The following is a 121,896-nucleotide window of genomic DNA, read 5'->3' on the forward strand; positions in this document are numbered from 1 at the left end:
GTCAGTCTAACTTTGACGTCAATCGTTAAAGATTTATTCCAGTTATTACTTAGACTGACTTAAAAAAAAAAATTTGCTAAAAATACTTTTGAAATTTTATTGCGATGGATTGAGTTAAATGAATTAGATATTCAAAAAAAGTCAGAATTCAAGTATACTTACATAGTTTTTCAGCTCTTGTAATCTTGTAAATAACCACCTAATTAAGTTTTTAAAAAAAATATTTTTTCTTTATTCCTTGAAAGTACTTTTTTTACAAAAATCAATGACGTATATTATTTTCTCTTATAGATATTATAAATATGTTTTAAGATGTTATACTTTTAAAATATGTTCCTATATAAGAGTGTATCTTTTGGACAGGTGGTTCGAACCATTTGTGATGCAATGGCTGAATGAAAATGACGATGTTTCCTTGGAATACCTCAACAGTGCCTTTTTGAGAGATAAGAAAGATGGGGTAACTATTTACTATTTTATTTTTTACCACTACTTTATTTTACTCAATTTTTATCTCTATTTTATTGTTACACTATTTTCACTATTTTATTTTATTTTATTTTTTACTATTTCTTTAGCAATAACTTATTTTAAGGACATATTCTGAGGCAATTTACCTGTATTGTTAAGAAAATTAACAGCATTCAAATAAGGATTTTTTTTCTTCTTCTATTTTCAGTTCAGCCAGAGTTCAGAGCATGCGTTGTTCTCTAATTCTGTTGTTGATGTGTTCACGCAGTTGACGCAGTGTTTCGATGTGATAAGTAAATTAGAATGTCCAGATCCAGAACTGATCAAAAGATATATGAAGAGATTTGCCAAGGTATGCATTTCATTATTTTAAATGCCAGGATGCAGAACATATTCTGGATCTTCTGTGATCACCCATTATACATACATTTGGACGGCTAAGTATTAAGAAACGTCAAAATCTGACGAATTACAAATGAGAATTGGCAGATCAAAAATATAAAAACATGCTTAATGGGTTGTAAATTTATCTGAAATACCTTTCAAATTTCTCCCTACAATCAAACTGGTTTTGATATTTTTAGTTCTGCCTTCCTTCTTCATATTGTAATAAAGATTTTTTTTTCTTTTAAAAATATTTATTTGCAACCCCTGAAGTTTGTATAATTTTTATTTCATTTTTGTACTTAAACTGATTTATTTATAAGTTTGTTTCGTTAAATTTAGTATAACAAGTTGCAAAAATCTCTAAATTTAAATAAAACTGCTAATAGAATTAAATGAATAATCCCAAGAAACTGGAGTATAAAGTTATGCTTGATAATATTAGAACTTCATTTGTTTCAAAAATCATAAAGCTTGTAAAAGTTGATAAGCTTCAAGCTCTCAAAAATAGGCATTCAGTTTCAAGACTCAACAGATATGAATGAGGAAAAATCATATTTGAAAAAGAAAACGTAACGTTGTCAATGAAAAATTGAAAAACAAAGTAAAATTTAAAAGCAAAACTTAAAAATACCATGGTTTCCGAATGACGCAAATCAGGCAGAATGCATTTCCAAGCGCTATGGAGGAGTAGGATAGCAACTTATACCATTAACTGCGCAATCAACATTTATGTGAACGAAGCAAGATACCAGACCTTCAAAATGAGTTGTCATAAAAGTAAAAAAAAAAATGGAGCTATTGAAATTAAATTAATGCAATAGGCGCAGAAAATATGTGTCACTAGATGATTTATCGAATTCTTAATGATGGACATTATTATCATGTTCTTCCTTTTATCATAATTTTATAACACGTCTATTTTGCTCAATGCGCCGACCAGGTGGCCGAGTAGTTAGCGTACCTGACTGCGGAGCCGATGGTTGCAGGTTTGAATCCCGCTCAGGGCATGGATGTTTCTTTCTCTCTCTCTCTCTGTGTTCTATGTCCTTTCCTCTTTGTGTGAATGTAACCTGCCCTATCAACGGGTTTGTGGTTGTATGACGTGGGCGACGCTACTCCACAGCCGTGGCTTAGCCATAGGTGCTCCCTGGGTAACGATAAGAGAGTAGCAATTTTGGCATTTCTGAGGCCAATGGGAAATAGACCCAAGTGCCCGCCATTAACCAAAAAAAAAGAATTTTTGCCCAATGTGGCTAAGCATGGCATGTGGTAAATGTCTAGCCATTTTCAACTATCAAAAAATGACTTCAAAGCTATTGCAAGGTATATGAAATTAACTTTAACAAAAAACATGCATGAAAACATAACTTTAAGCATGGTGCATAGCGTTTTTAAAAAGTGCTTAAATGTTCTTATCTTCGATTTTCATTATTTAAAAGCCTTTAAAGGTGCTTTTTTCATTGAGTGTTTTTAAAAAAGTGCTTAAATTTCCCTTTTCGAAAAATAATTTTTTTTCATTATCTTGTCGATTTTTGCCACGTATTTTGTTGTTGTTGTTGTTACTTTACGTCGCACTAGAGCTGCACAATGGGCTATTGGCGACGGTCTGGGAAACATCCCGGAGGATGATCCGAAGACATGCCATCACAATTTTGATCCTCTGCGGAAGGGATGGCACCCCCGCTTCGGTAGCCCGACGACCTGCGCGCGAAGTCGAGCACTTTACGGTAGCACAGTTTAACGAGGACCAATACCGCACACCCTCGGTCCCTACGCAGACTGATCCAAGTGGTCACCCACCCGCACACTGACCGTAGCCAGTGATGCTTGACTTCGGTGATCTGCTGGGAACCGTGTCTTAGCGATCAGTCCACTGCGGGACGCCACGTATTTTGCAAAAGCATGCTTTTCACATCGTTCTGTTCAACGTTTTCACAATTCATTCAACCACAATCTATTTCGGCGTACCGTAGGTCCATAGCGTATGAAAGCTTCAATCATTTTACATGTTTGATGAAATATTTGCGAGTCCGCTTGTGTGTCTACGGAGCTGAGTTCGGTGAGATTATTGCACTCTCATGTGTAGTTCTGCTGTATTTTGCAAGATATTCTCAATTTCAGGCTTCATTTTCCACCCTCTGATGCGACATCTGACCGAAAAATCTCTTGATCATTTCATAATGGCTAATATAATCAAGAAGAGTTCTTTGTCAGAAACTAGTTATTTTATCATGATCATCTAAAATCTTCGAAAATTATTTCGCATTTTGTTAAAGTATGAAATGCTTAAAAATATTTTTTGAGTCCTTAAAAAGTACTTAAAATGTGCTTATTTTTGTTGAGAGATTTGACTATGCGCCCTGTTTGAATGAAATTGAGGTTTTAAAAATTAATTTTACTAAAATTTTGCTCTTAAAAAATTTATTTTAAACAAGTTTAAACATATTTCTTTTAAAAAATTCTTTAAAAAATTGAAGTGTAAATTATATTGATATTTGAATATTCTTTTCCTTGCAGACGATAGTGAAGGTGCTAACTGCTTATGCTGATATAGTTAAAAAAGAATTTCCAAATTTTATTAGCCAAGAAAAAACAGTAAGAAACGTTTTATAATTGAATTTATTTAATGTATTTAATGAATGTTGTATTCAAAACTTGACATTTTTCATCTTTCTGCAGGCTTGTATATTAATGAACAATATTCAACAACTGCGGGTACAGTTGGAGAAAATGTTCGAATCCATGGGTGGAGAAAAGGTAAAAAAAAATCTTTTTTCATTTCAATAAAACTATTTAAAACTGTTAGTTTATAAGTTATTTGAGGATCAAGTACCTTTTAAAAATGATTACTAACCATGAAAGCGATGTAAAATTAAAAAGAAGTTATATTATAGATTACTTTGTATTTATAATTGAATTACATTTTGCAGATTTATTCCTTTCGTTACGGGAATATTTATGTTTAGTGATTGCACAGTATCGCTATAAAACAGTGATAGCGCACCTGTCACTGTACAAAGTGGATAGATATTTTCAAGAATTTTGTTTTAAAAAGTTTTTCACCATTTCCGTTGTAAAAAAATCAAAGCTGTATGATTTTAGATTCAAACCTACAGATTAAAATAAGTCACATATTTCTTGCCTTTTCTAATTATGCGTTCAGATTAAAACTATTTGCTTCTATTATTGTGTAATGTAAAAAGTTCGTCGTTACTTCGTTGACAAAATGTGTCGCTAAAAGCAAAATAGTTGATATTTGACTGATAAAAAAAAAATTCAGGCAATTAAACCAATTTTTTTTTAAACATGAAAATGATTTTAAAATAAATTATTTAAGTTTAATGTGTGAGTGTTGAACAATATTTAACCAGTTATTAATAACATTTATTGAACTATTTATTAGTATAATTATTGAACCATTTAGATTCAAAATTTTAACTCTTTTTCCTAAACATTTGGATTATGATGGATGACTAGGCAAAATTTATGTTCGTAACCATGGAATCATATTTTATTTAATGTTTAGTAAAAAAGCATTCTTGAAGAAAATAATTCTTTAAATAATGTATACGTAATACAATAACTGTTGCTACTGTGGGAAAAAACATCGTCATCTTTTCTCCTTCTTTATTTCTGAAAATTTCAAAACTAGTTGAATGTTTTTTCAAATTTTTCTTCAAGCTGGACGATGAGGCTGCTGGCATCCTCAACGAGCTACAACAACAACTGAATACCGTATTAGATGATCTTAGCGTCATTTTCGCCAAAAGGTAAAAACATCTTTTTGAATCTGTGAAATTACATACTTTAAATATGCAGTTTTCAAAACTCACGATCAAATCTTAAGGATTACTAGAAATATTATTCACCCTAAGACTTATAAGGATCAAGATTCCATCGTTTTTTTAACGACGTTCTCACTTTTCGTGTAAATAAATTGTATCGTGAAATGCGTGAGTTTATGGAAATGGATGTACAGTGCGCAAAATGAAAAAGACGACCCTGAATAACTTTTGATCCAATAATGGGATCTTCACGTTCAAGAACTCAATCTTAAAGGTTCAAAGTGGTGACTTCAAATAGGTTAAATTAGTTAGTGAAGACGATATTTTAAGTTGCGAATTCAGACATGGAAGCGTACTTTATCTAAATAAACATACCATTTTTTCGACGGATTAGAAATTTCTGACCGCAATCTTGAAAATATAGTCCTGATAGTTTGGTCAGGAGAACAGTCCAAAGTTTGGACCTCTTAATGTTAATTTTATTTTTGCTTATTTCACCATATCTTGAAACTTTTTAAGCGAATTGAAAAATCTTTGCTCACAATTTTAAAATTCATTGAATTTTAAAGAAGCCGTATTTTTAAAATTTGATTTCTCAGAAACTATTTAACCAATTTCGTTCAAATTTTATATTTTACCATGTAAAATTACATTCTTTAAAATGGTGTAAAAAATTTTAGACCTTACAATTTAGCATTTTTTGGAAAAATTATTAAATAAAATAATAAAAAATATTTACTGGAATTTTTGTTTTTCATGAAATTATCTTTAAATTAACGAATTTTAAAATCGTGTACAAAAGTTATTCAATTCACTCAAAACAGTTTTTGAGATATGGTGAAACATTCACAAAAAAAACAATAAGGGTTCAAACTTTGGATCGCTCTCCTGACCCAGCTATTAAGACCATATTTCCCAGATTGCGGCTACCCCCTATATGCTAATTAATTAGTGCTGACGATATTTTAAGACCACTCCCTCTAACCATTAAGAGTGAGTACTAAACTTGAACCGATAAATAGATCAAAAGTTATTCAAGGTAGTTCGTTTTTTATTTTGCACACTGTACAAGGAGGAAACAATAAACTATACATATTTTCTAGCTTGAAGAAATAATATGACGCGTATAATTACAATTTAAAACATCTTTGTCACCTGTTACCTGTAACTTGGCAAAACTAGCATGATTAATATCCTATTTGCACGAGAACTGAAAAGAGGCATCAGAAAGCAGTCTTCCGACGTCACAAACCTGAAAAATAGGCCTATCAGATTTATCCATTCCTGGTTTTAAGAACTCCACCTAGCAAATTATTAGTGAAAAATAAACACGTGACGTAGAGAGCCAATCATCACGCGCCTGAATTTCGACCTGACCCAAAGTTATCTTCCCATGGCAATACTTGCCTGAAAGCAGACCAGGAAAATCGGAGATGTAAAATCAGGTGTTTGTTCGTCTTGTAACGTCGTGAGTCTATTACGAGCTTGTACTCCATTTACACGAGTCGGGTCTCGTGTAAATGGGGTGTAAGCTCATAATAGCCCACCGCTCTTAGCTACAGTTGAAAAAAAAGTGATTAGCTTTTATATTATGATGTAGGTCTTGTGGTCACGGGTTCTAAGACTATAACGCGAAAAACATTTTTTACTTTTGAAATTAAAAACAAAATTTACCGATATCTGTGTCTCAAAAACAAGAATTTAAAAATAAATAAAAGAAATCAACAACTGAATAAAGAAAAAAGCTTTAAGAAATGAAACATTCAGCACAATAGTGATGATTTTAACATGACCACTACACTTTAAATATACAGTACGAAAAAAAAAAACGCAACACACTGAATAACTTTTAATCTAGGATTTAAAAGCAATACGAGCAAACTATGAAAACTGCTGACCATCTCTCAGCTGGATGAATTTTTAATTAACCCTTTAATAGATAAAACTATAGCCTAATGTCGAATATTACACAAGTCTGGTTCTTGTGAAGGCTTATGCGTCGTAATTATTTTTGCAGCTTGGAAGGGACGATTAGAGAAAGCATGCAGGAGTTGTCTGCTTTGCTATCTGCAGTCAAAGGCACGGGTCAAGTCTCTATGAATCAAGTGTCGCAGAGGAATGAAGTAATGGCTGAAGCCGACCACGTCCTCCACCCACTCATGGACATCTTGGATGGAAAGCTTTCCATGTTCTACCAAGTCTGCGAACGCACAGTACTTAAACGCCTACTCAAAGTGAGTATTCGATTAGAAGTAATCTGTCTAGTTTTAATCTTGACCATGGAAATTCCTAATAAGATTTGTCGTTCATTCCGGTATCAGATACTATCAGCACAGTTTGCTCAATCGGTCTGATTGAGCAACTGTGATGATAGTATGATGATGAGATGAACTGAAAATTGACCTCACTATTGAATTGGGAAATATCTTCTATATCCGAAAATATGTCTATAATTTATACGCCTCTTTCCTGCTTTCTAGGAACTATGGAAGATTGTGATAACTACCATGGAAAAAATAGTGGTTTTGCCACCCATATCTGAAAAGAATGTAAGTTATTTAATAGATCTATCGCGCTGTATGGGTTTTAAATTGGTCACATGCTCAAGAGTTGGTGTTTTTTATTACAGGTGATACTCCCTAACCTTCCCAATGCCAAAATAGAAGATATGGGTCGACTTCTCCGAAACCACGTCACCGCCACCACGAAATTGCCTTCAGCTCTAGGCGTTATGGTACAATTTAATCAACTTTTTTATTTAATGTCATGATTTTATTCAATGTAAGCAACAAAAAAATTAAGAACTCAAAAATTTTGACCTTTAATAAAACCATTTATTTAAAAAAAAAACTTTTTTTACTATACTTTGAAACTACATTTATACATTTCTGAAACATTTCTTTTTATCAAAAACTTTTGATTGAGAAAATATGTTTCAAAAGACCGTGCTAAAAAACTAGACCGTATTTACCTTGATCATCTTATCAAACTTATGTTTTGAAGCTACTTATTTAGTATTTAGCAAAACCTCTAGTAATTATCTTGAAAATTCCAAAACTTTTGAATTCATTTGACACTTCTGCAACTAAAAATATCTTTGAAACTGAAAGTAAAATATTTCGTATACTTGAAATCGCATTTTTATGTTTATTAATCCGATAAAATATTTGTTACGTAAAACAATTTGTTTCTATTACCATATTTTTACTTTTTTTTCTCTAGTAGTCAAAAAATAATCAATTGCAATTACCTTAAAAAGAATCACAAAAATTTTTTAAAAAACTATCCTTACATTATTCACAAGTACTCGTATAATATATTGCCTTTAACTTCCTTAACCACTTCATAAACATACTATAATGGTGTGATTTAAAAGTGTTAGAAGCTATAGTAAATATATTTCAAAATTCATTTTACATCTTGAACATAAGTTAAAGAACTGGTGTTCGATCCCCAGCGGTGACTTGAACTCCACCCAACTTCAAATCGATGGGTACCTTTTTCATGATCCCCTGGCCCACAATGGGCTGCTGCGGGCATGCTTTACTTTTTTTACATACAGAATTTTTTTAATGCCATGTGGATGTATTCGTTTAAACTTAAAAAACGTAATCCTATAAAGTAGTTGGCAAATACTGAAAAAATAACTGGTGAATACTTTTCATAGTTTGATGAAATCTTAAAAAAAAAAGGTTTAAAGTGTTTATCAAAATTTGATTCTAAAACTAAATACTCCAAAATTTTTAAAACTGACAAAGAACCACTTTCTTTGAACTAATGAAAATTCACTAAAATATTTACTTTAATATTTTGATGTTTGATGTTGACTATTCTTTGCGTTAAGCCACAGATTGAGCAACGAGTACTTTAACAGTCTCTCTTTTGTACTTGCAACAGGTTGAGAAGAACTTGACGCCAAAGCAGTGTGCCGTGCTCGACGTAGCACTCGATACCATCAAACAGTACTTCCATGCAAACGGGAACGGCCTGAAGAAGGCATTCCTGGACAAGAGTGCAGAACTGCAATCCCTCCGATACGCCCTCTCTCTCTACACGCAGACCACGGACACACTCATCAAGACATTCGTCACGACTCAACTCAAACAAGGTGAGTTTTTTCGTTTCCCCGTGGACTGATATAGGCTTTTGGTTTTCTCGAACATGCTTCTGGGCTTCGGTAATTTGAAACTTGACTTCACTTAAAGTGTCAGCTCCACGGAATGATGGAGCTGACACTTTAAGTGAAGTCAATAAATGTTGTAAACAGCAGTCATTAAATGTTGTAAACAGCAAATATACACACATTTGCATTGATCTGCCACCTGTTTTATTAAAATGTTATAAAATTATCCCTGAAATGTCTTGGCTTTATGTTGCTCGGTATAAAAGCGCTGTTTGACAGAGACATTTTTCATAAGAATAAAATCACCTCGCTCAGTAATTCTGATTTCCTATGTACATTTCATACAACCTAATTAATTCTTATTCGCTTAAGCTATAGAAAACTCTTTGCATTGTATTCCCACACCTACTGCACACAAAAAACTCTAAAACTTGAATTGCTTTGATTCAGTTTTTTTCCTTTGTTTCTGTTCTGCTTTTCTGTTTTGTGAGAAATTTTACACTGTTTCTTTTAAAACGTTTCTTTTCTAAGAATAACTGTCTCCATACTTATACACTATTTCAACAACAAAAATTATATTTGGTATCCCTACCATCGATGAAGTAGTTATTAAAGCTACCAAAATGATAAAGCTTTCTTAGACCGCTTCTTTTCAAAACTTCTTCACAAAACAGTGGATGCAATTGTTTTATGCAATAGGGCCGAACATAATGCAAATTTTACCCTTTTCCTAAAAAACAAACATCTTCCTTACATCTAGCGCGCGTACAAGTAGACTTTTCAATAAGTCTCAATATTTATTATTTATAGTTGAAAATAAGTATTCAGATTTTCTGTGGTTCGTTTTACGTATTTTAACAATGTATTTCATTACAGATGCTCCGACAGCTGAAGAGGGAAGTGTGGGTGAAGTATCCATCCAAGTCGATCTCTTCACTCATCCTGGTACAGGAGAGCACAAAATTACCGTAAAAGGTACAGAGAGTGCCAATTTTTTTAATATTCAAATATCATATCTTGGACAATTACTATAGGGTATGATTTGTTGTTTTTCAGTTGTGGCGGCTAACGATTTGAAGTGGCCTAGCACCAGCATGTTCCGGCCATTTGTTGAGGTGAACCTAATCGGGCCACATTTAAGTGACAAACGAAGAAAGCACGGTACAAAATCCAAAAATAATAATTGGTCACCCAAATACAACGAGACATTTCACTTGTAAGTACTATATTTATTGTGTTTACCCTTAAAATATAACTATATTACCCTCTTGTGTCTTTTAAAAATAATGCTACAAGATAGCAGATTGCATGCTTATAAAATTTCTTTAGATATTAATGTTTTTTTCAAATTTCAAACACTATAAATTCTACCCATCTCTTTTTTTTCATTTCCCTTAAAATTATGGTATATGTAGGCTAAATAGTTATCTTAAGACTTTAGAATTAAACTTATAGTTAAATATCTGTACTTCAATTGTTAAAAATATAACTACTTCAAAAGGCCCAGTTATAGGATCTAAGCAAATTCCATTCCATGATTCGGCCACAGTTAAGCTAATTTTATTTCATTTTATAACTGTTGTTGAACAGCTAACCCAATTTTGAGTTTACGATTATTACTATTTTGAACCGATCACAAATAATCATTAATTAATTATTCCGGTGGGTATCATTTTCCATGCAACAATCAAGCCTCCAGCAGTTTAAAAAATTAACTTCGTGAAATATTTATATGAATCTGCAAAACGTGGTATTTGTAAAAATCAGTAAATGAATAATCTCTTCTCCTACAGCATTACGAATTACACCTACAATATGACAGAAAGTACAAAATGATTTTGATTTCAATTCAAAGGCGGGGAATCTCACTGCGAACATTGCGCCATATCTTAACAATATTATCTTAACAGTAGCGACGAATTCAAGTTTTCTCTTCGTTGCATGGCATGCAACGCCAAATTTATGAGATGCGACGCCGACAGAGAAGGGGTTAAGCAAACTTTGATCACTATTCTAATTCTGTAGCTCTTTTTAAAATAAGTAACCAAAACAAAATAGATAAAACGCATAGTTTAAGTTATTTTTCCTACGCCATAAAGTATTTTAATTTTTTCAAAAAATTAAGTTATTAGGTGAATCGCATTTCAAGTAAGTTCTGAAGTTCTGTGTTTAACTTTAACCATTGTGTTCAACAAATCAACTGATGAAACAACGAGTCTAATTTATGGTATTTACATTAGCCTCAGATGCTAAAGAGTTTGGTCTTAAAATATTTATGTTTGACTGATGATGATGTTGAATCAAAACTAATGCTACAAATTTGAGTCGTGGTATTTGTATTCGGCCAGAATTGATACCAAGTTTTGCGACTTGTTTGTAGATATTTTCTTCGTCTTGTAGCTACGATTATGACAAACACTGTGACTGACTCGTCAATTTAGACACTCCTGCAATTGAAAAGCGAACCAATAATTAGAATCTCTCGTACTCCTTCGATTGCTGTTCCATCGTGACCGGTTATTACAATTCAGCTCTAAGATTACGTCATAATCAGACTTTTATCCTTAAGAGTTATCCTTTCTGTAATCTTTATGGAGCAATCTGCTCCGTAATTAATCAAAGACAATAAATTACCAACTTGAATTAATAGCGGTTACTGATGAAGATTGAATCGTGATTTTGAAAATTCGTCTCGAAATTATTTTATAAATGTTAATAAGAGATACATTGTTCAGTTATCATATTATTTACATGAAGTTGTCATGGAGTGCTAAAATGAAATTATCTTTCTATCCCACTGATTTTTATGCCGCCATCTTTAAAAAGGCAATAGCTGCTTTGTGATTGGTTAAAATCGAAATATAGTATTGATCACGTGACAAAAACCTTCCGTAATATTTCAGTTCAATCTAAAAACAGACATTTTTATTCGAATCAATCGAGCAGAAACCAGCAGTTCGATCAAATTTCGTTTCACTAGCATAGAAACCTTAGGCATCAGTACAAAATCTCTGTCCCATCAACTAAAGAAAATGTATACTTTCTATTCCAAATGTAATGAAATAAAATATCGGATTTGTATAGTGTTAACTCTTGACCTTTCTAGGAGGGAGGTTTGATTTCTTACATATGCTTGTATCTACCATGACTGAATTTTTTGTTTCATTTTTTCTTACAGCATTATCGGTAATGAAGAAGAACCATCTTCTTTTGAATTGCATATCTGTGTAAAAGACTATTGCTTCGCTCGCGAAGACCGCTTGGTGGGAGTAGCCGTCATGCAGTTGCGAGACATCATCGAACAAGGAAGCTGTGCATGTTGGTTACCCCTTGGACGACGAGTCAACATGGACGAGACGGGATGGACAGTTCTCCGAATTCTATCTCAGCGCACCAACGACGAGGTCGCGAGGGAGTTTGTCAAGCTGAAATCAGAAGTCAGGAATGACGAGAACATACCTGTTCAGTAAATTACCACCCCCTTCCTCATGTGGGAAATAAAAAAAATTCCGTGCTCGAACCATAACCACACTCGTCGACCACATTTCCTTCCAGAAGGGAAAGGTGGACTGAAAACGACGAGGTAGTCTTCGTCCGGCGGTCACGTCATAACAAAGTTGTTCTTCCGGCATTTGCTCATCTTCAATGGACACTCCTTCTTCTTCAGGACGAAGAAGACGCTCTTCTTCTTCTTCTTCGAAAACAAAGTCTTCACCACCAGTCCCCCTGGTGGCTGAATCTTCGATCCGTTGGTGTCTTTACTTGCATCGATTCTTCTTTGGTTTTTGTTTTCATGAGTGGATGAAAATGCAAGTTTCGAAACATTTTAAAGCTAGGATCTCGCTCTCATCTTTTACTACTTAAAACTTTTTTGCATTCCTTGTTTTTACCATTGCTTTACCCTTGTGTCACATGACAAAATATCTATTAAACCAGCGTCGCAATATATATAAAGATCTCTCACAATAAACAACTTTATATGGTTATCAGTTTAAGAATTACAAAAATACATTAATAAGTTGTAAAGAATCATTTTACATCTATAACGTAGTACGATTAATATGTTATGATGCATATTGAAAGGTATTTTGAACATGTTATGAGGTATTTTGAACATGTTATGAGGTATTTTGAACTTGTCATGAGATATTTTGCAAAAAAAATAATAATAACATTTATGACCACTTTTTGTACCAAGAAATATTATTCGCGTTAGTTATAAATGCATAAAAATTAAATAAAGACCAAAAACTATTAACGAAATCCATCTATTTATAGTCATCGGTACTCTTTTGTTACTATTTGCGATAAATTAGGTTTGCTTTGCAAATAATTCATCATCACTACTAAAAATTTCAGAAGTAAGAGGTTCAGATTTTAGAAGAATATCTGAATAATCTGTATAACTTTCGATAAAATAATTAAATCAATTTTGATAATTTCTGTTAAAATAACTCTTTCTGTACGAATTCAAAGTTAATAAAGCTATGAAGTGAGTGTAAAAGACATCAAGAGTGATTTTATCAAAAAATATTTTAATTTCTTGATTTTTTAGTTGTGTTATGCGTGTTTCAAATCTGCAAATATTATGCTGAAATAAGAGAAATACCTCATATAATGGTTCAAATTTGCTACCACCATAAGACTGTTGCCAAGTTGCGACATTATCATGCAGATTAATCTTTCTTGAACTCTATTGCATGATGGTGCAACTTGAATGTTGTAGAAAATTTGCATGCTATTATGGATTTACTTTAAATCTGTTGATTTTATTAAGAATAGTCTTCTGGATATCCGAAAATTCAACTCTGGATATTCAGTAAGACACTAAACAGTTATGTTTCGAAGCTAAGAATTTTTAAATTAAGAATTTATATTTTTGACGACTACTTACTCAGCTTTTATAAAGTGCAAAAAGCTGTTAACATTTTCAAACAGATATTAGTTGTGTGACACGATTTATTTTTACTGCTTGCTGCATTTTTTGTAAATATTTAGTAACGGTTTTGGATTCTAGTTATATGCAAGAATTCATAATTATTTTAACTTTTAGAAGTTTGTACTCATAAAGGGAGTTTTACTATACACGCCAAGATGGGAGCGATTTCCTTTTACTTGGGAATGCAAAGGTTTCTGTTTCAATACCTTATTGCTATGAAAATAGTGTTTGTGATGAAGCTCCTATTTCGACATAAGCGGCAAAGCTATGTCTAATAATACTATTGTCTGTATAATTTTTCTTAAGCATAAATTTTTTACCAACATATAAATATATACATATGTAAATGTAAATGCTATGTACGCATTAATATATCATAAATATAACTGGATGATAGTGTAAAATAAAAGGTAGGCTTCTACTCACTCCATGTGTATGTGACAATAATTGACAGTCTTCAATATGTGAATCATCGTCATTCAGAGCCGGATTGTTATATGTTTCACCCTCGCACAACATCACGTGACCCGAACAAAATCGCCCTTACTACTTTTAAGTTGATGTCAGTCAGCTCACATTTTCTATCATCAAATTAGAGAAATCTGCAAAACATTATTTGAATCATAAGCATTCACCTATTCCAGAGGTTACATTGATAAAATGTATAAAATTTTATATTTAAAGAATGGTAATATGCAACATAGGGATCAATGTTCTGTTTATATGCATTATGCATATAAAATAGAATTCAGCGCCTTGCTGTTCGATGTATGCACAAAATACCGTTAGCTGCTCTTATACAGAGATATATTTTCTATTTTTCTAATTTCTAACACATTTAACGTGAATTTTGTTTCAGCATTAAAAAAAAAATATTGAAGTTTACCTTGCATTTGTTTAGTTACGATAAACTTTAAAAGATATTTTTCTGTTCTTTTTACCAAATGGTAATTTCTTCAATACTTTTTCTTCAAAAGTTTCCTCTCAATAGGCTTTATGTACCAGATCAAATGTATTACTTTATCTAATGATTTAATAAATCTATGATGATTAGTTATTGGAGTTCCGTATTTAAAGAAAAAAATATCAATACATATAAACAAAATAAGTCACTCAATTAATTAATAAATACACTTTTCTTCTGCGCTTTACTTTACATATCCTAATAACATGGTTTGCTATAATTATTTAAATGTTCTATAAACATCACTTTAATTTCATTCCATTATTTAAATAAGCCACTATAAATAAATTGCTTTAGTATTGTTTAAAAATTTTGCACAAATAAAAATGAATTATTTGAAAATCGCATCCAAATCCGGCTCTGAATCCTTAACTGTCTTGTGTGGTGTGAATTTCAGATTTATATTTTTTTATATTGCATTCTTGGTGAGTTAGACGCAGCGAACATATATCTATCTATCTGATTTAAGTGCTTCTCTTGATTCCGTGATTTTTCTCATTCAGCGCGTTTCTCACCATCTCAACTGCCACTTGTCACTTTTTGGGCATTCTCCCACCCCCCAGAACCACAGAAACTGTGCCAACTGTCATTCAAACAAACGATTAATTATCTACCTTTTAAATCTACTGTAGCTCTTTCTCTATCTTAACCATACTTGCAAAAGTTTATAGTTTGTTACCCCACTCATGTGATATTTCTTCGGTGATTCAACTTCCTCATTATAATCTTCTTCACAACTCAGAAGATAAGAAACTGTTCAGACTCGTGGGTTCCATCCATTTTGCCAACAATCACTTCGCCGGTGAATCGGTTGCCGACATTAACTCACAAATTCGACTGCTTATAACTGAAATAATTCACTTCGCAAAAATTTTTGTCCTCAACCATAATTCTTGCGAATCGTTTGCCGAATCTAATTCACCAATTCAACTCTCCAGTAAGATAGTGAACTGAAATTATTTACTTGGAAAAAATTCTTGTTTTCTACCATTTTTCTGGGGAATTTTCTGCTGAATCTAGTTCACCAATTCAACTCTCCAGTAAGATAGTGAACTGAAATTATTCACTTTGCAGAAATTCCTATGATCAACCATTTTTCCAGTGAATCGTTTGCCGAATCTCTTTCGCCAATTCAACTCTTCAGTTAAGATAGCGAAGTGAAATTATTTACTTGTCGAAAATTCTTGTCTTCTACCATTTTTCTGGTGAATTGTTTGCTGAATCTAGTTCACCAATTTAACTCAGAGATATGAGAGGTAACTGACATTATTCAATTCTTGAAAACTCTTGTCTAATAAGGAAAAAGGATGAAAAGAAAAAAAAGATCAATTTATTAAAAAATTCTTATTGCACACAATGAATCATTACTGACGTTAAAAATCTTTCACAAAACGCATTTTGAGTTCAAATGTTCAAAGATCTATGCAAAGGACTGAAATTATAAATAAAAATTACATAAATGCAGGTTTTCCGCGATTTAACTATGCAGTATCACTGATTAGGGTCGAACTTACAATTTAAGAAGCTCTACATCTAAACTTTAAGCAAATTTTATTATTAAGTTTGTTCTATATAACTATTAATGATGATCTTTATATAATCCGACTAATCTAAAACCAGAACCAATTATTATAAAATGCGTTAAATCTTTAAATTGTATTCAATACCTTAAGTGGCTGAAGTTCCGTAAGTAGTGATATCATCAAAAAAAAAGAGGAAATTATGTGTAATAACTCACTCTAAATCTAACTGTTTTTCTAATTATAACTATATTCAAGGCTATTTTATAACTAAATAACGTTGCTTGGAATATAGGTGCAATTTTATTTTATAGCAGAGTCATTTTATCACAATAACCAGCGAATTTTCTATAATCTTAATGAGGTATTGAGGAGTTAAATATTAAGGCAAAGCTGTTAACTTCCCGACTTTTTAACCTCTATTTAAAATGGCAGGAAAATAAATAAAAAAAAAATTATTATACTTTGAAAGAACTTTATATGAACCTTTGACTTATATGGAATGCTATACATACCTAATATGTATTTTTAGAATCCTTTTTAAAACTTAAAACAAAAGAGTATTTATATTGGAGGTTACATATTGGGGGTGACATGTTCAAGAAAGGAAAAAAACATTATAGAAATCGGACAAATCACGGTAGAGGAAAGCGATTGTAATAAATGTTCTGAGGAAGAAACTAAACAGGAGTTGAAACATGATTATTAAAATAACCTTCAAGTTTCAACTTAATTCAACTAGTTTTGATGTTTATCGCATCTATTATTCTCAATTGTAATTTGTCAGATTTCAATTGCCTTTTGATTTGTTTCTTCGCTGAAACATTAATTTGCATACCTTCCAACTATTGCGGAATTCCTGAATCTTCAGATTTTTTTTTTTTTTTTTTTTGCATTATGGTATAGCAAAGGTTACTAATATTTTAATAAATTATATTTAAAAGAATTTTTAACACCACTGCATATGGATAATTCAAACAGATATATAAAAGAAATTAACAGATGGCCGTGCTTTTAAGTTTTGAAGATTAATAAAAAGTAGATTTGTTTAAAAAATGTTTCCTTTATTTAACTACCACAAAAAAAAAATAATTTTCTAAAACCTCAAATATTGGAGGTTGTGCCTGAAAAATATTTCATACCAAAATATTTTATAAAAAAAAATCATTATACTAATACGTATGTGCATTTTCGAAGTCGATATATAAGTATTATTACTACTTAAAAAATTTATAAATGGAAACATTATTTAATTTGACACATTGTTAAAGTTGCACCAAAAATTTACGCTATTATGGTTCAAAAATATTGTAACTGTGGTTCAATATTTAATCGAATTTTCTAAGATATATTAAAACTGTTTGTCGTCGAAGTGATTGTTGGCAAAATTGCGCGACCCAGATTCAATTATAGAACTTTTTTTTAACTATGGCCAGAAATTAGTTGATTTTTCGAGCTCAACAATTCTGATCGTATTCGTGTAAATTAGTTTGCAATTGTGGACATAAACTAATAGATAGTCTAATATTCAATTACTCTTGCAGCAAACTTCAAAATATAAAAGAAATGTGTTTTATGAAGTACAAACAGTGCATTTATTTTAAACGAAATGCCAAACAGGCTGCATTTTTTATTTACTTTTCCAATTTAGTGCGCAAGTGAACTAAAATTTAACAAATTTTAATAAATTTTTACATTTTCATCTCTGATTTGAAATCGATCTTAATATTTATTTAAAACTTGCTTTTATGATAATTTTTTTAACAATTCAACAAATTTTGGTACAAATTATTGTGAACAACTTTTCTTTTGAATCGCTAATTACAAAAAGAATGGTTAATTGCTAATTAACAATTCTTTCATTAACAAATTTTTTATTAACGAATTAACGTTGTTTTCCTTACATCAGTTTCTGTCAGAATGAGCAATATTTTTGTTATGATTACACTATTTCATTAATTATAATTAATATTTCACTTTAAGAAAAATATTAATTATAATTAGTAATTAATTATGATTAATAATTAACTAATATTAAAAATTATAATTAATATTGAAAATTATAATTAATTAAAGTTTAAAAAATATTAATTATGAAAATTAAAATTCAATTCAAATTTGCATTGTGCAAATTATAGTTTAAAGTTGATTTTAAACAAAACGATGCATATCAAAAAAAAATTATTCAGATGTAATCGTTAATTTTTTTTCATAAATATTATTTATAGGTATTCATTTTATTAACAGATTTGCATTATTGTAATGATTATTATTTTGTATATTTTTATGTGTATTGAGTTTAAATGTTTTTAAATTTTTGTCTGTCTTATTGTTTTTAATTACATTTTTGACATGTATATTAATAAATATAACTTTGCATTCATTTTAAATATGAAAATATTATACAATATTGCAATAATTACTTTCCTGCATGTAAACAGTGAATTATAGAAGTTACTGATTGTGTACCAATGCTGTACTAATACTACTAATAACTTATACAATCTTGAAAACTATGCAAGCAACTTTTAAAACTTTCGTTTTAAAAATAAATAAATACGTCTAATCTTTCTTGAAAGGAAACTATTTTAAAGAAGTTTAAATAATTGTTCAAAGGTTTTATTATGCAATAAAAATATTTTTTAATCTTTTTGAATTAAGTTATACAAATGTACTAGAATTTAATAAAACTAATTGTATTAGAGTTTAATAAAAATGTACTAGAATTGGTTCTGTAGTAGCATCCATCTGTTTCTACTAACATTCTAGTTATAGCGTTTATTAAACAATAAATTAAGAAGCTATTGTAAAATAATTATGTATAAAAACTAAAATCAAAGTCCAAAAAAATTCAAATTAAGAATTTTTTTAATACACTGTTATTATTTTTATAAGCAAATAATTATATCGGGATAATTTCTGTAAAATAGCTACGTCCCAATGAAAATTAAGCATTCTATTTATTATTCCGATATTTTACAATGCAACATATTTATTTATGAACATTTATTTATAAACAAATTATTTTGTTTATTAGCAATAAAAATTTTTTAGCAATGCATTTAAATCCAAATGTTAAAAATTTTGTTTTCTAACACTAATTTTGCTCTAATTATAATCCGGAAAGTTTTTAAGTTCGAAAATTGATGCATTTTTGTTATTATTTTAAAGGAAACCTATTTTGAGAATTAAATAAATAAAAGATATTAAATTATTCCGATTATTTAAAGTATTTAATTATTCTTACAATATTAACAATTTTTAATGTGTTTTTCTTTCCTTTAACCACGTTAGATACATAAGGATTTATTACGTTTTTCTTTTTCACTATTCATAATATTTAGAAATAATTTATGAAACATTTGAATGGCAATTAAATTATTCAACTTTTTTTAACCTTTAACAGAAAATATTTTTTTTCTCAGATATTTGGAAAGATTTTTTTAAAAAAAGAAAAGTTATATCAAATATACATTATTAAATTTAATTTCGATTTTCTGCAAAATGTTTTTGTGAATTATTTAACTTTCAATAAACTTTATTCATTTTTATTTGAGAAAACAAATTGAGCAAATAAAACTGAAAAAACCCTTAAATCCTGTCAGAAAAAAATCAAAATTTATAATATGAAATTGAAAACTTTATTCTTTATGGAATTTATTTAAAAACGAGCTTTAATGTTGTTTTTTATGTTATCTTTTATTCATTGACTAAACAAAATTATTTAATTAAATGATATCGATTTTTGTAAATAAACTCTTTTTAAAGTTTAAACAAATATTATGAAGTAAAAAAATTTAAAATAATTTTTTCGAAAAATTGAATATTATACAGAGATTTTATTAATAAGTTTCCATGTGTAAATATTTGTTAAATTAAAAGAAAACGTATTTATTTATTGCTGTTACATTTCAATCAGTATGTTTTAATCAAAACTTTGTAGTCTGTTGTTACAGGCAAATGAAATTGTATTTATATATTGTAAATGTCATTTTGAAAATATTAATAAAAAAAGATCTCAAAGTTGTAATATAATATTCAAATATTTATGAAAACTAGACATATCTTTAAACAAAAACGAGTTTTTCATCTGCACTTAACCTTGTGTGAAAAATATTTGTATTTAATTCTAGCATGTACTTAATTGATTTTATATTAAAAAAAAGAAAATAAAATTATTGAAAAAAGATGTTGCACATTTGACATAGAAATTTAAAAGCGTGTGTTTTGATTACATTAAATGGAAATTTCTATTCCAATGGTTAATTTGTGTTTGAAAAAGATATTTAATGTAAATAGAACTTTTCTTAATAAAACAATGTTTTATTGCTAGATAAAATTTTCAAAAGGTGGAGAAAACAAGCGGATGTGAACTGTGTGATAATGAGAACAACTGTTAAATTTTAAGGTGTTGGTCAAAATGTATTATTGTTTTCAATGTACCATACACATACTATATATGCCTATGAATATGTATGTATGTATATATGCATATATCTTTTTATACAAGAAATTTGTCTCACTTCTTGGAATTAAATTGTTGAGAGAAAGTCAAAATGTGTATTATTTAAACACTAATCACATCAATCCTAAGCTCTAATAACTACAGGTATCAAGAAAGTCAAGATGCGTATTTTTAAACACAAATTACATCACTCATAAGCAATAACAGCTGCAGGTATCAAGAAAGTGAAGATTCGTATTTTTTAACCACTAATCATATCACTCATAAGCTGTAATAACTACAGGTATGAAGAAAGTCAAAATGTGTATTATTTAAACACTAATCACATCTATCATAAGTTATAACAGCTGCAAGTATCAAGAAAGTAAAAATTCGTATTTTTTAAGCACTAATCACATCACTCATTAGCTATAACAGCTGCAGGTATCAAGAAAGTCAAGATTGGTATTTTTTTAAGCACTAATCGCATCACTTATAAGCTATAACAGCTGCAGGTATCAAGAAAGTCAAGATTCGTATTTTTTAAGCACTAATCACATTAATCATAAGCTGTAACAACTGCAGGTATTAAGAAAGTCTGGACGCGTATTTTTTAAACACTAATCACATCTCTCATAAACCTTAACAATATCACAAAAATCACTCTTTATCAATATCACGAATGCAAATATCACGAAAATAAAGTTGTGTATTATTTAACACATCCATTCATTCATTGCCTTAACATATCATTTATTAACTAAGCAGAAGCAGGAAAATTAAAGATATATAAATTTTTTATCTCAAAAATGATTTTTTTAATACTACCCTCTCTAGCTAAAAAGCAACTGCAAGTCTAAATAAAGTTCTTAAATGTTTGAGAGAAAGTGAAACTGCGTACCTATCACTAATCTTTTCACTCATATTCTCTTATTAACTATAACAACTGTAAGTCTCGATAAAATTCTTAAATTGTCGCAATGGCCTATTTTTTAACACTATTCATCTGACCCATAAACCATCGCAGATTTAAAAGTTCTTACGTTGTTGTAAGAAAGCCAAGAAGCGTATTTATTCAGCACTAACCACATCCATTCATCAACTATAACAACTGCAAATCTCAAAAAAGTCCTTAAATTATTTTTGCACTAATCATAAAACCCATAAGCAATCGCAATTCTAAACGTTCTTTAAAAAAACTGAAGATGCGCATTTTTATTTAGCACAACTCATATCCACCTATCAACTATAATAACTGCAAGTCTCGAAAAAGCTCTTTTGTTTGAAACGTATAATGATGCATTTTTTAACATAATTATATTACTTATTAGCCAGAAAAACTAGAAAAAAAAACATAAATTGTTGAGAGAAAATCAAGATGCGTTTTTCACCACTTCCACATATGAACTGTATACGCAACTACGGGTCATGATTGGATGAGTCGAGTATATATAAATTTTATGATAAAGCTTTAAGGGTCTAAAAACTCAAATTTCAAGACAGGACCAATGCTTTCTGAACAGCGTCTCTCTATACTAAAATAGTGTCTACGTATTCATCCTGCAATATAATAGTTACTGGCAGCCTGTAGTGACAAGCTTGGTGAGCTTTCTAAATTATCCTGTGCAGCATATAAACTTTAATGGTAACCAAGTCGAATGCAAAACACAACTGTATTTTAATATCCTTATTCCTCTGCCCCCACCTCAAATCCTAACACTTTAATTAATTTTGAACAATATATTAACCAAAATCTTTTGCCGTCTCACTGTTGCCTGCGGCAAAGCGTACTTTGATTTCAATTTTAACTACTTTCAAGAGACGTCCGAGATATTGTAAAAGTTCTTTATGTAATGAATTTCAGTAATAATATAATATCTGTCCGGCAGCCATTAAACCCAAAAAAAAGCTTTCATTTATTTTGAAATAACAATTTTAAAACAACAAATATTTTTAAGAAAATTAAACATTTTAGATAGTTTCTGTATTATTTAATGAAATAATTTTATAATTATGACTTTAATGATTAGGACTTTTATGATGAAACTTTTATTATTTAAATTAAATTTTAAAGACGCTTTTCCTTACTGTTAGAAATTCTTTAGTGCTGTTTTAATTTATTTGTGTTTCACAGCAACTTAAAGAATGTTTTGAACTCCAAATTTATATTCTGATTTGTTTTCAGCAAAGCATTTTAGGCAAAATTTAAGGAATTATCTGTGTTTAATATTCTTACTATAAACTTACAAATGCAGTTTCATAAGAAATATTATTTTCATTGCTAATTTATTTTAAGTGAAACATGTGATTTTCTGACATGTTTCAATAAAATATATTCGAAACTGTTTTATAATATTTTATTATTTAATATTTAATTATTCATATCATTTCATTTGATTATAAAATGTTTGCAAATTCGACATCAACTTAAAGGACCGGATAGATCCAAATGCATGGAAATATGAAAAATTGATTTTTATATATATATATATATATATATATATATATATATATATATATATATATATATATATATATATATATATATATATATATATATATATATATATATATATATATATATATATATATATATATATATATATATATATATATATATATATATATATATATATATATATATATATATATATATATATATATATATATATATATATATATATATATATATATATATATATATATATATATATATATATATATATATATATATATATATATATATATATATATATATATATATATATATATATATATATATATATATATATATATATATATATATATATATATATATATATATATATATATATATATATATATATATATATATATATATATATATATATATATATATATATATATATATATATATATATATATATATATATATATATATATATATATATATATATATATATATATATATATATATATATATATATATATATATATATATATATATATATATATATATATATATATATATATATATATATATATATATATATATATATATATTACTCATATTAGTTTGAAGAACCTGAAAACGAATATTTTTAAAATTCGATTTCTCAGGAAATATTCGACAGATTTCGCGTTAAATTCTGCATTTTGCCATTCATTTAAAATTGCATTATCTAAAATTACGTAAAAAGTTTTATTCCTCCCAATTCGAAAGTTTTTCGTCTATTATTGAATAAAATAATAATAAATATTGACTAAAAGTTTTTTTTTTTTGCATAGAATTATCGCTGAGTAAACGAATTTTATAACTGTCAGCAAAAATTTTTCCATTCGCCTAAACAATTCTAGAGATATGGCGAAATAAGCAAGAAATAGAATTAATATTAAGGGGTCCAAACTTTAAACAGCTTTATTGACCAAACTATTGGAACCGTATATCTTAGTTTGTGGCAAATCTCTATTTTTTGGGGGATCAGAAATCCGAATCCGCAGAAAAAAAATAATGTTTATTCAGAGAACGTTTTCGTGTCAGGTTTCGTAACTGAAAATATCGTCTGCACTAATTAATTAGCATATTTGACGTCACCCCCTCGACCCATTAAGATTGAGTCCTAAAACGTAAAGCTCTGATCATTAGATCAAAAGTTATTAATGGTGGTCAGTTTTTTATTTTGCACCTTGTACCTACGCAGTTCCGGAGGTTGGTTTAGTGATAAACAGAGATGCCAACTTGCTCCGGACAGCAAATAAATAGTTTCAAGTGGTAGTTTATTAAATGTGTGATTCTTGGTTTTAAAAATTAAATTTATTAGGTTTTTATCCACCACTATTTCTAAATAATTCGAAAGCTTATATAATTCGTCACTTTGTTCTAGTTAAGTCGTTCTAGACCGTTTAAAAAGTAAATAAAATTAGTCAAATACTTGCAAATTTTAGTTTGTAGTTGTTAACCGTGTTTTAAATAATTATGGCTCATCTGGAGAAGGTGGCATCTTTGGATATATAGGAGGCAGTAGAGTAAAAAATAACGTTAATATTATTTGAAATTGTTTAAATATTCATTTATTAAAGAAATTTTCACTTTAAATTTTTTCAGTTTTAATATTTAAAAAATTTAGTAAAAAAAAAAATACGTATAAAATTTAGTTTCTTAAATAACTGAATGCAAAAAATTACAAAGTGTTTGCAGTAAATTTCGCATGCATGAAGACAAAACAACGAGTCGTTCGGATAAAATTAACACAATTTTTAATCTCAACTTATGTTGAAAGTCTAATTTTTAGTCATGCATTAACGAAAATTAATCGAAGTATTTTCAGCCCCTGAAACAGTTTAACCTGTCCCTTTAAATTGGAGAAGAAAAAAATTTAAGATTTTATTTAGCACAGCTAAAGTTAACATTTCACTTTAAACATTTCACTTTAAAATCAAGTCCACATTACGATAAACTTACAAATTCTTCCATCATCCATTTTCGAAACATTAAATTTTTTCCAGCTACTTTTTCTTAACATGTCATTTGCTTCAATTTCGTCTTACATCGGTGGTTTCTTAATCTTGTGAAAATAGTAATAAACTTATCTTTTTTTTTTTTTTTCTTTTTTTGGAATGTGTTGGAAGTTTTCTTTCATCCACCACAAAATAACAGTAATCATGTCCGATCCCGTAAATTGAATTCTCGTGGAAGTTCAGAGTAAAATGTCTTAATATGCCCACATCGCATCGTAAAACCCCATCAAGTGTTCCATTTCTAAAACTTTGAACATTTAATACTTCTATCCATTCCTATTTTTTTTTTTTTTTTTTTTTTTGTTCAAAAAAAATATTTATCATTAGAAAATTTAATATTTCTGTTCATAACTGCTTTTGATTTTATCAAAAATGATTAATATCTCAAAATTAAATATTTTCATTCTTACTACTTGTGACTTTATCAAAGAAAAAATATCGTTTGGAAATTTAATGTTCCTATCCATTACAACTTTCGGTTTTATCAAAAACAGTTAATATCACAAAATTAAATGCATACTTCGATTCTTACTACTTTTGATTTTGTCAAAGCTGAATTATCGTTTGAAAATTTTTTATTTTTATCCATTACTACTTTTGGTTTTATCAAAAATAGTTAATATCACAAAATTTAATACTTCCATTCTTACTACTTTTGATTTTGTCAAAGATAGGTTATCGTTTGAAAATTTAACATTTTTATTCAATACTACTTTTGGTTTTATCAAAAGTAGTTAACATTTCACAATTTAAGATTTCTATAAATTATTGTTTTCGGTTTAGTCAGAAAATATTCATGCATTCAACTAGTAATGTTTTTTACTTGGTTAAAAAATAATTAACATTCTGAAACAAAAAGGATATATCATTAAAAAAAAGAGTTTGAAATCGAAATATATCTACAAGTAACTTAAATTTTAACTTTAATAAAAACAAATATGAATTTTTTGAGCGTAAAATATAAAAAGAATTTGTCCATTACTTCGGGTTAACTAAGGGTCAAACGAATATATCGATTACTTTGGGTTAACTTAACATTACTATTGTTTTCGTAATAAAGTTCAGTCCTCTCTATCTTAAACCAAAAGCAAGTTGTAACATAAATTTAAACGAGCAACTTACAAACCATACGTATAAAAAAATTCTGTTGCCCAGCGTCTGTTATTCCCTCTCAAAGCACATTCGTAATATTTAATTTATATTTTTAAGAAGTGTCATGGATTTTGAAGGGCGAAATTATTTTATTCTGTATGAATTTGAATCATATTTTCTTTAATTTCCTTTACTTTAATAATGCAAGATATAATTTTATTCAAACTTAAAGCGTACGAAAGATTAATGTAGAACGACGTTAAAACAATATTTTACTACATTTTCCTCCAATGAATTCTAACCGGAAAATTTAACTGGTTGTGAACGGATTTGATTTTAGTGCAGACAAATTTGAGTTTTTTAATCGTAAAATATCTGAAAAATATTTATTGGTTTCGTAATAAACTGTAATGCGTACTAACTTGGACGGGAAAAAAAGAAATTTGATTTTTAAGGACAAATGTATCCAAAAGACCCAGCAAGAATAGCTTTGAGATGGGCTCCGGATGGAAAACGGAAAACAGGCCGGCAGAAATTAACCTACAAACAATCGATAATAAAGGAAGGAAACATCATGGGATGGCCTAGCTGGGGGGATTGCAAGGGAAGCGGAAAGGATGGAACGCAAAACTTGCGGCTTCATGCGACACCTGGCGTAAGGAGAATTAAGTAATTTAAAAAACTGATGTTAGGAGACGTTTATAGTAAGAAAAAGTATATTCTCAGTGATGTTTCAAAAACTAATTGAGGCTTAAGGAATAAAGCACTCGCCTCCCAATGAAGTGACCCAGGTTCGATCCCAGCGTTGGCTGGTGGATGCAAATTCTGCTCCCTACTCACACTGACCACAGTGTTGACCTGAAATAACATCAGTGGTAGACAGATAATGGATAAGAATATCTTGCCATCGGGCGAACAACGGGAAGTTTTCGCAGTTTTCCTTTCCATGTAAAGCAAATAATAGTTAGTTCCATCAAAAAAGTCCTCCGCGAAAGCTAGTATGCCCAAATGCTTGATACAGAAGTTTCCTTGTCTTTTAAATTGGGTTCAAAATGACAAGGCTACGGAATGAACATTGATAGTCGTAAACTCAGAAACGGGTCGGCTGTTCAACGCTGTTTATAAAATAAAATAAAAACTAATTGAAATTTTGCATTAATTTGTTGAATTATTGAGTTTCAAACACTAACGAAAATAGATTTTGAAATGTTATTCAAATTCCTTCAGATTATTTCAAAAACGAGTGAAAAATTTCTGTATTGAAATTTTGTACACTTCTAGGATTAGAACCAATGTTTACTTTATGAAAAAAAAACATACACTACCGGTCAAAAGTTTGCGAAAATTTTGAAATCTACAAAGAAAAGGTCTAAATTCAAATGTTCACAGAACTGCGAAAAATCATTCAAATTGAGTGAAAATTTGATATGTTCTAAAGTGAACCCTCTACAGTTAGTTACATATGATCAAATTGCAATACTTCGTTTTTTGCGAACTGAATCCAGCTTTTCATCATGGGTTGTTTCTATGGTGAAAAAAGTTGATAAGTTTGAACACTTGCCAAACTTGCAAAAAAAAATTTTTATACTTTCTGTTGATAGAAAATAGTTATTTGAACCGTTCCATGTAAGCCCTCAAAATTTCAGATCGATTTGATTCTTTTTTGACGAAGTTATAGAATTTTGAAAAATATGTGTACTTTTCTCGATTTCTGAGGATTCCACATATGCGGTCTTTTGGTCCATACATCTTCTACCAAAGAACTTTTTAATATTAATGTTTTCTATATTTTCAAATAATTAATGATTATTATAAAACAAATACTCTTATTCATTATTGTAATTATTATTGTTATATTTATTGCTCATGTGTATTAGTCTTGTTGTGATATTTTTACTTTACACTAAATTAAAATAAAAAGTTATAACAATAATTACATAAATAATTCTAAAAAAATAATAACAATAGTATAAAAAATTCGCATTTTTACTAAACTATTTTATTTACAACAGGTCAAATATTTAACATATTCTTATTCGTATTTTGTAATTAAATAAATTAACATTTAAATCTTAGATTCCTCGAACCATCCACCTTTTACTTTTATTATAGCCTTACATATGCGTGGCATTCGTTCTAACAAACCATTAATCACTTTAAGTGATATAGAGTTCCATTCCTGTCGTAAAATGTCTCATAACTGATTTCTATTCGAAATATCAGAGCATCGTTTGCAAGAAGAAACAAATTTTCGATGAAATGTGACATATATGAGACATTGTTTTAATCATTTTCATAATAAATTCGTTTTAATAACAATAATTACAATAATGAATAAGAATATTTATTTTATAAGCAATATTAATTATTTGAAAATATAGAAAACGTTAAAATTAAAAAGTTCTTTGGTAGAAGATGTATGGACCAAAAGACCGCATATGTGGAGTGCTCAAAAATCGAGAATAGTACACATGTTTTTCAAAATTCTATAACTTCGTCAAGAAAAATCAAATCGATCTGAAATTTTGAGGGCTCGCATAGAACGGTTCAAATAACTATTTTCTATCAGCAGAAAGTACAAAAAATTTTTTTTGCAAGTTTGGCAAGTGTTCAAACTTAACAACTTTTTTCACCATAGAAACAACCCATGATGAAAAGCTGGATTCAGTTCGCAAAAAACGAAGTATTGCAATTTGATCATATGTAACTAACTGTAGAGGGTTCACTTTAGAACATATCAAATTTTCACTCAATTTGAATGATTTTTCGCAGTTCTGTGAACATTTGAATTTAGACCTTTTCTTTGTAGATTTCAAAATTTTCGCAAACTTTTGACCGGTAGTGTAATACAATCCGTTTTCTTTGATCCAAATGCATAATAGCGTTGTTGAAAACGACATAGTCTTATACTTTCTTTACATATATTTAAATTTAAAAGTACATAGTTGAAATCTTACTGCGATACAATAATGTTGTTGTTGTGTTGTTTTTAATGCCACTTAACAAACAACAGCCTGCTTGGTGAAACAAGCGAATTAGAGGTCGAGGAGAGCTTTTTGTTTTTCAGTGGCGCCATCTATGGCCAAGAATACTACTTCAGCCACACACATGTCACAGCCCATTTATAGGACGGACCCATTCACTCATCCACAAATCGTAATTTTGATGTGAACCAGAGTACGATCAATCTCCGATTCAGTAGTCCCAGAGATACGATTTGCAATGGGAGCATGGAGGACTTTGTGACCAAATAGATATAACGTGCACCAGTCACCATTTACTACACTTTTGGCCGAATCACTTTGGGGATCGAACACACGACCCCTTGGAAATGGGCCCAACGCCCTACCAACCAAGCTATCCCGGGCCGGATACAATGATAAGTCACAAAAAATAAAAATTGGGGAAAAAATAAAGTGGTTTTAAGTTTGAGATTAAATGTATCGTTTTAGCAATAACATACAATTTAAAAAGTTATATCAACAAATATAGATTTTTAAAAAAATCTATTTAAATATTCTGTGCCTTTATTCTGAAAGAGACTGATAAGAAACAAGAACATTTCACATTATTATTTTTATATTCGCAGTGCGCAAAAAACGGACTACTTTGAATAACTATTGTTCTGATAATTGGATCTTCATCTTTAAGGACTCAGTGGTCCTAAGAGTTCGATAGGGTGACTTAAAAATATGCTAAATATTTATGAGGATATTTTAAGTTCCGATATCAGACACAAAAACGTACTATCTCTGAATAAACATACTCTTTTTCGACAGAAGGTAGCCGCAACCTGGTAAATAGGGTCCCAAGAGTTTGATCAGAAAGTTTGGAACCTTTATTGCTAATTTTAATGTAGTGTACCATATCTCGAGAACTTTTTTAATGAATTGAAAATTATTTGCTCACAATTATAAGATTCGTTCATCCAAAAATAATTTCTTACAAAAAATAACAATGTGTTATCTTTTCCCTCATTATATTTGATCTGAGCAACTCTGAATCTTACTACGTGAGCATGGTAGCACGTCAAGTTCCACTTACAGCCCATCAAAAAAGAAAAAATACAATTTTTCGATATGGTTTTTAACACATTATATTTAAATTGGTCTTCGCAATCATAATAATAATAAAAAAATAATAATCTCATCAATAATACAGCTATACAGGCAATCTGATTTCACAGAGAGAAAAAACAGCAATTCTCAATAAAAAAGTAAATAAATAAACATTTTAACAACTAAATTACTCTTAAAGTACCGTTTAGTAAAATAAAAAACTATTTTCCCCTGAGCATAACTTCAAACAGTCACTTTATAAAATTGATTCAAAATGTTTACTTCTAAAATATATTGATTTATAGAGATTTTTTTGCTAAAGACTGCTTCAAAATATTATTATTTTACCTAAAATTTTATTTATATTCTTTTTTAAAGGAGGAAATATTCCTCACAATAAAAATGTAAATCATATAAATTTGATTAAGTCTTTCATATTTTATTTATTTATATACGCATACATACTTTTGAATATACATATACATATTCTATATACATATACATATTTTGTATATACATATACTAAATGCATATTTTTCTATTTATGACAAATGAACTATTTCAATCGAACTATTTGCTCCTAAATTTTATTAGTGATATGATAGTTATTCATAGGCAAATTATACTAATTACTAAACCAATATGCTAAGCATTGAAATTAATTTACTTACTTTGAATGAATATATTTAGAGTTGAACATTTACTTCTTGTATCATAAAATCGACGGTAACATTCACTAATCGACATTAAATCCAATAGTTAGTAATTTGTTTCTTTGCTGGAACACTTCGTCACTACGTTTCATAACTATAAATATTTATTTATTTACTTATTGGAATTACATACACTTGCATGCTTGTGTGCTCAATTTAGGCTTATAAACCTTAGTCGAATAGAAGGACAGATACAGAGAAGGACAGCACGAAGATACATTTAGGGTAACAGCGGGATTCGAACCCATTACCTCCACGTTTCTCACAGCGTTTGGCCGGCGACACCACTCGGCCAAGGAGGCCCCTCATACCTACAGATGCATTATAAGTTTAAAGTTTAATTTTATTTGCTTACTTATTGATACAGACACATATGTAGGCTCTTCATAAAGTACGGTTTATGAGCCCCGGTCTAATTGAAAAACAGAAAGCACATGTAAGAGAGTGATCACAAAATTTCCCCCAGGATTGCGGTAGTATTTAAACCCACCACCTCTACTATCCACAATTCAAAGTGTTTGGTGGAAACGACAATAATGAAGTTTAAATCCGAATTGAGCTTATTGCAATGAATTTCCTTGTAATCGCTGAAACACAACATTGACTTCAAAGCACAAACCCTCATACTTTATTATGTGTTGTAAGACTTTAATCTCATCACTACCCTCAAATCTATTTAATTTTCTCTCCCAACGCGAATCAGTTACGTCTGATTTCAAATCAATCTTGCTTCATGTCGAACCTTTCGTCGAACTCAAGATCTCCCTTCCAACCTCAAGTTCTCAACATGAAGGATGATGAACCATATTCAGTTTCAGTTTTATCGTTCTTCATTATGTATATTACGTTGGTGACATGTGTGCTTGATACAAAGTATAGCATTTGAAACACTTCTTGTGAGGAGAAAAACAGATTACAAGTTACAAATAGATATTACAAAGACTCTTTGTTTTAAATTTGAACTTTAATCTCTCAGATCTGATAGAGAATGTTGCAGTTTTGTTATACGAAAGTACTGGATAACCTAGCAAAAAGCATAAATAGAATATGCCTAACTGATGTGAGCAAATTTCATGGCAATTTGACAAATTGAAAAACACCATAAATTGCAGTAGTAATATATTGTGTTTAAATGCATTATGAAGGAAGATTAAAATAAAAATCCAGGGTTAACGAAAATTAATTTAAAATCCTCTAAATTACATGCACAATACCCATAAACACCAGGCACCTTAAGTATAGTGCCGTTCTAACTGCAAGAGAAAAAATCGCATCCCAATGAGAACCCAATTGTTGAAATAGATCAGAGCCATTCGTCAATGTTCATCATCATGTTCTCATTCGTATGCGAATTTTAGCAAGCGCTGAGAATGGACTCTAAATTCTCTTAGCACAAATGGCTATGCCACAAAGAAAGAATTGAAGGAGAGAAATTCATTTCTTTTAATAATTTAAACTGATATGAAGTTTTTTATTAAGGGCCATTCTCACTGCATGCAATTCACGAACTTTCGAGGGCCGTCGAGGAGAAAAAAGAACCTGATTGGTGAAATATATTCCACAGCAAAAAACTCACCTATCAGGTTCTCCTTTTCTCTGGATTACCATCGGAGTTGTGCGAATTGCATGTAGTGTAAACTAAGGCTTGTAAACAATCTCCAGGTTATTTCTAAAACAGGTTTTCTGACGTCATTTAAGTAACGCTCATTTTAGCCTAATGTCACGCTACTACTCGGCCATAATCTTCAACTTGCTTAAATTATTAAAACAAACTCTGGCATCACTTTTTCATTATTTTGTAAACAAATCCCACCGTGAATCCCATGAATCTGAGCTAACGATAAATGATGATCATCAAAAGATTAACTGGAAATTTCATATCAAAATCTTTTAGCTTCTTACGAACTTATCCTAATCAGTTACTCAGAAATTTTTGTTCCAGAAGTCAAAATTCTTTTGAAGTAAGTGCTGGCGTTCTTATAATTGGAGATGAAATTTTGAAAGGTGAAGCTGAGGATGAAAACTCGTCATTTTTTATAAAAAATTTAAATCAATCCAGGATTAAAATAAATAAAATTTCCTTAGTGCCTGATGATGTAGATGTCATTGCGGAAGAAGTGTTATCCTTGTCTCGCACTTGTACGGTTGTATTAACCAGTGGAGGCATTGGACCAACTCACGATGATGTTACTTTTGAAGCTGTTGCCAAAGCCTTCGGTGAAAAACTCGTACAAAACGAAGAATTAAAAGCTATCTTTAAAGAATATTTTGCATCTAAAGCAAATCAAAATACTGCTGTGTTAAAATTTTCATCAATACCTGAATCTGCGATCCTCAATTTTAAAACCAACAACGATGGTCAAAAATATAGATTTCCTTTAATTTCTGCCAGAAATGTATTCATGTTCCCAGGTGTGCCAATGTTACTTCAAAGAGGATTTAAAGTATTCAAGTCTAATTTTTCATTGCAAAATCAACCGAATTTCGTTCAGTATCTGCATTTAAATGTTGATGAAGTTTCAATTACCCCAATTCTAAATCATGCTGTTGAGACATTTAAAGGTCTCGTTAAATTTGGATCATATCCTTCATTTATCAACAATTATTATAGAGTTAAGCTAACTATGGAGGGTGCTGATGCAAATGCAGTTAATGGGGCTAAGGATTTCATTACGAAATCTATGCCCAAAGAAAGAATAGTGGAACTTAAAAATGTTTTTAAATCCTGCATTAGTGATGTATCTAGCATTTGCAAAGATAATGCTATTTATTCGTCATCTTTTAACATGGTACACAAATTAATGGTGCACCATTTATCAGAGATATGTATTTGCTTTAATGGAAGTAAAGATAGTATTGCTTTGTTGCATCTTTTATATACTAGTGTGCAAAAGTTAGAACAGTCTAATTGTGTTAGATTACATGCTTTGTATGTAAAAAATGGTGAAACATTTAAAGAAGTTGAAGAATTTATTTCCAGTTCTGCTAAACTTTATAACTTAAATTTGACAATATTAAATGGAGATTTCAAGCCTATTGTTTTGAAATTTCTGGAAACGAATCCACAAATACGAGTTTTATTGATGGGTACTAGACGATCTGATCCTGGTGCGGAACATTTAAAATATTTTAATCCAGAGTATGAGCAGAAGCCTGTGGTGCAATTTTTACCACTTTTAGACTGGTGCTATTCTGATGTTTGGAATTTTATTCGAAAATTGCAACTTCCTTATTGTGTATTGTATGATAGAGGTTATACATCCTTGGGACTAAAAGGACAAACTTTTCAAAATCCAGCACTTTTGGTTTCCAGTGAAACAAAAATTCCTATTTACAAGCCTGCTTATATGCTAACACAAAACTAAGAAATCGATGATTATATTAGCATTTACTATTTCTATAGAACTACTAGTTTTATATACAATTTTTGAGATTTCCATATGAGATCCTATGTGAAAATAGTCACCAAGTTTTGCATGCCGTTAACTTAAGTAACACAAAATTAGACTAACCCAAAAGATAAATAATTACAGTTATTATGTATATACATTACTTATACTATATTTATGTATTTTTTATTTCATTGCTATTTTGACACCTTGGAGTTGCTCTTTGTATGATTAGGATTCAGTACAAAAAAGTTTTTATCTAAGTTTTTCTTTTTATAATAATTTTAAAATTCTGAAAATTTAATTGCAAATGAATTAAAACAAAAATTATTAACCCTAAAAATCTATACATGATTTATATGCAAAAATGATTTGAAACTTGTTTAATTTTTACTTTTTTTAACCGTAGCTACCTATAGCATAACACTTTTAAGCTGAGATTATTCCTTTTAGAATTTTAGCTTTAAGTTACAACTTCCTTATTGTGTATTGTATATGATAAAGGTCATTGGAACTAAAGGATAAGCGTTCCAAAATCCATCACTTAACAGTTTCAAGTAAATCATTTCCCTCTCCACTTTTATGCTAACACAAAATTAATGGAAAAGACAATTTTAAAAACTTTTATTCTTGTGAATTTAATAGTCTTCTAAATCAGGGTGCGTAGCCAAATTTTTCAGCAAAAAATAAGCACCTTTTAAGTACTCTAAAAAAATATTATAATTAGGATATGCGCACTAATAATTTTTTTCCTTCATATTGTTGAAAGTTCTTCATATCTATATGTTAACAAAATGCAAAATAGTTTTGTAAGTTACATGATCATGAGAAAATAACTAGATTCTGACAAAGAATTCTTTTCGTGATTATATTAGCCACCATAAAAACAATTTCACAATTCTTAATGCATTCAATATTGAGTGAATCAGTCAATTCTTTAAATTTATAATTACTTTACACAATTATGTAAAAAAATTATTCAAAAAAATAATTAATTTATCTATTATTTAAAAAGATAATCTCTCTTGCCAAATGCAGCAGAGTTGTTCATGATAATGCCTGAATCCTTCTGACCGAATCCAGCTCAGTATTCGAACCCGCAAGTATTTCATAAAAGGATTGGCGTTTTCATGCGCTACAGACAGATGGTATGTCGAAATTAATTGTAGTTGAATGAATTATAAAAACGTTAAATAGAACAATGAGAAAAACACGCTTTTTGTATAATTCGAAGCAAAAATCTCATTTTGGAAAAGGGAAAATTACACTTTTTAAAAACACCCAATGAAAAAGTGCTTTTAAGCACTTTTTAAAAACGCTACGCACCCTGTAAATGGTTTTTAATTAAACTCAACATTTCTTTATAAGTTTTAAAATTGAGACATATCTTCTGACCACAGTGCTGTGCATGTCAAAATGTAAATAAAGAGATAAAATCATGTAGATAGAGATAAAAATTATTTATATTTTTGTATAAGACAAGTAGGATATTTTTCATACCCCTAAACAATTAAAACAAAAATTATCAATTGGTAAATCACAGAATAATAGAGGAATCTGCATTAATAAAAGTTAATTAAATTGTGTTTATCTTATTTAATATTTTTTTGCACTATCAAATGCAATTTATTAAATAAAACTTCCTAAGTGAAGAACTAAAATAATTTTTTGAGGTCATAAAAATAAGACTGCATTATTTCATGAAATTAAAATATGTTTTTCGTTAAGTTTCATTTCAAATTTACTGAAATAAGATTTTTATAACTATGAGTAAAATAAGTTATTGTTGTTTATTATTCACTCAATAAAATTTTATATATTTTGTCTTGATTGTCCTACAAGTGAAATTTTTAGATTCCTGAAGAACATTTTCCACATGTTAATTTCCCTCAGAATGATGTCTGTCATAAATCTAAATCATGTATCAATTCATTGAAAAATCAATGTTTTATATCACTAAACTTATTTCAAATAATATTTTCATCTATATTTTCCGAAAAAAATGTGTTGATGCACATTTTATTATTATTACTTCACCGATTTTTTTTTTACATATTTGTGGAAGTAAAACAAAAAAAATTCAGTGCATGTTAATTTTACTAACTCTTTTATAAGTAAGATTTACTTACCTTGTGTAACTTGTAGGAAAAGATATTTACGTGTACTTGAAGAAATTTAGGCACTATAATGATAATCCACACTTTTTTAAACGTAAAATTATTACATCATAATGTTCTTCAGTAATGCTTCTAGATTACTACATCACAAGTTTCCACTAGATGGCAACACAAAAATATCTCATTACCTATATGTAGTTTAAAAAAAAAATACTCTTATAGGCTTAAGTCCCACAGTTCTAGCATCTACAGTTGGCTAAATATGAGAGAGAATTTAATTTTTTAACTTTATACTAATATATTCAAAAAAAGCAGCAACTGAGAGTGTTACTCATAAAATTTATTGCAGTTTGAATAAGCTGTTTATTTTTTGAAGAGTAAAATTTGAATAAAAGTATTTTTTAGTCACAATTTATCAAACTAAATTACACTTATCAATTTCTAAGTTTCAATCAATTTTGATAAAAAGATGCAAGAAACATATTGATAGTTACTGAGTGCCCACTTCACTTCATAACTTTAATATTTAAATTGCACTATTGTTTGAGTTGTTGTAGTTAATTTACGTCTCACTAGAGCTGCACGATGGGCTAGGAAACACCCCTGAGGATGATCCGAAGACATACCATCACAATTTTGATCCTCTGCAGAGGGGATGGCACCCCCGCTTCAGTAGCCCGACGACCTGCACACGGAGTCTAGCACTTTACGGTAGAACAGTTTAACGAGGACCAATACCGCACACCCTCGGTCCCTACGTAGACTGATCCAAGTGGTCACCCACCCGCACACTGACCGTAGCCAGTGATGCTTGACTTCGTTGATCTGCTGGGAACTGTGTCTTAACGATCAGTCCACTGCGGGACGCATAATTGTTTGATGAATATAATTCGGAACTAATATTTTTTTTTATCCTGAACCTTAGAAGAAAAAAAATTTATTAATTGTATATTGTGTAATTATTTGGCTAATTTACCCTTTTGACCTTCCTATAACTTGCGTTTACTTTTACTACTCATAGTATTCATGCATTTTTAAGATCTTTTATAGATATACCGTATATCCCAGTGTGTAAGTAGACTTTTCAAACCCCCAAAACTTAATGAAAAATTGGGAAGTCTACTTTTAACTCTGGCAATAAAGTCAGACATTATTGGATCGGGAAATATCAATGCATTATAAATAATGAGATAGATAATTATTCTGTATGAAAACTTTAATATTTTATGGAAAATTCATTTTCTCTCAAATTTTCTATATATATAAAGTTTTTTATTTTTTCGAAAAATTACTTTCAGAAAAAAATTTATATATTCGAGAAATTTTTTTAAACACACCGTAAAGCTACATATTTTTCGAACATTATGTGTCTGCATATGAATCCCTATCTTCAATTTATTCTGCTTCACCCTCGTCTGCTGGGAGTCACAAAAGTTGTCTTTACCCTATACAAAGAATTTGAAATTCCACACTTTTCAAGACTACAATATCGTTTAAATCCACAATTTGCTACAAATTTAGTATCATTTGACACGTCTATATAAATATAATAAATAAATAATATAATAGATATGTCAATAACAGTAGAGTTATACACCCAACACCAGAGATTTGCTATCTCTTAATCAAAAATAGGAGGTAAGGCTATGTGGTATATTAAAATGTGTTAATGGGAAGAAACTACTTATACAGTAACATTTTTAATGGGGAGAGGTTATGCATTTATTTTTTAAAAATTAAGATTTGCAAAAGTTATTGTTTACATTGTAAGAAATCCAACTTTTACATAAATTCATTAAGTTTAAACAAACAAGAACCAGTTACAATCTTTCATATTGAAAATGTCTTAATTGACAGCATAAATTTCAATCAGTGTTACTTTGTAATTAATTATTCATCTCCTAAACTATGAATTAAAAACATGTTTAATTTTATATTTCCTTTATTAATGTAAAAGAAAAAGTGTAGCAGAAGAAAAATTCTTAAATTTCGTTGAAACATAAAAAAAGTTTTATCTTTTAACTTATACGAACTGGTATGTCAGATTTCTACTTGATATATGTTTATTTAGGGTTAATGTTATATTAGACAAAATAAAACCAAGAAAATGATAATCTACATTCATTTTATTGGCAGCCAATTCAATAATAGAAATAAAACATTTCAGCAAATTTCACACAAGTCAGCATTATCGCTGAATAAAAAAGATAACACAATGCACAACCATTTCAAATTGTGATATAAAGGCATCATCAAACACAGGAATTTCAAATGAGCGATTCCTTCAGAGTGATTAGTGAACAGAAAAATGTTCAATGATTTTTTTGTAACAATAAACATTTTAAAATGTGCATAAAAAGCTAACGACTTTTCTTTACAACTGCTTTTGCTGTAATCCAGCTAGCCAGAACCAATACATTGATCTAAGAGGGAAGAAAAATCCCTCTGCAATTCCATCACCCAGGTATTAAGTGTCGATTTCCCCTTGGGCAGGGAAATCCAAATGCAAGTATTACAAATTTATTATGATTAAAAGAAGGGGAAAAAACGATAAAAGCAGCTATAATATATTTATAAAGAAACAATCCTTTAAAATGTCACAGTAAATCTCATGATATCAAAATGTGTTAATAGCTTTAAAAGATGTTACAAAACATAGAGGAAAGAGAAAATATCACAAGAAACTAAGCATGATTTTTTATAATATATATATATATTTTAAGTTGTAATGATTTGAAATTAAAAGACTGATGAAAGTTTCAATACGTAAAGGCAAACATTCCGTTGGCAATTTAAAAGATCCAGTAAGCTCCGCTAAATGAGTCTCTGGTGGCAGCTTACGAGATTTGAGGCAATATAGGAAGAGGAATCATCTGTAAGGGGAGAGAATCCGGGAATAAGAATCAACCGATCGTTGATGAAAACAAAATATGTTGATAATCAAATGCTAATTATAGGCACTGTGCTCTTTTTCACAATCACATAGTAAAGTATTTTAACTGATATCAAAACATGATAAATATAGTTTGATACACCATATATTCAAATTATTTTATAGGATAAAAATTAACCAGGGTTGGCTTGTTGACACCGAAAGACTAAAAATTAAGGTAAAGTCAAAAATGAGAATATCAATATAAAAAACTTATGCAGTTTTATTTGATAAAATCTCAAATACATAAAACTGACCACATTAATTTTTATTAAAGATACAAACTGATGCAGATGTTTATATGGTTATAAAAATCTTTTCAGTTTAAAGATAAGCATTTCACAGAAGGTTTTTGATTATCCAATGTAAAAAAAAAGTGACATCAAAACCTACCAACCCTAGAATTGACTATATTCTACGATAATCATAGCTGCATTCGATATAATATATGTTTTAATTTAATTTATAAAAACTTAAATCTGCTCTTCAAATTGTAACATCTGTTCCAAACAATATAAATAATCAAATCTTACAAAGACTAAAATAGATAGATTAAATTTGCAGAAGATTTGATGTTCATTAACTCAAAATTTATTTAAATAATTCCATAATTTAAAATCTTTTTTGATTAAAAAAAATTGAAAGACACTTGTAACATTGTTTTTAAAAAGATATAAAAAAACATTTGGGCTGGAAGTTAAAATTATTCATAAAAAGCAAAGTAAAAACGTTTCTTAAATATACACACGACATAAGTAGTTCAACAAGTACAAAATTTATAGTCCAAAAATTTTTGGAACGACTATTAAATTTTAGTTTTCTACGGGAAATAACATTTTGAAAAGAGCAAACCGTTTAAAGGAATACAGATAAAATAATGTTTATTAACAAATATTTAAGTGCATTAGACATAATCAACAATTACAAATAATTTTTATTTAAGGTGTAACACTTACATGCCTTAATATTTATTGTGCAAAGAAATAACAAAAATATAAATAAATTTGAATAGAAATGTGGAGGAAGAAATCATACAAGGAAGATAAAACTACATAAAAAAATCTAAACAAGCACTACAAAGCAAAAGCGAACTAAACATACCCAATATATACATGCAGGCATCTCATTCACATGCTGAAGCAAAAGAGATATAAAAAAAAAATTGCTTCATTCATTTAAAGTAATATTGCTATTTACAGAAGAGCTGATTATTCATACACATTAGACAATACATTAATAGGTCCTAGTTATTTTTAAAGGCAAAGTTTTGTGCATTTTCAATTTCTGCAGAAGAGAAATCTGAGCAGCGTCACTTAAAATTAAAAGATAAGCATTACAGGGCATAAACAAGCATCGGAGTATAAATTTTACATTTAGATTCAATAAAATCACACTTTTTGTTTTTACTTTCTAAAATAGCACCAAGGCATTTATAAGTTATTTAAAAATAAATACGCACAGAACATAAAGAGAATTTTTTCTTTAAAAAAATGAATTTTAAAATCTATTTCCTTTTTTAACTTCATTCTAATAAAACACCTATAACATAAATTAGCGATTGTAATAATTCTAATGTAAAGTGTGATTTTAAAGAAACTTAGTGTAGGTAAACAGAAGTATGAAGCTCTGATGATTGTGAAACGTCCTATTCCAGAGGACACAACATGCCATGCAAAATTGAATTCTCACATAGATTGAATGTCTTTAAGAGTGCTTTCCACTTCTTCTTGAAGTTGATGATTCTTCTCTCGCTCAGCAAGGATTTCATCTATTAAATGATAAAATTGCATCCATAAATCAATCAAAATTCAATTTTACTCATAAAAAAAGGAAAAGCTTTCTACAAACACAAAATTTAACATTGAGAAACTTTCTGTAAGCAATTTTAACCCTTCTGCCTCCACTTAATTTTAACAAAGTCCGTTTAAAGTGTTTTAATTTTTATAAAACTCTATATTGATTATTATAGTGGCCAGCACATACTTCTTTAAATTTGTCAGTTTTGTGAAGATCTAAAACTAGTTATTGACCAACCAAATTTTCTGTTCTTGTGTCCAAACTTTCTAGAATTGAGAGCAGGGTTGAATAAGGAAATTGATTTTTTCTTTTCTTTTTTAAATAATTGGTCAAATTTTAAAAATATTCCACAATGATGACAAATTCCTCACATACAGTGCTCATACGTTCTTGTTTACTATGCAAACTTGCCTATATTTAAAATCTTAATGCATTATAAATTTACATAACTTCTGTAATAAGATGTATTATACCTACATGGCTCGAATTTTTTTTTTTTTATTAATGATAAAATAAGTAAAATTTACATAAAAAAAGTATTAATTGTATAAATCTCAACTAAATGTTAATTACCTTCCAATCTATCAACTTCTTTTTGTAGCTTCTGTACAGACCTTTCAGCAAATTCTGCTCTTGCTTCCGCCTACAAAACAAAATTCAGTCAACAAATCTCATTTATATTAATCAAATTAAGGATTACAAATAGTTTGAAAACCAGGCGCGGCTCTTTACTAATAGTTCAAAAGAAATAGAAAAAGCTTTATAATCACTAAACAAAACATGACACTTAAAAAGTATAATACTTCACATAAAAATATATATGTCAACAATATTAGGCATAGCTATTAAGAATCTTTTCAAATATATAGCAGGTACGTGTTTAAATATGATAAAATTTTTTTAAATAAGTATAATTATTTAAAATGAGTAAAAATAAGTATAACATGACATAACCTTATACCAATGAGTATAACACTGCTGGTCTAAAAATTTTCTGAAGGAAAAAGTAGGATTCTACTTTTTTTAATTCTATTTTTCAGACTAAAACTAAACTTCTAAGAACTTATAATATATCATGAAACGTGGCCTGAAATTTCAATACTAAAGAAAAGCTACAAGCCAAACTAATTTTCAGAGCTTTTTTTTTTTTTACGAAAAAGATGAACAATTTTTACAGTATTAAAAGATGTAGCATAAATTTCTTTTTTGGCGACCAGAATCATAAAAGACTGAAAAATGAAAACATCCAATTCCAAAATGATATTTTAAAAAAAAAAACATAATAAGTGCCACGGACATGGCGAACTACAAGGTTTGATGCAGTTTTGTCTAGATCTAAATGTGTTATTGCAAATTCTCAAATCTGGGGAAATGGGTCCTATAATTTTAAAAAAAAATTTGTCCTATAATTTAAACATTTTATAGGACAAAGCTTACTCAGTAACCCTAAATATTTGGTGACCAATGTATAGCTGGCAAATAGAAATTTTGCACTATTATAACAGCTATATTTCATTATTTAATACATTACTTTTAACAAAGTGAGATGCTTTTGAAGCAAGTTGAACTCAAAAGAACAATACTATGTAAAAAATTTAATATTTAAGACTTTTTTCACAATTATGTCAAAAAATTTTAAAATAAACCCAGACTCATTTTTAAAACTTGATAAAGTATAGAAATGTTGCATAAGCATGCAAGTCAGTTACGAGAGTTGCTATTACTAATGTTACTTTGTTTTTAATTCATTACCAATTTTTACTGGTATGTAATTGCATCTTCTATTTAGCACTAAAATGAAATCAGATATCAGGGGATGAAATTTCACCACTCGAAAAAATAAGGGAATTATGTTTAAAAAGAAAATAAGGACATTCCAATGAATACCTACTGACCAGAAATACATAGTTTTACAGAATTTTTGAAATGTGAGGATGAAATAAGCTTTTTCAAAGATATAACTAATAATACATAACAGACTAACTTTGTTAAATGCAAATTAACATTTTGCAATTAATAAAGTTCATCAATGGCAATTAAACAACAAAAATATTTTTATGGGAATGGGAAGAAATGCAGTTACCCATAATTTTGTAAAAATACACAAAAAAAAAAAAATTTAAAAAGTAACATTTCGATAATATTTATCATTGGTCATTTTTACAACATACCTCTTGAAGCCTTTGAGAGAGTTGGCGAATAGTTATGTCATAGGCTTCTTCTTTTTGCATAGCCTAAAATATGAATATGGTGAATTAAAAGAAAGCTAAACAGGTATTTTGAACTCAATGAAACAAAATAATAAGTCATACCTTTTCTTCACTAACTTCCAAAGATTTCATATTGTTTCCAACTACACGCAATTCCTCCTCTAATTCTACAATTTTACTGGAAAGAAGAAAAAACATTTCACTCCGTGTACACAAAATATAGCTTTAAATTTATGATACAAAAAATTCATTAATTTCAATAAAATTTCACATTGTTCTGACCTCACAATTTTTAGCACCAAACAAGTATCATTCACTACATGTTTTGACAAAGATATTAACTTCTTACTTGTTTCCTAAATGTTATTTATTAACAAATAATTTAAAAATATTTTTAGTTATGAAAATCTTTCAATTGCCTAATTAGTATTCAATGCATTAATTACTTTTATTTTTAATTTGTTCTTAAAATTCGATGTCTCAGAAACTATTTGACAGATTTGGTTCGAATTTTGTATTTTGCCATATAAAATTACATTCTTTAAAATAAAGCAAACAAATTTGTACCTCACAAGTAAAAAAAAATTTTTAAATTCTTCTATAATCTTTTTTTTTTTTAAAATAAGTATTTAATAAAAGTTATCTTTTGCATGGAATTATCTTTGGATAAACGAATTTTAAAATTGTATGTAAAAAATTTTGCATTTGCTTAAAAAGTTCGAGAAGTGAAATATGTAAAGAGTAAAATTTTCATTAGGGGATCCAAACTTTGTGGCACCGTCTAACCTAACTATTGGCACCATATTTTCAGATTCCGGCTACCCCCTTTTTTTAGGAGTTAGAAAACCGGATCAGTCAGCAAAAAGCATGTTTATTCAGAGATATTAAGTTTTTGTGTTTAATTTCATAACTTAAAATATTGTCTGCACTTATTAACATATTTGAGGCCACCCCTTGAACCATTGAGTCCTAGAACGTGAAAACCCAATCATTAGATCAATAGATCAAAAGTTACTGTTTGATAAAAATTTACCTTTCTCCTATTGATGCCCTCTCTTCAGCTCTTTCCAAATCAGCTTCAAGCATAGCAATTCGACGAGCCATCTACAAATAAATTATGTTATAAAAAATCCATTTAAAAAAATTATAAAAAAGAATTAATTAAAAAACCAAATAATCGATGTTCAAATTGGATATAAGAGATTCTAAAAAAAATTTAAAATATTCAGGAATCATAATTATACAAATTGCTTATTTTTAACCAAAAGTTCAAAGATTAAACAGGTTTAAACAGATCTGTCAAGCACAATTTAATAAGCACCAAAAACAATAACCTTTTGCTTATAGCCAGTACAAAAAATTACACATAAAAAATTTTACATTTGTTTCAATTTTCATAATTTCACTACACGAACAATATTTTCTATTACTATATTTCATTTTAAATTGATTATTAAGAACATTTACAAAATTTTATGGATATTTCAGCTACTGCAATAAATGCTCTATATAATTATATTTCTTAAAATTCATTACAATACTTAAATTAAAATACAATGAATTGTGTCAAAATCAATTTGTATCAAATATTTAAAATTAAATATGCATAAAAAATTAGACATTTATTTTTACATACAAAGTGTTACAGAATGATTACTCTTGGATTTATAAGTGTTTCAACAATTCTTTTTAATCATCATTTATGAAGAATTTAACCTTCTCCCTTTTGCATACAGCACTTAGCATGCTAAAGGCTATACACTTTTTCAAAATTTATGAAAGTTTCCTACTGTTGATCCCATAAGTATTCAAATTGTTTTTTTCCTGTACGTTTGAGGAAGACTGAAAAATCCAAGTTAGCTAATTGATTTATATACATATTAATAACTTTAAAAATGTAACATTAGACTAAACAGGATGTCAATGATTCAAATAAAAAAAAAAATTTCTTATTTGTTTAGAAAAAGATAAACATTGATTTAAATCACAAACAAGAAGAATAATTTGCTTACAGCTCCTACAACAAGTCGACAAGAATAAAAAGCTTTAACCAAGATAAGTGCCTTAAGCAAAGGGTTAATTAACTTTATTATGCTTCAGAAATTATGTGTAACCACTGCAAAAATTCTTAAAGTAATAAAGTAATGTTAAGATTTATATAAAGCATTATCAAATATACAAGAAAATAAAAAACTCATATATTTTTTTAAGAATGCAAAGAGAAATGATAAAAATATACAGATGGTAGGTAACATGTGCCTTAATCTTGTACTTACTGTTAATATAGATTTCTAAAAGGAATTTTCTTTTTGTTGAATACGAATACATAAACAAAATTGACAGATTTCAGAATTTAATAAATTAATGCTACGAATTTAGTAGTTATTTTTTGTATTACATTACCAATGTATAATTTTTTGCCAGTCACATTTTTAAATAAATCAATACAAAAAAAATCCTTATCTAGTTTATAATTAAAGTTACAAGCAGACTATAATTATATGAATTTAAGATGACATTTTTATGTTTGGATAAATAATTTAATTACGTTTTGCCATTTGACATTAATTACATAAACTTTAACAGCATACTAACTTTTATAAATTTAATAATTTAGTTCAATGAAGAAAAAAAATTTAAAATTCTGACTACCTTAATTAGTTATGTCTGGTCAATCTTAACGTTCAGCTGTAAAATAAAACTGCCACATCTACCTCAGAAACATTGAGGAGACTAATTGAAAACAAACTGATTACTCAGTTACTTAACAAAAACGTCTCAAGATACTACTTCAAATTTCGTAAAATTTCAAATTTTGCACACATAAAATTAGTTGGTTTCATATAGACAATCACCAAATTCATTCAACAAGTAAACATAGGAATGCATTAGGATTTCATTTCCACAACTAATTTTAGACTAAAAAAAATAATAAAATTACTACACAAATTCAAGACATATAGTATATATTTTTAAATGTCATAAAATGTATAAACTAGGAATAATAAACGAAAACTAAATACATTTACGTTGTAGCAAAGAGCTATTTCCTTTAAATTTTCACTTCAGCTTCATACATTCAAAATTTCATTTTTGTAAATGTTTTAACCTTTTTTTTTCTTCCTTTTACTTAAAAATTTTTTTTCTCAATTTACATGTAAATTCAAACCAAGCAATACAATTAAAAACAGCTTATTAGGAAGATCATGCAACCACAAACTTCAAATGAAAAGTTAATAGAACTTTTAACTTAATGATCTAATTATAAAGCACATTCAAAGATAAATAAAGAGCAAAGAAAGTAAATGAAAACATTGATAGGGAGATTAAACATTTAATCTTGTTTGAGAATTCAATAGTTTACCCCTTGTAACATGCATTTTAACACTACTCAACTATCCCAGCGGAACTTTTACATCCCACTAATATTATTTAAAGATAGTTAAAATAGAACAAAATAGTCTATCAGAACTTGTCTGCCCTTGTAATATGACTTTCCATTTATTATTACTAGTTGACAACACTTGATTATTTCAGGTTGAACATCACCTATGGAACTAGTTGTAGACAATCCTTTCGAGGATGCTATTTTATAATTTCTCAGCATTCTATCTTGATCAATTTTGCAAGCAAGCCTTTCATATTTTTTTCTTAATTCATTAATATTTTCAACTAGTTAAAAAAAAAAATATTACATATTTAACTTCCTAAGGTGTTAACCTCACAGAATTACTTTTCTAAATGATCTCAAATGAGATGATCAGCTAAAAACCAATGATCGCGGACTGATTGTATACATAGAATTTACATGTTACATGTGATTACTAACTAACATATTTGATTGGACGGCTGTACAAATCAAAATTTGAATATCAGGTATTGTGAAATCATGACCTCACTTAAATCTTACGACATTCTGCCAATAATCACTTGTAGGCTAACTTTTTTGCTTAAAATATGTTTGAGCAAAAAAGTTTTTTTGTTTTTTTGGTTAAAATATGCTTAAAATATGTTACTTTTTGGAAATTCTGAGTGGTTAAACGATTGAATTTAGTTTAAAAAGAGTATTTAATATGATAGGTTCGAGAAAAACTCTTACTGCTTTTGACAATACAATAATTTAAAATTAATTGCACCAGTTAGTATTACATACAAATTTTTTAAAAAAAATAGATAAAATAAAATAGAGGTAAGGTCAGCATTTTGCAACACCTCAATATAGTGTAAATCGCAAACTAAAAATTTATGAAAAATTAGAAAATAATGAATATTAAAATATTTTTTTAAGTGTAAGGTACTTAATTTAAAGAGACAAAAAAGTTTTGCACATTTTCGATTTTTAATAATTTGGGACATAAGGGTTAGTGGTGATTATATACTTACAAGCATGCAGTTAATTGAAAAACTAATACAAGCTCAAAAATGAAGATATTTTACTATTTTCGTAAAACATTTTTTTTTCTTTTCAAAATATAATATTGCTCATTAAAAATTACTTTTTAAAACTCAAATTCATTACTATACTAATTTTAATTTACAGCAAACACAATCATATAACTATGCTAATCATTCACCAATAAAAACCACTCAAGAAAAACAGAATCTTGCCAAAATATTTTTAAATCAAAATCACATAATTCTTTGTACAAAACTGTTTAAGATTCAGCAAGTTAATGAACTACATATATAAAAATATAATTACATGGTGCTTCTTTATTACTCAGCACTTCATGCAACAATACTCTTTTTTATTGTTATGTGTTAGTTACTTAGGATGCTTATATAAAATAATGTAAACCTCTCAACTCTCCACGAAACAGTCATAGATATCTGAATTTTTAATATCACCAATCGCATTTCTCTTTCACTATTTTGAAGCTAAAAAACATTATAACATTGAAGAACATTCATGAACTAAAATTAATAATAACAAAAACATGAGAATCAATATTTATTTATAATGCAAACATCTTATTTCAAAAAATATATTAAATAAATACTTCAAAAATAGGAAATAAAGTTACATAAAAAAGAGAATATATATATATTTGTAAATAAAGAATGTTTCTTTCAGACATTAAAGTTCATCAAAAATTAAGCTATTCATAAATAATAAATTTCTCTAAATATAAATGTAATGAAAAATCATTGAAAGCAATTCATACCTCTTCATATTTTTTATCAGATTCCTCTGCAATTAACCTTGCTTGACCTAGTTGAGTTTCAAGAAGAGATATTCGATCATCTTCCATATTTGTACGATTTTCTAAAGCTTTACGAATGCTGCAAAACAATATTACATTTAAAAAATTAAATACATATATAGATATATATATATAAAAATATTTTTTAAGGAAACTGAATTGCATACATAGTAAAAACTTAATACAAATATGGTATATTATGATAAATTTGCCCATTACGATAAATTTCCAAATCACTGTCAAAGTACAAATACAGGGGTGATTGTGAGCCCAAGTCAAAATTCCGGAAGATTCCTCGAGTTAAAGAAAGAAAAGAAGAAAAAAAAAGTTTAAATTGAAATATTAGAAAAAATTTACACAAGGTTTTTTTCCTTTTTCTCAATATTTCTTAGTTTACTTAAAATATATTTAAAATTTTACACATACCTATGATGACCTGAAAAAGTAATTAAAATTTACAAATATGTCTTTCTCTCTTGAGTTTATGAATATAACAACTATTTACTGATAAAAAATGAACATTAATCATGAATATAAGCTTATAAAGTCTCTCTGGCTCTCCCTTAGAAACAAATAAAATAAACTGCGATTTTAAGTTCCCCCTTTGAAAATTTGATTTACGGAAACTTCTGCAATCAATGATTTTTTGAAACGCCTGGACCTTCGATCTCCGGAAACTTCCGGATCACTGTTAGTGAAAATTCCGGGAATCCGGATTTTTTCTGGAGCACAATCAGCCCTGCAAATATTAAAGATACAAAAAATTTTATGTTGATAAGGAGTTAAAAATTACTGGCCTTTACTATTTTAACCAAATTTGGTACCTCTCAATTAGCCAGGCATAAGCGAAAAGTTGCCAAAAAATGTAGACCAATGCCAACTTTTTTTTTTTACTTTTTTTTAAACACATAAAAATTAAATTAAATAAAAAATTCTAAAAAAAAATAGTTGAATTTCATTGCGAGTTAGATTACTACACCGAAAATTACTAATTTTTTTTTTTTAATAAAACATTTTTTTGCTGTTTAAGTGAGTAATATTATACAAATAAGGTTTAAATGGAAGACATTCTCAAGAATGTGCTAGCTTGTTGAACCACATATTTAACAGGCTCCCTTATTTCCCCTTTTGACAACTTACTATAAAAATGAATATTCACTATTATCAGTGATGTCAAAAAATATTGCACTTCATTTTCTTCAAGCAATAAATTTTTCCATACATTCCTAACATTAGTTGTTCAAAATAAAATAACAATAGTTTAAAATAAAAAAAAAGACAAATTTGACTGCTACACTTATTATTGCTTCAACATTAAATATGTGTATTTGCTTAGCTTATAACAATTTAAGCAACTATTATGAATTGGGCTTATAATGGACTTTTACTGTACATTTAAATACTTTTTTCTTATTTTTAACATTATTGGTTGATGAAACAACTTTGATAAATAATTAAATCTAATAAAAGAAATCTTAAGAAATCTACACACCGTTCACTTTCATCAGCAGCCTGTGAAGCTTCTTCTAGTTTAGCAGTGGCAATTTTTAAACGTTCTTCAGAGCGCTCGAGATCTTCTTCGAGCAACTGAATTCGCCTATTCAATGCAGCTACCTCACTTTCAGCCTGCAAAAACAAAGAAAATTGAGTTTAAAATGTAACAATAAGAGAGCTAATAATGGGAAAGACCTAAAAAGGTTGCAAGGATATGTCATCCTTTATTGAGATCAAAAATTGTTTCAAGTGGAAGCTGGGAAGTCTTCCTCGTAAATTCTCTCTCAACTACATAAGTCATTTAAAATTCAAAGATTAGTTCAGATAGGAGAATTTGCCATAAAGGGTTTCTCCTATGGTATAATATTCTCTTAAGAAATTACCAAGTTGGGGCAAGCAGAACAAGTTATTTGAATGGTTGTTCTATCATTGTGAAACATTTTCCAATATTAAGACTGAAATTCAAAGGATTTGTTGGTTAGCTACTTATCAATACAAACAAAAAAAGGGGGGAATCAATGCATGAATTACCCCCAGGATTGTAGGCCTGCATTTACTTTAAGACCAATCCATGGCAGGGTGTAATATTTAAAATAAAGAGCTATAAAACAGAATGTAAAAACGTATCTTAATCATTATAAGAGCTTCTAAAACAGGACAAAAATTCAAGCATCATAATGTCGAGAATTTCATAAGTTTCTATATTGATGAATGATATTATAAATATATAGTTGTTTTAAAAAATCAAATACTTATTTCTCTAATTACCAATAAAAAAAATTTTATTAAGAAAACTATTTTGAAGGGAATTCTTATATTTTACAAAAAATTTAAATACTAAATAAGATTTCCTCTTGACTTTTTCTGTACTGATTATACAGAGTCAAGCTGAAATAATTTAAATTAGAAACGTTTTTTGTGCTAAAAAATAATATCGAAGGTTTACATCCGAGGAATGTAAGCTCTTCATTTGAATCAGTCTAACGTCAAGACACCACAATAGAGACAGCTTCTCCTGGAAATCAATTTGAATAAGAAAAATAGATAAATCCAGTTTTGACTATAAAAAAAACTAGCCACAATTTTTTTTCTCCCCTTCCATTCCTTTAATTTCTACAATCAAGGTCATATTCCATGAAATACTTTCAAAATCGTTTCCGAAGTTTTTATTTCCTTCTAGCGGTGTAGGGATTAAAAATCAAATAATGCATTTCCCATGAATCACAAAATACCTAAGCAGAAGTAAAAAAGCATAAGTTTAATTCCCATGTTCTGAATTTCATAAATATAAATGAAACAATCAAATGCTAGATTGTTTTAAAATTAATTCCCAAAACAGACACGAGCTGCGTTGAATATCAAGTTAAATTATAAATGCGACGATATTTTTATTCGAGGTCGCAGGGATAATAATTATAAATGGCAGAATAAGTTAACCACGGAAAGCCTAAATAAGTTATAGCGCTATGAAATGGTGGAGAATAAATGAGAGAAAGAAAGAAAAACATTTCGGCCAAAAATAAGATCAGAATAAATATTATTCTGAGTGATAAAAATGGCTGCTAAATCAAATTGAGAATTCCTAAGAAAAACTAATCTATGCAAGACTAAAAACGAAACAACTCGCCACGTGTAGACAGAACTCAGAATATTGATGGAAAAAAGCTCAGTTTACGTCTTACAGAATGAGGGTGTGTATGAGGGTACATAAGAGGAGTTTCCACTTGCCTAATTTATTTACTTAACTACACTTTCTGGTTTTCTTTTATTTATATTAATTTTATATTCAAAGCACTTAACTGAATATATATATTCATATTCGAAACAAATTTGTCTAAGAATAAATATTAACACCACTAAATGACAACGCAAAAAATTAAAAAATATTTCTTCATTCAATTATTTCAGTTTATTCAGATAATTATTTATGTTTGTTTTATGAAGTTAATCGGATGTTGCAAGAGAGGTATCCAAATTTAATAGAAAGTTCGTTAACAGACGTTCGTATAGTGGGTATTAAAGAAAAACATAGGCCAAGTGGCTAGAGGGAAGAAAAGGAAAAAAAAAATGATGAGAGTATCTCAGGAATCAACGACATCTTTATTTCTCGATAAATAGCCACTCGAGCTTGTCATGCCTTTTAAGGTCGTTACAAACAAGTGGACAGACACGAGTCGGTTAATCGAATAGCGGGGGTGGTCATACGAAGTGACGAATCGTTTCGTTTTCTTTTTATTACGCGAAAAAAGCTATATAAATATTAAAAAAAAAAAAAAAAAAAAACAAGATGCGACAAAATAGAAAGACAATTTATGTTTCAGATGCTTATCTAACACTTTTTATAAGCAGCGTCAGGTATATTTTTCATTCAATAATAACTAATACCCGAAAAACAGAGACGTAGTAGGGTTTACAGCGCCTGGGGGCATATTTAGTTTTGCGCCCTTTTAAATAAACAATGCTTTTCAGGAGCCTTTTTTTTTTTAAGTTTTTAGCTTCTGTAAAAACTAAATCATGCCGAACTAAACTGAATACGATTGTAAAATTGTGTTTTATATATATTTTTTTTTCTTTAATTTTAATTAAAAATTTAACTAAGTTCACCTTTTACTAAGTTTCTTTTTTGTCACGCTTACAGTTTTTGATAATTGAATGATAAGCGGTTAACTAAATGATGAGTGTTAACTGTACCGTTTTTTTTCCATTCAATATGCCTACTTCGTTAAAAATAACTATTTTGAAAACAAAACAAACAAAAAAAAGGCAATGACAACTACAATAGGCATCCTGCTAAAAATTTAAATAAAATTGGGGGGGGGGGGAATTGAAGTTTTAATGTCCGTTAATTTGTAAATAAAACAGGTGGTTTTTAAAAGAGTAAATCAATGTGTTCTAGAACTCATTCCAAATTATGTTTACATTGCGCCGGGGTAGACGTTTCTTATTGCACCTTCTAGCTACGCCACTCCCAAAAAAACATTTCTGCGAAAACAAGAACGTTAAATTCAGTTTAAGAAAGCAAGAACGATAAATCAACCCAAGAAAGATAAATAAAATGAGTGTAGCTCAGAGCTTACCTAACCCTTTTTAGCCAACAGACAGAATTATTTAGATGCTTTTATTTTGGAATTAATAAATTTCGTAAGCCCATTCCTAATTAGGCAGTGGAAAAGGATATAACGAAAATAAATATTCGGTAGGTAGTTAGTTAACATACTCAACTTTCTTTACAAAATGAAGAAGACAAAAATTTCAATTCAACTGCACTGAAACACAAAACACGCGTTTGAACGATAAAACTTATACACTAGAGATAAATAATAAAATTTTCATTATTTTATTACATTTTATTGAACCCTTTTGTTTACTTTAAAAAACTGACATACACTTTACCCTTGATTGGAAAGACTAAAGAGTGGAAGATACTAAAATCTTTTACACTTGTGCGAGTTTAAAAAATAAAAAATTTAAAAAAGGCGAAAAGAAGCTAAGTTATATTACGATCATACACAAAATGGACTTAATGTTCTAATGTTTATAAATCATGCTTAGAAAATATCTAGCAATAGTGAGGTCAACTTTTCTAGCTACCATATGAGCCACATATTAAAAAAATATAATTCTTGTGGCATTTCAGTATCTAACACAGAATACTTATCAATAACAGGTTAAAAATAAATGTACTTTTTTTTCTCAATTCAATTTTAAACAAAATATGTAAAATGCATTACAAATCAAATCTTATTTTAAAAAATTCATAAACAAAAACAGACCCAAAAAAAGTGACTGACTAAATGAAAAGATAAGACAACCAGAGTTAAAATATTCCAGCGGCATTCATTCTCAATGAAACCTGTTCCTAAGAGATGCGGCCGGCACGTTCAAATCACTTTTTTTTTTTTATTATTTTGTTACTCAGGGCCGGTGCAGTGCATCGTCCGATCGTGCAAAATAAAATATCATGTGTTTGTGGGACATCTTGCTACAAAGGCTTTTTCTTCAGAACTTGCTGAAGGACGTTCTCCTACGGTTCGTTTAATCCTCTTTCGTTCCAAGCAATAGCAGAGAAAGTTTTCAATTAGTAGAGGCACTGGATTTTAATCACATATCAATACGGATGCAGATCATCACAATAAATATTTTTAAACCAAGTGTTTCACCAAATTATTGCATAAATACGTGTAATGAAAGCAAACTCGCAGGATTCGAAAATTTCTGTTTCTCCTTAACACTAGTTTGCCCAAGGAAGTCATTTTGACGGCTTTTTTAATTTCAATTTAAAAAAACAATGACGTATATAATGGCACTATTTCTCAGAATTTTATGACTTTTTGTACAACATATAATTATTTTTTTATTGTTAATATTTACTAATAACTTGTTATATAACTGTGAATAATTTTAAAAATTAATTTTAAACAAATTTCTTTACACATTAGTTATTTGTTCTCAATCCAGTCATTTTGACTGCTTTTGGGCATTATATGTATATACTAAGTTTTAGTCTTTCTAGTGTTAAGTTAGATATCAAATTTGCCAAATCAAATATTAAAAGCAGAACATTTGCTCTATGTGGATTGACAGTACAGTGAGAGAGAAAAATTTCATCCTGAATAACTCTAGTTCTAATGATAGGATTTTCATAAGCTAAGAGACATTCTTAATGGCTCAAAGAGTTAACCTTAAATATACTAACAAGTGTTAACTAATAGTTAAGTAACAAAAATCAGGTATCAAAACATACTTTCTTAGAATAAACCTATTTTCCCCCTTTACGAATTCGGATCAAAGTACGAGAATCATCAAAATTCAATCAATTGTAATCTCGAAAAATATGATACCAATAATTTAATCCAGTGAGTAGCCGTAACTATACCACTATACCCTAGAAAAATTTCCTGGTTACATTAATGAACTCAATACATTTAATAGTAAATCTAGTTTACTAATTTATAGCAGATATTTCAGTTAGGATCAGGACTAGCAGGTTTTAACAGCAGAATAAAATGCCACATCAAAAGCCCTTAGGCAAAACTTTACCACCAAAAAACATTTGACATCCTGAAACTAAATTTCCTGTAGTTGTATAAGTAAAAACTGTTTTAACTACTTTTTTTATCAATAAAATATATCTTCTGAATAAAATCAAGGATTAGAATATACTTTGTCATATAGTATTCTAGCATTATAACAAATGACTGATTGTATTAGGCTTCATTTTAGAAGTTGAGCTGAATGGCACAAAAGCCAGAATTGGCTATACAGCGCCAAGCATATACATCATTACGTACGTCATGGAAGCTGACCAAATTATTCTGACGACAGAAATGGCAGTTCTAACAAAGCCCTCAAAACTGAAACAATTGATGAAAAATCGTTAAATAAATAAGGAAACAAATTAAAAACAGTTTATTCAAAATAAGATCAATTTTTCTCATATAATCTAAATTAAAGTTGATGGTATTTAAATGTAAAACTCTGACATTCTAAGACTGGGACTGAATGTAGAGCTCCATCAACATGAATTTCTGAATTTTAATTGATCAAAAAGGGAATGATATTTAATTTTGATATCTCTTTCATTCCCCTTGTCAGCCACTTAGAACTTAGCTCTGGGAAACATTTTTTAACACAATTCTTTTATCTTCTTTAAGCATATTTGTACAAGGCGTAAAAAAGGAAGCACCCTGAATAACTTTTGATCTAATGATCAGATCTTTGCACACTAAAAGTAAATTTTAATGATTCTATGGAGTGACCTCAAATATAGTAATTATTAATAAAGAAATGAGAAACTGGAAAGTATGGTCCCTATGGTTTAGGCACGAGAGTTAAAGAGGTTTGCACCCTCTAATATAAATGTTACCTTTTTTATACTTCGATATGCCTTGAGATCTTTTAAAACAAATCGAAACTGCTTTGCACTCAGTTATAAAATTCATTCACCTAAAGAAAATTTCAAGCAAATAATTTTTAACACTATACATACTATAACCAGTCAAATGACCGTTTAAGAACTTTTGCATCCAAAATGCACTTATCGTCTTATTGTTTTTGCACATTTGACTTCATGACTTCTTCTATCAATTATATACCATTAATATTATTATTTTTCAGTATTTTGTTTGTTTTGAATAATACTTGTCGTATACCTATTTCTACCACAACCAGTCATTTGACCAGGAGAACAATCGTTTGCTTTATAAGGTATTCAAGGATTAGAAATTACAGTGTAATGCTACAATTCGACTGTTGTGTTGTTAGTTCAATCAGAATAATTTGTGAATTCACATTTCAAGAAAGTACCTAAAATTTTAGATAAGCACTTTCATGTAAGAAAAAGTGACAAAAAGTAAATGTTTTGGTAAGTAGCTTACATTTTATTTTGATAGCTTTACTAACCGTTAGTTTTTACCCAGGAAAATGTCGAAACAATCAAGACAGCACAAGTTCTTAGAAGAAATAATAAGAATTATAGAAATAATAAGATTAAATATGTTTGTGGAAAATGCACAATGGAAACATTCTGTATGTGTAAGAAATGTATTGAGTAATGAATTAAAAATTCTTATTCTTTGTGATTGTAATAAATAAAAATTGGCAATATACAATTTTGTTTAATTATAACAAAGTGTTTTTAATTTATTTATTTCCAAACATCCATATTTCATACATTCAATCATGAAGTCCAGTCATTTGACCGGCTATGGTAGAAATAGGTATAGATTAAGCGTTGGTATGTTTAGTGTTAATGATCATTTATAAATTTTTATTATTTGATTTAACATTAGTAGAAAAAAGTTTAAATTGTAAGGAACATAAATTTTTTATTATTTTTGCATTATTCTTAAACAGCAAAATAAAAAATTTGAGCTCAATTAGTCTAATAGTTCCAGAATTATTAAAATGTAAACAAATCATAGATTGATTTCCCATGGATCAAAGATATAGTTAAAGAAAAAGTTTTTGATCCGATGAAGAGAACTAAGTTTTGGAAAAATTCAGGAGCTTCAGGGGAATTTTTTGGTCTAATAAAAGAGAAAAATGCTAAAAGTTACAAAATTTTTAATTCCTTATGCCATACCAACTTACTGTCTTAAAAGAAAAGGAATAGTTTCGGTCATGTTAAATATAACACAATCTTTATGTGTCAGTTTGAATACCTTAAGCTTTTGAACGAAACCTTAAATTTAGTTTTATAAATTATAACTATTTCACCAAAGAATATGTAATTTGAATTCCGTTATTTTTAACACATAACGTTAGTTTGCTCAATAATCGTGTAAAATCAAATTTATTCTTATTATAGAAGAAAAAATTATCCTCAATAAATTTTAACAATATTATAACTTTTAAGATATTATAAAAAATTATTGAAATGAAAGATACAAGAAAAAACTTTAAGAATTTTGGGATTAAGTTCAAACCGAAAAACCCTTTTGCTTGGGAAATGTTAATCTGAAAATTTTCTGCACCAGTTCTCCAATACATTGCCAACTATATTGATCTTAATGAATATAAAAATAATATAGGATGGACATTATAACTGGATGTAATTACTTAAAAATAAACTGTACAATGCAAGTTAAAAAGAATAAAATATAACAATCAACAATTATATAACAATTAAATAACTTAGAATGAGCTAATGAAGCTTGTTCTAAATTGTTTAAACTGTTGTTGTAGATATTGAGTTGAAAAGTATAGATTGGAAAATGGAGATATTTCTTTTTCTTACAGATACAATTTATAACTGAATTAAAAGTAGGGTAGACACTTTATCTATTAAAAAAAAAAAAACTTCTTTAACAGTTAAAATAAAAAACCGAAGAAACTAGACAAAATGAAAGAAACTAAAACTGACAAATACAATTGTTCAGAAATATGAATTATAAGAAAAAATTAAACAAGTTAAATTTAATAAAGAACCAGAAAATTCCAATTTTTCACATGAACTCATTTAAAAAAATCTTTTCATATTAAGTTGTATACAGAATTTAACGATCCCTTTATCACATAATTTAACAGTCGGTTTGGATCAGAATTAATGTGATCTCAAAGTTCAAAAAAAGACAAGGCACTTAGAGTTTTCAAAGGGCACTCACCGTTAAAATTTATAAAAATGTATGTTATGTAATAACTGAATTTGGCCATCAATTTTTAAATAAGCCTCTTATACTATTTTATAAGCAGATTTCACAAAGTAATAACAGAAATATGTAGAGCATTTAAAAATTAAAGGCAAGATAAATGTGTGTACAAATTTTTTTCAAAGGAAAGTAAACTAAAAATAAGGACTAATTGATTAATAACTTTAAAGAGCTTTTTATAATTTAGATTGAAAATTATGAGAAAATAAACATTTAGAGATGCATTTTATATTCATTCAAAAAAAAAAATTTTTAAATTTAAAATCACTAAAAAATTCTTTAATGCACCCCCTTCCAAATAAAAGATTTGAATATCTCTGGGGCCGAATATCATGAGAATTTAAACTATATACCTAGACAAGAAAAGGCATACTAAAAAAGAGGGAATGAAATTAAAAATTAAAGTTAAATTACCGAAAACTAAATAAGAAATGGACTTTTCATCATAACATGTGGTTAAGAATGTTTTTAGAAACAATGTTTTTAAGGAAAGGCAGCTGATTTTTACATAAAGGGCAAGGAGGATGCATTTATAGGGATCAAAAAACTGGCGGGATGTACCGCCCTTCTAAAAATGCTTGGTGATAGTTTAACACATTTGCTATTTTTAAAATATTAATAAAATTTGATTAAGACATTTCAACTTCTCTTCAAATGGTTATAAAATAAGGTTTTAAGGTTACATTCACTTAGGCATTTCAGGGGTCTGTCCAGATCGAATTTACTACCGTTTAGCGGTACCTTCACAAATTCAACTTTAGTAAAAACGGTAGTTTCACAAATTTAATTTTAGGAAAAACGGTAGTTTCACAAAATACTTTTTCTTAAAATTTTATTTTTGTATTCCTTAAGACATGGTAAATCCATATTCTTGCCATATTTTTGTGTTGGATTTTTAAATATAATTTTTAATTTTTCACAAATTAAATCTAAATTTTCACAAAATAGGTACCTCTCAGAAACACCTAGACAGACCCCTGCATTTACTAATTATAGGGACTATGTGTTGGTCACCGCTTTTCTGAATTTTCCTTAACCCGCACATAGGCAATATTATTAGGTAGCTCGAAATAAAACATGTTTAATTCAAAAATATTGATATTTGAATTGTAATGGATTTGAAGCTTTACGAAACAAAAATAAAATTGTAGTTTTACCACAAATAAAAACTAATTAAACGAAAATAAAAAAGTATTACGATCTGTTACAACGCGTAACAACCAAAATTCAATACTAGCTCCTATAATAAAAATTCAATTAAGAGTTAATTCATTATTTAGGAAAATTTTTTCATCCTACGGAAATCCATGGCAGTAATAAACAGAATTTAATTTGGCCAATAAAATATACTTGTTTTAATCATTTCTTACAATACGCACTATACTTTTTACCAGATTGGTAGCAGCCAGTGGCCAGAATCTAATATTGTCCTAGCGTGCTGACTAACTTGCCTTTGTGGTCTCTATAACCTGTAAGTTGCCTCATTTATACATGATACTGAAGGACAACAGTTATTTTAATTTCTTGAGAAATTCATTTCATCATTATTCTTCCCAAATATGTCTTTTTAGATTTCATATTTTTAAACCATCATACGTTTAATAGCTGTAGAATAAATTAGAATGCAATTATAACTTAAAAATTATTATCACATTTGGGCCATCAGGGGTCTGTCTAGGTTTTTCTGAAAGGTACCTATTTTGTGAAAATTTGGACATAATTTGTGAAAAATTAAAAAATCAACACATAAATATGGCAAAAATACGGATTTATTGTTTTTTAAGGGATATAAAAATTAAATTTTAAGAAAAAGTATTTTGTGAAAGTTTTTCCTAAAGTAAAATTTGTGAAACTACCGTTTTTCCTAAAGTTGAATTTGTGAAGGTCCCGCTAAACGGTAGTAAATTCGGCCTGGACAGACCCCTGGCCATTCACTACAAATAGACTAACAGAAATAAAAACTTTTGTCAGAAATTTCTAATTTTTTGTAATAAGAGACAAGAGAAGATACTAAGCTGTCACGCTTAATATTTAAAATACCAAATTATAAGGTTTTATTAAAGAGATGAAATTATAACACGGGATGGTGGGAACGATAATTTAAGTTTAAAACATTGTTAAAATAACATTTATAATGAATATAAAGTACGTGCAAGTTCTTTACTATAAAAGAATATCTTTAGTCTTCAAAAACATTTGTATCCATCCCTCACAAAAGTAACATTTTCTCACACTTGGAGAATAATAATGGTAAGAAAATGAGAAAACATTGTTTGCTTTTGAAATCTATACCAATAAATAAGATTAAAATAACATTACACATTTATTAATAGTAACAATACATAAATAAACTAATATCACACATAATTAAAACACTGTTAATTTATAAATAATAACACATATTCTGTCAATGATTTGAGAGACAACCCTTTACTAGATCAATTTTTATAAAACTGACAAGAGCAAAACCATAAATTTCAGCAGGCAATCATTTATAAAGCAAAAGATTTATTTAAAGTAAATAATTAAGCTCTCGTTTGAACAAACAAAGCAAAGATTGATAGTTAAATTTTGAGTATATATCTTTAAATTTTGAATAAACAAAACTGTAAAAAGAGAAAATTAGATCTAACCGGTGCAGATTACATTATATATCAAATGCCATTTAAATAACAATTAAGGCCATTATGTTCAGCATTACAGAAAACACTAGGTTTATACATAGCAGTACTCGTATGTTTTTAGTGTTATACATCATTATGTCACGTAACTGACCGATGATGACCATTATCATGTAAGGAATGCGATAATTCTCACCTCTTCTCGGCGACGGACTTCCTCTTGAAGGCGTGCCTGTGCATCGTCCGCGGCTTCTTTAGCGACTTCCAATTCCTCTTTCATGCTACGCATTTTTTTCTTTAGAACTTCTAAAAGGGTACCTTGCTGAATAGTCGTCATCTTGTTTAAAAATTTAGGAGATATGTGAATTTAGAGAGATTTTCGGATGGAGGGACGAATTTGACACACAGGCGCGACCGCTGACACGATAATCAAGCCAAATTGGGCGTGTTTCGGTGTTGCCATCGGTTGAAAGAGAAGTCGTGAATTTTCTTTGCAAAACGCCGGCTTCTTTAGATGCTGATCGATATTTGATATTTCCTTATTTCATAAAAATTTTGAAGCAATCTAGAATAGAAATCATTTCTTTCCTAGCATTTTGCGTTAAGATATTTAGCGAAAATATTAAAAAAAAATCGAAAGTTTCGAAATACAGTGGTGCCCTCTAAAGTTTCACATCGAAACTACTCCACAAAAACAACGTATTGTTTGTTTTTGTTTTGTTTTTCTAAATTTGTTAGGTTTCGAAAATTCAAAAAGAAAATTTTAATACGCAAAAAATAAAAATTTGCATTCTTTCTTGGAAAAAAATATGAAAATGTCCCCTTCAGAAAAGGAAAGAATAATAAAAGAGAAAGTACATAAAACAAAACAAATAAAAAAAAATTTATATAATTCTTTTGGCATTTTTTTTTTTTTTTTCATTTAAAAATCAAGAAATTTCAAAATTAAAGGAAATAAAATTTTATAACGTCAAAAGAAAAAATTTATACATTCAAAAATATCACCTCTTTAAGAGAAAAAAATATTTAAAAAAAAGTTGCATAATAATAAAAATGTGATTAAAAAAAATTTCTGGAAACATTTTTTATAAAAAAATTTTTATTTCTTGTACTAGCGTCAAAAGTTGAAATAATTATTAAATTACTAATTATTAGTTTGATTTTTATCAAGTTATTTACTTAATCCGTTGTATTTATTATGCTCAGGTTATATTATTTATTATTTTATGTTTTCTATTTATTTACAGTCATTAATTTATAAATAACATTGTTTTATATGGTCATATATTATAATTATAAGGTCATTTTAGACATTTCTAATAACATTTAAATCGAAGTTTCGGCAGAAATATTTATTTCCATTATAAAAAAAATTAAACAACTTTAAGTGTCGATTTTCTATAATTTTCTTTATTTATACAATTATTGTAAATATTTATATAAATAAATAAATAAATAAATAATGCTTTATTTACCGTTTGAAGAACTTTATCTTTTTCTTCCAATTTTGAATTTGCTTGTACAAGTTCTTCTTGGACAAAATCTAGATCTTTCTCTACGTTCTTAATCATTTTTTGAAGAGCTCGTATTTCTTCTTCAGCCTAAAAATATTAACACATCATTAATCGACCAATAAAAAATACATATGATAAAAATGAAATTTCCTGTCAAAACATATTGTTATATTCAACAATAAAATTAAAATCAGTTTCATTTAATGTTAAGATAAAACACCTTTATCCTACTGATGAACATATACTATTATAGGTTTTAGTAAAAAATTTTACCAATTATAATTTAAAACGTTTATGAAAAAATGAATGAATAATGAATGAATTTTAATATTATGTATCACAAAAAATTACTTTCGTAACATTTAGGACGAATTTTAGAGGGAGTCGGCTAGAGAAGTATCAAAACTTTCCCTCTCTAAAATGTGATCTTGGAGAAGTACTTAAGATAGAATAATGATTTTAATATTATGTATCACAAAAAAGTTACTCTCGTAACATTCAGGACGAATTTTAGAGGGAGTCTGCGAGCGAAGTATCAAAACTTCCCTCTCTAAAATGTGATCTTGAAGAAGTACTTAAGATAGAATAATGAATGAACTTTAATATTATGTATCACCAAAAAATTACTCTCGTAACATTTAGGACGAATTTTAGAGGGAGTCGGTGAGAGAAGTATCAAAACTTCCCTCTCTAAAATGTGATCTTGGAGAAGTAATTAAGATAGAATAATGAATGAATTTTAATATTATGTATCACAAAAAAATTACTCTCGTAACATTTAGGACGAATTTTAGAGGGAGTCGGCGAGAGAAGTATCAAAACTCCCCCTCTCTAAAATGTTATCATGGAGAAGTACTTAAGACAGAATTTCTAATTTCTATAGTTGATCATAATGACATATTTTAACAGGGAGCCGTGAAGGCTCAGAGGATAGAGGGTTCACCTTCCGATGAGGTGAACCGGGTTCGAATCCCAGCGATGGCTGATCGATACGAATTCCGCATCCGGCTTGCACCGACCACAGTGCTAACATAAAATATCCTCAGTGGTAGACGGATCATGAATTAGAGTCACCTTCCCGTCTGGCTAACCTGAGAGGTTTTCGTGATTTTCCTCTCCATGTAACGCAAATGCGGGTTTGTTCCATCAAAAAGTCCTCCACGAAAGCAAAATTTTTCCCAATACTAGATTCATGAGTTCCCTTGTCTTCTGGATTGAGTTCAAAATTTCAAGGATACGGATTTAAATATTAGTAGTCGTAAACCCAAAAAATTGGACCGGCAGTTCTACGGCGGTTATAAAATAAAATAATATATCGGGCTATACAGGTAGTCAGGGGAAAAAAAACTCATTTTGTTCTTTTTCCACATTTGCAATCTTAGGTACCAGTTTGCATGTTTACAATCGTAGATACCAATTTGTAAATTTGCAATAGTAGGTACCAATTTGCATGATTAATAACACATGGTGTAACAGTAGACGCTTTTGTTTATACTTATTGGGTTCTTTAAATTCCATAAAAAAATATGCTGAGCGCACTAATTAGACACAAAAAAAGCGTTTATTATTATAATTTATACTACGTATTGAACTATCAAAACAAACACATAAAGTGCCAATTTTTTCACGTTTTCTGTCAATAAATAAAATCAATCGAATAATTCGTTCCCAATAATTAGTCACCGAGATATAAATTAAGTTTATTTGGTATTTAAGTAAGTTAAAGCTCCATTAACTTCATGTAAAATTATAATTAATTGAAATAAATAACTATTGGTCATTAATAAAGATTTAATTGCTTATTGTAAGTTACACAAATACATCATAAAACATCTACACTCATTAATATTCGTTAATGCAACTACATTCGTAGATACATTAATTAGTGGTGACTAATAATTGATAATTCGCTAAAAAAACATTACAGGCCCTGAGTTCTCTAATATTATTTTATGTTAGAATAATTTTTTTTTGTTTGAATAAATTAATATTTTGGGAAAATCAGCGGGAAAATATTCTACAAAAAAAAAAACTATTTTAAAAGGTGTAAACAGTTTAGTTAATGTGCACTATTTTTTAAATAATCATGTTATAGAGTTTTTTTATTGTTCATAACCCAGCTCACTTTTATCAACCAAATAAAGCCACAAAACTGTCCTTTTCTTATCAACAAGATGAGCTCTCGATTCTAAAATATGACAGGAAGTTCATATCCATATCTTTTTCAAAGTGATAAAAATAGTTTCAAATTTTTTGCGCAAATGAGATTTCACAACTATTGATATTTTTTTTAAATCCGGATGTCCTAGCTATTTACAATACATAAAGTGGTCGCGCAATAACAATTGAGGTTATGCTTAATTTTGTTCAATAAAACGCTAAAAGTTTCACTGTACCATTATCAGGTTTACATATTTGTTTTACTCTTTGACGCCGATGGGACACCTGTGATCCTTTTAAATATTTTTATTTTTTTTCCTGACGCTATAATTACAAGCAAAAATATATTTTGATACTTTCTAATTATCAAAAAAAATATTTAAAAATTACTAAAAAAAATCTGTTATATTATCGGAATTATATTTGTATTAAAATATAAAATCCACAAAAAGAGTAGTTTGAAGAAAAAAAAGTTTTTTTCATTCATGTTCAAAAATTTATCAATAATTTATTTTATAAATCAGAGTAATTTCAAAGATGAATAACTGTTTCGAAATAAGTACTAACTGCAAATAAGTGCAAATTTGAAAAATCATTATTTGGAAGTGGCCGCGTTTGTAAAACTTTTACCATCTTCAACACAGAAAAAGCCACTGGTGTTTCATGCTGTATTTTATAATCGTAAGTTACTAAAAGTGCTAAAAATAAAAAATTTCACTTATTTTGGCCTAAGTTAATACAAAATAATGAAACAAAGCATGAAAAATATGTTTCTTAAAAATTTTGAGGTAAAGGGCTTAACTGTTTATATATATTGATAACCAAAATCTACAACAATTTTAAATAAATTATGCATGCTGTGGAAGAAATGAGAATGAAGAATATATTTAATATCAAGCAAGCTAATTTAAATTTTTTTTCTCCAAAATTATATTCTTTTATTTATTTTTCACAAAATTCTGTTCATTTAATAATTTTTTATTTCATTAGTTTCAAAAAATTAGTTAATAATTATTCTCCACACCTTTTGTTTAAAACTCGCTCGATCATTCCATGCTAAATTTGCTCTCTCTATCTCCCTTTTCGCTCCAGAAATCTTTTTGAAAGCGTTTAAAAATCCATCCATTAAAACCAATTATCTTTGGTTAAAAGTAAATGTCCAATCATATGCTAAATAAGTCAACCAATCATAAGATTAAGAACCACCTACTCCCTTTTAAAAACATTATGGTCAAAAGTTATTCGCCACTCACACTCGAGAAAACGGAAAGGGAATAATAAAGGGATCGGTAATTCCTCCCCCAATCCCAAAAACGGGGTAAAAACCGGGTTAAAAACTGGAAATCAATTGGATATCAAAAACTTCTATGTTTAGTATTAAAAAAAAATTTAATTATCGGTTAAATTAAAATATTAAGTTGCGACACACAAAAGATTATATCGTAACAATATCCACAGAACATTAAAAATCGCCTAACTCCTTAGTTATCAAAATCTAAATTCTGAAATAAATGTTCACTGTTTGACCGGGCAGCAATGCTCAGAAAAACTATTTCTTGACTTTTTGGATTTCTTTTATTGAATTTCCCCGATTTTACAACCAGCGGCCTGAATTCTATTAATTTTTCCTTTATGCCTTAAAAAAATATATTAAAAAAACACACACACACTTAAAGATTGAATATTTATATTTAAAAAAATATATATTGCAAGTTAAATTTTTTTTTGAAAAAGATATCGAACATTTAGGTACCTCAATCTCAAATTAATTCATTTTCCTTGACTTTTCGGGAATTATAATTAAACTCCTTGATTTTTCAGGATTGATAAAATTTCCCTGTACTCCCTATTTCCCGGTTTTGTCTAATAATTATGCTAATAATATAAAACCCTGGTCTAATAATTGTAAATGCGGAAGAAATTTTTAAACAAAATAATAATAAAATTATAAAAATTATTTTTCAACTACAAAACTTATAAGAACAATATATCTTTTTAACTCTTCGTCTACTTTTCTTTTACGAAAAAAAATATACGCATTATTATTCTTCCATAGTTATTTTTATTATCATTTTTTTCCCTCAGTTTTCTTTGTTAAATAATGCTATTCTAGAAATAATGAGATTTTCTAACCGTTCAACCGAACGTTTTTTTTTATAGTATTTACAGCTCGTTCTGCTTAAAAGGGATAAAAAAAAAAAAGTAAACACTTTTATTTCAGACTGCATTCATTTGCGATGAATCATTCTATCTTTATACATAACAGCTTTCAATAGAAATGTGAAACAAAGATTAAAGCTAAAGCGAAAAAAGTTCGGAATGCAAAAATGATGTGACCTTAAAAGATAAATGGTAGGGGTAAAAAAAATGAAGCTTAATTTTTGGTACAAAAATAAAACATGCTTTGCTAATTATATAAATGAATAAAACGTATTCAGATGAGGATGTATGGGCACATCTCTATACATACGAGTTTTGGCAAATACAGTCAGCCTCCGTTATAGTGAACACGGTTTACATTGAACTCCCGGATATAGTGAACGAAATGTTATGTCCCTTGCCTTGCTATACACGCATAATGTTATTTTTTGTGGGTACTATAGTGAACTGAAAAAGTGGGGAAGTTGGATATTATGAACTTTTTTCTGTCTTCGACTGATTTTTCTTCTTTATTTTTTTTTAATAATTTTGAAACAAAGGCCAACTCAAGCAGATATATGGACAAATTTTTCCCTGCATCAGCTAAAGATTTTTTTTTTTTGTACACAAGACGAAGAGTAATAAAAAATAAAAGCAAGTTAACACATTTTTTGTAACTTTGTATTATTTTTCAGTCATTTTTGTATTTCATTTTATTGGTCATTTATGTAAATAATGTAACTAATTACCTTAAAAAGAAATCTTTAAATATCTGTTCAATTTTTTCTAATTTACAAAATCAATCACAAATCTCACTTACAAAAAACAAACACGCATTTGTTGATTAGAAGTATTATAATTAACTAGGAGGCTTCGCCCCCTGCTCGCTGGCGCTCGTCAACCCCCGGAACTGCTTTCGCAGTTCTTTTCGGATTGCTTCGCAATGCTCGCTCATTGGATACGTTCTTAACGTCTAGCTTTTGTATACTTTTTTGAATACTGAAGTTCCGAAAACTTTTCACTGCAAAATTCTAAACCTGTACATTTCAATATTAATTTGAAATTTCAAACAGTTCACATATTTTGCTTAATCACACTATTCTAAATTTCAGTTGTTGAGAAAAGTAACTGTTGTAAGTTTTGTTTTAAAGTCTTTCCCACCAGAGGGCTCAAGCCATGTGTTGTAAAACAATATGAAATAGTAGTCTGCCACTGAACGCCGGATGTAAATCATCGGCTTCGATGAAGATAATTTTGTATTTTTAATTCTCTGAAGGGCGCCACCCTAATAATATGGAGTTTGCAAAATAAATGTATATATTTTTGATCGCTGATGAAGCCCATCATTTTGTGTTTTCATCAGTGTTCAGAAGCAGAACAGCTATAAGTTTTTAATTTATCACAAAAATATAAATGTATAAAAAACAAAGAAAAGAGTAAGAAAATGAGTATAGTCATAGAAAAAGTTAAAATTGTAGTATAGTATTTGTCAGTTAAAATAAAACTTTTTATTTAAGTCATTGTTAACAATTCAAATTTCTCCGAGGCAATTCTAAACCTTAATTTTGTTCTAAATGTCAGTATTCAGACACACAACAGAAGTTTAATATGAAGTTGTAAAATGCATATATATATATATACATATATATAGTTTTGATGTCAGCAATACAATGCAATTTTTCACAAAAACGATTGTTTCCATTATTAAATTTAGTGTCAACAATTCTAGTTTTTTTTAGGCAACTCTTAACCTCTAAATATTATTTTTTTAAGTACCCATTTCTAAATGTCAGTATTCAACCACAAAACAACTTAAAGTCCTCAAATTTAGCATGAAGTTGTAAAATGTAATGAAAGAGGGTCATAGCAATAATGTAAGAAGTAAAGTTAGTACTGTAAAATTAAAACAATATTTTTAATCAATGAGCCAAGTTCTTCAAGAAGCAGTTGTAGAAGTAGCTGGATAGAAGTTTTTTTATATAAAACTTTTTATAGAATTTCTTTAAAAACACAATTGTTAATCTGGGCATTTGGCGATACAACACTTATAGAATTGAAGGATTTGTTACGTCAAGCGTTCAGGTATCATAATTTTGATCTAGTTGCGCTTCTATGTCATTTTGATTTATGTTGCTAAGTTAACTTTCAAAAAATTCTATGGCTGGCAACAGCATTTATGTTTTTTAAGTTGTTTATTTTTATTTCTTTTAAAATTCGTTCTTTTTTTAGCGAAATGTTTTTTAATCTAACAGAATTCTTTGCCGACTGTTCTCTGTATATATGAAGAAAATAAAGTAAATTAATTAATTCCTAATTGAGTTTAAATTAAATATTATCATGTTTTTAGGGTTAAAAGTGCTATATGTTGAGCCACCTCATTTAGATTTGCCATGTGACATTTTTGGCAGCAATCATTGGTCGATTTTCTAACGTTGCCATTCGGAGAGTTGTAGTGAGGCTTTTTTTTTGGTGCCGTGTAAGAGAAATATATATATAGATGGGTGGGAAATTAACAATAAAACGTTTACAACAGTTCATGCAAATTTTCCGTTGGGCTAATCGTGAACTTTCATTTAAGTATTTATTTTCGTTTTTATTTCATAACAATCGATAGGATTTTACTTTTTAACTGTATTTTTACTAAAAAAACATTAATAAAGAAACAATGTAAAGTTGCAAATAATCTGTAATTGTCTACAGAAAAAAAATTATAGTTCAATTTTGCAAAAACTTCTAAAATGCAAAATGATCGTAATTAAGTTTTTCAGAATTGAGCTTTTATCAAAATTGTATAATTATCGAAAATAATTAAAAACACAACTACACTATTTATAATTATATTAACTGGTTTGTTAATAGTTTTAGCAAATCAAGAAATGGGGATGCAAAGTTAACGATTCGTGAATATATCCTTTTATAACAACTGCAATACAAATGATATAAAAAAAAAATTGGAATTTAGAAATAATTGTAACAACAAAGGAACATGTCCGCGCGAAAAATTAAAATTTTATCAAAAAATAAAAATCTGAATATTTTTAAAACTCAAAGTAATTAAAATTGGGCACGATTTAATGAGATATACTAGCTAAGAGATATATGAGTATGCGTAATACTTAAGTAACATATTGCTTTGAATGTAATAATTTAAATAATTAAGACTTAAGAAATTATTAGTCACATACAAGGTAAATACTGATCATCATTGGTGTGTATAATTAAAAATAAAATATTTTGCTAAATTATTATTTGGTGCATCGGTACAAGTATGATTTAGCTTCATGTGTACTAAAACTTTTGTGTTGTTAATTTTTAATTTTTTGAAATGTATACAATTATAATGTTTTGTTATGTTATATACTTTATGAATACTATAACTATACGCACCAAACAAATTGCAGATGCGTTATTTAGTCAGAATTATGTGAGTGTATATAACTTAAAGCGAAACTTAACTCAGTTTCTACTGACCAGTTGCAATCAGTGTTTTAAAAAATAATAAAAATAAAAGCTTTTTTTTTATTAACTAAATTCAACTAAAAATATTATTTTCTTTAATTTAGTCCAGCCCTCGTAGGAAATCGCTTTTGACATGCATAGTGTAAGTGTAAGAGAAAACATCACGATCCAGAAATATAATTCCGCGATTTCGGGATTCCACACGAAATTCTCCAATTAATTATGAAGATGCATTTCGTAGCAACTTGCGCAATCTTATGAAAGGTCTTTTCGACCATGCAACTGGAGCACGTAGTGACAACAGCAGCTGTTTTCGTAGTAAAACCAATTAGTCAGACGATTTTTGAAATCTTCACGCAGACGATTGTCAGAAAAAAATTGTATTTTAGGTAAGAGGCAGCAGCAGCCCTTCCTTAAAAATAAATTCTTACAATTCCTGTCTAAGGTCATATAAAATAAATAACGAGGAAATAAGAATGCTGGCACTTAGAAAAAATTAAACTTGTTAAGCCAAACAACTATTACATGGTTGAAATGCAATAAAAAAATTAATAGTAATATTAACATATTTACTTTTAGTTGTAATATTTATACAGGGATATGAAACATCAATATGGAAATCTTGAAATATATCAATATTTATTTTCAAAAATAGATATTTTTTTTATTTTATTTCTACTCAAAAAGGTGTGGGTACCGACAAACAAGGGTCTAAAAAGTTTAGCTTGGTCAAGTGCTGAAATGATCACAAAAATAAATAAATAAATAAATAAAAATTAAATAAAAGCATTCTTTAAATCAAAATAAAACCACCTGGAACAAAATTTTATTAAACTATATTTTAAAAAAATAAAAATAATAAATTTAAAAAATGCATTAAAGTTAGTAATTCGAAACTTTTCAAAATAACTGAGATTTCAGATCTTCCGTTATGAGTTAAGTTTATATTTTCGCAATTATTTATAAGCTTGCTTATAAGTATGTTTCCTCTCATAGAAAATGATGACATGTTTCCTTCCAATTAATGTAATCCTTTACTGAAATCTTATTTGTTGGTAATAGCAGAAGCCTTAAATAAATCACAAAATAGAGAATAAAACTGAAGCAAATAGTTAAAGCAACATTAGAAACTTAACTGAGGGAAAGATTAAATTTACTAATTAAAAAGAAAATTCTTACTAAATGATTCCTTTTCTTTTCAGTATGTTTTTTTTTTATCATCCCTCTTATTCTTTAAGTTCAAAATTCATGTTCAAAGCAAAAATAAATTGTTAACAAAATAGATAAAAATGTGGTGAATATCTATAATACTTAAACAAAACAAAAACAACCAATTATTTTGAAGACATCAAGGAATTTTCGCATTTTTTATTATATAATTTTAATTCTTAAAATGTACACTAGCTCTGGAACAACGCAGTGCTGAAAGTTATTTAAAATAAAAATTAATAGCTATTATTATAAAATTCTATTTAAATATTTAAATAAATAATTAATTAATATCATTAATAAATTAATATTATTAATTAATTAATATTATTAACTAATTAATATTATTAATTAATTAATATTAAGTCCAGACATGAAAGAGGAGAAAGTTAATAACCTTACTCCGTACAAAAATGTGAAGATGAATTTATTTTTTAATTATAATTTGCTCACTCAATATAGTATTTCATTGAGTGAGCAAATTATAATTAAAAAATAAATTCATCATAATAAAAATAAATTCATATGTTCTCTTTAATTTAGCAATTTTTAGTTTTTTAGGTTTGGTTTTAATACTTTGAATCTAAATACTTGTATAAATCAAACTCCAATAATATTAAAACATTGTAATTCTGGGAATATAGCTGAAAATCGGTCATTAGTGTAATGTAAAATTTGTATTTACATGAGTTGAAGTTTCATTTTTATTATTATTATTATTAATACTATTATTGATATATTAAAAAATTATAATTGAGTAATTGATAAAAAAATGATGAAAGTTACGCCATTTCTTATCATTATAATTTTCAATCAAATCATTCAAATTTTTAAAAAATATATTGGTATGAGTTTTACAATAAAGCTTCTGAAAGGTTTAAAAGATAGGGAGGAAATGCTTAGGATTTGGAATAATTCCATCAAATAAGTAATTTTTACCACACTCTCTAATCGTTCAAAGGGCTTAAATTTCTAGCCAATATGAGCAATATCTTACGTAAACAACTCTTTTTTCTTCCAAACATATCTTATTGCAAGAGTTAGTTGACGTTGGGAGACACAAAATATAAATGATATCGCCAAACAAGATCTTTACTTCCTTGTTTGGCATCATCATTTAAGAACATGTATACTTAAAGAAAAATGTGAGAATATTTTCTTATGAGTTATTTTTATTCAGACATTTTCTATTCTATTGTCTGCAATGCAACTGAAAAAATAACCAGAAAACAACTTTTTTATTTATTAAAATTGAGGTTAATCAGTCATTACCCCATGAAAATGATATAAAGGGATTTTTAATATCACGTTAAAAATAGTGATTTACTTATTTAAAATTGAAACTTCAAAAAAAAAAAACATTTTCACATATATTTAGAAGGATGAAATTATAAAATTTGATAATTTGAATTTTAAAATTAATAAGTAAATTGAATTTTAAAATTAATAAATAAATTGAATTTTATAATTTAATTTATAATTGAATTTTAAAATTTAATTTAATTTATGTGCAAAGCTTGTGCTGCGTCAAGCTTTCCCGCCATCAGCCAACTTATCATGGTTGAATAATAAAAATTCTTAATTATACTTATTTTAATCGGAAGAACTAAAGTCTAGAATCGAAATTGCTAAACAATAAAATTTCAGTTCTAAAGACAGTAGAGGAACTAAAATTTTTATTCTCAACTGTTTTACTTAAATGAAAAACATGAATAATTTTTAAAATGTAAACAGATGTAGTTTGAAGAACTTCTTGGGAACCAGAACCATAAAATAATGTAGAAACTTCAAATTCTAAAGTCATTTACAGCAATGATAATATTAAATCAAAATTAGGTTTCAATGGTTTTTAGAAACAAATGGTTTGATCGGAAAATAGCGGATGACTCATCACTTTTTGTTCTAAATAGAAGAAAAATACCGTTGCTTAATTTTAGAGCACTCTCACGCGCCGCTGGATTAAGGCACAATAATCTAAGCGTATCTCCTTTAGTTTAAAACTCTACGTTTTAAAATATGAATCGTATTCTCAAGCCTTAAATATTTGTTCGCCAATGGCAAGTTTCGCGCTCCGTTTTAAAAAGTATCACATTAAAAGTAATATTTTTTAGCAAGCTGTTCAATAAAAATGTTGAATTTTGGATAAAGTTTTAAATTATATTTTGCATTTGTTGCATTATCATAACGAAACAAATAAAAAAGAAAGAAAGAAAAATAAGAAAAGGAAAAAATCAGAGGCGAAAAAGCATTCTAAAGATTAAATAACTACCTCAACATGTTTATGAAATGCAAACTAATATCAATGTTTAACACTAATGTCCTTCAGACAGAAGTTCCGTAAAAAATACCTTTGCAATCTAAAATTTCATAATTTCATGAATTTTTATTGCAAAAATTTTTTTACAAGTTGAGGGAACTCTGAGAGTTTAAATTAGTTTCTTTTTTTTTTCTTTTCTTCTTATTTATTACCAAATGTTTTGAAAAACTCAGCGAAAATTTTAAAAATATCCCCCTTCCTCTTTCGCTCTCTCTCTCTCAAATAATAATAATAATAAATAATTTATAAAAACATACAAAACTTAGCACTTACAATATCGTTGAAAAAGGTTTTAAAAGTTAAAAAAATTAAAGCTAAAGGTACATCTTTGCCAAATAAAAAGTTGTTTTATCATTATTATAATTATCATTGTAGTTATAATCATTATCATTATAAATGCTATAATTATTAAAAGCATGACTATATTATTATTATTATTATTATTATTATATCTACTTTAGTTATTTTTATTATAATTCTTTTAATTACTGTAATTATTATCATGTTTATTACTATTTTTATATGTAGGTGAGCATAGGTAAAGTACCGAACATAAGTAAAGGATCGTTGTTTAAAAAGTTCACGTACTTTCTGGTGATTGATAGCGTATGAACACATTGACCATTACATTTTCAATAATTTATTGATAAAAGGAGATTATCATTAGTTGAGGAGAGGGACAATAAAAATACTTATCCTGTAAAAGTGAGCAGTGATACAAAAATACAAGAACTTATGCCATAGTTAATTAAATAATTATACATTGATCTTAGTTAGCTTAAATGCAAATATTTAAAATTAAACTAACGCTTTCATTCTTATTACTTTCTCATTCAAACTTACAGAAGAAGCAATTTAATACACACCTTTATTCAAGAAAAATAATTTTAAAAGTCCGAAAAATCAGCCAATAAAGAAATAAATCCCCAATTACAATAAATTCAAATCCACAACATGCAAATGACAACATTGAAAACAACAATTAATCTACCCACGCATGTTCAAGTTCATGATTAACGATACTTCCGCGTATTTTTATAGCTTTAACTAATATATCTTCTAACCAAAATATTCCTGTGTATGCAAATTACTTTCCTTATACTTCGAAAAAAAAAATTCTACAGATCGCGATTTTATCTTGTAAAGGGCCATCCAAATATTTCGTAAAGCATTTTTTTCTTTTTTTTTCAATTTTGGATTATCCTTATCAAAATAAACAAATCACATGCTTATGCAAGAACTTTGAACTTTATTGAAGCAGTAGGATTAAATCCATAAAAAAAACATATAACTTTACAATAAATAAACTTCAATTTATTGAATTTTATATTTTGCCATTTTTGAATTTCATTTTTCAATTCAATTTATTATAAAATCAATTGATGAATTCCTTTCTCAAAAAATTTCTGTTTTCCATTAGTGGTTTAAACTCTTGAACTCTGAAAATTCTGGAAGAACTTTTTGTTCTTTTTTTTTTATCTATACTTAACTTTTATTAAAAAATTAAACTTCAAATATTTTTGGTTGCGATTTTTTTTTTTTCGTTTTAGGAAAAAATTTTAAAACAATGTGATTTTGATGTTTTAGGTAAATATTGCTCACTTTCTTCTTCCCTATTTTCAACATTAGTGAGCAAATCAAACCCTTCTCTTTAAGCTCTTACGTAACATTTAAACAGCCCCTAAGTTACATGAAGTAGCGTCACCACATGGAGGTAAATAATTAACTAACATTTGAGAGGTACCAACATAAAACAGAAATCAGTGATACGGGCTCAAGGTTATGAAGTTTCATATTGACAGGACAATTCATAATGAACACACCCACGATATATGACCCAGGTCCCTTTTTTAAACTGAAACTGGCGATTAACCCATAAGAATATGTCACGATATTCGAACAAGTCCTTACTACAAGGTAGAACGGTTGGATTCACTACTAAATATGGATGCCGACTTCTTTCGGCCTTTTTAAAGTGTTTTCATCCATTTCTTCAAAAAGAAAGATTGGTAATCAGATATAAGATTTTTATGATTTGCACGTATTTTTGCACAGCAATAACAGATACCTATTTATTTCAAAAAGTCGTGCTCCTAACACCCTTGAAAGTACAATCCCCCCCTCCTACATAAACATCGCGCTTAGTAGGGGGAGATGTTTACGTAACTAAATTTTTACTTTATTTATAGAACTTAAATTTATCTTTTTGCCATGTTATTATCATTTCCAAAATGAGAGAAAGATAGTTTACACCAGGGGTTTCCAACTAACATGAGGCCGGGGGCAGCAATTAAAAACACCAGTCAAATGGCGGGCCGCAACTTTATCAAAATTTTATGTAGGACTCTTTTATGTTTGAAGGAACATTAAATATTACTGTCATATTTTTATCAAGTTGTACAAAACAAAAGTATTGAATTACAAATCAAAATACGAAGTAGATTTTCACCTGAGAAATAATTTTTTTTGCACTTTTGGTACGTTAAATTTCAGAGAAACGAAGAAATTTGGCTTTTTTTATTTAACGAAAGAAAAGTATTTTAAGCCCATAAGGATTTTTTAAGAAAATTGTCCGTAAAAAAATAACAACTAATATATTTCAGTTCGTGGGCCACAAAAAAGGCTTTGAGGACCGCACGTGGCCCGCCAGTTGGTAATTACTGGTTTATACCATCTCCAGAAATTTAAGCAACGGCTTTCTAACAAACAGGGAGTGATAAAAAAAAATCGAAGGCAGAGATTAATATAAAAAGTGTTAACATATTTTTAATTTTAAATAATTGTTTACCAATTATTACATTTAAAATTAATCGACATATTAATATATTAAGATTTTAATACAGACTTTTTTTCTCTTTGAACATATCTTATATTCACTCAAATTTTCTAAGAACGGAAATGTGAGCTTGGTTTCACGAAAACTTTCTAAGATTTTCATGATGTTTTATTGAAATAAGAAAAAAATTATTTTGAATCCACTTGACAGAAATTGATACACTATCACTTCAACTAAATTAACCACTTACATCACCTTCATCCAATGTCCTCTTATTTATATACACGTGCACTCCACTACTTTAAATATCAATATGTCATTTCACCTCCGGCAAGACATTTTCATTTTGTGAAGCTGAAAAAATTGTTTACCAGTTCAGATAAACAGAAATTTAAGTCAATGTATCTTCGCCTCATTTCATTAATAAAAAGTATTCTACTCAGTGTTCGAGCAACTAACAAAAGATGGGGCCGAGGTCAAATTTAATTTTTGAGGATATAAGTTATTCAGCGCTTCGATTATAATTCAATGCTAGCGAGAGAATCAATAAAATATGTTAGGGGCAGGGCATGATGATTGATGCTCGTAAAGATAATTTAGTTCAAATTAGATTACTGTCTTACGTTTTCTTTCGAAAAAGTGAATACTTGATAAATTTATGATGATTCAATATTTGAAAATTAAAAATAATTTTCTTAAACTTATAAAAAGGGGTAGACAAAGAATTTTTATTAATTAAAAAATTTATTATAATTCAATGCTAACGAGAATATCAATGAATTGTTAAGGGCATGGCATGATAAGTAATCCCTAGCGAGATAATGGAGTTGAGGAAATGAAAAAAAAATTTCATTTTCTCTCTAAATAACAAAAATTTTATAATTTTATTATAATTCAATATTAAATTATTAAAAATAATTTCTTCTAATCAATAAAAAGAAGGTTTAATAAAAAAAAAATATTTATTTAAAAATTTGTTAGAAATCAATATCAATAAAAATATTTGCATGATAGTTAATCCTCTGAGTTTATTGATTTTTCGTTAAATTACTGATATAATTTTCATTTTTTTTCTGAAATAATAAATATTTAATAAAATTATCATAGTTAAAAATAGTCTAATCAAATTTTTATCAATTTAAAATTTAGTTTTCAATTATCAACGAGATTAACAAAATATATTAGGGTATAATCGTGATCCTCTTGAACATTACTTAACTTTTAAATAACATTTTTCAAAATTTTAATTTTGTTTTCACATTTTTAGTTAGTATAAACATATACCAGGTTTAGATCCGTTGAGCAGAGTAGTAATTAGGCCCTCATTCCATCTCACAGATACATTACCGACGATTGAGTTACTGCTTTCCGTAATAGTACAAAAAAAAAAAAAAAAGTGTTTATGGGAAACAATTCCCGCAAAAACAGGCAATGAATTTTTAACTTGTTAGGATCTTTTTGACACACTAAAAGTCTAAAATTTGACTACGCAAAATGCGTTTTTTGGTCGTTATCTTAAAAAATTATCAAAAATTATGAAGTCATGCAGTGACAAAAATACGGAATTTAAAACTAAAAAATAGTTTTTCAAAATAAAATGGTTACTTCACAGGGGCCTGTCCAGACATTTTGTAAAAGGTCCGTTTTTGTAAAATTCTGAAAAAATTACTCGTAATTTGTGAATACAAAATAAACGTTAGGTCACATTCTTTCAACCTGGGTCCGCTTTTATGAATTTGTGCAAATAGGGTCCGTTATTGCAAAATAACTTTTTCAAGGAGTTTTTAAATTGTAAAGACATACAAGATTACGCTCAACACAGTAAAATTATAATTAAAAAATTAAAACAGCAATTGCAGCTACTAAATTAGCGATGCAACATATAAATATTTGGTATTTAGCCTATGCTGAACGCAGAATATTCATTTCAGAAGAATAAAGGAAGAAGCGTCTGCCGAAGACATAATTTAGTTCGTTTACATCTGTCTTCCCCCCCCCCCCTTCCTGGGAAGGGTTTATTCGATTAACAAAACAATAATGAAGATAAACAAATTTGTGAAGGGTCCGATAAAGGATAAATTATTTTGTGAAGGGTCCGTTTTTAAGTTATAATATTTTGCGAAGGGTTCGTTTTTATGAAGATATTTTGTGAAGAGTCCGTTAACGGACCCAAATTTCCTCTAAACAGACCCCTACTTAGATTGTAGGCTGTAACTTTTTGACACACTAAAAAAGTGTGAATGTGCACACTTTTGTGTTTTGGCTGCCATCGTAAGAACGTAAACTAAAATTACAAAAACAAAATTATTAAAATTACAAAAAAAAAAAAAAAAAAGCCTAAATTATTCTTAAAATAAAAATTTTAATGATAAAAATCATGAAGATTTGTAGATAAAAATAAACTGAACTACTTTCAGTTAATTCCAGGGAGAGAAAAAATCTAGTTATAAAAAAATCACGTACACCGGTGAGCAAACGATTTTTCTCTGCCCCATTACGGAAGTGATGCGAATTCAAAAAGATAAGAAATCGTCTGCTGCCTTTTAAGGGCGTTGGCATTGGAAACGGAAGAACGAAAATCAAGGGTGAAAAGAGAAGAAATGTTGAAATTCTATTAAAAACATTTATATTTAATAAATATTTCACCTTCACATGGTTTCGCGCGTCTCACAAAATTCGGTCAGTTCAGATCAGTGCCCCCTTGGACTCTCGCGCTTTATCGGACGTCATTGAAATTATGATTCATCCTTCTACACTTTCGAAATCTCGTCTTCTTTTTTGAGTGCACTTAAAACTAAAATGAAGTGGTTCAGTGTGCTTGTTGCTCCTCTGTATTAAGGAGTGGTTTTCTTCTTATCGGGGAAAACGCAAGTAGGTTGAGAGAACATAAATTTAAAGTGCAATTATAACAACATATAACAGTCTGAAAAAGATACGTTTAAGAATTTCAAATAATAATAATTTGCATTCATAAATGTGAACAAAATAAATATATACGTTGAGTCATAAAATGGTGTCATGCTTGGATAGATGGTGTTCGTGAAACAACCCTTTCTGATAAGGGGGTAACGCGAAATATATCACATGGGGTCTGTCCAGACATTTTGTGAAAGGTCCTGTTTTCGTAAAATTGCGAAAAAACTATTCATTATTTGTGAAAATAAAATAAGCGTTAAGTCACATTCTTTCCAGCAGGGTCCTGCTTTTGTGAATTTGTGCAAAAAGTGTCCTGTTATTACAAAAATTGCTGAAAACGAAGAAGTTTTTAAATTGTAAATAGATACAAAATTCTGCTCAACAATTGCTGCTACTAAATTAGAGATGCAACATACAAATATTTGGTATTTAGCCCATACTGCTTTACACAGAATATTCATTTCGGACGAATAATGCAAACAAAATCACTTCACTTTTTTAATAATTTCAATTGACATATTTTAAATAATGCATCACTATTAATGTATCACTTATGTATCACTTTTAATGTGTTATGCATTAGGTAAACTTAAACAATTGCAATTCTTAAATTTATAATATTTTATTCAAAAAATTGCCAGAAATTAATTTTTATTTACATAATATTCTATTAATTAATTTTATGAATATAAATTAATTAATAGAATATTATGTAAATTAATTAATAGAATCAATTAATATATTTTTTAGTTAATAAAATTTTATGAATATAAAAATATAAACTGATCAATTATTTATTTCCCAAAAAAAATATGATTTAATATTAATAAGAATGTGCACACGATGTTTGTAAAAGTAGAAATATTTTCTTAGAATACTACATTTGAAATTTTAAACTTAGGGAAATTTAGTTTGTCTCGAACCCCCGGGATGGGTTTCTTCGATTAACAAAATAATAATGAAGATAAACGAATTTGTGAAGGGTCCGATTAAAAGATAAATTATTTTGTGAAGGGTCCGTTAACGGACCCAAATTTCTTCTAAACAGACCCCTGATCACACATTTTGCTTGAAATAGAAATACTTTAAACCAACGGATTAAGAATATTTAATAAAAATAATTTCATTAAAATAAGTACGCTTATAATATTATTCTTCGTTTCTGAATTCAAGTTACACAACATAAAAACAGAACGACTACCACAGCTTTCCATTGTTGATGTTGCATTTTTATTAGTCGGAAAAGCATATGGTAGGATCCAGTTTTCCCACATTAAGTTCCATATATTTTTGGTTGCCATCAGGATAAAATTAATAATATTCCTAAAGATATATCGTTTTCCTATAAAAATATCTTTGTATGCCTATAATATTAGCTTTTCTTATTCTAATATGTTATTTTTACATTTTTGATTTTGTTACGAGTTAAAACAAAAGAATTTAAATTAAGAGTTAAAAACTAAAAGAGTTGTTTCTTTATAAAAATAGAATTCTTTGATATTACCTTATAATACTCTCCATTTTATGATTAACTTTTTTAAATCGGTGTATGGTATTACAATAAATATTTTTGCTGCAAATTACATTAATATAATATAATAAATTACAGGAGATTAGATCAGCTTCCTGTATAATTTGATGCATGCAAAAATTGTACTTAATATATCAGATTGATAAAAGAAAATATCAAATGACGATTGTGCACTCACCAAATTTGTAATAACAATATACCTACAAATCTAAATGTTATTTTAAAAAATGTTTGCTAAGCAAAATTATTTATATTCACAAATAGATCTTCATAGAATCACCAGGAAAATGTTATGATGTTGGAAGTGGTAACAGAAGCATAAGCAAACAGAATTCTTTACAGTACTTATACTTCAAATGAATAATTTCAACTTTCATAGAAAAAAAACAACATATGCCAAGAAACAACAAGTATTGAGAAGCAATCATTGGGATCAATCATAGAGGTGATATAAATGATCCCTTATATCACCTCTATGGGATCAGTGAACGGCAATCAACAAAGGGCTTAAGCCCTACTATGTTATATAATATAATATGACATGTGACAAAGATGGCTGGGCATAGAGATGGGTGTAAAAGGTATATGGAAGTGTGACTCTTTGTAAGAAAGATGGGGGGGAGGTAAAAAATATTGAGAAAAAGAAAAATGTGACAACATTTATGGGTGGCTCTTAATGGGCAATGAATTTTGTCCCCCACGTGACGTATGAAAAAAAAATGTATATATTTGTCAACAAAAAAAACATTTTGTTAAAATGGTTTTGCTAAGAAAATATTTAAGCCTTAAAAATCTTAGCAGAAAATGTGAGTGCATAAAAATAATTATATTTATTCATTTTCGAAATCCAAGTCAATTGCCAATTTCATTAATTCGTTTGCGAAGAGCTTCTTGTTTATTTTCCATATTCAATGACTAAATTGTAGAAGGAGGCGTATAGCGCAATAGATTATGAATGATAAGTCATGACGAAATTGGGTTACAGCTTGAAAAGGTCTATTTATTAACTCCAAGTAACAATAAGTTGCACTAATGATTGCTAAAATAAAAAACAATCGGGTTGATTACAATAGACTAAAATTTTATATAAAAATATAAAGTGAAGTTATGCGCCCAAGAACAAGTTATTTGTTTAGACAAGAATTTCAAAATTTTCAAAAGGCAACACCTATTTCTGTTTCATTGAAACGTGATTTTTAAAGTAAAAAAAAAAATTTAAATTGGAGCTATATGGTTACATGAAACTGGCATCGACAGGGAGAAATGTGTAGTTATCGATGTGATTGCCACTCTGATTTGGATCGCTAATCTCTGTATTGATCAGTGAATTTAATTTCTGCGGGTGTTATTTCCTCAATCTCGGCCTAGTACTGCGATTTTTAATGTGAAAAATATAATCCCAACTGCACTTTAAATATTTTACTGTAAATGTAATAGTTTACGTCATGGGTGAAAGCCTTTATATAGCAAGACGGAAAAGAGAAAAACCTGGTACGTAAAACATTTCATTCCAGCATTTCTTTCGAAAGAAATGAAATATCTGTAACTATCAAGATTTCTTTTATAATTCTGGCATATATATAAAACTGCTTCTTTTCCAAGATAAAGTAGATATTGTTGAAAAATTTAAAAAAAGAATAAGTAAACTCCTCCCCAAAACTAGCTATAACTGAAATGGTTTTACTACCAGCCTTTCCTCTTTTCCGTCTCGCTTTCACCCCTGGTTTACGTTTGAATAAAAAAAGTAGGAGTTATAATTTTAAAAGTTCGAAATTTAGTCTCTATAACTATAACCCAGGGTTTAAGGTGAGTCTAAAAATTCATTAGCAAAAAAGCTAAAATCTGAAAAAAAGTTTTAGCAAAATGCTAAAATGCCATTAGGCTTATTAAATTACTTTATATCAAACAAGTACTGTAAGTTATCTGACAAAGAATAGCTTAATGTACAAGAATATCAAAAAGAATACCTATAACAAAAAAAAAACACATTTATTATTTATCAAAACATTTTGGTTTATAATTAACAATCTTCCTTTCTTTCATGTTTGCCCATTTTACAAATGCTTCTTGAAAGTTAAATGCACTTTCAGGGCCCTCAATATTAATCATTAACAAATTGTTTACATGGATGATTAACAACCTGTTTCGAATATTAGTTTTAATCAAATTAAGGCAGCTAAAGCCCCTTTCACAGTCAACAGTGTGCATTGGTATTGTTGCACAATACTCTATAACAGAAGTTATTAATGGGTACTGTTCAGACACATCATTGGTATATAAAATCTTGTCTGATCAATCCTTCTTGTTTGATCAAGTTCTTTTCATGGATGTTAGCGTCATGGTTTTTCGCGGAAGCTTTTTTTTTAAATGGAATTTAGTAAAATCCTTTAGCAAAAATGCGAAAATGCTTTGTTGAATTTTAGCATTTTTGAGGGGTCTTTTCGCATTTTGCGAAAAAAAGCTACCGTAGCGGAAACCCTGCTATAACCGTAACTGGAACTGAGAATAATTAATTATTAACAGATTCTTTAGCGTGTACCTTCTAACGCCTTGATAGTTGATAGAAAATTTTATTCCATTCTCCCGAAAGGCATGCTGGCCATGCAAGGGGTAAATTATGCACATGTTTTAATAACTTAAAATTTAAAAAAAACTTATTTCAATTCAAGTTAATTTTTTTTTTAATTAAATGGGTTATCTAAGGCATATTTCCAACAAAAAACGCATTTCAGGGTGCGTAGCCAAATCTTTGAATCAAAAATAAGCACTTTTTAAAAACTTTTCAAGCACTTTACAAAAATTTTTAAGCACTCAACAAATTTATATTCAATCAATGATATTATTGAAAAACAGAAACTTTTTATAAACAGTTTTAGCGTTAAAAAAACCCAAAAAGAAACGGGCGTAAATCGAAACAATTAGTACTTTCCCACATCACCGAGTGAATTCAACTTGACCCTGAACTCAGAACAAAAGTACCCTTACCCCCTACGTCAAAAAAAAGTGTTAGAAGTAAAATAAAATAAACAAGAACGAAATTAAAATAAATTAAAAAGTAAAACATTTCACAAGGATCTGATATTCTCTGTCCGAATTGGAGCACTCGGATTTCGGTTTCAAGTGTGCGCGCATGCGCAAGTCATAACGTGGGTACGACATGAAGTCCACGTGAATGATTACTAAAGCCCGGAATTTCAGGCAATAAAAAATGCAAAAATAGGCAGGCAAAAAGGCATTTAAAAAGCTTGAAATAGGCACTTAAAAAAGGCACTTAAAATTGGAGCAAAATGGTAGTTGGTAATGCCTAAAAGCCCATATAGGTATCCAAGGTATAAAAAAAGTTGCTAGAAGTATCCGGTATACCTACATATTCATTTCACTCGACTGTCGTAGCAATAGTACAAAAGAAGTGGACATAATTGCACAAAAAAAAACCTCAACTGCGTAGGTGCGAAATAAAAATTGAAAACTCGTACTTACAATAATATTGTATGCAGATTTATTCTGATGATTGGTTGTTGTTGCACATCACAACTAGATCCTTTTTCAAATTTTCGAAAGAGAAATTTTGTCTCCTGTCAGTCAATATAGTTTTAAACAAAGAGAAGGATCTTTCTACTTCGACAGAAGTTATGGGCGCGTACGTAAAACAACTTGCCATGGTAGGAGATATGGTAAGTTCAACTGTAGTATCACCAGAAAGTACTTTTGCAATGTCCGTGATGCATTCAAAGTCTGTATTTGCAGAGATTACGTTTTCACATTTCTTCCTTATTATGTCACCAGATGGTCCAGGCACAGACATTAGTTCTTCAATATTGTCGAAAATCTTTAGTGACTCGGACAAAGACATATTTCTTTTTTCCATGTGTTCAATAGCTCCAGGGAGCTTCCCAAAATAAGTTGAAATAAAAGTCAGTTCATTTTTAATTTTAGAACTGCTAAGCAGATTTTTACTTTTTCTTATGGATATTGCCTCTTCATCCGAAAAGCTGGTAAGGACTCGAGTAACTTCCTCAAAATTTGTGCAGTAGTATGAGACTGCTGAAATCCATGTTCCCCATCTCGTAAGGATCGGTTTAGGAGGTAATTGAATGTCTGGTGCAATTTCTTTGAACACTTGAACTCTTAAAGGGGCTTTCACAAATACTTTTTTCACACTAGAAACAAGCGAGTCTACCTCAGGATAGAGACCTCTTACTTCCTCTGCTATCCTGTGCAATGCATGAGCAAGGCACGTTAGATGGATCATATTAGGAAATAAAACTTTTAAGGAATTTCCAGCTTTTTTCATGTAGGAGGCTGCACCTGTAAGAAATAATAGCACTCTTTCATGCTCAGTACCATTTGGCTAAAGTAAAGCCAGTGCATTAGTGAACAACTGTGCAATTGTAGTACTGTTAGTCTTTTGCAACTGTTCAGATGTCAACAAAAAGATTTTATGTTTTTCAAATGGGTCCATAACACCAACAATAACATTCGCAACATATCGTCCAGTTACATCTGTCGTTTCATCTATAGATAGCCATATGTTTTTCGTTCCGATTTCATTTTAAATAGTTTTAAGAACTTCGGTATAACAGTCATCTAAATAAGTTTTCCTTAAAGTTGATTCACAGGGCACACTTTGATTCGTATATTTTTGCGAAAAAGCTCGTATACTTTTATTTTCAAGTTTCCACAGCGGAATGCCGGCATCTACAAATGATCTGCATAAATCCATTGCAAATTCCGATTTACGAGAAGATAATTGAAAACAGGTGGGAATCAGAGTCGATGTTTTCCCATCTTTTTTATCTTTTGCTGTTTTACTGTTTTATGCTTAGATGTCTCCAAGTGCTGAGATATAAAATACTTCTTCTCAAAATTTACTGACTTCTCGCATGCCTTACAAAACAGAATGCTCTCATCAGTAGAAAACACATCCGACCCAAATTCTTTCACAAAACTGTCCAGTTTTTTGCTTGTGCAGGCTTTTACTTTAGGCATTTTAGAAATAACTAGTATACTAGAAAACTTTTTCGTGCTCCTGCTACAATGTGCTTAGCCAGCTTGGTGAATTCGTTTTGTAGATAAGAGAGCATACGAGTTATTCGATGGTGTAGGCCAGTGGTTCTTAACCTTTTTAACCCGCGACCCAAATTTGAGAAATATGTTCATGTCGCGACCCAAAAAAAAGTCAAAATTAGGCTGAGTAAGCCACAATGACTTCTTCTAGGAGGTGTTGGCATTACTTATTATTTGATGTATTACTAAATTTTTTGGTTCGACTCAGCGCGACCCAAGAAATATGCTTCGCGACCCAAAATTGGGTCGCGACCCATAGGTTAAGAACCGCTGGTGTAGGCTATATGGGCCGTAAGTAAGAATAAATTCTATTGACTGTAAGTAAAAATAACTCCAATCTTTTCACTCCCTTTCTCTCTCTCCTTGCAAAGCGCATCGGGCGAAGGTGACGCCATGTTTTCTGACGCCACGAAGAGACGGAGAGAAAATATTAATAAGACAAAAGGAATAAGGTCTAATCTCTATAAATGCATTACAATACGTCGGATTACAGTCAACCATTTCTGTACTTCAAAATTTCTTCATTTTGCGTTTATGCTCGGTCAAAAGCACAAAAAGCTTTGCAGAAAAATTTTAAATTAGACAGAAATAGGCATTTATGAACGAAAAAGGCATTTTCAGAAGAAAACGTTTAAAAAAGGCAAAAAAAGGCATTTATGGCATTTTGCCTGAACTTCCGGGCTCTAATGATTACGTAGCAAACTCCCCATTTTTCGAGAAATGCATGGGATCCACCAGATATCACTGAAGGGGGGAAAAATTATTCGAAAAAAAGCACTTTTTAAAAACGCCAGCTGAAAAAAGCACCTTTAAAAGCTTTTAAAAACGAAATCCCCAAAAAAGCACCTTTAAGTACTTTTTACAAACGCTACGCACCCTGCATTTTGAACCAAATATGCAATGACAGGCAAATTTGTTTCGAAATGACATGCAAATTTTCAGTTATTAGTTATTATTTTTCATTGTTAGGCAACTTTCATTTTTTGAACTATTCCGAAAATAACATGCCATTATTGCAAGTATGTTACGTAGTAATTTTTGAAAAAATTTAAAACTCAAATTCTATTTGTTTTTCTGAATGTTTAAGCTGTGGATCTAATTTTAAACAATGCGTAATCATCTAATAATATGACATTTAAAGAAACAGTATAAACTTAAAACAAACAAACAAATAAAATTTGCTTAAGGGGTCGTTCAAATATTACGTAGGCACTTAACGGGGCTGTGACTTATTTTCGCTGACAAGGGGGAGGAGGGTCATGAGCAATGGTTAGAAAAGACATTAAAATACCCTTATTTTTAAAATTTTTTTAGAAGTCAAAACAAATAGGTAACAAAAAATACGCGTGGAAAAATTTCAAACGGGAAATTCGAACTAAGAAATAAAAAAAGGAGAAAAACAAATTCCTTCAAAAAGAAATCCAACAGTTTTGAACTCTAAAGACTAAGAATTACTCCTATTAAAATTTTATGGATTCAATCCAGACGAAAAAAATTTTTAACGCGAACTTACTTCTTTAATTTTAATTTAATCCCAAAACAATATTATTACAGTAAATGTAAGCTATAGCAAAAATCAGGGTGGGGGAGGGTTGTAATTTTTTAACTTGGGAGCGAACAGTGGTGTGCTTATTTTTGCTAATAAGGGGAGTTCAAAATTACCAAAAATATGCTAACGTAATATTTGAATGGTCCTAACAGCTCTTAATCAAAATAAAATTTTTTAACAAAAATAGAAAGAAAAAAAATGAAAATCAAGTTTCAAAAGAAAGATTTCACTTAGCGTAAAACAATAATAAAGTCAGAAAATCAAAAAAAAAAATTGTTTTTTTAATTTTTCACTTATTTTAAAGAATGATTTGATAATAATTTTTTTTCTCGTTTCATTTTGTTCAGACATTAATTTGAGTTTAATGAGAGGGATATTTCTAAAAATAAACTATAAGCTCTATTCCTGAAAACTTTTCTATGACTTTAGTTATCTATGATAATCGAAAATAAATAGACAACTTTAGAGTTAACATAATCGAATAAACCAGAGAAGCAATTTTTTTGCGAATAATTTATCCTATTTTGGCCATAAAATCGAAAGAAAATATCTAAAATAGCTGACAAACGAAGAAAAAAAAATTATTAGAATTCTTGATCAAAAAAAGAAAAGCAAAACATTTTCCTGAAAAATCAATCGTGGGATTATCATCTAGCGTAAGTGAAGTAATAATGTTATCATTTTTTTAATGTTTTATCGACTTTTCAATCTAGTTGACATTAAATTATCGAGATTCCCATTGAAAATAATATAAAAGAGATAACAGTTCTGTCATTTTTTTTTTAATTCTAATATAACCTGTCAGTTTCTTTTTGATATCAGATTGGTAAACAAAAGCACTAGAAGCGCTTTATCATTTCATATCAAACACTTATCTAGCAAGTCATTCATTCAATCACGTAATTACGGGATTTATATCCAACTCATTAATATTTTTTCATGATATTTTATTGGTTTATCGTTTATTGATTTTCAAATAACCCAAGCATCAGAAATAAGAAATTACATATTTGCTATTTACATTTTCACCACTTTCTAGGGTTTATTTGGTAAAACACAACTCAACCACAACCTAGTATTAATGTCCAGTAAAATTCCTTTCTTACGGCTTGGAAACCATGCTAGTTGTCAATGGTAAAGAAAAAGGTGTAGTTTTCAGGTTTTTTTAAATCATACTAGCAAACGGTTTCAAAACCGTAAAGGTAAAAAAACTTCACTGTAAACGTTACGGTTATTTGGATGGATGAACTGCTGCCGGTTATTTTACCGTAATTTTAGGATGAACATTCTAACAGTGTATATTATCTTGGTGGAAAAAAAAACTCAGAACGTGCTTGAAAATCTAAAAGTATTGCTGAAATTACTCATAAAAGTTTACAATTAAAATTAAAAAAACATAGCAATAAACGAAAATACAATTAAAAAGAGTAAGAATGTTAAAACAATAAAAAATGCGAGATGATAAGGGAAATTAGAAATTGCACTTAGACTGAAGAACTTAAATGAAAGGTAATTGATAAACAGTAAATGGTCCCTAACATGTAATTTATTCAATTATATGATCAATGGTTTGAATTTGAATAAGTTATCTGTCTTGAACTATTTTGTTATATGAATTTTTGATTCTCAAAAAACATATCGCGAAAACCTCTTGATAATCGAAACATTCTGCAAAATATTCTCGAGCTACATTCTTCTTTTTTCAAGTTAAAAAAATAATCCACTTCAAAAATACTAAATATAAAAATATTTAGATATAAAAGATATAAAAATATTTTTGTATTTAAAATACTTAATTTATTTGTTCTCATTTTCATTTTTATTCTTTTATCGAGAGAATTTTTTAAAAATTTAAAGGATAAATTTTTTTTGTTGTTATTTTTATTAAAAAAGGTTTGAGACCGTTAAACGTTTGAAATAATATTTCTATAACACAATTTCACAATTGCTTTAATTATTCAATTTTAAGTTCTTCTCATTTTACTTACTTTTTTTAACATAAAAATTAGAATGAGTGTTAAAAAATTATTATAAAACATGGTTAAACATTTGAGATAATTATAATATATTATCTATGTCATAAAATATAATGTAAAATGTTTTAAAAAATAAAGTGAAACTTATTAAATGTTTCATTTTAAAATATTTGGATTAACACAATCAATTTTCTTTAATTATTTTTAACTATTAATGTTTATTTATAATTTTATTAAGTGAATCTAAAAAGTGACTTTAAAATTTATTTATGGTAATGAAATATATTAATAAAAAAATACTCGCTCAATTCCGCAAAAGGATAAAAATAACTGTAAAATTCATATTATGTTTTTTTTTATCTATTTTTGTTTTGTTTTCGTAGTACACTAACTTAAATTATCACTTTTTTTTTAAATTTTCGAATAATTAAAGAATTTTTGCACAAATTATCACTAAAACTTGTATAATTTTTTAATGTTTCATAACTATTGAGGCGCTATAGTCATTAACAAAAACTACAAACATGAATTATGAGAAATTATAAGCATATCACCATGAAGAAATTAGGTCTTTGTCGAAATGATTCAACCATCTTGCAGGCAGCGAGAAAAGGACACTCTACAGGACGATAGGACTGTTTCCAATTTATATCCAATTTATCAAAAATATAGTAAAATCGATCCGAAACTTTAGAAAAAGTAGGCGGTTCCAAATAGGTGCTTCGCGTCAGCGGAACCTTGTGTTCCTTAGAAGGAATACAAATGTTCCGAGAACTAAAACGTCTTTTTTACAATAATTCATTCATTTGTTTAATCTTTTGGTTATTTTTATGAAATTTTTTAATTAAAATACCAGAATCAAAAAGAAAATCAAAATTAAAAATGCATACATATTTTCCATTGACAGTATATGGAATAAATTATTTATAAGAATTGCATTTTAAAAAGTTGCGTCAGTATTACCCATTTACATATCATTTAAAAATAAAAGAAATAATACAACTATAGAGAAATATGTCACACAGGTAACTTAACTATTTTCAATGTTTACAACAGTTTTTTTCGTTTTCCTTTTTTTTTAATAACCGTCGTTGAACAGCCGACCCAATATTGGGTTTACGATTACCAATGTTCAACTCCGCAGCTTTGTAATTTTGAGCTCAATCCAGAAGACAAGGGAACTCCTGGGTCAAATATAGGGAGAAATTTGCTTTCATGGAAGACTTTTTCATAGAACTAACCCGCATATGCGTGTTACATGGAGAAGAAAATCATAAAACCTCCCAAGGTTAGGCTGACGACAACGGGACTCTAATCAATGATCCGTCTACCATTAAAGATATTTATCGACAGTATTGTGGACGGTGCAACCCGGGTGCGGAATTCGTATCGACCAGGCTTCTCCTGGATTCAAATCCGAATCACCTCATTAGGATGCGAACGCTCTATCCCCTGAGCCACCACCGCTCTAGTTTTCATTTTATCAAAATCTGCATGTCAACTCATTTTCTTAATTTTTCAGTTTACACCAATCCAAAAAATTAAATTGAAAACTAGGCTACATGCCGCTTCTGACCATCGAATTCAACTGATATATAGTCCCACAGTGGACTGATCGTAAAGACGCGGTTTTCAGGAAAACACTGAAGTCAAACCTCATTGACAGCGATTAGTGAACGGGTGGTGACCACTTTGATCAGCCTAGTTAGGGACAGAGAATTAGCGGTATCAGTCTTCCTTACATAGTTCTATCGTAAAATGCTCGTGTGCAGTTCGACGGGCCACCAAAGCGGAGAAGCCGTCCTCTCTCTGCGTAGGGACCGAGGTTATGCGGTATTGGTCCTCGCTGAACTGTTCTACCGCAAAGTGCTCAACTTCATGTGCAGGTCGTCGGACTACCGAAGCGGAGGTGCCATCCCCTCTTCAGAGGATCAAAACTGTGATGGCATGTCTTCGGATCATCCTCAGGGATGTTTTCCAGACCGTCGCCAATAGCCCATTGTGCAGCTCTAGTGCGCCGAAAAATGAACTACAACAACAACTGTAGTGAATCAAAATTGTGATGGATCATCCTCGGTTCCCAGACCGTAGCTGGAAGCCCATTATGCAGCTCTAGTGCGACGCATATTAAGTACATACCTTCCTCAACTCATATAAAACCTAATTTTACATTGAAACAATGGATTCTTCTAATTAATTTTTTTTAAATAAATAGTTTTTTTTCGGTTTATTATAAGTTTACAAATGCTCATGAACAATCTTTATGAAGTCGGAGTACCGCCAAAGGAAGGTCAATCATTAAAGGTTCTTATGTCGAAAAAACAAATTGGAAACAGCTACCAATGCTTATATATGACACAAAAAATTATTCTTTTCATACATATAAAAACTAATTTTTGCTTATTCAATACACAGAAGTGGTCATAATTATGAAGAAAAAAATTAAAAACATTAAAAAAATATATTTAAAGGATTTATTACTTTCTGACTAAGTTGGCGCCGACAAGTAACCCACGATTTCAGTTTTTATTTGAAAGACCGCTTTGTTGAGAGCAATTTAATGCAGAAACCGTAAACACTTGTCTTCGACTTCGTCAATCATCTCTTATATTCAGTTCTCATCACAAAAACTCTTTTCTTTCTCTTATCTTATAACAGTATATAGTTTTCCTGTTACAAAGTTTATAGCATTATGAAATATACAATTTTGCTTGTTTTAATCCTTGTAAAGCTGTGTTATCGTTACTTGAAATAACGCTTTTTAGCAAAGCATATGTTAGTTAAACTATTGTGAGATTGCAACATTTTCTGTCTATTAGGTTAAGATTTGCCTATCTGTAGACTTATAGGTTAAGATTTGCCAATCTATAGACTTAAGAAATATAACAAAAAAAGTGACAACTTAAATTAAATGAACACCCGGTCACCTTTTCCCGTCGTTCCCCCAACCTTAAAATTTCTTAATGATAAAATAGATCAGAGGTTTCCAACTGGCGGCCCGGGGGCCGCATCCGGTCCGCCAAGCATTTTTGTATGGCTCGCGAACTAAAATATATTAGTTGTCATTTTTTTGCGGACAATTTTCGTAAAAAATCTATATGGGTTTAAAATACTTTTCTCGTTAATAAAAACCTAAGTTCTCAGGTTTTGCATCCAAGAAAATATTTATTCAAATACAAAAAATAATCGTGTATGTTGCTCTTTTTCATTTCATTTTTTTTTGTATTTTTTTAATATAATTTAGCATGTGTGTATCAGAAATTTTCTCGAAGAAATTCTCCGATCTAACTTTTTGAAACCACTCATTTTGGACGAAAATATTTACAGACACATTTGTAAATTTTTAATTTAAAATGTAAATATCTGTTCTCTGGTGGTTGCAGCAAACAAACCTCAATTTTGTCATTGAACATTTTGTGTGCTACCATGTAAGTTTCAATACCAACCTTTTTTAAAGTTTTATATCCTAACAATTAGATATCTGTTGCACATTAATCGTTTAACACATGGGTGCACATTAAAGTTATTGTAGCCCGAATTTTTTAATATGCAATTAAATATTTTTAAAAATCTACTTCTTATTTTAATATGTAATTCAATTCTTTTGTTTTGTACAACTTGGTAAAAATCTGACGGTAATATTTAATGTTCCTTCAAACATAAAAGAGTCCTATATAAAATTTTGATTAAGTTTCGGCCCGCCATTTGATTTGCGTTTTTAACTACGGTCCCCGGCCTTATGTAAGTTGGAAACCCCTGAAATTGATCAACACGGTAAGACTCTGAACAGAATTTTTATTAAAATGTCCAATGTCTCCATTCAAAATGTTGATCCTTCAGTATTCATCAATTTGTGACAGAAAGTTTCATGTATAGAAGGAGAGTTCTTTTACAATTTACAAATTTCAAAGTTGTGTTACATATTGTATATGTTAGACAGAAATTAAGAGAATGTCGACTTTCAAAGGTGAATGTCAACAATCATATAGTCGCTTTGTTGATTGTCCGAAATATTTGTTATACCCGATCTGATATTAATTTATTCGTCGATATTATCATAGTTACTCGATATTTTAATATCTGCTGAGGATAGATTAGGAGAAACATCAGTGTTCAGAGTACCGGATAAATGCATATTGGACAGTGGCACTTTGAAAAAACATTGACTTTGAAAAAACAATGATATTATAGAACAGTGATTCTCAACTTTTTTTTTTTTTTTGCGGCACACTTTTAACGATTTTGAAATTTGACGGCACACAATGAAAAAAAATAGATTAAAAGTTGTTTAATTACCTATTTTACACTGCGTTAAATAGTTTGCGATAATAATTTCGAATGTGAAATAAAATAATATGTACTACAAAAGCGCATTTATTAAGGGATTAATTATTTCTTTCGATCAATTTTTCATAAGTAAGAAACAGTCATTAATTTTTTTGCTAGTTATTAATTGTTAGCTTGTTTTCTATAATTTTTAACTGTTATTTTTTGTGATTTCTTGTTAACTAGTTTTTTTGCTAATTATTAATTGTTAGCTTAATTTTTGTCAGTTATCCTTTGTTAATTTGTTTTTTATATATTTGTTTTTTTAGTTATCCTTTGTTAATTTGTTTATTAATTGCATAGCTTGATTTAATGATTAGCTCTTACAACATTTTTTTAAAATTGTGTGTCATATACAATTTAAACACTTCCATCTTATTTTAAGATTGTCAGAGACAAGACAATCGCCGACAAAGATGTTCACGTGGTTAAGGCGAGGAAAAATTACAAAAAGTATAGATATATATATAATATTATATACACTTTTCTTTCATTTAAACTTTACTCATAGTAAAAAAAGCATTATAATTTTTATTGTATCATTTCTAATATTTGGCGGCACATTTTAAGAATTTGGCGGCAAACAAAAGTGCCGCGGCACATTGGTTGAGAATCACTGTTATAGAACATACCGGGTAATGGCACTGAACCTTAAAAAAAAACATCAGTGTAGGGCAGGGATGGGCAAACTACGGCCCGCGGGCCAACTGTGGCCCGCCGGAAGGTTTTATCCGGCCCGCGGATATAATTTTAATTTGCCGATCAGTGGCAATATACATAAACAATATACATCCATTTTCTTGTCAACTATTTAAAAATATTTCTGTTTTTCCTTTTTTAACAAAGTACTGATGACCTTTTTACTTTCTCTATTTTTGTTCTACAAAACATAAATTGATGGAAATAGTTAGCACAGACAGCTTCAATTGGTAAAATGTTGAAAGCAGAAGTTCTTCATAGAATAGTCTTAGATTGGCTCTAACTAGCGTTTGTCTTTCTTGACGAATCTAATATAGGTAAATTGTACTTCACATTTGGCAGACTACGCATTTTAAGATCCAACGAGCGGACAATCTAACAATCATCTGAAGCAGTTGTTTCTAAATATGCCAAAGTTCTACAAATCATTACCAAAAGCTAGTTTACAAAATTTAATATTTCATGCCCAGAAAATCAGCTCTATGTTTGCTTAATCTTATAGATGTGAACAAGAGTTTTCAACTTTGAACCTTAGAAAGAATCATTTCAGAAGTGGACTAACAGAAAAGCATTTAGCCTTGTTCCGTAAAATAGGCACATCTATATAATATAAGGAACTTTTAAAAACGAAATCGCAATTACATTCATCTCACTAAATATTTAAATTAAAACTTGTATATCGCTTTTTTTTTTTAAATTTTGAAAGTTTTATTTGTCCCACCAAACATTTTTTTTCTCGATTTTTGGCCCTCGACCAAAAAAGTTTGCCCATCCCTGGTGTAGGGCATAACGGGAAAATTTATACCGGGCAGTGGTACTTAACTTGAAATAGTGTCATTTACTAAAGCGACTATGTGATTGTCAACATTCACCGGTGGACCATTCAACAACCATCAATTTCGGGTAATTCATAGTATGTATATATTAGATGTTTTGCCTCCCCAAATATTTTAAAATCAAGTTCTTTTAAGTCAGTATGTTTAACATAATTTAGTCACACATTATTTTTATCGCTGAATTAACTTTTTATATCCTTAGATTATTTCTAATATGATATTTTTTTTAAAAAATACAATTTAATTCTAGCAACAACAAAAAAGTTTTCAAAAAGTGGCTATTAAATAAAAAGGACCTATCGATACCGGCCACCGACTCGTCAGGTTTGAGGAAGAAGTGGCTAATAAGTTATTAGAGTCCACCTGACACAGCTAACTGAAAATTTAAATTTTCAGGTCTCCCTATTTATCACCTATGAATCTTGACGAATTGGCGGGTTTTAAAAAAAGTTTCACCACTTTAAAAAAAAAACATTTAAGCAATATGTTCTTACTAAAGTCCAGGTAATTCTTCAGGGGAAGAGAGAAACCCTTAAACTATAACTTTTCGTATTTTTCTAGACTAAACACTGTTTTAAAAACACTTTTTTTAAAAAACAATGGTATTCTAGCGGAAAAATAAGCATACTTAACATTTTTTTTACGAGATAAATAATTTAAAAATCCAAAAATTCAAAATTTAATTAATTACATATTATTTCAATTCATAGATCTTTAAGTACTTCAATTTAAAGTATAAAAAAAAAATGAAAACCTATGAAAAAAATTAAAAATAATAAAAAAATATTTTTTCCCACAATTGAAATGTTGTTTTACCCTTTAAGCTCCCCTACTAATTTAATTGAAAAAAGAAAACATGTCTAAAAACTGTCGTGACTTTTTCAGAAGTGATTCTTTAGATTTCGATAGCGTTATTTTAGTCAAGCTATGTTAAACTTCGTATGTCGAATTGATATGGCATTCAATAACAAAGAACAAATACTTTCTTTTTTTTTTAAAATCAATTTTTACTAATAATTATCAATTTTTAACAGCTAATTAAATAATTGTTAGTGTAACTGTCTACTAAGTTTTTAAACAGGCAGTGTCAAAGGTTTCTTTTTAAAAAAATTATAATATAATACTAGAAAATCTTGTATATTACGTAATGCACTAAAAGATTTTCCAAGTTTCTGTGTAAACCACTTAAAAAGTAGCATCATATTTATATACATTTACTATTCAGTTGACGTGGAAAATATGTTAAGAGTAAAAGAAACTTCCCAAAACTTTTTTTATTATTTCTTTAATTTTGTCATACCAAAAAAATGAGGATCTTATAAACAGTGACGCATCAGGCAGTTGCGTGCGTGAGGACTATCCCCAGAAAAATGTAAGAATATTTGATCTACCGCAGAGAATGGTGACGTCATACCAGCTGTGCAACATCAAATGCCAGTCCACGTAAAATTTTAACTTATACCTTTCGAAATGCTTCTTTTAAGCTGCAGACGATGAGAATACAATTTATATTTCAATTGGCAGCTATTTCATCACAGAACTGTAGGACAATTTATTATTTTAGAATTTTATTCCAAAAAAAATTTTTTTAGGTGTACATGTTTTCCTTATAAGTAAAGGAAATTGAATAAGTTAAAATTACATAATAATAATAAAGTTTAGTAAATTTTATTATTATATTAATATAAAACAGATAATTTTATTACATTACTATAAAAAAGATAATTTTATTATATTAATATAAAAAAATAATTTTATTATTATATATTATTTAAGAAACGATGCAGAGAGGGGAAGATTTCCATATCGAAATTAGCAAGTTAAAAATTCATTCGGGGCTTCAACAGTTGTAGTTGACGCAACAGCACTCGATACGAAAATATCCCCGTACAGAGAGTCCCATCAAGATCGCTGAAGAGTCAGATTCTTCTTTTGTAATACATTAAAAAAAATAATAAATAAATAAATACATATACACTCTATAACAAAAAAATCGACGCACCAAGAAGGAAATGTCCGATTGAAACGAAAATTGGTGGATAGGAAGACAATGTACAGAATAGTAAATGATTAAACTTTCAGAACAATTGAATAATTTATTGCAGAGTTACAGTAACAAGTTCAATAAGGTGTTGACCCGCCTCTAGCCTGGATACAAGCTGCCACACGGCGTGGCATAAACCGATAAAGCTCCCGGATGGTCTCTTGCGGTATTTCCTGCCACATTCGATCCAATTGTCGAACGAGGTCATCAACATTCCGTGCCAGATGCAATCGCCTTCCCATCATATCCCAGATATGCTCGATGGGAGAGAGATCTGGTGATCTGGCAGGCCAAGGAAGAGTTTGACAAGCTTGCAAACAGTTCATAGCAACGCGTGCCGTATGTGGTCTGGCATTGTCCTGCTGAAAAACCAGCCCAGGGCTCTGCAAAAGGAACGGTAGCAAAACAGGTCTTAGGATGTCGTCGACGTACCGCTGTGCAGTAAGTGTACCTCTAATGACGACCAAAGGAGTCCGACTGTCAAAGGAAATGGAACCCCAGACCATAATGCCTTGTTGAGGGCAGGTGTGGCGTGCAATAGTGAAGGCAGGATCCCCCCTCTGCCCTGTGTGTCTCCAAACACGTCTTCGATGATCGTCAGGACACAGTTGGAAGCGGGATTCGTCGCTAAAGACTATACGTCCCCAGTCGGCATCATTCCAGCCATATCAGTTCAAAACATTCATGCATACGAAATTTCAAAGCAATCGGATGATTGCTTCTTGGTGCGTCGATTTTTTTGTTATAGAGTGTATATCTACAAACGCGATAACTTCAATTTTTAACCGATTTGACGAAACTTCAAACAAATGCAAAATGATCAGGCGCAAAATGGATAAATAACAATTTAAGACCCCTAATGCGTATGCTTTTTTTTACTTCATTTTTGGAAAGGATTCAACAAATGTTAAGAGAGGCTCTTACAGAACATCCTGTATAAAAAAATAATTTTATTAACATATCTGTTTTATTCAAATATAAACCTAATAAGCAGCAGACAGTTGGAAATCCAAGATTTTCAGGTAAGAAAGTAGGCGGAGTCTTGATACATTGAAATAACATCTTGCACAATTAAAAAAAAAAGTTCAAAACATAACTTGAAGTTCATTCTATTTAAATTTCGCACAACAAAAACTAAATACCTAGATATATTTAGCCTGATTATCGCAGGGGCCCTAAGTGTTTCGAATTCGCCCAAAAGAATTAACTATTTTTGTATGGAACGGCAAGAAGAGGTGTTAGAGCTTTTCGATGTCTGTAGCTACAATGATGATGAAGTTATTATTTTAATATACTTGATAAAAAATATAAACTACAATAGTATACAAAGTTATCGGGATACTAACTTGCATTTTTAAAATGCAATCAACTATTTGAGCAAGAAAAATCTTATTTATTACTTAAAGATAATGTTTTGAATTACATATCTGAATTTTTTTTCTTTTTTAAGTGCATAAAAATCTGCGTAAACATATCGGTCGCAATTTAATCATATTCAGGCTCTGAATACAATCGCGTACAAAGAAATCCTTAACTATACCATATTTTTTCAGCCACAAATGAATTTTCGTACATAATCAAGCCAGTATCAAGCCAGTATTCTTTTGCATTGTATTCAACTTCATTTAATTAGACATGTTCATAATTGCCAAACTTTCTCTTGTTTTTAATGCAAAACCAATTATTAACTTTTGGTATCTAAGGAGCAAAAAATAAAAATAAAAATTTCAAAAACCTAGTTTAGATTTACGTATTGGACACTGGTCCCAGCAATAAGTGATGCTAAATTTCCATACTAATGCGATGCCCCTGAATGATTATACTTAATATTTAAAAATAAAAAAAAGTTAGTATAATAATAAAGAAAAACAGTTACTTACTCTTATTTACATTTTCTCAGCAATAAAATACCTCAGAAAAATATACAATGTAAAATAATGAGAGCTTTGGGATATGAGCTTATAATTGATATGCGGCTATTAAAGTAAACCCAGCTTTACAACAATTGAAAGACATGGTTACATTACTGATTTTTGAATTATTTTTTATTTATTCACTTTTTTTTTTGTTTTGGACTGACATTGCATTAAACGTTTAACTGGGGCTATCACAATAACATTAACCTTCCATTAACCTTAGATAGCTAAACTTAAATTAGCGATGGTTTCTTCTTCATAAGCAGTGTTTTAAGAGCTCTGTAATACATTTTTTATTTGCACATCGTAATAAAAAAAATTGCGCAAAATAAGAATAAGCGTAGAGCATAATTGATTCTAATCGCTCAGAATTAAATATCCCAACCTTGATTCATATTAACCCATTAATTTTCATAACAGTCACAATTAAAGAGTAGCTTCTAAAATGTACCATAAGCTTCACGGTTATTGTTATTGGGCATAAATTGTAGTTAATTTTTAATAATCGATTTCTTTTTTAATTTTACACTACGGCTAAAGGAATTAGGTATTGCATTGAGAATTAGTTTATTTAATTCATTAATTAGATCATTAATTTACTTTCTTTCAATAAATATTTTGGAAAATTCAAGTGTGTAAAAATTTCTTGTAGGATTTAAAATAAGTTTAAATTCCGATTCACTGTAAAATTCTGGATCAAATTACGGTAAAGAGTACCGGCACACGAGGTGCAAGTACTTTTTACCGTAAAAACCATTATTCCCGGAACATGTAATGGAACAATAAATCTGATATACCGTACTTTTTACAGTAATTATTACCGCAAAACCACTGAATCACTTTAATTAAATAAATATTATTGTAAAAATTGTAATATTTAAAGTATATTATTGTAATATTTAAAGTAAAAGTGAATTTTATGGTAAAATGGATTTTACGGATGATGCACTCAAAGTGCTAGTACTTTATATCGTAATTTGATCCAGAATTTTTAAAAGTGTAGTAATTTTGTAATTTTACCTTAAGCCACTAAATGCAAAGAACATTTTAAGTTTTTTTTTAAATAAAACAAAATATTTTAAAGAAATTTTTTAATCATTTTCCAGTTGATGAAAATGAAATTTAAATTTAGTATGCAAAATGATGTTTAAAAGCATTAAAGTGTTACAAAAAAAATTAAATGCTCCTGAAAAAAAAACTTCTTAACTATTTCTATTTCATCGTTTAAAGTTCAAAGAAAAGTAAGTTTAAGCAAACCTAAAGTAAACAATAAAGTTTCAAATGCTGAGAAATGTATTCAAAATTTTAAAAATGTAAACAAATTACTGGATTATTTCACCTAAGCGTAGTCCTGAGTAATTTAAAGGTTAGAGTAAAGTGTATTTAAGCAAACCTAAAGTAAACCATTAAGTTACAATTGCTGAAAAAACGTATTCGAAATTTGAAAAATGTAAACAAATTATTGCAGGATTACTTTTTCTCTGAATAGTCCTGAGTAATCCCGCCATAATTAGCTAGCATTTTGAAAAAATTGTTTCAACATATTTTTGAAGCCATACTTATTCTAGGTTTGTTAGAACTTTCAATTTTAAATTACCAATATAAGGTGAAATAAAAATTGCCAAAAAGTTATTCTCCAGCAGTTCTCCTTCCTCTAAGGATAAAGACGCTAAACAATACGCAAAAATGTTAAGCATTTTAAGAATATAAATATTTTTTTACGCTAAGTGGAATGAAAGAGCAAAGATGTTTCAAAAATTTATTGGCACACACATACACTGTAAAAAATTTCGGATCAAATTGCGGTTAAAATATTGGTACTCATGGCGCCAGTTCCTTTTTCTGAAAAATCCAATTTCACCGGAACACGTTACAAAACAAAAAATTTATAAACCTTAATTTTACAGTAATAATTACCGTAAAATCACTCTTATTAAGACAAATATTACTGTAAAAATTATTTTATTCGATAAAAATGGATTTTACGGACGATCCAAAGTGCCGGTACCTTATACCATAATTTGATCCGAAATATTTTACAGTGTAACTTGCCAAAATATTTTAAACTTTCTATTTCATCATTTTGTTGAAATATTGTTCCTTTTTTTTTTCTTTTAAAAGTTACATCAATTAAAAATACAGGTTTTGAGGGGGCAAAAAATCTTTTCATTTTTCCTAACCTATATAATTCAACTAATTTTTTAAAAGAACAATTTGCACTTATTTAAAATGAAAATGTTTAACGGTTCGGAGAATATATAAAGAGCATATTTAATTTCAAACAAAATCACATGGGTCGCAAAGCTAACCAGATGGTTGATTTTGGGACGATGCAAAATCTGTTTAAAAAAAAAAATTACCGTTATAACCAGTTAAGTAAGATTTTTTCAACAGGGGAAAAAAATCATAAATATTTCAGGAAAAATACAGATAGCATAAATCAGAAAATGTAATTTAGTAGCTATTCTGAGATAAAATTATTAAACTCAAATGCAACTTATTGAATCTGATAACATCCAGCATACAGATATTTCTTACAGCGAAAGAACTCCACTATTTCGACATCCTTCTCTCCTTATCAAGTGATAAATTAAGCTATCCTTAAACAAAAGCCAAACGAGCGTAAGATAATCAAAAATGTTAACAGATAAATGTCAAGCTCAGTATATCAGGTGTTAAATAAATTTACCCACTAGCGATTTCGAACTCCAGGCAGTGTTCTGAAAAACAATTGATAAAGTTATCAGGCTAGCTTGAAACCACAGATGGAGGTTTGGACACGCGGAGATAAAAGAACATTCTTTTAATTTTTATTGAGTTTAAACATCGTTATCAAACTGCTAATGAATGTGGATTTAAGAGGAATGTTTGAAGGGCTTTTAACCTCTTATTGTTCTTCGAATCCTTTTACTTGAGTTGTGAAGCACCTTGCCGCCCTGACGGGTTTCAAAATATTTTTTTTAATACATGCATTTCATTTTTTTAATAATAATATAAAATATAATCATACTTATTTTGTATTATTTATAAAAAGAAAAAATTCTTTTAATTTATGTTTAGAATTTTGTGATCTTAACAGTTTTTATATTTTCTAAAAAAATAAGCTCGCTACTTTTTTTTTAAAAATCTTTTTCGAGAAAAATAATTATTTCAACAAACAAATTGCTTCTTTAAGTAAAATGTGTGCAAATTGTTTAAAATGCGACAATTAGACATAAACTTTTTTTCAAGCGATTAACTTGAACCTTAATGAGTTACCTTTAAGTATACATACGTATAGAGGACCCCGCAAAAAAAAAAAAAAATTCTTTTTCTTTTGCTTGGGTCGGCTCGGATAAGACACAAATGCTTTTTGCCTTATGATCAGCCTTAATTGAATCTTTTATGTGGTCCGTCAGATTGTCTATAAGTATATCAATTGATCTACTAGTGTAATATATTAACTAATCAACTATAATATAATTTAATGCTTATTCATTTTCTTTCACAGAGCTACAAAACAACAATCTTAACTCTTTCATTGCGGCTGACGAGATAACTCGTCCTCCAGAAATATCCGTTTAGGGGCTATTGTATAAGTGAGCATTATTATTGATTGCAATTCATTATCATTTTCCAAAGGAAAATAAAAAAAAAGTTTTAAAGCAATTTATGTTTTGTATAAATTTTAACATTATGGGGGAAACTCCTCAGTGTAGAGGGTGGTACAAAGTAAAGTCACTGTCGTGATGAAAGTATTAAGGGCGGACTCTTGTCTTAATGACTCTTTCAATTTTTATTCGATTTAGTTAAAAGTAAAGTTAAACATATTTAGATCATAGGTGTAATTTCCGTTGAGCCTAATAATATATTTTTATTCATTTATTTATTATTATAAAACATTTTAAAAAAAAAAACAGTTACATATTGGACAAAAACAAATGCCTTGAAAAGCATGGTAATTAAAAAAAATTCTATGCAGTTCAAACAGTCACTGTTTTTACATTTTAATTAAATCAAACGTAAATTAAAGGAATTATAACTGGGAAGAAAAAGAAGATTTTTAATTAAGTTTTTGCATATTAAACTGCTTTAATTAAACTATGATTGCTGCTTTAACTAAAATAAATTTGAACTATAAGTATATTTTTCGTTTTAAACTTTTATTTCCAAAAAGTGTTGTGAACTTAAAAAGTTCTCTTTTAAAATAGTTTTACTTTAAAAGTGAAATATTATTTATATACGCTTTATGTTTTTATTTAAACTTTGTTTGCAGTTCAATTAACTTAAGAAATGAAACTCAAACGAAAATTATAATTCGAATTTTTATTTAAAAAATTGTAGTTTAAACCCAAGTAAAAAACAAGGTTTCCAAATAGTTCCGCACGTAAACTTCAAATTGAAATATTATTTTCGAAGACCTTGAAACAGCCCTTAACCTAGAGAAATGTGTTTTATGGATTTCAAAAATAAGTTATATCTCCGGTATGAAAACGATGGCAACAGTCATGAGGCGAGAATGCAAGGTTGCATTTTCAAAATTTTCAACTGTCACGATCCTTTGGAGTGATTAGTGACAAAAATAGTTAAACAAAGAGCAAACAGAAAATACGTAATGCTTGGAACGAATTTCTACTTCTAGTAACACCTCAAATTCAGCTGTTTTAATATTTACAATTTTGAAAATGACGTTTTCATTTTGAAATTTATTTTACTTGCGTAACTAAAAATTTTATAATTACTATATTACTTTGGAAACTATGTTGTCAAATGAAATAACTTTATCAAATAAAATTATTTTTTTAAAAGATTTTCATGACTGTAAGTTAAAGTTTTGTCCATGTTTTAAAAAAAAAGCTAGTCCTATCTTCGCTAATTTAAGAGAATGGCTAAAAATCTCATTGGAAAGTGAAACATAGATTTGCGAAAATAGAAAAGCCTGCGATCTAATTTTCTGCCTTTTAAAAAGTTAGCCAAACGCTGCATTAATGGTGAATATGAAAATGGACAAAGATTGAGGTTTATTGATTAATTATAATTATTTTGATCTATCAAGATGAAAAAATCATGCCAAATTGGTGATTTTTATAAAAGTTTAAGAATTTTTTTTAATAAATAATTATTCATTTTAAAGTTAATAATTATTTATTCATTAATATTATATTCCAGATAATTATTTTCATCATTATATTTAATATATAAAGTTCAAAATTAAAGCTTTTTAAGTTTAAGATACTCAAACTATTACTTTTTTTGTGAAAGCTTTGTAGAACAAACCTATCCGAAAATACCAAATTAATTTCATTGTCTAACAAAAAGAGTTTAAATGCAGAAAAACTACAAAAAATATTCATAATTTTCTAACAATATTAAAAATTTTAACAGTTGAATAGATACTATGAGTAATATTTCATTCTTTGATCCAATCTTAAGCAGAAATTTAGATAAGACATTCCAAGTTGTATTATGTAAATGAAAGCTATAAATTATGCATACTTCTGATAAATGAGTTAACAAATCTTAAAACAATGCATTCAATTTAAATACATGACTTTTATATAGTTATTACTGCATATTTGTAACATGACTCAAATTTAGCTAGTACAGCATAAAATTCTTATTTTACAAAACCTGTAACCTGTTGCATAAATAAACATAATTTATTGAAGTGGTCTTATAAAAAATTTTATGAGGAAAGACATGTTTTTTTTAATTAGTATGAAAATTCCCTATTACCTCAATTGGGTAATTTAAATTTTTATTTGGGTATTAATCATACTCTTTGATAAAATTAAGTAGGTTTTCATCCCATATAAGATTCATCCCATAAGAGAATTAAAATCCATTACAGATTTTTAATTTTGTTGAAAAGTGTTAATACAATAATTTTTTTAAAAAAAATAATAAAAGGAGAAAAATTTATAAATGCTTAATTCATTGAAAATAAACTACTTCTTAAAATATTAGGTAAACTTACTACAATCGATTGAGAATAAAAATTATACTTCAATCAGCCTAAAATTGACTGCAGTTTTAGAAGTCTTTAATTTTTCATTTAGAATTTACCAATATCTTTTTTATCTCACAATGTATTTACATATTGTTGTGAAATTATTTCATAAAAATTTTGTCAGTTATTAAACTATTCTAGAAACATCAATGCATTTTTATTAATAGATAATTGTACTTTTAATGGATAATATAATTGTACTTTGTAGTTAGTAATCCTACTTCACATATAATACTACAATAATACTATTATGATATCCTTTAATCCACAAATGAAAAATTAATTATTATACCATTCTAGTAGACAATGCAATTTTATTAATACACAAAAATTTAAATGTCACTCTATAGTGCTATTGATAATAGTACTTGGTAGTCAATAGTGCTACTTCACAGTATTATACTAGTATTGTGATACTAATTCATTTAATACACAAATGAAAAATTCTTAATAAAATGTAAGCCAGAATGCAATATCATCAGAAAAGAACAAATTATAGTGCATTTGTGTTGTGAATACATATTTTCATAAGAAGATCCTGTTAGACGTTTTATGTCTTACATGCCAATTAAATAACATATTACATCCTCCTAATGATAGCGCTTCGATGATCAGTGTGAGAAATTCTCATACTTTTAGTTTTAAGACGCAATAATGCGTGAATCTTAGGAGGGAATGGGAGGAATTCATAATACTCATCATTATATGTGACTATTTGCCAGCTTTGTGTCAAAAACAATATCTAATGTTTTGAAGATAAAAAAAATGGCATTTCCTTCCCTTATTTTACGTAAATCCTTTAATTTTAATACATTTTTTTTTAACAATTTCGTATGATAAACAAAGTTTAATTTTGATAACAATTAAAAAGAAAGATAAAAAATGCATTATTTTTTTATTTATTAATTAATTGTTATTTTAATTTCTAGGGTAATCAGGCGTTAGAGTGACCAAAGATTTTTTTTTATATGAAGTGAAATATCAGATAAAAAACTGAAATGCACATGCTATTTTAAACGAGAAAGTTTTATCTAAGAGAATACAAACGAACAGCAAAAAAAAGCACTAAGCTAAACGATGAACAATTACAACAATTCCAGATAAAACAAATTCTTAAAACAATCTTAAAACAATTCTTAACACAATTTCAGCTAAAAAAATAAATAATAAAATAAATTTTAATACGTACTCATTTATTTTATATGTATTCAATTGCAACATATTATGTGATATCGCAAAACTGGTTCACTAATGAACAATTATCGCTAAAGTTCAGAATCAGAATTAATCATTATGTGTAAAGTTTATTTTTGAGTTAAAAATTCTATAAGTTAAGTATTCTAAAAGTTTTTGTTCTGCATGCATTCTAATGATTTCATAAATTGATAACAATACCACTCCTAAATGTAATTGAAAATAAATGCCATCATATTAGTAATTTGTTTTGACATTTGTGAACTAATATTGTACTTTATAAATATTATATGCTTATTAATGCAACATCAAAAAATTCATAATTCAGATGATTTTTAGAATTTTTTTATGACAGGAATTTTAAAAGTGTAGAAAGAAATATTCTGAATTAACGGAACTACGCTAATATTCTTTTAATCATACATCATATATGTAAGAAATCATCAGAACATAACAAGATCCATAAAATGATACAATCTTTGAATGACAGATTTTTAATGAATCAAAAATTTCCGAAAATATTTAAAAGCCATTTCATTGACTGACGTAAAAAAAGTTCAAAGTTCGCGTTCTAATTTTTACTCGAACAGGGGCAGACGATAAGGTTTCCCTGTTTTGTGCATCCGATATTGCATTGGCTCACCTCTTCAAACAGGTCAGGGTCGTACAAGGACGCCTGCGAAAACGCCTAATTAAGGCAGTGGTCCCACTTAACCTATCTTTAAAACTAAGCAAGCCAAAAATGATTCCAATCATCCCAAACGATTTCTTATTTATGGATAATTTTTTTAACAATATATATTCTAGAATTATATATTTTAGAATATAGTTTTAGAATTAAATATTACATTTAGAATTAAATAATACAGAAAAATATAGTTCTATGTGTGGAGCTTACGAAGTTATTAATTTTGCTATTTCATTACATTTTTCTCTCCTCCTTTGAAAAATAGAATACTTAAATACATTCTCAAATAATCAAAATGTTTATTATCATCAACTAAACTGATTGTATTTGTGGTCTGTAGTAATAATAAAATTTTATCGTTTTAAGATAAATAAAATAAACATGAGTATAGTGTCATGATAGTTAATACAGACATTATCTTACAAAGTAGAATTAAAAAAGAAAACACAACTCCAGCAAAGACAAAGGTTAATTGCTAAAATTAATTGAGAAACTATAAAAACTTCAGAAAAACGTATGAATTTTAAATATGAATTGTTATAATTAATATTCTGTAATTAATATTAAACAACTCCAAATCCTTAACAAGATCCTTAATCCTTAAACAAGAAAACTGAACTCCAGCAAAGACAAAGGTCAATTGCTAAAATTAATTGAGAAACTATAAAAACTTCAGAAAAACGTATGAATTTTAAATATGAATTGTTATAATTAATATTCTGTAATTAATATTAAACAACTCCAAATCCTTAACAAGATCCTTAATCCTTAAACAAGAAAACTGAACTCCAGCAAAGACAAAGGTTAATTGCTAAAATTAATTGAGAAACTATAAAAATTTCAGAAAAACGTATGAATTTTTCATATTTTATAATCAAATGCAATATGGGATGTAAATTTAGATTGGAAGACATTGAATTTTATCATTAATAAAATAAAGAACTTAGATCTATAAAGATAAATATTCGAATAAATTCCTTTCAGGAATTCGAAATAGTTTCATAAATATAGTACAGAAACTTTGATTCTGGTGAATTTTATGCTTTATGAAACCTGTCACCGATTTGTAAAATAAAATGATTACTTCAAGTATTTTTAAGGTAACTAAAAAAACCGTTCTTAGAAAATACACAAATTTAAATTTTAAGTCGAATAAATGTGTATTACCTGAATAAATTATTTTTAGGATGATATCATATTAAACTTATTTTTTCTGCGATTATTCTCTTTCACGAAATTTTAAGCAATCAAAATAGGAAAGTTACATTAACTAAAAAAAACTATTATCAGTCGTTGATTTGATGTAGCAGCATAATTTATTAGTCCAACATGATTAAAAAATACCACACAGCTATTTCTAATAACTTTGAATAAATCAAATAAAAAGCTAGGAAATTGAAATGCCGTAACATTTCGTTGTCTTCCCATTATGTAAAGCAATTTTTTTATTTATCATTAGCATGTAAATGAAAAAAATTATGCTACTTATCTGAGTTACATAGGGTAAATAAAACTTAACTTTTTTTAATTAATATCAGAAAATCAATATATTAATCAATAATGAATCAATATATTAATCAATAATGAATCAATATATTAATCAATAATGAATCAATATATTAATCAATAGAAAATGAAATCAATAATGAGTTAAACGATCCAAAAAATACAATCACATAAAATAAATTGTAAAGATATATTAATTACATGACTCATTACAATAAAATAGGAGAAAATAATCTCAACATATTTTCACGAAATTTTAAAAACTAAAACACTTTGTTTTTTAGAATTAATGATTAGTTCGTTAACAAAGCGTTTTTTAGAAAAAATATTTTTCAGGTAATTCTTACCTTTTCAGCTCGAATATTAGCATCTCGAGCTGTTTGTTCAGCAGCCTCAGCTCGATCCACAGCATTTTCCTTTTCTAATTTCAAAGCCTGCATTTTCTTTTTTATTGCTTCCATGATTAATTAATTAATCCTAAACTTCCAAAGCACAAAGATATAAATCGATAAAGATACTCTACAGCGCTACAAACGAGAATTCCAAATAATTAGAGTTTAAGGCAAAGAAATGAAAACGATATTAAAAAATCGTCCGCTCTTCTCTCAACTCGCAGTAATATGTGTCAGCGATGGACAGCTGAGAATCAAGAACCACATTTAAAGCTGCGACTGCAATCGCTATTGGTCGAACAGATTGGATAGCGAATACACACTCTCGCATGAAGGAGAGACTCTAGAAATAAAAACACTTTTTGCCGGCCGTCAGGGTCAGATTTCACTTGTAAAGCATTCCTTATAAAAACAGACGAATATCAAAATGGGTTATGCTATGTGGCTACATGACTGAGGTTTTTCATTCGAATTTTTTCTCTTTTTTTTTTCTTGCGTGGCCGAGGAAATAAGCGTAATATGGGGGAGGGGGAAGGATATTCTGTGGAATGGAACACAAGTGGGGGGAGTGTCTTAGAAACAATGCGTGATTCACCAGAATTTAGATTGGATGTCCTTTTTCTGCTACTATTTGTTTTGAAGGCAATTGTTTCCGACTAATGTCGCGGGCATAGTTCTGAAGAATAGCATTTTTTTTAAAAAAAAAACTCCTTAATTTAAATGAACTATGTATGCGTTTAATTTTAGGAAGTAAAAAAATTTAAATTTCTCCTGTAAATCGATCAGGGAAAAGGAACATCTTCACTTTTAATAAAAGATTTTCTGGCTAGACCTCGAATTTGGACCCCATGTTCAGTACAGAGCAAAATTAACAGCCGCCGGCGATTGCATATAACAAATGGTGATTAAAACATTGTCTGCCAGTCGTTACTTTTGACCAAAAATGAGCGCCATGTGCATTTAATTATCTTTTAATAAATATGGAACGATGATGAATATTTTATAATATTCTGAAAATAACTGTATTTTACGCTTATTTCTTGAAATTTTTCTTCATTTAAACTATGAATCTTGTACTGCTTACCATACTTTTGAAAAATATTTCAAAAAAATACCTTATATTATTAATATAAATAATTTTTTTACCCTTTAAATTTTTCAAGAAGTGGAAAAAAAATTTTTAAATAAATGCTACAACTTGTCACTAGCAAAATATCCTAATTTCGCTCTATATTATTCGGATTTGACATATTATGTAAAAAAAAATTAACGAAGATGTAACGCTAATGATATGTCGCGTTATTTTTTCAAGTTATTCTATTGATTAAAATTAAATTTATTTTCCATTCATTATCGAGAGCCATTAAATTCGAAAATTAATTTCATTGCTCATCGTAATTTTATTAATTAGTTTATAAGAGACAATTTTGTCTTGAAAATTTCATAGCGTTCAAAAGATTTAATGGATTTAAAATATTTCTTAACAACATTGTAAGAAATATAACGACAAAATTTCGGGAAATCAATATAAAAAGCTTTAACAAGGCACTTCGTGCTTCATAAATTGGCGGTTAAAAAAGTAAGCTTTCAATGGCCCCTCGCTACTCTAATGTCAGTAAGCAAATCACATGCTCATCTTTCTTTCATTTGTTGTGGCGTTGTTTATACTTTGAAAACCTTTATGATATTACCATTCGGCGTTGTACAATTGGAACCGACTCTTGGGCCAGGAAACACTAGATCTAGTTCTTATGTACTACATTTCTGATGAGCTGTTCATTTGAAGTGAGTTCAGCAAATGTTAATGGAACTTTTCTAATGAGCTGTTCATTTGAAGTGAGTTCAGTATGATGAACCACCGATGCATCTTGAGCAGCTGAGGCTCAGGGAATAGAGCGTTCACCATTCGAATTCTGCTCCCGGCTAGCACCGACCACAGTGCTGATGTAAAAATATAATCAGTGGTTGACGGATCATGGGTAAGAATTCCCAAGTCGTCGGGCTAACCTTGGAAGGTTTTCGTGGTTTTTTTCTCTCTTAATGTAAATGCAGGTTAGTGCCATTAATAAATCCTCCACGAAGTCTTGTTTGTCCCAAAGCTTAACCTAGGAGTTTCCTTGTCTTCTGGGCTGTTTTCAAAATTACAAGACTACGGAGTGGAAGATTGATTGTCATAAATTAAGAATTAGGTCGGCTGTTCAACGCCGGCTGTAAAATAAAATTAAAAAAATGGTTGCATCAAGTAGGGTTGAAACATTTATGATCCTTCCCCGTGTAGATTTTTTAGTGATCAATATGTGTAAAAGATGTTCTTTTTTTTTTCATTATGTTCACCGCATTTCTTAAATATTGCAAGAAACTCACGAACTTCCCTCACATAAATATTCTAAGCTGCCCATACTTATTATTTTGAAGATTTTACGTAATTGAAATATGGAAATTGCATCAAATCTCAATAAACTTTCACTGAGCAATAAATAAAGTGTCCTAGTGACTTAAAATCAGCCATTTGACTTGTTTTAAAGGGAGTAAAAAATATGCATTTACATTTACCAATCGAAAATCAAGAGTTTCTTTTAATCTGGAGCAAATATGACATCCTCAAAACGAATTCCTTACAAACAGTGATTTATTAGTCGTCCTTTTGCAATACCAAAGCACGGACAACCGCTTGCGACTGCACCTTTTCAATTAAATTTTATGAGGAGCATTTTTTAAACGAAAGGGAAAATGAGGGCACGATATTCCATCTTGCATAATTGTTTTGAACGACACTCAATTCCAGCAGCCCGCGTAAAATAATTTCTTCAAATATAATTGAAATTAAATATACAAATCTTCCGATGGATTCGTTTTATACAAGAATCAAGTTTTTTTTCTCTCCCTCTTTATTCTTTTTAAAATTGTAAAGACATTGTTAAGAAAACTACAATAATTGAAGCATTGGCTAAAACGAGTACTAGGCTATAAGTAAACTATCTTCCAACCATCACTTGGATTCCAACCTGGGTCACAATCTTGGGAATCGAGCTCTCTCCTCTCTAAACCTCTCGCTTTCTTATTTATCCTTATTCTAATTTATTTATCCACATTGTTCTATAATTATCAATTGCAAATAATCGCAGTTAAGTTTAATTTAATCCTAGAAAATCTGAGGTAATTTTAGTCGTAATAAAATTACGACCCTCTTGAAAGGGTCATCCAAACTCGTTATAACGAGAACGTGTGAACCGGGGTAATTCGCTCGTTATATCCGAGTTCGTATTAAATTCGAGACGACTGAAATCATAAAAAAATAATACATGCAAGATTTCCCAAAGATACTTCAATATTAATATTTTTCAAAACAGTCATGTCGATTTTAATATTAAAATTGTTCAGTATTTGAATTATTTCAAAATAAATTCCCAGTTGTAAATAGTTTCGAAAGAATCTAATAATATTAAGATATTTTCACGAAAGGATTAAAAAAAAAAAAACATTCAATATTAAAAAGTTATAACAAAGATCCCTTGTAACACGAAGGACAATATATTTGCAGATTAAAATTTTTTTTTTTTTCAAATATTTATTTACCTAAAAACACAAACAGACTTCAGTTTTAATTTTGCGTGCTTTGTTGCATTTAAAAGCAAAGAAATGCCAAAAATCGTTTTCCCTTGGAAAAGAAGTGAAAGTAGTATTCCTCTCTTGCCACGGATGAGATGAGATCGTCTGTTGCCTGCAGGCGGATGAACGCATGTCACGCTTTTTCATTCATGTGGAGCAGAACAGAAAAGACACACACCTTCCTGAACCACTTGTCTTCGAAATTACTTTCTCAAACTGGAACATCCATATGACTCATTGCATCAATTAAATGAAGTGACTTTCCATTTTTGGGAAAGAAAGTGTATCTTTATCTCTGCCGATATTAAAAGGAATTATTTATAATAAACAGTAGGCGGGATGATATTAGAAGACAATTTAACTGAAGTTTATAAAATCATTTGGTACATCTATTCATGTTTAGCAAGATTAATAATTTCAATTAACGAAACATATTTTGTTGGATTTACATCAATTTTCTATAATAATAGTTCAACCAACTATTCATATTGTTTTCCTGAGGGACCACTCAAATATTGTGTAAACACTCTTTCGGAAATTTTAGATTCTCCACTCTACTTGTCAGCAATATTATGCAAATTACAAACCCTTCCCCCTTTCATATGAAAATCGCGTACCCCTCCCTCTTAGATTTTTTTACCTTAACCTACACTTTTACTATAATAATTTATTTTCAAAAATGTGTGGATTAAATTCAAATGAATGATGCAACTGAGCATAAAACATAATTTACATTTTAATTCATTTAATGCAAATTTGAAATACCGTGAAGAAGTTTTTTTTTCAAATTTAAAATTTATTTCAAATTTTTCAAAGTGTTAATTTTTTCCAGATTTTTTGGAATACTTTTCAAGTAGCCGAGAGCAAATAAATGCAAAAAATTTTTATTATTTTTTTTATTTCATTTACTTTTTTTATAAACGTGTACTTTAAATAATTAAATAAAAAACAAAATAAATAATAAAAAATAAACTAATAGAAGTTAAATTTACTTGCACCTGACTCACCAAAAAAAAAAATTTGTTTGTTACTTTTTTTCTAATTTTCATATATACACTGGTGGACAAAATTAAGAGATGGAAGACATTTTCCCAAATATCACAAAAAATACTAAATACAAATAAGTGAAATTTGGTATGGATATAGCTTATTCCATGATAATAAAGTATGCAAAATAAAAATGAAAGTGCCATTCACTGGCAAGACCCATTGCCAATAAATCCAATGTAGTCTGAACTTAAGGATAAAAGATGACAGTAAAAGTGAGGCTTGTACAGTGTGTGTTGCCTCTAGTATGGGATATAGTCACCCCTGACAGACAGACAGCATGCATAACAAGTATGCATGCTGTTAAGTGAGTTAAGCACTTGTGGAAGACCCTCCCATTCTTCCACCAGAGCAATTTTTAACTCCAGAATGGTTCTGGGGGGAGGTTGGCGCATCGCAATAGCTCTCCCAAGAGCATCCCAAGCATGTTCAATAGAATTCAGGTCAGGGGATTTGGCTGGCCAATCCATTCGTTGAATATCCTAGCTTTCCAGATACTCATCAACCATGAGAGCTCTATGTGGTCGCGCATTGTCGTCCATAAAAATGAACTCAGGGCCAACAGCACCCCTGAAAAGACGCTCATAGAGCTCTAGGATATCCTGCCTGTACCTCTTGGCATTCACGGAACCATTGTCAAACACATGGAGCGGTGTGCTGGTATCTTGCATGTGCGAATGAATGTGCGAAAATGCTTTCCATCTCTTAATTTTGTACACCAGTGTATATATTTTAAATGAGAATAAGAAAATTATTCTAAGCAAGCTTCATTTAAGGCCCCTCCCCAACCCCTTGTCAGTTAAAATAAGCAAATCCGAAACTCCCTAACTGAGAAAATTCCTATTAGCTTTTAAACAGCGAATATATACTTATATTATTTTCATCTAATGAATTTTATCAAAGGAAACCACTGAACAAAACAGATTATTTCACGCATTCTAGAGGGGTCAACAGAAAAATTTCAAGGCATTGATTTCCTTGCACCTTTAAAGTTAACAAATATTTTATTTTAAAGAAGTGGTTAAATGATACGAGCATCGAAAAAATTGACTTTGATGTTATTACATTATTTATGAAATTATAAAAAATAAAAAAGTTAGTAACAGTTTAGAATTATGCACTAAAACAGGGGCGTAATGAGAATTTTTTTAAAAGGGATATAATTACTTAGCTGACACGACTATTTCAACTACAACTAATATCGGCAATAATATTACTATAGCTGTTATAGCTGTGGTGGCTCAGAGGATAGAGCGATCCACTTTCAAGGCGGCTACCGAGGTTCGAATATTAGCGGTGACTGATTCTGCTCCCGGCTCGCATCGACCACAGTGCTGACGTTAAAAATCCTTAGTGTTAGATTCCCCTTGAGGGTCTGGCAAACCGTCGAAAGTTTCGTGGTTTTCTACTCCAATTAATACAAATGCAGGTTAGTTTTTAAAAAAGTCCTCCACGAAGGTTGGTTTGTCCCAATATTTTATCCAAAAGCTCCCTTGTCTTCTAGGTAAGGTTCAAAATTGCAAGGCTACGGAATTACACATTAACATTAGTAAGGAACATTAATAGTCGTAAACTCAGAATTGGGTCGACTGCTCAACGCCGGTTATATAATATAATATAAATCACAATGGCTATGAAAACAAATTCCATATTTTTAATATATGATCAAATTTTCAAAAATTTGCTTTCAACTTGGTTCGTCATTTTGAAAACTACTGGTTTGTGCAAAAGACTCTAGACCGGTAATATGTAGATATCCATCTCTTAATGTTTTACGAGACAACCGTTTCGTTATTCTAAAAATTATTGTAAATAGAAACAATTAATTGTTTGCATTTTCCAATTCGTATTAGCCATTTGATGATTGCAAACTTTTCTCTAATTTTAAAGTAGCACTCAAATAAACTCTGGAGAAAATTTTATTACCCCTTCATTACAGCATAAGAAAACCCTTCTGTTTTGTTTGATCTATATATTAACATCTGTTAAAGAAAAGAAAATTACAGATCTTATTCATTGTGAAGTGATGGATTTAGCAATTTAGGTTTTTATAATATGTCATGACTTAACCGTTTATTATTTCTTAAAAATTAAATTAGAAAAAAAGTACAGTAAAATGCGTTAATGAAAGCACAATTCAAAATTGCAGACAAAAATAAGGAATAAAATGGTAATAAAACACTCGAGTGTTGTATATCGAAGAATTAACTTTCGTAGAATATGTGACATCAAAATATTTTAAATGATTTAGCCAAATATTTTTAATAGGTTCATTTTTGAAATGTCTTTCCAATTGATCAATTTAAGGAAGGAATTAAAAAACATGATTATAGTATTAAATTAGTGGATAATTAGAAAAAAATATAATATTCCTTAACTTAGCATCCAATTAGGCTAAGAGACATTTAGTTAATTTACATCCTATTAAGGGGCCACAGTACCCAAAAAATGATCAAAATATCGAGAAAAAATTTATTGCTTATAATAAAATTTCAAACTATTTCAAATGCACTTAAAAAAATTATCTCTCTATCTACATTTTTAAAAAAGTTATGAATGATTTTAGATTGCCCTACTACAGAAACTTGCTCAGCAGACAGACTTTAAAGTACTTTTTCTCATAGATGATAATTTTGTGTTTTAATTTTCGTTAAATCCCTAGAGAATTTTTTCTATTTAAGATAAAGCTTTGAAGTAAACTTTTTTATCTTAAGTATAATACACTTATTTAAACTGTGCAATGGAATAAACATTTTATAAGGTATTACAATTTTTGCAACATGATATACGTATATACCTAACAGGAATTTTTAACCTTTTTTTTCCTACTTTTTAGCAAAATAATTTCTAAAAAATATTTTAATTGATATATCAACAAATGAATGCACAAAATTGTTAAGATGATTATTGTAAGCACAAAGAAAAAAAATTGTTTTTAAAAAAATATGTTAAAATAAAAAAGCCTTAAAGATTAAAAAATTTTGAATTTTTCAATAATTTTTAAAGTTTAAAAAAAAATTAAACAGTTTAATTATTTTTTGAAGATAAATTATTGATTATAAGTTAAATGAGCATGCAAAGCATCCACATAATGAATGATTATACCTTCATAATTTTTAAAAATAATATTATTTTCTCGAATTTATTCTTTCGTAAGCGAAATAGTTATTTAAGCTTTTATTTTTATTTCATTCATTTTGTTTTCCTATGAAGTTAATTTAACTTCCTGTTTAGGAATATTATATTTTTTCAAACAGCCCGTTCAGATATTAAATCTATTGTAAGTAAATCTTAATTTGTAATAAATAAATCTCAATTTTTAAAACTGAATTATTTTCTCAAATTCGATCAAAATAGTCATTTTTAATAAAAGTATATTGTTTGTTTTATGACATTACTAATTATTTTTCTAATAACGTTAACATAAAAGGAGCTAAAATTGAAATTATATAGCCCAATTACACACGTCTTCGGAATATCTGAAGAATGTTTAAGAAGCTGAACTAATAAATAGATCAAATGCTTTTCCCACAGAATTCATAGAATAGCGCATTGTTGTCGCGCAATGCATATTCCGACAAATAGAACGTTAAAGACAGTTGAATAAATAATAATAATACTCGTCTGCTTCTTAAACGTGATCACGTGGTTGATTATTATTCAGTTATACAATCAAAACGGTAGAGTAAGCTAGCTTTTAACAGAAGCGGACCAGCAAGCAGCATGCTTAAAAATTAATATTAATTTTCAAATGAAAAAAATTCGATTAATTAGTTAAATTACAAAATATTGATAACATTTTTACATATGACTGCGCTGCGTTATTATTGTAGATATTTTTAATTATAGTTTTCGTAAACAAAGTTGTTTTTGAAAAATTGTCGTTCAAATACTGGCAACAGCTCTTTAAAAAATCTGAAAAACATCCTAGGTAAAATTTATTTAAAAATGACAGGAAAAAAAAACAGAAATTCAAAAAAAGTTTTTTAAAAAAAATTTCCTGAATTTTTTAATCAAAATAATTATTTTTAAATTTTTTTTTCCATTTTCACAAATAATTCGATTAAAAAAAAAGAGGATTTTTTTTCAAGTTTGAGATAGAATAAACAATGAAGAATAAACCACGTCACTCGCTTTGATACTTTCAGAAAACTACTTGTTTACAAAATCAAACTACTTCATGATGAGGAAGATAAATTTTGTTGTGACGTGTCTCAACTTTACCATTTTTATACCTTTACTTTAAATTTAAAGTTTTCTTAACAGCAAACACAAAAGTAGTATATTTCAAATTTCTGAAAACAAATAATCTGCATGCCGACAAAAACTTTATAAATAGCCATGGACCAACATAGCTAATTTTGAAGAGCATCATAATTACGCTCATTGTTCTGTCTTTCTATATCGAATTTTCCTTTATTATCCCTCGCAGCAAACAATCTAAAACAAACATTTGAGAAATCTTTAAATGATTGTTTTATAATGTGATTCGCTCCACTTTGCGAGACTGGAAGATGAGCCTGCATTGAACCGATTCCATTCTGCTTGGCGGCACACAGAAAATAGTACCAAACACTTGTCTTTGTAGCCACGCTTACATTATTGTGTCTATTTTTGAGCATGTGCGCATTTGTAGCAATTGTCTCTGTATGCTATTAGATTTAAAGTAATAAAGTTTTTTAGTTAACAAAATCATTCGGAACAAGGAAGTAGTGATGTTTGCTTTATCCCCATTAAATCACCAACCTAGAATTTTTCTGGCCATGTATTTTAGCATCATTATATTTATGTGCAAGACTTTAATTGATACCAGGTTTGTGTTAAAATATAACACACATGCGTATACTTTCTTCTTACCTCATTAATATAAAAATATAAGAAGACAATGACGATTAATTACAAAAGAGAAACTTTTAAAAATAATATTACAAGTATTATTGCGCAGCGATCACATTTATCATATGTTTTTTTTTCTGAATAGATTTTTTATGAAGCCCAGAACATTTCAAGTAATGTGCTGCAAAAGCTACATCAATTGATATTTATCCTCTTATCGTCCAGCGAACTGGAATGGTTTTCAAATTCCAACCAATATACATTTTTAAGACGTCATAAAATTCTTTTCCTTCTCTAGTATTCATATTTATATTAAAGTCACCGTAAAGACTGTAATTATGAAAATGCTAATCATAAAAATGTTAATCATAAAAAAATACAAGAATACTTTAAATTAATATTGCATACATTAAAAATACTCACTGGGGAAAATAAGAAGAAAAAGTCTGGAAAACATTCAACTCCAAGAAATTCCAAAACTATCGTCTGCTTTCTTTTTTATTTGATCTTTTTGTGCTGCTTTTTTTTTTTATTAATGCTTATGTTAGCCTGATTTTTTTAAGATACTACGAAGTTCGGACAAAAAGTGTGCGGATACAAAAACCTAAAAAAACAGCAAAATCTATTTTCCCATAGGATAATATATTTTTGTAACATGGTCTTTCACCTAGATTTTTTTGGCTTGAGTGGTTCAGAGGTTGTGCGACAATTCTGATTTGGTTGGAAAAGAGGTTGTTTTTAATGAAAAAATCGATTCCGATCGTAATGGAATGAATCGAATCTCCGATTCATTCTACTGCGATGTTAATACCATTTTATGATCTATGTCACATTAATAAGTTTACTTTTGAAAAAAAATTAAGTGTTTGATTTTTACAATTACTGCCGAAATGTTGATTTTAGAACAAAAATTTATCCCTTCATTTAAAAAACATTTTGTGTTATAAAAAATTTAAAACCAAATTTTAACTTTTCATTTCCTGACCATTGCCCTTTGTAGGCTAATGGTGAAATAAGGAATTAAGGAATTTCATTTATGCACTTTGTTCCGTCAGGTGGTAAAGCTAAGTGACAGTCCTTTTTTCATTGTAAATTTGAGAACAGTTAGTAAAGCAAATAAATTTTAAGATATTTTTCGAACAGTATTTCTTAACACCCAAAATTAAAAGCATACCTAGCACTGTCTTTTTCTTTTGTATAATTATATTCATGATGTTAATTAGCTACTATTTTAGAATTTTTGCTGGTGCTTTACTTGATATATTTATAAAACAGAGGGAAAAAAAGAACATTTAAAAAGGAAAAGCCTGAAGTTCTGTAAGAAACGAACTGTTCTGAAGCCCTTCTGTAGGAAACGAACTGTTCTGTAGGAAACCATGCATTTTTGAAAGATTCCATATCGATTTTGGAATTTACTATCAAAATTTATGTTTAAACAAATGTCCCATAGATAAAATCAATCACACCCCAGTGTATTATGCTTGGCACCTAATGGTAGATAGAAAAGAGGCTACAAATTAGCATGGCTGCAGACAGTCATGAAAAAAAGAAATATTTTAGAATAATCTAACTGGAAAAAAAAACACTAAAAATTTGCACTAAACTGCGGATGACATGTCGGACATGAAGTATATTTTGTACACGGTGAGCGTAGATATAGAGATGTAGGTACATGAAAAAAAAATAGTAAAACAGTGAAATGCTTGGTAATTCTGTTTAAATTTATTTGATAGATCAAAATTGAAACTTGATGCTAAGAAAGTGTGCCTTCGCAATTTATATCTGAGCAGAGTTCAATCATGCGTTCAAAGCCGTTACGGACAGTTGAACGTTCATTTGTAATATTTTTAGTGAAACAAAAAGGTGCAGGGGAGTCTCTTCAAATGACGCTTTTCACGGTTAGTTGAAATTCAATTGCTTGGTTTCAAACTATGTAGATGAAGAAAAATAGGAATATGGAGATAGACAGATATTGAATTTACAAAAAGAAACCTCTACATAATTCAGTTCCTTGAAATTAGCCATTTACAATATGTATCTTGCATCTATAACTTAATGTATCTTGAACTAATATCAGATAAAAAATAACTTGAGGGGAATTAAAAACCAAGTGATATAAAGTCTACTTCTTCGAATATTTGAGCAACTATAATTAGATAAACAAAATGTTTCACTACCACTACCTTTAGTAATAAAAATAATTTTATGCAAAAAGTTTTTTTTTTTTTTTTTTCAAATTGATTTCTTATTTTTCTATTTTTGGAAATATAGAATGAATAGTGGTGATGAAATAGGTATAAAGTAGAAGTTCATACTTTAAACTCACAGTTCATACATAAATGTTCATACATAAATAGAAGAATTTTGTATTTGATTCTAGAGTGATTATTTTAAAATTCATAGGTGGAACAAAAATTACATTTTCTGTAGACCTTTAAACTTTTATGGTGTTTGTGTACAACAATTTCTAGAATAGTGAAGACCTCAGCGCGGATCAATTTAGTAGTCCGACGTAACTAATATAAACTACGTAGTGTAGAAAAAAAAAGAAATATGTCACTACTTTCGGACTACTAAGCTGCGTCGTGGTGGTAAATAGGAAAGATGTCATTAAGTTTAGACTACTAAAGAATCAAATTTCTTGTTTAAAGTGCTGAAGCGCTCCCTCTTCTAGGAAGTATCTTGTTATATTAAATCCTTCTTTACTTTATAGAAATTATTCTTATGAATAGGTAATTATTTATTGCCTAATTTTGAATATTTTTACTTATTTATTTATTTATTATAAGGAAAAATGGAAAAAAAAAACCTTTTTTAAGCGGAAAAAAAAGAGATTCGAAAGATTTACAGACCTGACTAAAAAATCTGGTGCTGACGTCATAGATCACATGCGTAGGTATTGGTTTTCTTCTTCTTCTTGGAGTGCAAGTACTCAATCGTTTAACTAAATTTAATTCAATAAAAAATGAGAGTTCTTATGGTATTAAATAATTAATACTAAACGAACCAAAAAGAAATTAAGAAGAGCAAGAAAAATGTACTCAGAAGTGATAAAATTGAATACCTGCAAGTGACGTCATCGTAGATAAACCATGACATTTGTCACTTCAGAAGCCAATCAAGCACAACACACAAGCATGACGTAGCTTACAGGTATCCATTTAAATCTGATTTAAATCACATGGTTAGGGCATAATCACTTCACTTCTTCTAGCGTTGCAATTTCCCAATTGAAAAATTTATTGTTTTTCCCATTTATTATTGTCTATTGTAACTCATACAATTTAGCTGACC

General features: G+C 28.8%; 2 protein-coding genes and 1 pseudogene across 8 annotated transcripts in view; 2 read left to right on the top strand and 1 right to left on the bottom strand.

Moving 5' to 3' along the window:
* The window catches only part of LOC107444247 (uncharacterized), a 175,039-nt gene extending 160,900 nt beyond the window's left edge, over positions 1-14,139 (top strand). For both annotated transcript variants that reach the window (XM_071177753.2, XM_087157611.1), the window contains exons 20-31: positions 364-460; positions 680-823; positions 3,376-3,453; positions 3,538-3,615; positions 4,540-4,628; positions 6,661-6,877; positions 7,124-7,192; positions 7,273-7,377; positions 8,541-8,751; positions 9,643-9,741; positions 9,823-9,982; positions 11,945-14,139. In XM_071177753.2, the coding sequence (XP_071033854.1) occupies positions 364-460; positions 680-823; positions 3,376-3,453; positions 3,538-3,615; positions 4,540-4,628; positions 6,661-6,877; positions 7,124-7,192; positions 7,273-7,377; positions 8,541-8,751; positions 9,643-9,741; positions 9,823-9,982; positions 11,945-12,236 (1,639 nt within the window). In that variant the 3' untranslated portion in view covers positions 12,237-14,139. The remainder of the gene's footprint in view (positions 1-363; positions 461-679; positions 824-3,375; positions 3,454-3,537; positions 3,616-4,539; positions 4,629-6,660; positions 6,878-7,123; positions 7,193-7,272; positions 7,378-8,540; positions 8,752-9,642; positions 9,742-9,822; positions 9,983-11,944) is intronic.
* Positions 14,140-32,630: 18,491 nt separating this feature from the next.
* On the top strand, positions 32,631-36,212 carry LOC107444250 (bifunctional FAD diphosphatase/FAD synthase pseudogene; annotated as a pseudogene). Its single transcript, XR_015431422.1, has one exon. The product of XR_015431422.1 is annotated as a bifunctional FAD diphosphatase/FAD synthase pseudogene (transcript).
* Positions 36,213-38,607: 2,395 nt separating this feature from the next.
* Positions 38,608-121,630, bottom strand: LOC107444246 (tropomyosin). 5 transcript variants are annotated; one of them, XM_043038841.3, is made up of 10 exons: positions 109,066-109,575; positions 62,383-62,508; positions 50,135-50,268; positions 48,604-48,721; positions 44,472-44,542; positions 43,541-43,616; positions 43,400-43,462; positions 41,802-41,871; positions 41,121-41,199; positions 38,608-39,372 (listed from the first exon to the last, which is right to left on the bottom strand). In XM_043038841.3, exons 1-10 carry the CDS (start codon positions 109,177-109,179, stop codon positions 39,369-39,371), a joined length of 855 nt encoding a protein of 284 aa, XP_042894775.1. In that variant the 5' UTR covers positions 109,180-109,575; the 3' UTR covers positions 38,608-39,368. The 5 variants fall into 5 exon arrangements, with proteins under 5 accessions (XP_042894775.1, XP_071033856.1, XP_071033857.1 ...); XM_071177755.2 differs by lacking the exons at positions 62,383-62,508; positions 109,066-109,575 and adding an exon at positions 61,104-61,384; XM_071177756.2 differs by lacking the exons at positions 38,608-39,372; positions 109,066-109,575 and adding an exon at positions 121,455-121,630 and having other exon boundaries at positions 39,637-41,199.
* Between the last annotated feature and the right edge of the window lie 266 nt (positions 121,631-121,896).

The sequence above is a fragment of the Parasteatoda tepidariorum genome, chromosome 2 (assembly GCF_982258835.1).
Source record: "Parasteatoda tepidariorum strain Cologne lab strain chromosome 2, Ptep-v5.0, whole genome shotgun sequence".
Classification (NCBI taxonomy): Eukaryota; Metazoa; Arthropoda; class Arachnida; order Araneae; family Theridiidae; genus Parasteatoda; species Parasteatoda tepidariorum.

Excerpts from the sequence above, each read along its gene's own strand:
- LOC107444246 (XM_043038841.3), bottom strand. The coding sequence starts at position 109,179 with ATGGAAGCAATAAAAAAGAAAATGCAGGCTTTGAAATTAGAAAAGGAA. Across the intron at positions 43,617-44,471 it reads AGGGCATCAATAGGAGAAAG|TAAAATTGTAGAATTAGAGG; the intron begins GTAAATTTTTAT and ends TCTTCTTTCCAG. Across the intron at positions 43,463-43,540 it reads TGGAAGTTAGTGAAGAAAAG|GCTATGCAAAAAGAAGAAGC; the intron begins GTATGACTTATT and ends TTCATATTTTAG.